Raw genomic sequence first — 139188 nt, forward strand, 5'->3', positions numbered from 1 at the left:
ATGTGCTTTGCACATAGTAAGCGCTTATAAATGCCATCATCATCATTATTATTATTATTAGAACAGTGCTTGGCACATAGTAAGCGCTTAACAAATACCAATATTATTATTCCAGGGCCTTGTAACCTCCCCAGCGATTGTTCTATGTGCTTTGCACATAGTAAGCGCTTAATAAATGTCATCATTATTATTATTATTATTATTAGAACAGTGCTTGGCACATAGTAAGCACTTAACAAATACCTAAATTATTATTCCAGGGCCTTGTAACCTCCCCAGCAACTGTTCTATGTGCTTTGCACATAGTAAGCGCTTAATAAATGCCATCATCATTATTATTATTATTAGAACAGTGCTTGGCACATAGTAAGCACTTAACAAATAAGATACCAAAATTATTATTCCAGGGCCTTGTAACTTCCCCAGCGCTTGTTCTATGTGCTTTGTACATAGTAAGCGCTTATAAATGCCATCATCATCATTATTATTATTATTAGAACAGTGCTTGGCACATAGTAAGCGCTTAACAAATACCAAAATTATTATTCCAGGGCCTTGTAACCTCCCCAGCGCTTGTTCTATGTGCTTTGCACATAGTAAGCGCTTAACAAATACCGAAATTATTATTCCAGGGCCCTGTAACCTCCCCAGCGCTTGTTCTATGTGCTTTGCACACAGTAAGCGCTTAATAAATCCTCAGTCTCTCTTGTTTCTCCACTTTCCTCCCTCAGTCTCTCCGTTTCTCTGTCTCTCCGTGACTCTTCCTCAACCCCTCCCTCCCTCTGTGTCTCTCTGTCTCTCCGTGTCTCTCCCTCAGTCTCTCCGTTTCTCTCTCCATGTCTCTTCCTCAAGCCCTCCCTCCCTCTGTGTCTCTCTGTCTCTCCCTCAATCCCCCTTCTGTCTCTCCGTGTCTCTCCCTCAGTCTGTCTCTCCGTGTCTCTCCCTCAGTCTCTGTTTCTCCCTCAATCCCCCCTTCTGACTGTCTCTGTCTCTCCCTCAGTCTCTCTTGTTTCTCCATTTGTCTTCCTCAGCCCCTCCCGCCCTCTGTGTCTCTCTGTCTCTCCACGTCTCTCCCTCAGACTCTCTCCGTGTCTCTCCCTCAGTCTCTCTCTGTCTCTCATCGTCATCATCATTATTAGGACAGTGCTCGGCACGTAGTAAGCGCTTCGCAAATACCAAAATCTTTCTTCTTCTTATTCCAGGGACCCCAACAAGCCGGTGCCCCAGGACACCAAATTCATCCACACGAAGGCCAACCGGTTCGAGGAGGTGGCCTGGGCCAAGTACAACCCCCGCGACCAGCTGTACCTCCACATCGGCCTCAAGCCGCGGGTCCGGGACCACTACCGGGCCACCAAGGTGGCCTTCTGGAAGCACCTGGTCCCCCACCTCTACAACCTCCACGACATGTTCCACTACACGTCCACCACCACCACCAAGGTGCCCGGCCCGGACGCCACCCGCCGCCCCGGCCCCGCGGCCCGGCCCACCCAGCGGCCGGCCGGCGGGGCCCCGGCCTACAGCCACGAGGGCGCCCGGGACGGGGGGCCCCGCCACGCGGCCGGCCCCCCGCCCGGGGGGGACCCCCGGGACTACTCCACCGAGCTGAGCGTCACCATCGCCGTGGGCGCCTCCCTGCTCTTCCTCAACGTGCTGGCCTTCGCCGCCCTCTACTACCGCAAGGACAAGCGGCGGCGGGACCCGCCCCGGCCCCCCAGCCCCCGGCGGGGGCCCGAGGAGGAGATGGCAGCCCTGAGGCTGGGCCCGGGGACCCCCGAGGGCGAGGCGGCCGGGGCCGACGCCGCCCCCCGCGACGCCCTGCGCCTGGCCGCGCTCCCCGACTACGCCCTGACGTTGTGCCGCTCGCCGGACGACCCCCCGCTGGTCACCCCCAACACCATCACCATGATCCCCAACTCCCTGGTGGGGCTGCAGACCCTTCACCCCTACACCTTCGCCGCGGGCTTCGCCGGGACGGGGCTCCCGCACTCACACTCCACCACCCGCGTATAACCGCCGGCCCGGGGGCCACCCCTCCTCCTGACTCGGTCTCCCCGGCGGCACCCGGCGGGGGCCGGTTGGAGCCGCCGGGGGGGCCCGCGGCCGGGCCGCCCGCCCCCCGCCCGAACTCGGGGCCTGGAAGCGGGGAGAGGCCGCCGAGGGACCGGACGGGGGATGGAGGGACGACGGATGGGGGGGACGGGGGCGCGGGGAGAGAAAGGGGGTTGTGGGCAGACCCACGTGGAAATGGAGGAGACGGGCCTGTACTAACTCCCGGGGGGCTCCGGGGACGGGGTGGGGGGTCACGCCCGGCCAGAAGCGGTGTCGGGCCTACAGGTCACCCGCCAGGCCCCGAGCCCTGGACCCCCGACGACCCCCCCCCTCCTCTTCCTTTCCACAGTGTCTTTTTGTGTCTGCCATTTCTCTTTCCAGAAGAACTTTTTTTTACAAAACCAAAAGAAAAAAAAACCACGCAAGCGCTCACACTCTCACACTCACACTCCCGCGCCCGCACACACGGAGAGGAGAGAGAAGGAATTTAGTTCACAGCCACTAACGGAAACCTGGCGTTCGTCCTTTGTAAACATTTGAAACCCAGGGTCTTGATAGAAAATAAAAATTCCGTCCCAGACACTGCCCAGCGAACCCTGCTCTGGGGGGAGGCCGGGATGGGGGGGGGGGGTCAGGGGTTAGGGGTCAGGGGTCGAGGTGGGGGTCCTACCTTTGGCTGCATTTCATTGGCTGGAACTCCATCTCTGGTTCTGTCGCTGTCTCTTTGTATCTCTGTCTCTCTGTGTCTCTGCCTCTCCTCTCTGTCTCTCACTCTTTCTTTCTGTCTCTCCCTCTCTGTTCTCTCTGCCCCACTCTCTCTTTCTGCTTCTGTCTCTATCTCTCTTGTCTCTGCCTGCCTTCATCTCTCCCTCTCCCCACCTTCTCTGTCTCTGTTTCTCCCTCTCTCCCCCAACTGTCTGTATTTCCCTCTCTGTCTCTCAAGATCTCTGGCTCTCCCCTCTGTCCCCCACTGTCTCTCTCTGTCTCTCATGTCTCTCCCTCAATCCCCCCTTCTGTCTCTCATGTCTCTCCCTCAATCCCCCCCTTCTGTCTCTCATGTCTCTCCCTCAATCCCCCTTCTGTTTCTCCGTGTCTCTCCCTCAATCCCCCTTCTCTCTGTCTCTCCCTTTTTCTCCCCAATACCTCTCTATCTCTCTGTCTCTGCTTGTTCCCTCTCAATCCCCCTTATCTTTCCGTGTCTCTCCCTCAGTCCCCCTTCTGTCTCTGTCTCGTGTCTCTCCCTCAATCCCCCTTCTGTCTCTCCGTGTCTCTCCCTCAATTCCCCTTCCATCTCTCTCTGTCTCTCCGTGTCTCGCCCTCAATCCCTCCCTCTCTGTCTCTCTATCTCCATGTCTCTCCCTCAATCCCCTTCTGTGCCTCGTGTCTCTCCCTCAAGTTCCCCTTCTGCCTCTTCCTCATGCCTTCCCTGTCTCTCTGTGTCTCTCTCAGTCTCTCCGTTTCTCTCTGTCTCTCCATGTCTCTCCCTCAGACTCTCTTGTCTTTCCCTCTGTCTGTCACTCCCTCAATCCCCCCTTGTCTGTCTCTGTCTCTCTGTGTCTTTCCCCCAGTCTCTCTCCCGTTTCTCCATTTCTCTCCCTCAGTCTCTGTTCCTGTCTCTCCATGTCTCTTCCTCAGCCCCTCCCTCTCTGTGTCTCCGTGTCTCTCCCTCAGACTCCCTCTGTGCCTCTCCCTCAGTCTCTGTCTCTCCTTCAATCCCCCCTTCTGACTGTCTCTGTCTCTCCGTATCTCTCCCTCAGTCTCTCTTGTTTCTCCATTTCTTTCCCTCAGTCTCTCCGTTTAGCTGTCTCTGTCTCTCCCTCAATTCCCCCTTCTGACTGTCTCTGTCTCTCCGTGTCTCTCCCTCAGTCTCTCTTGTTTCTCCATTTCTCTCCCTCAGTCTCTCTGTTTCTGTCTCTGTCTTTCCGTGTCTCTTCCTCAACGCCTCCCTCTCTCCCTCTGTGTCTCTGTCTCTCCATGTCTCTCCTTCAGTCTCTCTGTCTCCCTCAATCCCCCTTCTCTCTCTGTGTCTCTCCGTGTCTCTCCCTCAGTCTTTTGTTTCTCCATTTTCCTCCCTCAGTCTCTCCGTTTAGCTGTCTCTGTCTCTCCGTGTCTCTTCCTCAATTCCTCCCTCTCTCCCTGTGTGTCTTTCTGTCTCTCCATGTCTCTCCCTCAGGCTCTCTCATCTCTCCATGTCTCTCCCTCAGTTTCTCTTGTTTCTCCATTTCTGTCCCTGTGTCTCTCCGTGTCTCTTCCTCAACCCCTCCCTCTGTCTCTCCATTTCTCTCCCTCAGTCTCTGTTTCTCAGTATCTCCGTGTCTCTTCCTCAACCCCTCCCTCTCTCCCTCTGTGTCTCTGTCTCTCCATGTCTCTCCCTCAGTCTTTCTCTGTCTCTCCCTCATTCCGCCTTCTGTCTGTCTCTGTCTCTCCGTGTCTCTCCCTCAGTCTCTCTCTTGTTTCTCCATTTCTCTCCCTCAGTCTCCCTCTTTCTCCGTGTCTCTTCCTCAATCCCTCTCCATGTCTCTCCCTCAGACTCTCTCGTCTCTCCGTGTCTCTCCCTCAGTCTCTCTTGTTTCTCCATTTTCCTCCCTCAGTCTCTCCGTTGATCTGTCTCTGTCTCCGTGTCTCTTCCTCAACCCCTCCCTCCCTCCCTTTGAGTCTGTCTTTCCATGTCTCTCCCTCAGACTCTCTCTTGTCTCTCCATGTCTCTCCCTCAGTCTCTCTGTCTCTCCTTCAATCCCCCCTTCTGTCTCTCTCTGTCTCTCCGTGTCTCTCCCTCGGACTCTCTCCGTGTCTCTCCCTCAGTCTCTCGTTTCTCCATTTGCCTTCCTCAGCCCCTCCCTCTCTTCTTGTGTCTCTTTGTCTCTCTTGTCTCTCCCTCAGTCTCTCATCGCTCCCTCAATCCCCCCTTCTGTCTGTCGCTGTCTCTCCATGTCTCTCCCTCTGTCTCCCCTGTTTCTCCATTTCTCTCCCCCAGTCTCTCCGTTTATCTCTCTGTCTCTGTCTCTCCGTGTCTCTTCCTCAACCCCTCCCTCTCTCCCTCTGTGTCTCTCTGTCTCTCCATGTCTCTCCCTCAGACTCTCTCTTGTCTCTCCCTGTCTCTCCCTCAATCCCCCTTCTGACTGTCTCTGTCTCTCCCTCAGTCTCTCTCTGTCTCTCCCTCAATCCCCCCTTCTGACTGTCTCTGTCTCTCCCTCAGTCTCTCTTGATTCTCCATTTTTCTTCCTCAGACTCTGTTTCTCTGTCTCTCCGTGTCTCTCCCTCAACCCCTCCCTCTCTCCCTCTGTGTCTCTCCATGTCTTTCCCTCAGACTCTCTCTTGTCTCTCCGTGTCTCTCCCTCAGTCGCTCTTGTTTCTCCATTTCTCTCCCTCAGTCTCTGTTTCTCAGTATCTCCGTGTCTCTTCCTCAACCCCTCCCTCTCTCCCTCTGTGTCTCTGTCTCTCCATGTCTCTCCCTCAATCCCCCCTTCTGCCTCTGTCTCTCCGTGTCTCTCCCTCAGTCTCTCTTATTTCTCCATTTTCCTCCCTCAGTCTGTCCGTTTATCTGTCCCTGTCTCCGTGTCTCTTCCTCAACCCCTCCCTCCCTCGGAGTCTGTCTGTCTCTCCATGTCTCTCCCTCAGACTCTCTCTTGTCTCTCCGTGTCTCTCCCTCAGTCTCAGTCTCTTCCTCAATCCCCCCTTCTGACTGTCTCTGTCTCTCCCTCAGTCTCTCTGTCTCTCCTTCAACCCCCCCCCTTTTGTCTCTGTCTCTCCGTGTCTCTCCCTCGGACTGTCTTGTCTCTCCCTCAGTCTCTGTCTCTCCCTCAATCCCCCCTTCTGACTGTCTCTGTCTCTCCATGTCTCTCCCTCAGTCTCTCGTTTCTCCATTTGTCTTCCTCAGCCCCTCCCTCTCTCCTTGGGTCTCTTTGTCTCTCCATGTGTCTCCCTCAGACTCTCTCTTGTCTCTCCGTGTCTCTCCCTCAGTCTCTCTTGTCGCTCCTTCAATCCCCCCTTCTGTCTGTCGCTGTCTCTCCCTCTGTCTCTCCTGTTTCTCCATTTCTCTCCCTCAGACTCTCCGTTTATCTCTCTCTGCCTCCGTCTCTCCGTGTCTCTTCCTCAACCCCTCCCTCTCTCCCTCTGTGTCTCTGTCTTTCCATGTCTTTCCCTCAGACTCTTGTCTCTCCGTGTCTCTCCCTCAATCCCCCCTTCTGACTGTCTCTGTCTCTCCCTCAGTCTCTGTTTCTGTCTCTCCCTCAATCCCACCTTCTTCCTGTCTCTGTCTCTCCGTGTCTCTCCCTCAGTCTCTCTTGTTTCTCCATTTCTCTTCCTCAGTCTCTTTCTGTGTCTCTCCGTGTCTCTTCCTCAACCCCTCCCTCTCTGTCTCTCCATGTCTTTCCCTCAGACTCTGTCTTGTCTCTCCGTGTCTCTCCCTCAGTCTCTCTTGTTTCTCCATTTCTCTCCCTCAGTCTCTGTTTCTCTGTCTCTCCGTGTCTCTTCCTCAATCCCCCCTTCTGTCTGTCTCTGTCTCTCCGTGTCTCCCCCTCAGTCTCTCTTGTTTCTCCATTTTCCTCCCTCAGTCTCTCCGTTTCTCTGTCTCTGTCTCCGCGTGTCTCTTCCTCAATCCCTCCCTCTCTCCCTCTGTGTCTCTCTGTCTCTCCCTCAGACTCTCCCTCAGTTTCTCCGTGTCTCTTCCTCAAGCCCTCCCTCCCTCTGTGTCTCTCTGTCTCTCCATGTCTCTCCCTCAGTCTCTCTGTCTCTCCTTCAATCCCCCCTTCTGTCTCTCCGTGTCTCTCTCTCAGTGTCTCTCTGTTTCTCCCTCAATCCCCGCTTCTGACTGTCTCTGTCTCTCCGTGTCTCTCCCTCAGTCTCTCTTGTTTCTCCATTTGTCTTCCTCAGCCCCTCCCACCCTCTGTGTCTCTCTGTCTCTCCATGTCTCTCCCTCAGACTCTCTCGTGTCTCTCCCTCAGTCTCTCTTGTCGCTCCCTCAATTCCCCTTCTGTCTCTCTGTGTCTCTCCGTGTCTCTCCCTCTGTCTCTCCTGCTTCTCCATTTCTCTCCCTCAGTCTCTCTGTTTCTCTCTCTCCGTGTCTCTTCCTCAACCCCTCCCTCCCTCCCTCTGTGTCTCTCTGTGTCTCTCCCTCAGTCTCTCGTTTCTCCATTTCTCTCCCTCAGTCTCTCTTCTTTCTCCATTTTCCTCCCTCAGTCTCTCCGTTTATCTGTCTCTGTCTCTCCGTGTCTCTTCCTCAAACCCTCCCTCTCCCTGTGTCTCTCTATCTCTCCATGTCTCTCCCTCACACTCTCTCGTCGCTCCGTCCCTCTCCCTCAGTCTCTCTTCTTTCTCCATTTCTCTCCCTCAGACTCTCCGTTTACCTGTCTCTGTCTCTCTGTGTCTCTTCCTCAATCCCTCCCTGTCCCTGTGTCTCTCTATCTCTCCATGTCTCTCCCTCAGACTCTCTCGTCTCTCCGTGTCTCTCCCTCAGTCTCTCTTGTTTCTCCATATCTCTCCCTCAGTCTCTCTCCGTGTCTCTCCCTCAATCCCCCTTCTGTCTCTCCGTGTCTCTCCCTCAGTCTCTCTCTGTCTCCCTCTCAATCCCCCCTTCTGACTGTCTCTCTCTCCGTGTCTCTCTCTCAGTCTCTCTTGTTTCTCCATTTCTCTTCCTCAACCCCTCCCTCCCTCTGTGTCTCTCTGTCTCTCATGTCTCTCCCTCAGACTTTCTCTTGTCTCCGTGTCTCTCCCTCAAGCCCCCTTCTATCTCTCCGTGTCTCTCCCTCAGTCTGTCTCTGTCTCTCCATTTCTCTCCCTCAGTCTCTCCGTGTCTCTTCCTCAACCCCTCCCTCTCTCCTTCTGTGTCTCTCCGTGTCTCTCTCTCAGTCTCTCTTGTTTCTCCATTTCTCTTCCTCAGCCCCGCCCTCCCTCTGTGTCTCTCTGTCTCTCCATGTCTCTCCCTCAGACTTTCTCTTGTCTCTCCGTGTCTCTCCCTCAATCCCCCCTTCTGACTACCTCTCCGTGTCTCTCCCTCAGTCTCTCTTGTTTCTCCATTTCTCTCCCTCAGTCTCTCCGTTTATCTCTGTCTCTCCCTCAGACTTTCTCGTGTCTCTCCCTCAATCCCCCTTCTATCTCTCTGTGTCTCTCCCTCAATCTCTCTTGTTTCTCCATTTCTCTCCCTCAGTCTCTCCGTTTATCTGTCTCTGTCTCTCCATGTCTCCGTGTCTCTTCCTCAATCCCTCCCTCCCTCTGTGTCTCTCTGTCTCTCCATGTCTCCCCCTCAGACTTTCTCTTGTCTCTCTCTGTCTCTCCATGTCTCTCCCTCAGACTTTCTCTTGTCTCTCCGTGTCTCGCCCCCAATCCCCCCTTCTGACTGTCTCTGTCTCTCCGTGTCTCTCCCTCAGTCTCTCTTGTTTCTCCATTTTCTTCCCAGAATCTCTCCGTTTCTCTGTCTCTGTCTCTCCGTGTCTCTTCCCCAATCCCTCCCTCTCTGTCTCTCCATGTCTCTCCGTGTCTCTCCCTCAGTCTCTGTCTCTCCCTCAATCCCCCTTCTGTCTCTGTCTCTCCGTGTCTCTCCCTCAGACTCTCTCCATGTCTCTCCCTCAGTCTCTCTCTGTCTCTCCCTCAATCCCCCCTTCTGACTGTCTCTGTCTCTCCGTGTCTCTCCCTCAGTCTCTCTTGTTTCTCCATTTTCTTCCCAGAATCTCTCCGTTTCTCTGTCTCTGTCTCTCCGTGTCTCTTCCCCAATCCCTCCCTCTCTGTCTCTCCATGTCTCTCCGTGTCTCTCCCTCAGTCTCTGTCTCTCCCTCAATCCCCCTTCTGTCTCTGTCTCTGTCTCTCCGTGTCTCTCCCTCAGACTCTCTCTTGACTCTCCCTCAATCCCCCCTTCTGTCTGTCTCTGTCTCTCCGTTTCTCTCCCTCAGTCTCTCTTGTTTCTCCATTTTCCTCCCCGAGTCTCTCCGTTTCTCTGTCTGTGTCTCTTCCCCAATCCCTCCCTCTCTGTCTCTCCGTGTCTCTCCCTCTGTCTCTCCGTGTCGCTTCCTCAACCGCTCCCTCTGTGTTTCTCTGTTTCTCCATGTCTCTCCGTGTCTCTCCCTCAGTCTCTCTGTCTCCGTGTCTCTCTCTCAGTCTCTCTCTGTCTCTCCCTCAATCCCTTCTTCTGACTGTCTCTGTCTCTCCGTGTCTCTCCCTCAGTCTCTCTTGTTTCTCCACTTCTCTTCCTCAACCCCTCCCTCTCTCCCTCTGTGTCTCTCTGTCTCTCCATGTCTCTCCCTCAGACTCTCTCTTGTCTCTCTCAGTCTCTCTCTGTCTCTCCCTCAATCCCCCCTTCTGACTGTCTCTGTCTCTCCGTGTCTCTCCCTCAGTCTCTCTTGTTTCTCCATTTCTCTCCCTCAGTGTCTCCGTTTATCTCTCTCTCTATCTCCGTCTCTCCGTGTCTCTTCCTCAACCCCTCCCTCTCTCCCTCTGTGTCTCTCTGTGTCTCCATGTCTCTCCCTCTCTCTGTCTCTCCCTCAATCTTCCCTGCTGTCTCTGTCTCTTCGTGTCTCTCCGTTTCTCTCTCTCTCTCTGTGTCTCTCCCTCAGTCTCTCTTGTTTCTCCATTTCTCTCCCTCAGACTCTCTCTCTCTCTCCGTGTCTCTTCCTCAACTCCTCCCTCTGTGTCTCTCTGTCTCTCCATTTCTCTCCCTCAGTCTCTGTTTCTGTGTCTCCGTGTCTCTTCCTCAACCCCTCCCTCTCTCCCTCAGTCTCTCTTGTTTCTCCGTGTCTCTCCCTCTCTCTGTCTCTCCCTCAATCCTCTCTTCTGTCTCTGTCTCTCCATGTCTCTCCCTCAGTCTCTCTTGTTTCTCCATTTCTCTCTCTCAGTCTCTCTCTCTTTCTGTGTCTCTCTGTCTCTCCATGTCTCTCCGTGTCTCTTCCCCAATCCCTCCCTCTCTGTCTCTCCATGTCTCTCTGTGTCTCTCCCTCAGTCTCTCTTGTTTCTCTGTGTCTCTCCCTCAGTCTCTCTGTCTCTCCCTAAATCCCCCCTTCTGTCTCTGTCTCTCCGTGTCTCTCCCTCAGTCTCTCTTCTTTCGCCATTTGTCTTCCTCAGCCCCTCCCTCCCTCTGTGTCTCTCTGTCTCTCCATGTCTCTCCCTCAAACTCTCTCTTGTCTCTACGTGTCTCTCCCTCAGTCTCTCCGTTTACCCCTCAGTCTCTCTCTGTCTCCCCCTCAATCCCCCCTTCTGTCTGTCTCTGTCTCTCCGTGTCTCTCCCTCAGTCTCTCTTGTTTCTCCATTTCTCTCCCTCAGTCTCTCCGTTTATCTCTCTCTGTCTCTGTCTCTCCATGTCTCTTCCTCAATCCCTCCCGCTCTCCCTCTGTGTCTCTCTGTCTCTCCCTCAATCCCCCCTTCTCTCTCTCTGTCTCTCCGTGTCTCTCCCTCAGTCTCTCTTCTTTCGCCATTTCTCTCCCTCAGTCTCTCCGTTTATCTGTCTCTGTCTCTCCGTGTCTCTTCCTGAGTCCCTCCCTCTCTTCCTATGTCTCTCTCTGTCTCTCCCTCAATTCCCCCCTTCTGTCTCTCCGTGTCTCTCCCTCAGTCCCTCCCTACCTCTTTCTTTCTCTCTCTATCTCTCCAAGTCTCCTCCTCGATCCCCCTTCCGTCTGTCTCTCCCGTCCCGCCATCCCACCCTCTTTCTGTCTCCCTCGTCTCTCCATGTCTCTCCCTCAGTTCCCCCGTGCTGTCTCTCTTTGTCTCTCCATGTCTCCCCCGAATCCCCCCTTCTGTCTCTCCCTCAATCCCCCCTGCTGTATCTCTTTGTCTCTCCATGTCTCCCCAATCCCCCTTCTGTCTCTCCAAGTCTCTCCCTCAATCCCCCCTCTTTCTCTCCGTGTCTCCCCCTCAATCCCTCCCTCTCTCTTTTTCTGTCTCTCCATGTTTCTCCCTCAATCCCTCCCTTTCTATGTCTCTCCCTCAATCCCCCCTCTGTCTCTCTCTGTCTCCATGTCTCTTCCTCAATCCTCCCATCTGTCTCTGTCTCTCTGTTTCTCTCCCACCATCCCACCTCTCTCTCTCTCTCCATGTCTCTCCCTCAGTCTCTTCTTCTCCATGTCTCTCCCTCCATCCCTCTGTCTCTCCCTCAGTTCCCATCTCTGTCTTTCTGCCTCTGCATCTCTTAGGCCCTAATGAATGTGGGGGCACGTGCCCGGATCCAAGGGGCACGTGGCGGGCACTGCCAAGATGCCCTCAGCAGGTGGGCCATTGGCCGGAGTGGACAAGGCCCAGCGGTCAAGGTGGGCAGAGTGGCGAGCCGTAAAGCGGGGCGGGGGCTGCCCAAGGTGACCAGGCGTCCTGCTTCCTGGGGGGCTGAACCACACTTTGCCCTCGATGGCTTCTCTCCCCCTGGGTGGTCTCAACTGCGACCCTTTAAGGAGGAGCTGTGCAGCCTAATGGGTAGAGCCCGGGCCTGGGACTCAGAGGACCGCAGTTCTTCTCCTGGCACCTGTCCCCTGCGTGACCCTGGGCCGGTCACTTCCCTCCCCTGGGCCGCAGTGCCCTCATCCGGAAAATGGGGATGAAGCCTGGACGCCCCACGGGGGACGGAGATTGGGTCCAATAAATAGCCCGGGCCACCGAGGCCCAGAGAAGCGAAGTCGACCCTCCCGAGATCGCCCAGCAGGTAAGCGTCGGAGGCCGGGGATCGAAACGGGGAAGAAGGCCGGGGGACCTTCTGCTACCCATTCATTCATTCGTTCAATCGTATTTATTGAGCGCTTACTGTGTGCAGAGCACTGTACTAAACGCTTGGGAAGTACAAGTTGGCAACTCATAGAGACGGTCCCTACCCAACTCACAGTCTAGAACATAGTGAGCGCTTGACAAATACCGTCATCGTCATTATCTTGATGATTGTCGGCAGAACCCAGGTCCCCGGCCTCTTTCCGCCGACGGGGCACGAGTTAATCCTAGTTCTCTGACTCTGTTTACCTTCACGCTTGGCGCTCGGAGGCCGCGAGCGTGAGCTCCTTGGCTTTCCGGGGGTCGTAAGGCCCGGGCGGGGGGCACCCCCAAGGCCGCCGGACCCCGGAGAGGCTGACGAGGACGGCCTCCGGTGACCTCTGACCCCAGCGCCCGTTGGCCCTGTCCTCCCGGGAGGTTGTTTGCCGCCAGGGCAGGGTCCGGCCCTGGCCTGGATCAGCTGAGCTCCGGCACGTGGACGCCGCTGACCCTCGCGGGGGAGGACCGGGGGACTCCTGGGCCCAACCGGGGGCCGAGGCCACTTGACCATTGATTTTTTGGGGGGGGGGTCCAGGGGGCGGAGGCGGAAACTCGATGGGAGGGAGGAGCTGGACGGGCAAGGCCGCGTGTACAATCCCGATCCGCTCACCCTCCCTGCACGGGGCAGCGTCTCCGACGGGGCGGTGGTCTCGCTCGGCCCAGAGAGGGTACCCTCTCTCTGCGGGGGTCGGTGTCTCCGACGGGGCGGGCATCTCTCTCGGCCCGGGGGTGAGCGGCGCCGGTTCGGAAGCCAGCGTGGCAGAGGTGAGAGGCCGGGCCGGGCATCTGCCCTCTTCGCCGCCATTGGCACCCCAGATAGGTCGAGTGGCGGGGGCGAGGGCACCAGGACAGAACCAGCGCGGCCTAGAGTGGAAGCAGGGTGGCCTAGTGGATAGAGCTCGGGCCCGGACGTCAGGAAGACCTGGGTTCTAATCCCGGCCCCGCCGCTTGTCTGCCGGGCGAGTCGCCTCGCTTCTCTGGGCCTCAGTTCCCTCATCTGGAAAATGGGGATGAGGACCGTGAGCCCCGTGTGGGACAGGGACGGTGTCCAACCTGATTAGGTTGGTTCTCCCCCAGCACCTGGCATGTAGTAAGCGCGTCTCTTGGGGAAGCAGCGTGGCTTAGTGGAAAGAGCCCGGGCTTTGGAGTCAGAGGTCATGGGTTCAAATCCTGGCTCCGCTGCTTGTCAGCTGTGTGACTTTGGGCTAGTCACGTTACTTCTCTGGGCCTCAGTTCCCTGATCTGTAAAATGAGGATGAAGACTGTGAGCCCCACCTGGGACAAGCTGATCACCTTGTAACCTCCCCAGCGCTTAGAACAGTGCTTTGCACATAGTAAGCGCTTAATAAATGCCGTTATTATTATTATTATAACATGCAAAGGGAAATGGGAGCGGCAGGGCTTCTCTCCTCCCCTGGCTGTAATAATATTTGTCAAGTGTTTACTATGTGCCAGTCACTGTATTAAGCGCTGGACTAGATCCAAGTTAATCAGGTCGGACACAGTCCCTGCCCCCCAAGGGGGGACTCGCGGTCTCCATCCCCATTTTCCAGATGAGGTCACCGAGGCCCAGAGAAGTGAAATGAACTGCCCAAGATCACCCAGCAGACGAGTGGCGGAGCCGGAATTAGAACCCAGGACCTCCTGACTCCCAGGCGTGGCACAGAGGAAAGAGCCCGGGCTTTGGAGTCAGAGGTAATGGGTTCAAATCCCGGTTCTTCCACTTGTCAGCTGTGTGACTTTGGGCAAGTCACTTAACTTCTCTGGGCCTCGGTTCCCTCGTCTGGAAAATGGGGATGAAGACTGTGAGCCCCATGTGGGACAACCTGATCACCTTGTATCCCCCCCCCCCCCAGTGCTTAGAACAGTGCTTGGCACGTAGTAAGTGTTTAACAAATACCAAAATTATCATTATTATTACCCGCTAGGCCGCGAGGCTTCCCCATTTTACAGATGGGGAAACCGAGGCACGGGGCAGTGAAGTGACGCGTCCCAGGTGAACCAGCAGTCAAGCGGGTGAGAACCCAGGGCCTCTGGCTCCCGGGCCGAGGCGCTACCCATTACGCCGCGCTGCTTCTCCTTTAAGGGGTAAAGGTCAGCCCCTCTCTGCTGGCACAGGGTAAATGCTTAATAATAACGATGGCATTTGTTAAGCGCTTACTACGTGCCAAGCATAGAGAAGCAGCGTGGCCCAGTGGAAAGAGCCCGGGCTTTGGAGTCAGAGGTCATGGGTTCAAATCCCAGCTGTGTGACTTTGGGCGAGTCTGTTTACTTCTCTGGGCCTCTGTAAAATGGGGGTGAAGACTGTGAGCACCCTGGGCACAACCTGATCACCTTGTAACCTCCCCAGCGCTTAGAAAAGTGCTTGGCACATAATAAGCACTTAATAAATGCCATTATTATTATTATTAAGCACTGTTCTAAGCGCTGAGCGCTGTTCTGAGCGCTCCGCTATCCAGGGAGGGGGCAGAGATTGCCAGTCTCCCCCCGGGCATCAACCCCTCAGCCCTGGGCATTCAGCTCATGGGCACACGCCTATTTGTACTTGTATATGCAGTTGGGGACACACGCGTATTTGCATTTGTATATTCAGTTACTTGTTTGGGGAGTTTACCCGGAGGTATTTGAACCGACTTCCTCTTCTCTCCCTGGTCTTCCTCCCGTTTCCATTAAATGCACATTATTTCCATCTCATCCCCACCTCCCCCTCCCCCATTTATTAATAATAATAATAAAATAGTGGTAATTGTTAAGCGCTCACTATGTGCCGGGCACTGTAGTAACTTCCTGTTCTCTCCCTTTTTTTCCTCCTGTTCCCATTAAATGCCGGTCGCTTCTGTCTGTCTTGCCCCTGTCTCCCCTCCCAAGTTTATTATTATTATTATTATTAAGGGTAATAATAATAATAACTGTGGTAATTGCTAAGCGCTTAACTATGTGCCAGGCACTGTAGTAACTTCCTGTTCTCTCCCTGATTTTCCTCCTGTTCCCATTAAATGCCGATCATTGCTGTCTGTCTTGCCCCTGCCTCCCCCTCCCAAGTTTCTTTATTATTATTCTTAGTAGTAGTAGTAATAATCATTAGTAATAATGATGATTATTATTAATAATAACAATAACTGTGGTCATTGTTAAATGCTTCCTATGTGCCAGGCACTGTACTACCTTCCTGTCCTCTCCCTGATTTTCCTCCTGTTCTCATTAAATGCCTATCATTTCTGTCTGTCTTGCCCCTGCCTCCCCCTCCCAAGTTCCTTTATTATTATTAGTAGTAGTAATAATTATTAGTAAGAATGATTACTGTTATTATTAATAATAATAACTGTGGTCATTGTTAAATGCTTCCTATGTGCCAGGTACTGTACTAACTTCCTGTCCTCTCCCTGATTTTCCTCCTGTTCCCGTTAAATGCCAGTCGTTTCTGGCTGTCTTGCCCCGTCTCCCCTCCCAAGTTTATTATTATTGTTATTGGTAATAATAGTAACAACTGTGGTAATTGCTAAGCTCTTACTCTGTGCCAGGCACTGTACTAACTTTCTATTCTGTCCCTGATTTTCCTCCTTTTCCCATTAAATGCCAGTCATTTCTGTCTGCCTTGCCCGTCTCCCCTCCCAAGTTTATTATTATTATTATTACAGGTAATAATAATAATAATAATAATAATAATAATAATAACTGTGGTAATTGCTAAGCACTTCCTCTATGCCAGGCACTGTACTAACTTTCTGTTCTCTCCCTGATTTTCCTCCTGTTCCCATTAAGTGCCAGTCATTTCTGTCTGTCTCCACCCCGCCTCCCTCCCGCCTCCCCCCCCATATAATAGTAATAATAATAATTGTGGTACTTGTTAAGTGCTTACTCTGTGCCAGGCACTGTACTAACTTTCTATTCTCTCCCTGATTTTCCTCCTGTTCCCATTAAATGCCAGTCATTTCTGTCTGTCTCGCCCCCACTTCCCTCCCGCCTCCCCCAAACAATAATAATAATAATGATAATTGTAGTATTTGTTAAGTGCTTACTCTGTGCCAGGCACTGTACTAAGCACTGGGGTGGATCCAAGGAAGTCACAGTCCTTTTCCCGCGTGGGGCTCACTCTCTGAATCCCCATTTTCCAGATAAGGGAACTGAGGCCCAGAGAAGGGGCACAGACCGAGCAGAGACAGGAGCAGAGACAGAGCAGAGACAAGAGAAGTGAAATGACTTGTTCAAGGCCACACAGCAGCCGAGTGGCAGGGACAGGGGCAGAGACGGGGCAGAGACAGGGCAGAGATGGGGCAGAGGGGTTAGAGACAGGGCAGAGACTGGGGCAGAGACAGAGTAGAGATGGCACAGAGACATTACAGGGGCAGAGATGAGGCAGAGACAGGGCAGAGACGGGCACAGACAGGGCAGAGATGTGGCAGAGACAGGGCAGAGATAGGAGCAGAGACATGGGAGAGATGGAGCAGAGATGGGGCAGAGATGGGGCAGAGGTGGAACAGAGACAGAGCAGAGATGAGGCAGAGACAGAATAGAGATGGCACAGAGACAGAACAGGGGCAGAGATGAGGCAGAGAGGGTGCAGAGACAGGAGCAGAGATGGGGCAGAGACAGAGCAGAGATAGGGCAGAGACAAAGTAGAGATCGCAGAGACAGAACAGGGGCAGAGATGGGGCAGAGACAGGGGCAGAGACAGAGCAGAGATAGGGCAGAGACAAAGTAGAGATCACAGAGACAGAACAGGGTCAGAGATGAGGCAGAGACAGAGCAGAGACAGGGGCACAGACAGGAGCAGAGACAGGGTAGAGACAGAGCAGAGATGGGGAAGAGACAGATCAGAGACCAGGCAGAGATGGGGCAGAGACAGAGGAGAGATAGGGCAGAGACAAAGTAGAGATCGCAGAGACAGAACAGGGTCAGAGATGAGGCAGAGACAGGGCAGAGACAGGGGCACAGACAGGAGCAGAGACAGAGCAGAAATGGGGCAGAGACAGATCAGAGACCAGGCAGAGATGGGGCAGAGACAGAGCAGAGATAGGGCAGAGACAGAGTAGAGGTGGAGCAGAGACAGAACAGGGGCAGAGATGAGGCAGAGACAGGAGCAGAGACAGGGCAAAGATGGGACAGAGACAGGGGCACAGAGCAGAGACAGACCAGAGACAAGGGCAGAGACAGGGACAGAGATAGGGCAGAGACAGAGTAGAGATGGCAGAGATAGAACAGGGGCAGAGATGAGGCAGAGACAGGACAGAGACAGGGGCACAGACAGGAGCAGAGACAGGGCAGAGACAGGGGCACAGACAGCAGAGACAGGAGCAGAGACAGAGAGAGAGGCAGAGCAGAGATGGGCCCGGGCTCTACCCACTAGGCAACACTGCTAGTTTGTCTGTTCTGTTGTTCTGTGGGACTCTCCCCAGCGCTTAGTACATTGCTCTGCACACAGTAAGCGCTCAATAAATAGGATTGACTTGCTGGCCGACTGAGAGGGTGAGACGGGGGTGAGCATTGGCTATGAACTGGGAGGGGCTGTCACCTCTTTGTGTCTGCTAATTCTCGTCTCCAGAATATCCCTAGAGAATTCTCTCTTCAAGAGAAGCAGCGTGGCTCAGGGGAAAGAGCCCGGGCTTTGGAGTCACGGGTCATGGGTTCAAATCCCGACTCTGCCAGTTGTCAGCTGTGTGACTTTGGGCAAGTCACTTCACTTCTCCGGGCCTCAGTTGCCTCATCTGTAAAATGGGGATGAAGACTGTCAGCCCCACGTGGGACAACCTGGTCACCTTGTAACCGCCCCAGCGCTTAGAACAGTGCTTTGCACATAGTTAAGCGCATAATAAATGCCATCCTTATCGTTATTATTATTATCCCGGCTCCGCCACTTGTCGGCCGTGTGACTGTGGGAAAGTCACCTAACTTCTCTGGGCCTCAGTTCCCTCATCTGGAAAATGAGGATGAAGATTGTGAGCCCCCCCGTGGGACAGCCTGATCACCTTGTATCCCCCCCCCCAGCGCTTAGAACAGTGCTTGGCACATAGTAAGCGCTTAACAAATATCATTTTTAGTAGTATTATTATTATTAAGCGCTTACTATGTCTCCCCTCATCTAGACTGTGAGCCCGTTGTTGGATAGGGAATGTCTCTGTTGCTGAATTGTACTTCCCAGGCGCTTAGTCCAGTGCTCTGCACCCAGGAAGTGCTCAATAAATACGATTGAATGAATGAATATTATATGCCAAGCCCTGTTCTAAGCGCTGGGGTAGATACGTGGTGATCAGGATGTCCCCCCGTGGGGCTCACAGTCTTCATCCCCATTTTCCAGATGAGGGAACTGAGGCCCAGAGAAGTGAAGTGACTTGCCCAAGGTCACCCAGCAGACAAGCGGCGGAGGCGGGATTAGAACTCACGTCCTCGGACTCCCAAGCCCGGGCTCTACCCACTGAGCCACGCTGCTTTTCCTACCCAGTGCTCCGCACACAGTTAAGCGCTCAGTAAATACTACTGATCGATGAATTGATTGAGAAGCAGCGTGGCTTAGTGGGAAAGAGCGTCGACTTTGGGGTCAGAGGTCATGGGTTCAAATCCCAGCTCCTCCAATTGTCAGCTGTGTGACTTTGGGCCAGTCACTTAACTTCTAGGGGCCTCAGTTACCTCATCTGTGAAATGGGGATTAAGACTGTGAGCCCCCTGTGGGGACAACCTGATCACCTTGTAACCTCCCCAGGGCTTAGAACAGTGCTTTGCACATAGTAAGTGCTTAATAAATGCTATTATTATTATTATTATTATTATTCTCTGGGCCTCCGTGACCTCATCTGGAAAATGGGATGAAGACTGTGAGCCCCACGTGGGACAACCTGACCACCATGTAACCTCCCTAGCGCTTAGAACAGTGCTTTGCACATAGTAAGTGCTTGACAGACACCATTATTATTATTATGAATTGATTGATTAGAGTGGCTCAGTAGAAAGAGCCCGGGCTTTGGGGTCAGAGGTCATGGGTTCGAATCCCAGCCCCACCACGTGTCTGCTGTGTGACCTTGGACAAATCACTTCACTTCTCTGAGCCTCAGTCCCGTCATTTGGAAAATGGGGATGACGACTGTGAGCCCCCCGTGGGACAACCCGATCACCTTGTATCCCCCCCAGCGCTTAGGACAGTGCTTGGCACATAGTAAGCGCTTAACAAATGCCATCATTATTATTATTAGGGCTCGTCTGAGGACTGGGGGAGGATTGGGCTTAGTTTACCCCGAGGGGACGGGCAGCTGGGCGATTAGTAAATACCACTGATTGAGTGATTGATCGATTGATTGATTGGCAAAGGTCCCCGGGGTGCGGGAGAGGCTCGCCCCGTTTTGTTTGTCAAACAAAAACGGAGGCTCCACGTTATTTCTTCCGTGGAAACCGCCCCCTGCCCCTCCCCCGGCCCGCCCCCTCCCCCTCCCGGATGAGGGCAATCGCTGCCAGCTGCACCCAACCACAATGCCCGGCCTCCAACCACCCGGACTTCACCCTGGCACGGCCTCTGTAGTGAGTGACACCTTCCCAGGGCCCGGGGCAAGGGCAGGACTACCAGGGGAGCCTTCCGGCTCCTGCCTGGGGGTGGGGGGCTTCATGGGGAGACCCTTGGGGAGCCTGTGAGGGGCTTTTGAGGGACTGAGGGCATGAAGACAGGGGGAGGCTTGAGGGAGTCTGAGGGTGTGGAGGTCAGGGGGAGGCCTGTGAGGAGTCTGTGAGGGTCTGAGGGTGTGGAGGCTGGGGGAGGCCTTTGAGGGGCTGAGGGTGAGGGGCAGGGGGAGACTTGAGGGAGTCTGAGGGTGTGGAGGCCTGTGAGGGTATGGAGGCCTGTGAGGAGTCTGTGGGGGTCTGAGGGTGTGGAGGCCGGGGGAGGAGGCCTGTGAGGGGCTGAAGGTGCAGGGCAGGGGGAGACTTGAGGGAGTCTGAGGGTGTGGAGGCTGGGGGAGGCCTTTGAGGGACTGAGGGCATGAAGACAGGGGGAGACTTGAGGGAGTCTGAGGGTATGGAGGCCTGTGAGAGTTTGGAGGCCAGGGGGAGTCTGGGGGCGGTCTGAGAGTGTGGAGGCCAGTGGAGGAGGCCTGTGAGGGGCTGAAGGAGCAGGGCAGGGGGAGACTTGAGGTAGTCTGAGGGTGTGGAGGCCTGTGAGGGACTGAGGGCATGAAGACAGGGGGAGGCTTGAGGGAGTCTGAGGGTGTGGAGGCCGGGGGAGGCTTGTGAGTAGCCTGTGAGGGTGTGGAGGCCAGGGGGAGGCCTGTGAGGAGCCAGTGAGGGTGTGGAGGCCAGGGGGAGGCCTGTGAGGAGTCTGTGAGGGTCTGAGGGTGTGCAGGCTGGGGGAGGCCTGTGAGGGGTGAGGGTGAGGGGCAGGGGGAGACTTGAGGGAGTCTGAAGGTGTGGAGGCAGGGGGAGGCCTGTGAGGGGCTTTCGAGGGACTGAGGTCATGAAGACAGGGGGAGACTTGAGGGAGTCTGAGGGTGTGGAGGCCTGTAAGGGTATAGAGGCCAGGGGGAGGCCTGTGAGGAGTCTGTGAGGGTCTGAGGGTGTGGAGGCCGGGAGAGGAGGCCTGTGAGGGGCTTTCGAGGGACTGAGGGCATGAAGACAGGGGGAGGCCTCTGGGGGTCTGAGGGCGTGGAGGCTGGGGGAGGCCAGCGAGGAGCCTGTGAGGGTCTGTGGTTGTGGAGGCCGGGGAAGTCTGAGGGCGCGGAGGCCAGGGGAGGCCTGTGAGGGGCTGAGGGCATGAAGACGGGGGAGGCCCGAGGGAGTTGGAGGGTGTGGAGGCAGGGGGAGGCCTGTGAGGAGCTTTTGAGGTGTGAAGGCCAGGGGGAGGCCTGTGAGGAGTCTGTGAGGGTCTGAGGGTGTGGAGGCCGGGGGAGGAGGCCTGTGAGGGGCTGAGGGTGGAGGGCAGGGGGAGACTTGAGGGAGTCTGAGGGTGTGGAGGCAGGGGGAGGCCTGTGAGGTGCCTGTGAGGGTGTGGAGGCCAGAGGGAGGCCTGTGAGGAGCTTGTGAGGGTGTGGAGGCCAGGGGGAGGCCTGTGAGGAGTCTCTGAGGGTCTGAGGGTGTGGAGGCCAAGGGAGGAGGCCTGTGAGGGGCTGAGGGTGCGGAGGCCGGGGGGCGGCCTGTGGGGGGCTGAAGGTGCTGAGGCAGGGGGAGGCCTGAGGGCGCCGAGGCTGGGGGAGTTCTGTAAGGGGCTGAGGGTTGGAGGCTGAGGGCGTGGAGGCCGGGGGAGGCCCGCTGGGGTCTGAGGGTGCGGAGGCCGGGGGAGGCCTGTGAGGAGCCTGTGAAAGTCTGAGAGCACGGAGACGGGGGAGGCCTCTACAGCAGCAGTGTAATGATGTTATTATGTGACTGTGAGCCCGCTGTTGGGTAGGGACCGTCTCTATATGTTGCCAACTTGTACTTCTCAAGCGCTTAGTACAGTGCTCTGCACACAGTAAGCGCTCAATAAATACGACTGAATGAATGAATGGGGGTCTGAGAGTGCGGAGGCCGGGGAAGTACTTCTTCCCGGCTCCTCCTTAGCTGCCTCCACCTGGCCCCGGGAGCGAGAGAGACGCCCAGAGGCAGAGAGAGCTGAGGCCTCGAGTGAGAGCCACCTCTCTCGATGGTGCCAAGGCGCTTACTATGTGCCTGGCTCTGTACTGAGCGCTGGGGGAGGACCAGCTAATCAGGTTGGACCCGATCCCTGCCCGTCGTGGGGCTCGCGGTCTCCAGCCCCATCTGACAGAGGAGGGAACTGAGGCCCAGAGAGCTGGAGTGACCGGCCCCGGGTCACCCAGCGGACAGGGAGCGGAGTCAGGATTAGAACCCAGGTCCTCTGGCGCCTGGGCTGTACCCACTAGGCTTCCTGGGAGCAGAGCACTGTACTAAGGACTAGTGATCCTTCCTGTATCGGGAAGGGATCCAGCCCCCGGGGAGGGGTCTCGTTCAGCGTGGCTCAGTGGAAAGAGCCCGGGTTTTGGAGCCAGAGGTCATGGGTTCAAATCCCGGCTCCGCCAATCGTCAGCTGGGCGACTTGGGGCGAGTCGCTTCACTTCTCTGGGCCTCAGTGACCTCATCTGGAAAATGGGGATGAAGACTGGGAGTCCCCCACAGGGCAACCTGATCACCTTGTGACCTCCCCAGCGCTTCGAACGGTGTTTTGCACATAGTAAGCGCTTAATAAATGCCATCATTATTATCATTATTCTCACTCTCGCTGATAGAAATAATATTGATGGCATTTATTAAGCGCTTACGATGTGCAAAGAAAGCGCTTAGTACGGTGCTCTGCGCATAGTAGGTGCTCAATAAACCCCATTGATTGTTTGGAGTGGGGCACGGGTGACTGTCTCTATATGTTGCCCACTTGTACTTCCCAAGCGCTTAGTACAGTGCTCTGCACACAGTAAGCGCTCAATAAGTACGATTGATTGATTGATTGATTGACTGAGGGGAAGCCCGGGATAAAGAGGCAGCACGGCCTCCTGGCTAGAGCCCGGGCCCGAGGACCTGGGTTCTAATCCCGGCTCCGCCGCCTGTCTGCTGTGTGATCTTGGGTGAGTCATTTCCCTTCCTCTCTGCCTCGGTTCCTTCCTCTGCAAAATGGAGAGTCAATCCCGGTTCTCCCTCCTACTGTGAGCCCACTGTTGGGTAGGGACCGTCTCTATATGTTGCCAATTTGTACTTCCCAAGCGCTTAGTACAGTGCTCTGCACATAGTAAGCGCTCAATAAATATGATTGATGATGATGATGATGTCTGCTGTCTATCCAGAAGCAGCGTGGCTCAGTGGAAAGAGCCCGGGCTTTGGAGTCAGAGGTCGTGGGTTCGAATCCCGGCTCTGCCACTTGTCAGCTGGGTGACCGAATCCCTGCTCTGCCACTTGGCTGTGTGACTTCAGGCAAGTCACTTAACTTCTCTGGGCCTCAGTTACCTCATCTGGAAAATGGGGATGAAGACTGTAAGCCCCATGTGGGACAGCCTGATCACCTTGTAACCTCCCCGGCGCTTAGAACAGTGCTTTGCACATAGTAAGCGCTTAATAAACGCCATCATTATTATTATTATTATCCCAATGGCTAAGATGGTGTTTGGCACATAGGAAGCCATTAACTAATACCAAGATTATTGCTCTTTAAATGGTATTTAAAGGGAAGCAGCACGGCTCAGCGGAAAGAGCCCGGGCTTTGGAGTCAGAGGTCAGGGGTTCGAATCCCAGCTCCACCACAAGTCTGCTGTGTGACCTTGGGCAAGTCACTTAACTTCTCTGAGCCTCAGTTACCTCATCTGTAAAAATGGGGATTAAGACTGTGAGCCCCAAGTGGGACAACTTGATCACATTGTATCCCCCCCAGCGCTTAGAACAGTGCTTGGCACATAGTAAGCGCTTAACAAATGCCATCATTATTATTATTATTATTTGTTAAGGGCATCCTGTGTGCCAGGCACTGTACTGAGCGCTGGGGTGATAACCAGGTAATCAGGTTGGACACAGTCCCCGTCCCCCGTGGGGCTCACGGTCTTCATCCCCATCTCACAGATGAGGGAACTGAGGCCCGGAGAAGTGAGAGGGATTAGAGGAAGCGGCGTGGCTCAATGGGTAGAGCCCAGACTTGGGAGTCAGAGGTCATGGGTTCTAATCGCGCCTCCGCCGCTTGTCAGCTGGGTGACCTCGGGCAGGCCGCTTCCCTTCTCTGGGCCTCAGTGACCTCATCCGGAAAATGGGGATGAGATCGTGAGCCCCACGGGGGACAACCTGATCGCCGTGTATCCCCCGCAGCGCTTAGAACAGTGCTTGCACATAGTAAGTGCTTAACAAACACCATCATCATTTATTTATTATTATTATTAGTGTTCATTATCATCATTGTTACTCATTGATGGTCCCACCTGGGCTGGGCAGTCAGAGGTCGTGGGTTCTAATCCCGGCTCTGCCACTCGTCTGCTGTGTGACCTCGGGCCGGTCGCTCCACTTCTCTGGGCCTCAGTTTACTTGTCTTTAAAATGGGGGTGAGGCCCGGTAGCCCCACGTGCGACGGGGACCGGGTCCAACCCGATGGGCTTGGCTGTCCCCAGAGTTCAGCACAGTTTCAGTCCCCTTAAGAATAATAGTAATAATAATAATTGTGATGTAGTATATATTATTACTATTATAACAACAATTGTGGTATTTGTTAAGCGCTTCTGATGTGCCAAGCCCTGTACTAAGCGCTGCTGGGAAGATTGAACGGATCCCGTGTCCTCACTGTCGTTTCAGCCCCCTTAAGAATAATAGTAATAATAATAATTGTGATGTAGTATATATTATTACCATTATAAGTCGTGCTATTCGTTAAGCGCTTCTGATGCGCCCAGTCCTGTACTAAGCGCTGCTGGGAAGATTGGACGGATCCAGTGTCCTCTCTGTCGTTTCAGCGCCCTTAAGAATAATAGTAATCATAGTAATTGTGATGTAGTATATATTATTACTATTATAATCACAATTGTGGTATTTGTTAAGCGCTTCTGATGCGCCAAGCCCTGTACTAAGCGCTGCTGGGAACATTGGACGGAACCAGTGTCCTCTCTGTCGTTTCAGCCCCCTTAAGAATAATAGTAATCATAATAATTGTGATGTAGTATATATTATTACTATTATAACTACAATCGTGGTATTCGTTAAGCGCTTCCGATGTGCCAAGCCCTGTACTAAGCGCTGCTGGGAACATTGGACGGATCCACTGTCCTCTCCGTCGTTTCAGCCCCCTTAAGAATAATAGTAATCATAATAATTGTGATGTAGTATATATTATTACTATTATAACTACAATCGTGGTATTCGTTAAGCGCTTCCGATGTGCCAAGCCCTGTACTAAGCGCTGCTGGGAACATTGGACGAAACCAGTGTCCTCTCTGTCGTTTCAGCCCCCTAAAGAATAATAGTAATAATAATAATTGTGATGTAGTATATATTATTACTATTATAACTTCAATCGTGGTATTCGTTAAGCGCTTCTGATGTGCCAAGCCCTGAACTAAGCGCTGCTGGGAAGATGGGGCTCGGATCCAGTGTCCTCCCTGTCGTTTCAGCCCCCTTAAGAATAATAGTCATAATAATAATAATTGTGATGTAGTATACATTATTACTATTATAACAGTCGTGGTATTCGTTAAGCGCTTCTGATGTGCCAAGCCCTGTACTAAGCGCTGCTGGGAACATTGGACGGAACCAGTGTCCTCTCTGTCGTTTCAGCCCCCTAAAGAATAATAGTAATAATAATAATTGTGATGTAGTATATATTATTACTATTATAACTTCAATCGTGGTATTCGTTAAGCGCTTCTGATGTGCCAAGCCCTGAACTAAGCGCTGCTGGGAAGATGGGGCTCGGATCCAGTGTCCTCCCTGTCGTTTCAGCCCCCTTAAGAATAATAGTCATAATAATAATAATTGTGATGTAGTATATATTATTACTATTATAACAGTCGTGGTATTCGTTAAGCGCTTCTGATGTGCCAAGCCCTGTACTAAGCGCTGCTGGGAACATTGGACGGAACCAGTGTCCTCTCTGTCGTTTCAGCCCCCTAAAGAATAATAGTAATAATAATAATTGTGATGTAGTATATATTATTAGTATTATAACTTCAATCGTGGTATTCGTTAAGCGCTTCTGATGTGCCAAGCCCTGTACTAAGCGCTGCTGGGAACATTGGATGGAACCAGTGTCCTCTCTGTCGTTTCAGCCCCCTAGAGAATAATAGTAATAATAATAATTGTGATGTAGTATATATTATTACTATTATAACTTCAATCGTGGTATTCGTTAAGCGCTTCTGATGTGCCAAGCCCTGAACTAAGCGCTGCTGGGAAGATGGGGCTCGGATCCAGTGTCCTCCCTGTCGTTTCAGCCCCCTTAAGAATAATAGTCATAATAATAATAATTGTGATGTAGTATATATTATTACTATTATAACAGTCGTGGTATTCGTTAAGCGCTTCTGATGTGCCAAGCCCTATTTTAAGCGCTGCCGGGAAGATGGGCCGGATCCAGTGTCCTCTCTGTCGTTTTAGTCCCCTTAAGAATAATAGTAATAATAATAATTGTGATGTAGTATATATTATTACTATTGTAACAGTCATGCTTTTTGTTGAACGCTTCTGATGTGCCAAGCCCTATACTAAGCGCTGCTGGGAAGATTGGACGGATCCACTGTCCTCTCTGTCGTTTCAGCCCCCTTAAGAATAATAGTAATCATAATAATTGTGATGTAGTATATATTATTACCATTATAAGTCGTGCTATTTGTTAAGCGCTTCTGATGCGCCAAGCCCTGTACTAAGCGCTGCTGGGAAGATTGGACGGATCCACTGTCCTCTCTGTCGTTTCAGCGCCCTTAAGAATAATAGTAATCATAATAATTGTGATGTAGTATATATTATTACTGTTATAACTACAATCGTGGTATTCGTTAAGCGCTTCTGATGTGCCAAGCCCTGTACTAAGCGCCGCTGGGAAGATGGGACGGATCCAGTGTCCTCTCTGTCGTTTCAGCCCCCTAAAGAATAATAGTAATCATAATAATTGTGATGTAGTATGTATTATTACTGTTATAACAACCGTGGTATTTGTTAAGCGCTTCCGATGCGCCAAGCCCTGTACTAAGCGCTTCCGGGAAGCCAAGGGCCGGATCTGGCGTCGTCTCCGTCGTTTCAACCCCCCACTGGAAGCCCAAATGTCCAGCGCCTCCCCCCATCTAATTTTATTTCTAATCTCTAATTTCTCTAGTACTAATATTATTACTATTATTAGAAGCAGCGTGGCTCAGTGGAAAGAGCCCGGGCTCTGGAGTCAGAGATCATGGGTTCAAATCCCGGCTCCGCCACTTGTCAGCTGTGTGACTTTGGGCTAGTCACTTCACTTCTCTGGGCCTCAGTGACCTCATCTGTAAAATGGGGATTAAGATTGTAAGCCCCACATGGGACAACCTGATCACCTTGTAACCTCCCCAGTGCTTAGAACAGTGCATTGCACATAGTAAGCGCTTAATAAGTGCCATCATTACTTCTTTATTATTATTATTAGTAATATTATTAGCACTTTGACTGTGAGGCCCACGTAGGTCAGGGACTGCGTCCAACCTGATTTGCTCAGATCCACCCCAGCGCTTAGTACGGTGCCCGGCACCTAGTGAGCGCTTAACAACTACCATCATCATTATTAGTAGTAGTAGTAGAGAAGCAGCGTGGTTCAGTGGAAAGAGCCCGGGCTCTGGAGTCAGAGGTCATGGGTTCAAATCCCGGCTCTGCCAATTGCCAGCTGTGTGACTTTGGGCAAGTCACACCACTTCTCTGGGCCTCAGTGACCTCATCTGGAAAATGGGGATTAAAAATAATAATAATCATCATCAATCGTATTTATTGAGCGCTTACTATGTGCATTTATTAAGCGCTTACTATGTGCAAAGCACCGTTCTAAGCGCTGGGGAGGTTACGGGGGATCGGGTTGTCCCCCGGGGGCTCACAGTCTTCATCCCCATTTGACAGATGAGGGACCTGAGGCCCGGAGAAGTGAAGTGACTCGCCCAAAGTCACCCAGCTGACTGTTGGCCGGGCGGGGATTCGAACCCATGACCTCTGGCTCCATAGCCCGGGCTCTTTCCGCTGAGCCACGCCAGCGTGGCTGAGATTAGGATTGTGAGCCCCACACGGGACAACCTTGTAACCTCCCCGGCGCTCAGAACAGTGCTTTGCACGTAGTAAGCGCTCAAGCAGCGCCGTCGTCATTATTATTAGCGGTAGTAGCGGGATCGTCACCGGGCCGCCCTCCGGCCCCGGATCCCGAGGAGTCGGTGGGGGGCCCGGCGACGGTCCGGGGCGGCACCGGCCCCCGGGCGCCCCGTGGGCGGAAGTCCCGGCGTTGGACGGGAACTGTGGAGGCCCTTGTTCTGGGCCCGACAAAGGCCCCGTTGTGCCACCCCGGGTGGCATATGACTCGGCGGGGCCCCGGGTCGGGGGTGCGAGCGCGTGCGCGCCCGGGGCCCGGGCCTCCCGCCCACCCCGGCTGGGCGGCCTGAGGGACCGGTTAACGGGGCCCGAGCCCCCCCGCTCGCGGTGTCTTGCAGGTGACCGCGGCGGGATGAACTGGACGGGCCTGTACACCCTCCTGAGCGGCGTCAACCGGCACTCCACGGCCATCGGGCGCGTGTGGCTGTCGGTCATCTTCATCTTCCGCATCATGGTCCTGGTGGTGGCCGCCGAGAGCGTGTGGGGGGACGAGAAGTCGGCCTTCACCTGCAACACGCAGCAGCCCGGCTGCAACAGCGTCTGCTACGACCACTTCTTCCCCGTGTCCCACGTGCGGCTGTGGTCCCTGCAGCTGATCCTGGTGTCCACGCCGGCCCTGCTGGTGGCCATGCACGTGGCCCACCAGCAGCACGCCGAGAAGAAGCTCCTGCGCCTGGAGGGCCGCGGGGACCCCCTGCTCCTGGAGGAGGTCAAGCGGCACAAGGTGCGCATCTCCGGCACGCTGTGGTGGACCTACGTGGTCAGCGTGGCCTTCCGGCTGCTCTTCGAGGCCGTCTTCATGTACGTCTTCTACCTGCTCTACCCCGGCTACGCCATGGTCCGGCTGGTCAAGTGCGAGGCCTTCCCCTGCCCCAACACGGTGGACTGTTTCGTCTCCCGCCCCACGGAGAAGACCGTCTTCACCGTCTTCATGCTGGCCGCCTCGGGCCTGTGCGTCGCCCTCAACGTGGCCGAGCTGGTCTACCTGGTGGTCCGGGCCTGCGCCCGCCGGGCCCGCCGCCGCCGCGGCCACCGGGCCCGCGGGGGCTCGGGGGGCTTCGGCCACCGCCTCTCGCCCGAGTCCAAGCAGAATGAGATCAACAAGCTCCTGGGGGAGCAGGACGGCTCTCTCAAGGACCTCCTACGCCGCGGGCCGGGCTCGGCCCAGGCCGAGAAGGGCGACCGCTGTTCCGCCTGCTGAGGGGTCCGGACGGGGTGGGCCGGCCGTGGCGGGCGACCCCCATTAAAAGAGGATTTTACAGAAAGCGGCGGGCAGGGGCCCACGGCCCCCCCGTCTCCTCTGTCCCCTCGGGGGAGGCAGGGGTTTCCGGCCGGGTCTGGGGGGGCGCCGCCCGCCCCCAGGGAGATTTGGGGGTCCGTCGTGACCGCAGCGTCCGGTGAGCGCGCTTAGTCCGGGCATGTGGTGTGCAGAGGACAGGTGTGGCGGGTGGCGGGTTCGGATTCCTGCCTCTTCCAGGTGACCCCGGCCCCCCCCCCATCCCGGCGTTTCTCCGGGCCTCAGTCCCCTCGTCTGGAAAACGGGGGTGGGGATCGTGTCTGTTTGCTCGGATCCGGTCCGGCCCCTGGGACCGCGACTACCGGGGGGACGTCCCCCTCGAATGCCCCCGGAAAGGGAAGCCCCCCTCGGTTTCTCAGTGCGGTGCTCCCCCGCCCCCCAGCGCGGGCGGGCCTAGCGAACGCATACGTGACCGTGTGTGACGCCCCGGATCGGTGCATGTGCGTGACGTGTTTTGGTTGCCCCGTCCCCCCCCCCGGCCGCAGGAAGAGCGCCAGCCTGGGTCTCGCTTCTCCGCCCCCCGCTTCGCCCCCGGCCGGGGCCGGTTGGGGGGTCTTTATTGGAATCGGGGGGCGCGCGTGGGGTGGAGGGATGGGGGGGGGGAGAGGGCGCGTTGTGGGGACGGGGGAGGACGAGGGGAGGGGTCTTGGTGACGAGGGCGTCTCTCACTACCACGCGGGCCGGGCCCCCTGAACGATATATACAGTTTCGACAGCCGCTAGACCGAGGACGGTTATAAAAACACAAGACGGTGGGGGCCAAGCTGGGAGGTGGGGGGCTCGGGGGGGGCAGGGTGGGGGGCTCGGGGGTGGGGTCCGTGTGTGTTTGGTGTCGTGGGTGCGGGGGGCCCGGGCGGCGGCAACGGGGCGAGGCCTCCCCGCCCGCTCCTCCGCCCCCCGCCCGGCGATTCCGTCGCCCCCCGGGGTGGGCTTCCCGCCCCCCGAGGGGGTCCGGGGGGGGGGGGGTGCCCGCCGCCGGGCGCCTCAGTCCAGCTGGTCCTCGCCGGGGCGGGGCGGGTCGTCGTAGATGTCCCGCACGGCCAGGATGCGGTTGAGCATGCTCTCCAGCATGCCGCGGTCCATGGGGATGACGGAGTACCACAGCGGCGACTCGGCCAGGCAGGACCGCTCGGGCTGGAGGTAGAAGACGTCGCTCCGCCCGCGCAGGGTCTCGGGGCTGCGGGCGGCGGCGGGGGGGGGTCACGGGCGCCCCCCGGGCCCCCCGTCCCCCCCTCCCGCCGGCCGCGCGGCGCTCACCATTTGGACAGATAGAACTCGTAGAACTTGACGGGGCAGCGCAGGGGGTTGAGGCGGTTCTCGCGCTGCTCCAGGACGGGCAGCTGCTCCTCCTCCCGCTTCCGTTTGCCCGCGCCCCCATCTGCGGGACACGCGGTGGCGGGGGCTGAGGGCACGGCTACCCCGGGGTCAACCCACCCCCTCGGACCCGCACGGGTGCCGCCCCTCTCGGCCACAGCGGACCGGGCGAGGGCGGGGTCCGGCGGGCACCAGATGCCAGCCGGGGCCTGCGACGGTGGGAAAGCACAGGCGGGGCGCGCAGAGATGCCCGGAAAACCCAAACCACACACCCAGAGACACTCAGAGAGTGGTCCCAGAGGTGCCCGGATGCCCACGGAGACCCCCCAGCCAAAGGGAGACGCGCGTAAACGCAGAGATCCCGCCCAGGGGGGCGGATGGTCGCCCTACCTCGCCCCTTCCTCTGGCGGACCGGGGGTGCGTAGTAGCGGATGCTGGCCCCTTTGGGGGCCCCCCCGCCCCGGGCGCCGCCGCCCTTGCGGGCCTGGCGCACCACGTTGGCGAAGGAGAGCTGCATGTGCTCCTCGGCCGTCTGCAGCCCGAAGAACTTGGTGTTGAAGAACATGAGGGTGTTGAGGAGGACGAAGGGTGAGTAGACGCCCAGCTGCTTGCACTCCCAGAGGTGCTCCTCCTCCACGCGTGAGAACACCGTGTCTGCGGCGGGCACCGGGCGGGCGGTCGGGCCGGTGGCCGCCCGTGCCCCCCTATCCCCGGCCCCTCCGCTCGGGTTTGTGGATACGGTCATCCCCCCCCAGCCGGGGTGCCCGGCCTGGTGGGGGGGGTGGGGGGGTCGGCGCCCGGCCCGGCGGGGGCGGTGCCCGCGGTGCCCGCTTACTGTTGTGCAGGAGGGAGGGCTGCCAGCTGCTCAGGGACTTATTGAGCTCCTGGATGAAGGTCAGGTAATACAGGTCTGTGAAGATGTTCACCATGCGCCCGTTCTCCAACAGATACTGCGGGCGAGCGGGGTGGGCACGGATGGACAGACGCGGGCGGTTGGAGCCCGTCTTCCGCGCCCGCTCCCCCCCCCGCCACCCCCTTTTCGTTCCCTGCCGCCTGTTAGGCGTCTTAATAATAATAACGACGGCGTTTGTGAAGCGCTTACTACGTGCCGAGCACCGTTCTCAGCGCCGGGGAGGTTACGAGGCGATCACAGCCCTCACCCCCATTTTACAGATGAGGCAACTGGCACACCAAGTCGCCCAGCCGACGGGATTTGAACCCCTGACCTCTGACTCCCAAGCCGGGGCTCCTTCCACCGAGCCACGCTGCTTCAAGCGCCTTCCTAGGCGCCAGGCGCTGTACTAAGCGCCGGGGTCCCAGCTAATCGGGTTGGACGCCGTCCCTGTCCCGCGTGGGGCTCACGGTCCCAATCCCCCTTTTGCAGATGAGGAAACTGAGGCCCGGAGAAGTGAAACGACTTGCCCGGGGGTCGGCCGGCAGACGAGGGGGGCGAGAACCCGGGAGCCTCCGATTCCCAGGCCCGGGCTCTACCCACTAGGCGCCCCGTTTCTCTCCACTAACCCTGCCGGTCGGTAAAAACTTAGTTATTAGTTATCCTCCTAATAATAATTAAGAATATTAGTTACCCTAATTATGATAGGAACAATAATAGTAGTAATAATAATAGTGTTGGCATTTATTAAGCACTTACTCTGTGCAAAGCACTGTTCTAAGCGCTGGGAAGGATACAAGGTGATCAGGTTGTCCCTCTTAGTTATTAGTTATCCTCCTAATTATAACTAAGAATATTAGTTACCCTACTTATGATAGGAATAATAATAGTAGTAGTAGTAATAATAATAATAATAGCGATGGCATTTATTAAGCACTTGCTATGTGCAAAGCACTGTTCTAAGCGCTGGGAAGGATACAAGGTGATCAGGTTGTCCCTCTTGGTTATTAGTTATCCTCCTAATAATAACTAAGAATATTAGTTACCCTACTTATGATAGGAATAATAGTAGTAGTAGTAGTAGTAGTAGTAGTAATAATAATAATAGCGATGGCATTTACTAAGCACTTGCTGTGTGCAAAGCACTGTTCTAAGCACTGGGAAGGATACAAGGTGATCAGGTTGTCCCTCTTAGTTATTAGTTATCCTCCTAATAATAACTAAGAATATTAGTTACCCTAATTATGATAGGAATAATAGTAGTAGTAGTAATAATAATAATAATAGCGATGGCATTTATTAAGCACTTACTATGTGCAAAGCACTGTTCTAAGCACTGGGAAGGATACAAGGTGATCAGGTTGTCCCTCTTAGTTATCAGTTATCCTTCTAATAATAACTAAGAATATTAGTTACCCTAATTATGATAGGAATAATAATAGCAGTAGTAGTAATAATAATAATAATAGTGATGGCATTTATTAAGCACTTGCTATGTGCAAAGCACTGTTCTAAGCGCTGGGAAGGATACAAGGTGATCAGGTTGTCCCTCTTAGTTATTAGTTATCCTCCTAATAATAACTAAGAATATTAGTTACCCTACTTATGATAGGAATAATAATAGTAGTAGTAGTAATAATAATAATAGTGATGGCATTTATTAAGCACTTACTATGTGCAAAGCACTGTTCTAAGCGCTGGGAAGGATAAAAGGTGATCAGGTTGTCCCTCTTAGTTATTAGTTATCCTCCTAATAATAACTAAGAATATTAGTTACCCTAATTATGATAGGAATAATAGTAGTAGTAGTAATAATAATAATAGCGATGGCATTTATTAAGCACTTGCTATGTGCAAAGCACTGTTCTAAGCGCTGGGAAGGATACAAGGTGATCAGGTTGTCCCTCTTGGGGCTCACAGTCTTAATCCCCATTTGACAGATGAGGTCACTGAGGCCCAGAGAAGTGAAGCGACTTGCCCCAAGTCACCCAGCTGACAAGTGGCAGAGCCGGGATTCAAACCCGTGACCTCTGACTCCAAAGCCCGGGCTCTTTCCTACTGAGCCACGCTGCAGCAATGGCATTTGTTAAGGCCTTACTCTGTGCCGGGCTCTGTACTAAGCGCCGGGGTAGATACAATACAGACTCATCAGGTCGATGTGAGCTTGTGGAGGGAAGGGAAGGTGTCTGTTTATTATTCTGTTGTCGTCTCCCAAGCGCTCTGCGCAGTGCTGTGCACTCGGGAAGCGCTCAATAAATACGACGGAACGAGTGAATGAATGACACAGGCCCGGATCCCCATTTTACAGGGTGAGTTAACCGAGGCTCCCAGAGAGGTGACTTTCCCCAGGACAGACAAGCGGCAGAGACGGAATTAGAACCCAGGACCTCCGACTCCTGGCCCGTTCCCCTCTTCTAATAATAATAATAATGGCATTTGTTAAGCACTTACTATGTGCCAAGCACTGTTCTGAGCGCTGGGGTAGATACGTAGTAATCAGGTTGTCCCACGTGGGGCTCCCAGTCTTCATCCCCACTTGACAGATGCGGGAACTGAGGCACAGAAGTGAAGTGACTTGCCCAAAGTCACACAGCCGACAAGTGGCGGGGCCGGGATTAGAACCCAGGACCCCTGGCTCCCAAGCCCGGGCTCTTTCCGCTGAGCCGCGCCGTGAGCTCGGATTGTCTCTATCTGTTGCCAAATTGTACTTTCCAAGCGCTCAGTACAGCGCTCTGCACCCAGTAAGCGCTCAGTAAATACGACTGAATGGATGAATAGGACATCCGCTAGTCTCCCCAACCCCGCAGCACTTTGCTACATATCTTTTAATTTATTTATTATCAATAATTTGTTCATATTAATGTCCTTTTCCCCCCTCAATTCTCATCAGGGGCAGGGAACGTGTCTGCTGATTCTCGTGTATCGTCCTCTCCCAAGCACTTAGAACGGCGCTCTGCACATAGTAGGTGCCCAATAATTAATAATTACGGTATTTATTAAGCGCTTACTGTGTGCCGGGCACTGTACTGAGCGCCGGGCGAGCGAATCGGGTCGGACACGGTCCCTGTCCCGCGTGGGGCTCACGGTCTTCACCCCCCTTTGACAGATGAGGGAACTGAGGCCCGGAGAAGTGACGCGATTTGCCCAAGGCCACAGGCAGACAAGCGGCAGAGCCAGGATTAGAACCCAGGACCTTCTGACTCCCGGGCCTGGGCTCTACCCACTAGGCCAGGCTGCGAACTGTCCGTCGACAGACCCCGCTGCTTCTCCCACGCCCAAGGTCAGTAATAATAATAATAATAATAATAATAATAATGGTATTTATTAAGCGCTTACTATGTTACATGGTGATCAGGTTGTCCCACGGAGGGGCTCACAGTCTTAATCAATCAATCAATCAATCGTATTTATTGAGCGCTTACTATGTGCAGAGCACTGTACTAAGCGCTTGGAAAGTACAAATTGGCATCACATAGAGACAGTCCCTACCCAACAGTGGGCTCACAGTCTTAATCTCCATTTTCCAGCTGAGGGAACTGAGGCCCAGAGAAGTGACCTGCCCAAAGTCCCACGGCTGATAATTGGTGGAGCCAGGATTTGAACCCGTGACCTCTGACTCCAAAGCCCGGGCTCTTTAACACTGAGCCACGCTGCTTCCAGTAGGCGTCTAGCACAGAGCCAGGATGAACGGTTCCCCTTCTAGTCCCGGCTCTGCCACTTGTCTGCTGTGTGACCTGGGGCAGGTCACTTCCCTGGGCCTCAGTTTCCCCCTCTGAAAAGGGGGATGAAGACCGTGAGCCCCCCGTGGGACAACCCGATGACCTTGTATCTACCCCAGCGCTTAGAACAGTGCCTGGCGCATAGCAAGCGCTTAATAAGTACCACCCTTATTATTATTATTATTAATAATAAGAACCCAGGCTCCAGTGCCGACTCCTCCACTGGTCCGCTGTGTGACCGTGGGCCAAATGCTTCCCTTCTGTGCCTCAGTTCCCTCATCTGTAAAATGGGGATGACCGTGATCCCCACGTGGGATGGGCTGTGTCCACCCGATTACTTTGTAGCTACCTCAGTGCTTAGAGCAGTGCCGGACATATAGTAAGCACCTAATACCACCAAAAAACGGGGAGAGCCTGGTGGTTGGGGAAGGCATGCCAACTGTAGCCCCTCTTCTAGACCACGAGAACAGTACGGCTCAGTGGAAAGAGCCCGGGCTTTGGAGTTGGAGGTCATGGGTTCCAATCCCGGCACCGCCACTTGCCAGCTGGGTGACTTTGGGCAAGTCGTTTCACTTCTCTGGGCCTCGGTGACCTCATCTGGAAAATGGGGATGAAGACCGTGAGCCCCCCGTGGGGCAACCTGATCACCTTGTAACCCCCCCCCCAGCGCTTACAGCAGTGCTTCGCACATAGTAAGCGCTTAACAAATGCCATCATCATTCTTCTTCTCTGGGCCTCAGTTCCCTCATCTGTAAAATGGGGATGACGACTGTGAGCCCCCCGCCGTGGGACAACCTGATCGCCTTGTAACCTCCCCAGCACTTAGAACAGTGCCTGGCACATAGTAAGCGCTTAACAAATGCATTTATTATTATTATTATTATTATTATTAGACCGTAAATTCGTGGAGAGCAGGGAATGTGCCTGTTGATTGTTTTTTGTCCTCTCCCTAGCGCTCAGTACAGCGTCCCGCACACGGGAAGCGCTCGATAGAAAGGACTGAAAGAAGGACGACGCGTGGTTAGGGGGAGGAGCGGCTCGGCGGAAAGAGCCCGGGGCTTGGGAGTCCGAGGGCGCGGGTTCTAATCCCAGCTCGGCCACCCGTCCGCCGGGTGACCTCGGGCGAGCCGCTTCCCGTCTCTGGGCCTCAGTGCCCTCATCTGGAAAACGGGGATCATCATCATCATCAATCGTATTTATTGAGCGCTTACTATGTGCAGAGCACCGTACGAAGCGCTTGGGAAGTACAAATTGGCAAAATACGAAGTCGGTGAGCCCCACCCCAAGACCCTGCCTCTCCTAGGCACCCGGTGAGCGCTTAACAGATGCCGCCGTTATCACTGCTCACTGCCCGGTCCCCTCCCGAGGGCTCAGCGGAGCGTCCAGCGCGCAGTGGGCGCCGGAGGCGGGCGGGGGGGTTACCTGCTGGATGCCGAGGCAGAGATAGTAGATGCTGTCGGGCTCGTAGCGCTCGCCGTTGGGCCGGGTGATCTCCCGCACGAACTGGGCCAGGCCGTAGTTGAGCTCGGCCGCGGTGCAGGCCAGGATGTCCTCCTTGATCCGCATGGGCTTCGCTGCCCGGGGAGGGGGGCGGTCAGAGCCCCGCGCGCCCGCCCCCGCCGCGCCCCCCGGGCCCCCCGGCGCCCCGACTCACGGCCGAAGCGGAGCTCCTCGGCCTTGCCGCCGGCCTCGCCGCCGCCGCCGCCGCCGCCGCCGCCGGCGTACTTGCCCTGGACCCAGGCCTTCCAAGCGTTGACCCCGTAGGAGTAGTTGAGGCCCGGGGTGCAGCTGGGCTGGCTACTCAGGGAGTCCCGGGAGCAGCTCTCGGACAGCACCAGTCGCTTCTGGCCCTGGGCGGGGTTGGGGTGGGGGTCGGACGGTGGGCCGGGGCCGCCCCCCCGCCCCGGGCCGCCCACCCGCCGGCCCTCACCTTCCGGATGGCCCGGGGCAGGTCCTGCTCGGCCGCGGACACCTCGTCGGGCCCCACCAGGCCGCAGTCGAACAGGAAGTCCACGCTGGGGTTGATGTCCAGGGGGTCTGGCGGGGGGGGGGGGGCGGCCGTCAGCCCCGGCCCCCGGCCCCCGGCCCGTCCCGCCCCGCCGGCCGGCCCGCTCACTCTTGGGGAAGTCCGCCTCCAGGTCCTGGCCGGGCCCGTCCAGGACGTTGGCCATCTTGACCGCCATGGCCAGGACGTCGTCCCGGGCGGGGCCGAAGAGGTCGCAGTCCTCCAGGAGGCCTTCCGTGCTCTGGTTGCTCACCAGGTCTGAGGGGGAGAGGGGGGCCCGGTCAGGGCCGGTCCCGCCCGGGGCGGGGGGGGGGGGGGGGGGCCCGCCGCGCCCCCGCCGTACCGCAGAGGTCGGACGAGGCCTTGTCCAGCTCCTCGGCCTCGGCGATCATCTCCGCCATGGCCAGGATGTCCGCCTCCAGGGGGTTGGACGGGATTTTCACTTTGAGCTCCTCGATGGTCTCCACGATTTTGTCCGTGTTCTCCAGCGTGGTGGGCAGGAACAGGGGGACGGGGACCTGGGGGGAGAGGCGAGGAGGGCAACGGCCGCCACCCCGGCGGCGGTGACGCCCGTCAGGCGTCGGACCGTCCTCGCCCCGCGCGCCGTAAGCGCCCGGTGAGCGCGACCGGATACGTGCCGCCCCGCTCCGCCGGACGCTCGCCGGCGCCCGGTGGCCACTCACCGGCACGGGCATGGAGAAAGGCACGGGCACCTTCTGGCAGTACAGATGCATAGGCACCGGGACGAAGACGGGCACGGGGATGGGCAGCACGATCACCTGGGGCGGCTTCTGCTCCTCCTCTGCGGGAGCCGGGCCGTCCTCAGTCCCCGGCCGCCGGCCGGGGCCCCGCCGCCCCCCCGGGAACCGGCGCCGGCCTTACCCGTCTGGCAGCCCTTGGAGGACGTCTCCACGTGGCAGGTCACCCCGCGGTTCTGCATCAGCGGCTTGCACATGGCGGCCTTGTTCTTCCGGGGCGTGGACGGCGGCGGCGGCGGGGGCGGCGGGGGCGGCTGCGTGGCCGAGCGGGTCCTGCCGGAGAGCTGTGCCCGGCCGGGGGAGTCGCAGGTTGGCGGCCGCCCCCGGCCGGGGTGGGGGACCCCGTCCCCCCCGCTCCCGCCTCTCACCGGGGGGCCGTGATCCGCTCCGGCCTGGGCGGGCGCGGCGGGCGTGGAGGGTCTGGGCTCCGGCGGAGACTGATCTGCGCGTCGGAGACAGGCGAGCCTGAGCCCCGGCGGGCGGGGAGGGAGGCCGGTGCCCGCGGCGGCCCCTCCCCGCGCCCGCCCCGCGGACGCACGGTTGAGGAGGCTCTCGGGGCCGCTCTGCGTGTCCAGGTTGGGTTGGTTCTGGTGGCTGTAGAAGCGGAGCAGGCACTGCTCGTTGCACAGGTGTCGGACCTGCCCGCGCCAGTGGATGGTCTCCAGCAGCTTGCCCTGGCGTTTGCAGGCGTGGCAGCGGGCGGCCTGGGCGGGGCACGGGGGTGAGGGGGGGGGGGCGCGGCCCCGCCGGGGGCCCCTTTGCCCCCCCCCAGCCCGGGCCCCGGCTGACCTTGCAGTACCAGAGCAGGTATTTGTCCTTGCAGGCCTCGCTGCAGAAGTCCCAGGTGCTGCCGTCCAGCTGCTCGCTCACCCCGCGCTGGCATGTCTGGGAGCAGTAGGTGCATGTCACGCAGCACAGGCCCAGCTTCTTCGTGAAGTCCTGCTTGTAGAGGAGCACGCAGCCTGCGCCCGGGGGGCGGGGGGCGGTCACCGGACGGGTGGACCCCGCCACCCCGGCCCGGCGAGGGCCGCGATCCCCTCCGCCGCCCGCCTCCCGGGGCTGCAAGAACAGGACAAGGGGGAGAGGGAGACGGAGGAGACATACGTGCCCGTTGGGCGGCCGCCCCGGGGGGCAGGTGGCAGAGAGAGAGAGAGGGAGGGGAGCCGAAGAGAGGAAAGAGAGAGGGAAAAGAGAAAGAGGGGCAAAGGACAGAGAGAGAGAGAGAGAAAGGTAAAAGACAGAAATGCAGGTGACAGTGAGACAGGCAAAAAAGAGACAGAGAGGGAGAGAGAGAAAGGTAAAAGACAGAAATGCAGGTGACAGTGAGACAGGCAAAAAAGAGACAGAGAGGGAGGGAGAGAGAGGCGAAAGAGACAAAGACAGAAGAAAGAGAGAGAGGGGACAAAATGATAGCATTTATTAAGCGTTTACTATGTGCAAAGCACCGTTCTAAGCGCTGGGGAGGTTACAGGGCGACCAGGTTGTCCCCCGTGGGGCTCACAGGCTTCCTCCCCATTTTACAGCCGAGGGAACTGAGGCGCGGAGAAGTGACTTGCCCAAAGTCACCCAGCTGACAAGTGGCGGGGCCGGCATTTGAACCCACGACCTCTGACTCCAGAGCCCGGGCTCTTTCCGCTGAGCCACGCTGGTAAAGACAGGGAGAGGGAGAGATGGGACAAAACACAGAGACAGAGGAGGGAGAGAGGAAGAGAGGCAAACGAAAGAGACGGGCAAGAGACAGGGAGGGAGGCAAAGACAGGAAAGAGAAAGAGATGGGACAAAACTCAGAGAGAGAGGCTAAAGACAGAAAGAGGGGCGAGAGAGAGGGAGGCAAAGACAGGAAAGAGAAAGAGGGAGAGAGATGGGACAAAACAGAGAGGTGAAAGACAGACGAGAGAGACAGAAATAGAGGCAAACAAAAGAGACGGGCAAGAGAGAGAGGGAGGGAGGCAAAGACAGAGGAAAGAGAGGGAGAGATGGGACAAGACAGAGAGAGGTGAAAGACAGAAAGAGGCAAACAGGAGATGGGCGAGAGAGAGAGGGAGGCAAAGACAGAGGAAAGAGAAAGGGGAGAAAAGACAGGGAGAGATGGGACAAAACACAGAGAGAGGCGAAAGACAGACGAGAGAGACAGAAAGAGAGGCAAACGAGAGAGATGGGCAAGAGAGAGAAAGGGAGGCAAAGACAGAGGAAAGAGAGAGAGAGATGGGACAAAACAGAGAGAGAGGTGAAAGACAGATGAGAGACAGAAAGAGAGGCAAACAAGAGAGATGGGCAAGAGAGAGAAAGGGAGGCAAAGACAGAGGAAAGAGAGAGAGAGATGGGACAAAACAGAGAGAGAGGCGAAAGACAGATGAGAGAGACAGAAAGAGAGGCAAACGAGAGATGGGCAAGAGAGAGAAAGGGAGGCAAAGACAGAGGAAACAGAAAGAGAGAGAGATGGGACAAAACAGAGAGGTGAAAGACAGAGAGAGACAGAGGCAAAGAAAAGAGACGGGCAAGAGGGAGAGGGAGGCAAAGACAGAGGAAAGAGAAAGAGAGGGAGAGATGGGACAAAACATAGTGAGAAGCGAAAGACAGACGAGACAGAAAGAGAGCCAAACAAAAGAGATGGGCAAGAGAGAGAGAGGGAGGCAGAGACAGAGGAAAGAGAAACAGAGGGAGAGATGGGACAAAACCCAGAGAGAGGTGAAAGACAGACGAGAGAGACGGAAAGAGAGGCAAACAAAAGAGATGGGCAAGAGCGAGAGAGGAGGCAAAGACAGAGGAAACAGAAAGAGAGGGAGAGATGGGACAAAACACAGAGAGAAGCGAAAGACGAGAGAGACAGAAAGAGAGGCAAACAAAAGAGATGGGCAAGAGCGAGAGAGAGGCAAAGAGAGGAAAGAGAGGGGACAAAAGACAGAGAGGGAGAGATGGGACAGAACAGAGAGGCGCGAAAGACAGACGAGAGAGACAGAAAGAGAGGGACAGAGGCAAAGAGAGGGAAAGAGAGACAGAGAGGTGGGGGGTCGGGGGTCGGGGCCCCCTCACCCTGGCTGCAGAAGCTCTTCTCGACGCCGCTGAAGCGCAGCTTGTCGTGGAGCAGTTTCTCCTGGCGGCAGTGGGAACACTGGGACACCACGCCGCGCAGGCGCTTGAAGTCCTCGCAGCAGTCCCGGCAGCAGAACTGGAAGGCCTGGTCCTGGCGGGGGGCGGCGCGGGGGTCAGGCCGAGGGAACCGGGCGGGGGGGGGGGGGGGGTCCCCCCCGCCGCCCCCCGGGGCGGAGGGCCCCGGCCCACTCACCTGCCACTCCAGGACTTCGGGCTTGGTGCTGAAGAGGCTGTGGCAGTAGTGACAGGTGAGGTGCGGGCCGCCTTCGGGGCTCGACCGCTGGGGGACGGCGGGGGCGGGCGGAAAGAGACAGCGGGCGGGGGGGACGGTGGGCGCCGGGGCGGCCGGGCGGCCCCCCCCCGGTCCCTCCCGGAGGCCCCTCCCCTCCGCCCCGGATACCTGGAACTTGGACCAGCAGCTGGGGCTGCAGAACTGATAGACGGTGCGGTCGGCCTTGTTATAGTAGCAGGGATCCGGGAGACTGCGGCGGCAGAAGCTGCAGGGCCGCGGGGGGCCTGCGGGAAGCGGGCGGGGAGGGCGGGGGGCTCAGACGGCGCGGCCCCCCGGGGCCGGGGGGCGGGGGGCGGGCGGGGGGGTCGCCTTCTTACCCACGAGGCCGGCCTGCTTCACTTTATGGGAGGTTGTGCAGCACAGGGAACAGAACAGGCCCGTCTTGCCGTTCCTGTCGACGTGGGGGAGCATCTCGAAGTTCTTGCTGAGGGTCTTACACCAGACGCACGGGTACACACGCGTGTTCTTCTGCAAGGCGGGACCGGGGCACGGTGAGGGCCGCCCCGCCGCCCCCCTCCACGGTCCGCCCCGCTCTTCGGACCGGCGGCGGGTCCGTCCCGGCTAGTGGCGTCGGACGCCGTCCTGCGCGTCTCCCCGGCCCGTTCCACGGACGACAGAACCGAGGCCCCGGAGAGGTGGACTCGCCCCGAGGCGCCCGCCGGACCCCCGCCCGCCCGCCCGCCGCCCCGGCCGCCCCGGCCCAGCCCCCCGCCTCTCTCCGCTGGGCCGCGCCGCTCGGTATGTTAGACGCTTTACTCCGTGCCGATCAATCAATGGTATTTATTGAGCGCTTGCTACGTGCGGAGCACTGGGCCGAGCACTTGGGGGTGGGGGGGAAGAGGAAGAGGAGGAGGAGGGGGGGGGGGTACAATACAACAGAATCAGCAGACGGCGGTCCCTGCCCAGGGGCGAGCTTACAGTCTAGAGCGCTGGGAGGGGCGGGAAGGGGCGATCCAAGCTCAAATCGGCCCCGCCCCCGGCTTTATCCCCGTTTTCCGGAGGGGGGCACCGAGGCCCGGTGGCGGGGCGGGGGGCGGGGGGGGGGGGGGGTGACGGGCCTCGCCCGGGCTCGCTCGCGCGCCCTCTCTCTCTCTCTCTCTCTCTCTGTCTCTCTCTCTCTCTCTCTCTCCGCTAGGCCAGGCCGCTCCGGTTCTCGCAGCCCACCTTCTTGTAGCCGCCGAGGCAGGCCGCGCTGCAGAACCGCTTCTGCTGCCCCTCGTGGAACAGCTGCTGGGCGGGCGGCCCCCCGCCCTTGCCGTAGATGTAGGCCCCGCACTGGTCGCAGCAGTTGGTCTTCAGCCCCTTGGTGGCCCGGAACTTGCTGAAGCAGGAGTCGCTGCACAGCTGGTGGACCACGCTGCCGTTGCTCACCTCGTGCAGGACCTGCGGGCGGGCACGCGTCTTGTCGTTGCCGTCGCCGTCGCCCGGCCGCGGCCCTCCGCCCGCCCGCCGCCGCCGCGGCCGCCGCTCACCTCCCCGGCCCTGTGGCAGACGCTGCAGCGGGCCGTGGTCTCGGCGGGGGCCTCGCCCGGCTGGGGGTCGGGCCGCTGCTGCTGGGCCTCGTACAGCGACAGGCACACGGACGTGCAGAACTCGTGGAAGGAGCTGCCCGTGCCCGTCTGGGCCATGATGGAGTCCTTGGCGTTCCAGATCTCCCTGCGGGGCGCACGGGGCGGGTGGGGCGGGGGCGGTTCCTCGCCCCGGGCCCGCCCCGCCGGCCCTCCCGCCCGGCCCCGCCACCCACTTCTTGCAGAAGGTGCAGGCCTTCCGGCCGGCGGGCTTCTTGGAGAAGGAGGTGAGGCAGGAGGCGGAGCAGAAGAGCTGCGGCAGGCCCTTGCGCTGGTAGGCCGTCTGCCCCTTCTGCAGGGGCGTGCGGCAGTGGGCGCAGGTCATCTTGGCGCCCGCCGAGCGGGCGGCGGCGGCGGCGGCGGCCCGGGAGGCCGCGTGGGCCCGCAGGGACACGCGGGGGGAGCGGCGCGGCCGGAAGGGCACGAAGTCCTCGTCGTTGGGGTCGTCCACCATGGCGTCCGAGTCCTCGTCCGACACCGGGACTGGGCGGGCGGGCGGGCGTCAGGGCCCGCCCCCGGGGGAGCATGGGCACCCCCACCCCCGGTCCCCCCTCCATCCCCACCCCCCCCCCCGACCGCCGGACCCGCCCCCCGTCTCACTGCTCTCCGCCGAGTCCACGGTCTCGGCCTTGGTGGCCTCCGACCTCCGCGCCCGCTCGCTCCTCTTGTGCCCCTGGGAGACGGGGGGGGGGAACGGGAGGTTGACGCCAGGGCGGGCCGGGGCGAGGGGGGGTCCGCTCCCTCCCGGCCCGGCCCTCACCTTCTCCAGCGGCGGCTCGCTCCCCCTCTCGGGCTGGACGGCCCCTGCGGGTAAGACATCGCCGTCTTCAGCGGTGGCTTACTGAGCGCCGCCCGGGTAGACGCGGGACCCGGCCCCCCGGGAACTGAGCGGAGGGGAGGGAGGCGACCCCCGGCTCGCCGCCACGCACCTGCCAAGCCGGAAGGGGCCGGAGAGCCGGGGCCTCCGGGGTCCGTCTGGGAGCCGCCGCCTCCGCCCTCCCGGGGGTCTCCCGCCGGGGGGCTGGGGGGTTCCGGGGGCTCCCGCTCGGGGGAGCCCCCGGCCATAGCGGGGGCGGCGACGGCGGCCTCCTCCTCTTCCTCTTCCTCCGCCACCACCTCCTCTTCCTCCTCCTCCACCACCTCCTCCTCCTCCTCCTCCTCCAGGTGGTGCGACGGGGGCAGGATGAGGGCCTCCGGGCTCCCCCTGGGCAGGGGCAGCGGCGAGGCCTTTCCGGCCCGGTCCCCCACCTCCCAGCCCAGGGCCTCCCCGGACCCCCGCTCCCCGGCCGGGGGCGAGGGCTCCTTGTAGAGCAGAGCCCCCAGCTCCAGCAGCTCCGTGGCCCCGTCCAGGAGGCTGGGGCCCTTGTCCAGGCCCCCCCGGGGCGGGGCGTCCAGCAGGCCCAGGCCCCCCACCCCGGGGGCCACGGGGGCCATCCAGCCCCCCGGCGGGGCCGTCTGCGAGCCCAGCAGGTCTTCGCCGAACTCCATGTCCTCGGGCAGGTCGCCGGCCAGGGGCTTCTCCGGCAGGGTCAGGGGGTCAAACGGGTCCGGGAAGTCGCCGGGGTCCATGAGGGCGGGTGGGCGACGGCTGGCCGGGTGGAAAAAGCCGTCTGAGCCTTGACTACCCTCATTCGATCGTATTTATTGAGCGCTTATTCTACTTATAATAATAATAATGATGGTATTTGTTAAGCACTACGTGCAAAGCACCGTTCTAAGCTCTGGGGGGATACAAGGTGATCAGGTTGTCCCACGTGGGGCTCACAGTGGTAATCCGCATTTTACAGATGAGGAAACTGAGGCACAAGAGAAGTGACTTGCCCAGCGTCACACAGCTGACAGTTGGCGGAGTCGGGATTTGAACCCACGGCCTCTGACTCCAAAGCCCGGGCTCTTTCCACTGAGCCACGCTGATTTGTATGTTTCGTTTTGCCGTCTGCCTCCCCCTTCTAGACTGTGAGCCCGCCGTTGCGTAGGGACCGGCCATGCTGCCGTCTTGGACTTCCCAAGCGCTTAGTACAGTACTCTGCACACGGTAGGCGCTCAATAATGAACGAAGGACTGACGTTGAATTTTGTTAATATGTTTTGTTGTCTGTCTCGCCCTTCTACCGTGAGCCCGCCGTTGGGTAGGGACCGTCTCTAGATGTTGCCGACTTGGACTTCCCAAGCGCTTAGTCCAATGCTCTGCACACGGTAAGCGCTCAATAATGAATGAATGACATTATATTTTATTTTATTTTGTTAATATGTTTTGTTTTGTCGTCTGTCTCCCCCTTCTAGACTGTGAGCCCGCTGTTGCGCAGGGATTGTCTCTGTTGCCGACTTGGACTTCCCAAGCGCTTAGTCCAGTGCTCTGCACACAGTAAGCACTCAATAATGAATGAAGGAATGACACTGAATTTTATTTTATTTTATTAATATGTTTTGTCGTCTGTCTCCCCCTTCTAGACTGTAAGCCCGCTGTAGGGTAGGGACCGTCTCTAGATGTTGCCGACTTGGACTTCCCAAGCACTTAGTCCAGTGCTCTGCACACCTTAAGCACTCAAATATGACTGAATGAAGGAATGACATTGAATTTTATTTTGTTAATATGTTTTGTTTTGTTGTCTGTCTCCCCTTTCTAGAATGTGAGCCCGCTGTTGGGTCAGGACCGTCTCTCTACGTTGCCGACTTGGACTTCCCAAGCGCTTAGTACAGCGCTCTGCACACGGTAAGCGCTCAATAGATACGATTGAATGAATGAATGAATGGTGTGCAGAGCACTGTACTAAGCTCTTGGGAAGTCCAAGTTGGCAACATATAGATGGGCACCCTTTCCCGCCGACCGGAAACCCAACTCACGCCAACGGGGCGGCCGCGGCCCTCCCGGGTCCTTAGTCCTGTGCTCTGCACGCCGTAAGCGCTCAATAAATACGACTGAATGGATGAATGAATAAAGTGTGCAGAGCACTGGACTAAGCGCTTGGGAAGTCCAAGTTGGCAACGTCTAGATGGGCACCCTTCCCCGCCGACCGGAAACCCAACTCACGCCAACGGGGCGGCCGCGGCCCTCCGGGGTCCTTAGTCCAGTGCTCTGCACGCCGTAAGCGCTCAATAAATACGATTGAATGAATGAATACGATTGAATGAATGAATGAAGTGGGCAGAGCACTGGACTAAGCGCTTGGGAAGTCCAAGTTGTCAACGTCTAGATGGGCACCCTTCCCCCCCCGACCGGAAACCCAACTCACGCCAACGGGGCGGCCGCGGCCCTCCGGGCTCCTTAGTCCAGTGCTCTGCACAGAGTAAGCGCTCAATAAATACGACTGAATGAATGAATTCTGGGGTCTTCGGGGGGTCCCCCACCCCACATTTCCCTCCTCCATCCCGCAGGAGCCCACCGGCTCGGGGGTCCGGCCTATCCCACCGCCGTCGACTCCTTCCCGCCAAAATGGGGTCCTGCCCCCCACCTGTCCCCTTCCCCCGACCTTGGGGACCCCCGGGGACCCCCACCCCACCCCCTCCCCCACGACGTCCCGTCGACCCCCGCGCCCCACCGAGCCACTGTTGCTCTCTCCCAGAATCCTCCGCGGCGCCGGCCCCGCCCCCCCACGCGACGGGCCGCCGCGGCCCCGCCCTCCGCCCAGCGCGCACGCGCGGCGCGGGCCCCGCCCCCCTCAAGGCGCGCGGGTGGCCCCGGCGCGCGTGCGCGCAACTGCCCCACGACGAGGCCCCGCCCCCAGCGCGCGCGCGCACAACTGCCCCACCGCGAGGCCCCGCCCCCCTCAAGGCGCGCGATTGGCCCCGGCGCGCGTGCGCACTGCCGCCCCGCGAGGAGTCCCCCGCCCCCCCAGGGCAAGCAACTGCCCCCGCCCCCCAACGCGCGTGCGCGCAACTGCCCCCCCTCCGGGCGCGAAACTGCCCCGCGTCTGAGGCCCCGCCCCCGTCGCGCGTGCGCACAACCGCCCCGCGACGAGGCCCCGCCCCCCCAGGGCACAGCAATTGCCCCCTCCTCCAACGCGCGTGCGCGCCACTGCCCCCCGGGGCGCGAAATCACCCCCGCCGCGCGTGCGCGCGACTGCCCCACGGCGAGGCCCCGCCCCCTCGCAATTGCCCCGGCCTGAGGCCCCGCCCCCCGTTGCGCGTGCGCGCAATTGCCCCTGCCCGAGGCCCCGCCCCCCCCGCGTGCGCAATTGCCCCCCCAGGCCCCGCCCCCCGCGCGCATTTGCCCCCCCCAGCGCGCCTGCGCGCGCAACTGCCCCGCAGAATTGCCCCCCCACCCCTCTCCCGCCCGCCCTAATTGCCCCCTCCTCCCCCCCGCCCAGGAAGACATTTTGGAAACGCGCTCCCTCCCTCCCTCCTTCCTTCCCTCCCGTCCATTCCCGTCCCGGGCCGAGGCCGGGCTCCGGCGGGGCCGGGGCCGGGGCCCTACCTGCGGCCGGGGCCGGGCTGCAGGCTGGCGTGGGCGGCGGCGGCGGCGTCGCTCCCGCTCCCCAGCGGGCGGGACGGGGGGTCGCGGCCCCTTTAAATGGCAGCGCCGCTCGCAGCGCCCTGCGCTCTGCACCAGGCGCTGGGGGGGGGGGGAGGGGGCGGGGCCGCCGGGCCACCCCATTGGCTGGCGCCGGGCGGGGGCTCGCGAGACACCGCCGGCCCCCCCCTCCCCCTCCGGCTTCCCCCTCCCCCCCCGGCCCCCGGCGCGAGACTCCCGCCCGGCTCCCCGCAAAACCCGGAGCCCGGAATCCAGGCGGAGCCGGAGCCCCAAGGAACCCGGAGCGCGGAATCCGGAGCCGGGGCGCCACGCCCCCTGCGGGCCACGCCCACTCCCTGCCCCTCCCACAATCCCCTGCTCCCCTCGCGCACCCCCCCCCCCCCCCCACGCCCTGTCTTCCGTCTCCTCAGGCCCCTTGCCCCTTCTGCCCCTCCCACAATCAATCAATCAATCAATCGTATTTATTGAGCGCTTACTGGGCAGAACACTGTACTAAGCTCTTGGGAAGTACAAGTTGGCAACATCTATCCCTTGCTCCCCCTTGACACCCCTCTCCCTACCCCCATGTCCCCCCTTGGCCACCCCCTGCCCCTCCCACAATCCCTTGCTCCCCCTTGACGCCCCCTCTTCCTTCCCCCCCTTGGCCCCCCTTGCCCCCCCAATCCCTTGCTCCCCCTTGACGCCCCCTTTTTCTTCCCCCCATTCCTTGCCTCCCCCCGCCCCGACACCCCTTCTTCCTTCCCCTCAGCCCCTTTGCCCCCTCTGTCCCTCCCAGAATCCCTTGCTCCCCCTTGACACCCCTCTCCCTTCCCCCCCACCCCCCCCCACTTGGTCACCCCCTGCTCCTCCCACAATCCCTTGCTCCCCCTTGACGTCCCCCTTTTCCTTCCCCTCAGGCCCTTTGCCCCCCGCCCCTCCCACAATCCCTTGCTCCCCCTTGACACCCCTCTCCCTTCCCCCCCTTGGGACCCCCTTGCCCCCCCTTGCCGCCCCCTCTTCCTTCCCCTCAGGCCCTCGGCCACCCCTTGCCCTTTCCACAATCCCTTGCTGCTCCTTGACGCCCCCCTTTCCTTCCCCTCACCCCTAGGTCCCCCCCGACGCCCCCTCTTCCTTCCCCCCCCCATTGCCCCGCCTTGGCAACCCCCAGCTCCTCCCACAATCCCTTGCTGCCCCCGGCCCCCCCCCACGCCCCCTCTTCTTTCTCCTCAGGCCCTTTGCCCTCCTGCCCCTTCCACAATCCTTGCCCCCCTGCGCCCCCCGTCGCCCCCTCTTCCTTCCCACCCACTCCTTGTTCCCCCCCGACGCCCCCTCTTCATTCATTCATTCATTCAATCATATTTATTTTCCCCCCCCCTGCCCCCTCTTGGCCTCCCCCTGCCCCTCCCACAATCCCTTGCTCCCCCTTGACGCCCCCTCTTCCTTCCCCCCCGTTCCTTGGTCTCCCCTGCCCCCCCCCCGACGCCCCCCGATTTTTCTCCTCAGGCCCTTTACCCTCCTGCCCCTCCCGCAATCCCTTGCTCCCCCCCGTCCCCCACCCCCCGACGCCCCCTCTTCCTTCTCCTCAGCCCCTTCCCCCCCACCCCCCTCGGCCTCCCCCTCCCACAATCCCTTGCTCCCCCTTGACACCCCTCTTCCTTCGCCCCTTGGCCACCCCCTGTCCCTCCCACAATCCCTTAGCCCCCCCGACGCCCCCTCTTCCTTCCCCTCAGCCCCTTTGCCCCCCCTCTTGACGCCCCCTCTTCCTTCCCCCGATTCCTTGCTCCCCCCTGTCGCCCCCCGACGCCCCCTCTTCCTTCCCCTCTGCCCCTCCCACAATCCCTTGCTCCCCCCGGACGCCCCCTCTTCCTTCCCCCCCATGGCAACCCCCTGCCTCTCCCACAACCCCTTAGCCCCCCCGACGCCCCCTCTTCCTTCCCCTCAGCCCCTTTGCCCCCCCTCAGCCGCCCCCTTTCCCTCCCACAATCCCTTGCTCCCCCTGTCTTCCCCCCGATGCCCCCCTTCCTTCCCCCATGCCCTTTGCCCCCCAACAGTCCCTTGCTCCCCCATCCCCCCTGTCACCCCTCTCCTTCCCCCCAACCCCCTGTCACCCCCGACACCCCCTCTTCTTTCCCAGCCTCACCCTCCCACAACAATAATAATAATAATGATGGCATTTATTAAGCGCTTACTATATGCAAAGCACTGTTCTAGGCGCTGGGGAGGTTGCAAGGTGATCAGGTTGCCCCATTTTACAGACGAGGTAACTGAGGCACGGAGAAGTTAAGTGACTTGCCCAAAGTCACAATCCCTTGCTCCCCCTGACGCCCCCTTCCTTTCCCCCAGTCTTTGCTCCTCCACCACCCCCGACACCCCCTCTTCCTTCCCCCCAGCCCTCTCATTCATTCATTCAATCGCATTTATTGAGCGCTTACTGTGTGCAGAGCACTGTACTAAGCGCTTGGAAAGTACAATTCAGCAACAGATAGACACCCCCTCTTCCCTCTCCCCATTCCTTGCTCCACCTGGCCACCCCCTGCCCCTCCCACAATCCCTTGCTCCCCCTTATAATAATAACGATGGCATTTATTAAGCGCTTACTCTGTGCAAAGCACTGTTCTAAGCGCTGGAGAGGCTACAGAGTGACCAGGTTGTCCCTCGGAGGGCTCACAGTCTTAATCCCCATTTTCCAGATGAGGTAACTGAGGCCCAGAGAAGACTGTGAGCCCACTGTTGGGTAGGCACCGTCTCTATATGTTGCCAGCTTGTACTTCCCAAGCGCTTAGTCCAGTGCTCTGCACACAGTAAGCGCTCAATAAATACGATTGAATGAATGAATGAAGTGACTGGCCCAAAGTCACCCAGCTGACAAGTGGCGGAGCCGGGATTTGAACCCATGACCACTGACTCCAAAGCCCCGGCTCTTTCCACTGAGCCACGCTCCTTCTCTATTGACACCCCCTCTTCCTCCCCTCCCAAATCCTTCCTCCCCATCCCCCCTACACCCCACAACCCCTTGCTCACCCCCTCTTCCTTCCCCTTCTTGCCCCCCGGCTCCCGGCCTCATTCATTCATTCATTCAATCGTATTTATTGAGTGCTTATTGTGTGTAGAGCACTGTGCTAAACGCTTGGGAAGTACAAGTTGGCAACATAGAGACAGGCCTCCCCCTGCCCTCCCACAGTCCCTTGGTCCCCCTTGGCATCCCCTCTTCCTCCCCCCTAATTCTCGCTCCCCCCATGCCCCCCAACTCCCCCTCCTCCATCCCCCCAACTCCTCGCTCCCCCATCCCCCCCTTGGCACCCACTCTTCCTTCCCCACAACCCCTTGACCCCCCTCGGATGCCCCTGCCCTGATTCAATCAATCATCATCATCAATCGTATTTATTGAGCGCTTACTGTGTGCAGAGCACTGTACTAAGCGCTTAATCAATCAATCAATCAATCAATGGTAGTGATCGAGCGCTGACTGCGTGCTGAGCACTTGGGAGAGGACCAGAAGCCGCCGACTGCAGTGACCACTGCAAGCAATTAGTGGTAATAAGAATAATAAAGATGCTATTTGTCAAGCGCTTACTTTCGTGCCAGGCACCATACTAAGCGCTTGGGTGGGTACAGACTAATGGGATTGGACACCCCCTTCTAATAATAATAATGATGGCATTTATTAAGCGCTTACTCTCTGCCAAGCACTGTTCTAAGCACCAGGGTATATGTGTGTGTATAACGGCATTTATTAAGCGCTTACTATGTGCGGAGCATTCATTCATTCAATCGTATTTATTGAGCGCTTACTGTGTGCAGAGCATTGTACTAAGCGCTTGGGAAGTGAGTCGGCAACGCAGAGAGATGGTCCCTACCCAACAGCGGGCTCACAGTCTAGAAGGGGGAGACAGAGAAGACAGAACGTATGAACAAAATAAAATAAATAGAATAAAAGTGTATAAATAAAATAAATAGAATGATAAATACATACAAACATATATACATATATACAGGCGCTGTAGGGAGGGAAAGGAGGTAAGGCGGGAGGATGGGGAGGGGAGGAGGGGGAGAGGAAGGAGGGGAATTCATTCAATCGTATTTCATTCATTCATTCATTCAATCGTATTTATTGAGCACTTCCTATGTGCAGAGCACTGTACTAAGCGCTTGGGAAGTAAGGGGAGGTTACAAGGCAATCCGGTTGTCCCACATGGGGCTCACAGTCTTAATCCCCATTTGACAGATGAGGTAACTGAGGCACAGAGAAGTGAAGTGACTTGCCCAAAGTCACACAGCTGACAATTGGCAGAGCCGGGATTCGAACCCATGACCTCTGACTCCAAAGCCCGGGCTCTTTCCACTGAGCCACACTGCTTCTCTATCTCTATCTCTATCTTTCCCCCTTTTAGACTCCCCCCCCCCCCTTTTAGACTCCCCCCTTTTAGACTGTGAGCCCACTGTTGGGTAGGGACTGTCTCTATATGTTGCCAACTTGGACTTCCCAAGCGCTTAGTACAGTGCTCTGCACACAGTAAGCGCTCAATAAATACGATTGATTGATTGGGTAGATAGAAGGAAATCAGGTTGTCCCCCCGGGGGGCTCCCAGTCTTCATCCCCATTTTCCAGATGAGGGAACTGAGGCCCAGAGAAGTTAAGTGACTTGCCCAAAGTCACACAGCTGACAATAGGAACCTCCTCTATATGCTGCCGACTTGTACTTCCCAAGCGCTTAGTACAGTGCTTTGCATTCAGTAAGCGCTCAATAGAGAGAGAGAAGCAGTGTGGCTTAGTGGTAAGAGCCCGGGCTTGGGAGTCCGAGGTCATGGGTTCTAATCCCGGCTCCCTCACCTGTCAGCTGTGTGACTTTGGGCAAGTCACTTCACCTCTCTGGGCCTCAGTTCCTTCATCTGTAAAATGGCTGTCCACTCTATCCCCCTTCCCATCCCCCCCACCTTACCTCCTTCCCCTCCGCACAGCACCTGTATATATGTATAAACGTTTGTACAGATTTATTACTCTATTTATGTATTTATTTTACTTGTACAAATTTATTCTACTTATTTTATGTGGTTTATATGTTTTGCTGTCTGTCTCCCCCTTCTAGACTGTGAGTCCACTGTTGGGTAGGGACCGTCTCTATATGTTGCAAACTTGTACTTCCCAAGCGCTTAGTACAGTGCTCTGCGCACAGTAAGCGCTCAATAAATGCGATTGAATGAATAAAATGAGGATTAAGACTATGAGCCCCACGTGGGACAACCTGATTACCTTGTATTTACCCTAGCGATTAGAACAGTGCTTGGCACATAGTAAGCGCTTAACAAATACCAACATTTCCAGGGCTTAGCACATAGTAAGTGCTTAATAAATGCTATCATTATTCTTATTATATATGATTGAATGTATAATACACAGTCCCTGTCCCGCATGGGGCTCACCGTCTTCATCCCCGTTTTCCAGATGAGGGAACTGAGGCCCGGAGGAGTGAAGTGACTTGCCCAAGGACACATAGCAGGCAGGTGACCTCACTCTAATAATAATAATAATGGCATTTATTAAGTACTTATTATGTGCAAAGCACCGTTCTAAGCGCTGGGGAGGTTACAAGGTGATCAGGCTGTCCCACGGGGGGCTCACAGTCTTCATCCCCATTTTCCAGATGAGGGAACTGAGGCTCAGAGAAGTGAAGTGACTCGCCCAAAGTCACACAGCTGACAAGTGGCGGAGCCGGGATTTGAACCCGTGACCTCTGACTCCAGAGCCCGGGCTCTTTCCACTGAGCCACGCCGCTTCTCTATGCTGCGTGACCTTGGGCGAGTCCCGTCACTTCTCTGGGCCTCGGTTCCCTCCTCGGTAAATTTCATTCAGTCGTATTTATTGAGCGCTTACTGCGTGCAGAGCACTGTACTGAGCGCCTGGGAAGTCCAAGTTGGCGACATAGAGAGACGGTCCCTACCTGACAGTGGGCTCACGGTCTAGAAATGGGGATGGAGACCGCGTCCGTCCCGATTTGCTGGGATCCACCCCAGCGCCCAGTACAGCTTGGGAGAGGTTCTCAGTCAGTCAGTGGTATTTATTGAGCGCTTACTGTGTGCAGAGCACTGTACTAAGCGCTTGGGAGAGATAGTCAGTCAATGGCATTTGAGCGCTTAATGTGCGCAGAGCACCGTACTAAGCACTTGGGAGAGGTTCTCAGTCAGTCAATGGTATTTATTGAGCGCCTGGCACATAGTAGGCGCCTCACCAATGCCTCAAGTAATTATCATTCATGAGGCTGTGAAGGTGGAGTGGATAGGGCCAGATCTTGGACTTCCCAAGCGCTTAGTACAGTGCTCTGCACACAGTAAGCGCTCAGTAAATACGATTGAATTCATTCAATCTTTTAGACTGTGAGCCCACTGTTGGGTAAGGACTGTCTCTATATGTTGCCAATTTGTACTTCCCAAGCGCTTAGTACAGTGCTCTGCACATAGTAAGCGCTCAATAAATACGATTGATTGATTGATTGATCTTGGGGTGAGGCTGAAGACCGTGAGGCCGTCGGTTTGGGGGAAAACGGGGATTTGGGGGGGGGTCCTGGTGGGCTACGGTGCTTGGATGGATTCCCCCCCCCCCGTAACCATGGAGATGGTATCAGTTGGGCCGCTCGGTAACCACGGCAACAGCGGTGCTGGTTGGGTCCCCGTGAAACCATGGAAACCCCGGCGTTGCCTGTTCGGTGATGGTCCGGTTGGCAGCGGCTGTGAAGCCCGGTGGGCAACGCCGCCTCGGGGCTCGGGGCCTGGCATTCCCGCGGGAACCCTGGAAAACTGGGAAAACTTCAGGAGCTGAGGGACCGTAAGCCCCCTGTGGGCCCGGAACGTGCCTACCATCTCCCCCTCTGAAGTGTAATTATAATGATGATGGTATTTGTTAAGCGCTTACTATGTGCCAGGCACTGTACTAAGCGCTGGGGTGGACACATGGAAATCAGGTTGGACACAGCCCCCGTCCCACGTGGGGCTCACTGTCTCCATCCCCATTTGACCCCTAGAGTGTGAGCTCTCTGTGGGCAGGGAACCATGTCTGTTCCTCTCCCAAGCGCTTAGTACAGTGCTTTGCACGCAGCTAAACAACAACTGAAGGAATAATAACAACAATAATAATATTAATGGCATTTATTAAACGCTTTCTATGTGCAAAGCACCGTTCCAAGCGCTGGGGAGGTTGCAAGGCCATCAGGTTGTCCCACGGGGGGCTCACAGTCTTCATCCCCATTTTCCAGATGAGGTCGCTGAGGCCCAGAGAAGTGAAGCGACTTGCCCAAAGTCACACAGCTGACAGTTGGCGGAGCCGGAATTTGAACCCATGACCTCTGGCTCTTTCCACTGAGCCACGCTGCTTCTCTAAGCGTGCATGAATTTGACAGATGAGGGAACTGAGGCCCAGAGGAGTGAAGTGGCTCACCCAAGGTCACCCAGCAGGCACGTGGAGGAGTCGGGATTAGAACCCAGGACCTTCTGGCTCCCGGGCCCAGGCTCTACCCACTGTGCCACACCGCGTGGAGGTTAGGGACTGTGTCTACCGTCTCCTCCTCTGGAGTGTAAGCGTGTTGTGGGCAGAGCCTGGAGCCTTGGAGTCAGAAGGTCCTGGGTTCTAATCCCGGCTCTGCCGCTTGTCTGCTGTGTGACCTTGGGCCAGTCACTTCACTTCTCTGGGCCTCAGTTCCCTCATCTGTAAAATGGGGATGGAGACTGTGAGCCCCACGGGGGACAGCCTGATGACCTTGTATCTACCCCAACGCTTAGAACAGCGCTTCACAGGTACTGTAATAATAATAATATTAACAAATGCCACGATTATTATCATTATTATCTCCCCCTCTAGAGTGGAAATTCGTTGTGGGCAGGGAACATGCCTGCTAAATCTGTTGTATTGTCCCCTCCCAAGTGCTCAGTACAGTGCTCTTCACATAGTAGGTACATACTCAATAAGTATGATGGATTGATTAGCTCTGTTATAGTCTCCTCTCCCAAGCGCTTAGTCCAGTGCTCTGCACACAGTAAGCGCTCAATAAATACGATTGATGATGATGATGATGAGTAAGCTCTTCACATAGTAAGTACATACTCAATAAGTATGATGGATTGATTAGCTCTGTTATAGTCTCCTCTCCCAAGCGCTTAGTCCAGTGCTCTGCACACAGTAAGCGCTCAATAAATACGATTGATGATGATGATGATGATGATGAGAAGCGCTAAATAAGCGCTCCCCCTCTAAACTGTCATCTCCTTATGGCGGGGAATGGGTCTGTTATTATTTTGTAGTCTCCCAAGTGCTTAGTACAGTGCTCTGCGCACAGTATGTACTCAATAAGTACAATGGATATATGTTTGTACATATTTATTACTCTATTTTACTTGTACATATCTATTCTATTTATTTTATTTTGTTAGTATGTTTGGTTTTGTTCTCTGTCTCCCCCTTTTAGACTGTGAGCCCACTGTCGGGTAGGGACTGTCTCTAGATGTTGCCAACTTGGACTTCCCAAGCGCTTAGTACAGTGCTCTGCACACAGTAAGCGCTCAATAAATATGATTGATTGATTAACTCTGTTAAATTCTCCTCTTCCAAGCGCTTAGTACAATACTTTGCACACAGTAAGTACTTAATAAGTATGATGCATTGATTAACTCTGTTAAATTCTCCTCTACCAAGCGCTTAGTACAATACTCTGCACATAGTAAGTATGTACTCAATAAATATGATAGATTGACTGACCCTGTTAAATTCTCCTCTCCCAAGCGCTTAGTCCAGTGCTCTGCACACCGTAAGCGCTAAATAAGCGCTCCCCCTCTAAACTGTCATCTCCTTATGGCGGGGAATGGGTCTGTTATTATTTTGTAGTCTCCCAAGTGCTTAGTACAGTGCTCTGCACACGGTAAGTACGTACTCAACAAGTATGATGGATTGATTAACTGTTAAATTCTCCTCTCCCAAGCGCTTAGTACAGTACTCTGCACACAGTAAGTACTTAATAAGTATGATGGATTGATTAACTCTGTTAAATTCTCCTCTCCCGAGCACTTAGTACAGTGCTCTGCACACAGTAAGTACTTAATAAGTATGATGGATTGATTAACTCTGTTAAATTCTCCTCTCCCAAGCGCTTAGTCCAGTGCTCTGCACACAGTAAGCGCTAAATAAGCGCTCCCCCTCTAAACTGTCAGCTCATTATGGGCGGGGAATGGGTCTGTTATTATTTTGCGCTCTTCCAAGTGCTTAGTACAGTGCTCTGCACACAGTAAGTACGTACTGAATAAGTACGATGGATTGATTAACCCTGTTAAATTCTCCTCTCCCAAGCGCTTAGTACAGTGCTCTGCACACAGTAAGTACTTAATAAGTATGATGCATTGATTAACTCTGTTAAATTCTCCTCTCCCAAGCGCTTAGTACAGTACTCTGCACATAGTAAGCACGTACTCAATAAATACGATAGATTGATTAACCCTGTTAAATTCTCCTCTCCCAAGCGCTTAGTCCAGTGCTCTGCACACAGTAAGCGCTAAATAAGCGCTCCCCCTCTAAACTGTCAGCTCATTATGGGCGGGGAATGGGTCTGTTATTATTTTGTAGTCTCCCAAGTGCTTAGTACAGTGCTCTGCGCACAGGAAGTACGTACTCAATATGATGGATTGATTAACTCTGTTAAATTCTCCTCTTCCAAGCGCTTAGTACAGTACTTTGCACACAGTAAGTACTTAATAAGTATGATGCATTGATTAACTCTGTTAAATTCTCCTCTCCCAAGCGCTTCGTACAGTACTCTGCACATAGTAAGTATGCACTCAATAAATATGATAGATTGATTAACCCTGTTAAATTCTCCTCTCCCAAGCGCTTAGTCCAGTGCTCTGCACACAGTAAGCGCTAAATAAGCGCTCCCCCGCTAAACTGTCAGCTCATTATGGGCGGGGAATGGGTCTGTTATTATTTTGCGCTCTTCCAAGTGCTTAGCACAGTGCTCTGCACACAGTAAGTACGTACTCAATAAGTATGATGGATTGATTAACTCTGTTAAATTCTCCTCTCCCAAGCGCTTAGTACAGTGCTCTGCACACAGTAAGTACTTAATAAGTATGATGCATTGATTAACTCTGTTAAATTCACCTCTCCCAAGCGCTTAGTCCAGTGTTCTGCACACAGTAAGCGCTAAATAAGCGCTCCCCTCAAAGCTGTCAGCTCATTATGGGCGGGGAATGGGTCTGTTGTTATTTTGTACTCTCCCAAGCGCTTAGTACAGTGCTCTGCACACAGTAAGTACTTAATAAATATGATGCATTGATTAACTCTGTTAAATTCTCCTCTCACAAGCGCTTAGTACAGTACTCTGCACACAGTAAGTACTTAATAAATATGATGCATTGATTAACTCTGTTAAATTCTCCTCTCCCAAGCGCTTAGTACAGTATTCTGCACATAGTAAGTATGTACTCAATAAATATGATAGATTGATTGACCCTGTTAAATTCTCCTCTCCCAAGCGCTTAGTCCAGTGCTCTGCACACAGTAAGCGCTAAATAAGCACTCCCCCTCTAAACTGTCAGCTCATTATGGGCGGGGAATGGGTCTGTTATTATTTTGCGCTCTTCCAAGTGCTTAGTACAGTGCTCTGCACACAGTAAGTACGTACTGAATAAGTACGATGGATTGATTAACCCTGTTAAATTCTCCTCTCCCAAGCGCTTAGTACAGTGCTCTGCACACAGTAAGTACTTAATAAGTATGATGCATTGATTAACTCTGTTAAATTCTCCTCTTCCAAGTGCTTAGTACAGTACTCTGCACATAGTATGTACTCAATAAATATGGTAGATTGATTAACCCTGTTAAATTCTCCTCTCCCAAGCGCTTAGTCCAGTGCTCTGCACACAGTAAGCGCTAAATAAGCGCTCCCCCTCTAAACTGTCAGCTCATTATGGGCGGGGAATGGGTCTGTTATTATTTTGCGCTCTTCCAAGTGCTTAGTACAGTGCTCTGCACGCAGTATGTACTCAATAAGTATGATGGATTGATTAACCCTGTTAAATTCTCCTCTCCCAAGCGTTTAGTCCAGTGTTCTGCACACAGTAAGCGCTAAATAAGTGCTCCCCCTCAAAACTATCAGCTGAAAACTATCAGGGAATGTGTCTGTTGTTATTTTGTCCTTAACAAATACCACAGTCGTCATTATGATTATTATTTTTTCCGCCATGTGCCCTCTGTGTGACCTTGGGCGAGATACAATGTCTCTGTGCCTCAGTTCCCTCATCTTTTGATTGATTGATGATTGATTGATCTTTAAAATGGGGATGAGAAGCAGCGTGGCTCAGTGGAAAGTGCTTAGTACAGTTCTCTGCACACAGTAAGCTTTCAATAAATACTATTGAATGAATGAATGAATGAATGGTCATGGGTTCGAATCCCAGGGCTGTCAATTGTCAGCTGTATGACCTTGGGCAAGTCACTTCACTTCTCTGGGCCTCAGTGACCTCATCTGGAAAATGGGGATGAAGACTGTCAGCCCCACATGGGACAACCTGATCACCTTGTAACCTCCCCAGCGCTTAGAACAGTGCTTTGCACATAGTAAGCGCTTAATAAATGCCATTATTATTATTATTATTATTATTAAATGCCTTTATTAATGAATTAATTTATTTACCATTAATCAATTAAGAGAAGCAGCATGGCTCAGTGGAAGGAGCCCGGGCTTTGGAGTCAGAGGTCATGGGTTCGAATTCCCGCACTGTCAATAGTTAGCTGTGTGACTTTGGGCAAGTCACTTCACTTCTCTGGGCCTCAGTGACCTCATCTGTAAAATGGGGATTAAGACTGTGAGCCTCCTATGGGACAACCTGATCACCTTGTCACCTCCCCAGCGCTTAGAAAAGTGTTTGGCACATAGTAGGTGCTTAATAAATGCCACTATTATTATTATTATTATTATTATTATTCTGTGGGCCTCAGTGACCTCATCTGGAAAATGGGGATGAAGACTGTGAGCCCCACATGGGACAACCTGATCACCTTGTCACCTCCTCCTCCTCCTCCTCCTCATCAATCGTATTTATTGAGAACAGTGCTTGGCACATAGTAAGCGCTTAATAAATGCCACTATTATTATTATTATTATTATCCTCTGGGCCTCAGTGACCTCATCTGTCAAATGGGGATGAAGACTGTGAGCCCCACATGGGACAACCTGATCACCTTGTCACCTCCCCAGCGCTTAGAACAGTGCTTTGCGCATAGTAAGCTTTCAATAAATGCTATCATTATTATTATTAGTATTCTCTGGGCCTCAGTGACCTCTTCTGGAAAATGGGGATGAAGACTGAGCCCCCTACATGGGACAACCTGATCACCTCCCCAGCGCTTAGAACAGTGTTTGGCACATAGTAAGCCCTTTATAAATGCCAGTATTATCATTATTATTATTATTAAATGCCTTTATGAATAAATTAATTTAATTACCAAGGCCGGAAAGGGAGCGGGGCGGGGGGGGGGGCTGCGTTCTGCGCAGGCGCGCGACCTCGATGGCGGGCCTCCGCGCCACCCGGCCCGCGCAGGCGCGGTGCCGCCCCCTCCACCTCCGCGCAGGCGCAGTGGCTCCGCCCCCCAGCCCCGCGCAGGCGCGCCGCCGCCGCCCGCCCCCTCTTTGTCCCCCTCCGCGCCTCACCCTACCCTGCTGCTCGGCGGGCGGCGGGGCGGGGCCCGCGGCGGGCGCCGGCCAATAGGAGGCGGCGGCGGGAAGACGGGCGGCGGCGGCGGCCAATGGGGCGCGGGGGAGGCGGGGGTAGGTTGCGCACTTCCGGCGGCCGCGCGCTCTTTTCTCGGGTCGGGCGAGGCCGCGCGGCGCGGCTGCTCGGGCGACGGCGGTGCGTGAGGGGGTCGGCGCGGCCTCCTGCTCCTCCTCCTCCACGCCGCCTCCGGGCTTGCCCCGCACCCCCCCCAGCCTCAGTTTCCCCCTGAGAAGAACTGCAGTCTTCGTTCGATAACCGTGGCTAAAGCCCTACTTACTGAGCGCTTACGGGGGTGCCGAGCACTGTACTAAGCGCCCCCCCACTTCCGGCTACGTGAGACGGGCTCCTGGCGGTACCGTGTGGTTGGCGTGGGAGGTGGGGGTGGGGTTTTTTTTTTTTCCTTTTTTAAAGGTGGGGGTGCTCAGTACAGTCACTCCGTCGTACGTGTTGAGCGCCTACTGGGCTAAGCGCTGGGGGAACCGGGGTGGGGCTCACGGCCTTTAATAATGACCATAATGGGGTAATAATGTTAATAATTGGTATGTGGGAGGCGCTTAGTACGTGTAATAATATTAATGATATGTGTGGGAGGTGCTTATTACGTGGCAGGCCCTGTGCTAGGCGCTGGGGGATTCGGGGTGGGCAGAGGTTACGTCCCACATGGGGCCTAGTGTCTTTAAAAGTAATAATAATCGTGCAGTAATACTAATGATATGTGTGGGATAAAACTAATAATAACCGTGTAATAATATTAATGATATTTGTGGGAGGCGCTTAGTACGTGGCAGGCCCTGTGCTAGGCGCTGGGGGATTCGGGGTGGACAGAGGTTACGTCCCACATGGGGCCTAGTGTCTTTACAACTAATAATAATCGTGTAATAATATTAATGATATGTGGGGGAGGCGCTTAGTACGCGGCAGGCCCTGTGCTAGGCGCTGGGGGATTCGGGGTGGACAGAGGTTACGTCCCACATGGGGCCTAGTGTCTTTACAACTAATAATAATCGTGTAATAATATTAATGATACGTGTGGGAGGCGCTTATTACGTGGCAGGCCCTGTGCTAGGCGCTGGGGGATTCGGGATGGGCAGAGTTTACGTCCCACATGGGGCCTAGTGTCTTTACAACTAATAATAATCGTGTAATAATATTAATGATACGTGTGGGAGGCGCTTATTACATGGCAGGCCCTGTGCTAGGCGCTGGGGGATTCGGGGTGGACAGAGGTTACGTCCCACATGGGGCTTAGTGTCTTTAAAACTACTAATAATCGTGTAATATTAATGATATGTGGGGGAGGCGCTTATTACGTGGCAGGCACTGTGCTAAGCGCTGGGGGATGCCGGATGGACATAGTTTACGTCCAACATGGGGTTCAGTGTCTTTAAAACTAATAATAATGTAGTAATGTTAATAATATGTGTGGGAGGTGCTTATTAGATGGCGGGCCCTGTGCTAGGCACTGGGAGATTCGGGGTGGACAGAGTTCACGTCCAACATGGGGTTCAGTGTTTTTAAAACTAATAATAATTGTGTAATACTAATAATATGGGAGGCACTTATTACGTGGTAGGTACTGTGCTAGGCTCTGGGGGATTCGGGGTGGGCAGAGTTTACGTCCCACATGGGGCTTAGTGTCTTTACAACTAATAATAATCGTGCAATAATATTAATGATATTTGTGGGAGGCGCTTAGTACGTGGCAGGCCCTGTGCTAGGCGCTGGGGGATTCGGGGTGGGCAGAGTTTACGTCCCACATGGGGCTTAGTGTCTTTACAACTAATAATAACTGTGTAATAGTATTAATAATGTGAACGGGAGGCGCTTATTAGGTGGCAGGCGCTGTGCTAGGCCCTGGCGGAATCGGGGTGGGCACAGTTCACGTCCTACATGGGGCTTAGTGTCTTTAAAACTAATAATAATTATGTAATATTAATAATACAAATGGGAGGCATTTATTAGGTGGCAGGCACTGTGCTAGGCCCTGGCGGAATCGGGGTGGGCACAGTTCACGTCCTACATGGGGCTTAGTGTCTTTAAAACTGATAATAATTATGTAATAATATTAATAATACGAACGGGAGGCGTTTATTAGGTGGCAGGCACTGTGCTAGGCCCTGGCGGAATCGGGGTGGGCACAGTTCACGTCCTACATGGGGCTTAGTGTCTTTAAAACTGATAATAATTATGTAATAATATTAATAATACGAATGGGAGGTGTTTATTAGGTGGCAGGCACTGTGCTAGGCCCTGGCGGAATCGGGGTGGGCACAGTTCACGTCCTACATGGGGCTTAGTGTTTTTAAAACTAATAATAATTATGTGATAATATTATTAATACGAATGGGAGGCGTTTATTAGGTGGCAGGCACTGTGCTAGGCCCTGGAGGAATCGGGGTGGGCACAGTTCACGTCGCACCTGAGGCTTAGTGTCTTTAAAGCTAATAATAATTGTGTAATAGTGTTAATAATGTGAATGGGAGGCGCTTATTAGGTGGCAGGCACTGATTGGCGCTGGGGGATTCCGGATGGACATAATTTACTTCCAATATGGGTTTCAGTGACTTTAAAACTAATAATAATTGTGTAATAATACTAATAATGTGTGGGAGGAGCTTATTAGGTGGCAGGCACTGTGCTAGGCGCTGGGGGATTCGGGGTGGACATAGTTTACGTCCCACATGGGGTTCAGTGTCTTTAAAACTAATAATAATTGTGTAATAATATTAATGTGAATGGGAGGCGCTTATTAGGTGGCAGGCACTGTGTTAAGTGCTGGGGGATTCGGGGTGGACATAGTTTACGTCCCACATGGGGTTCAGTGTCTTTAAAACTAATAATAATTGTGTAATAATATTAATAATGTGAATGGGAGGCGCTTATTAGGTGGCAGGCACTGTGCTAGGCGCTGGGGGATTCGGGGTGGACACAGTTTACGTCCCACATGGGGTTCGTTGTCTTTAAAACTAATAATAATTGTGTAATATTATTAACGTGAGTGGGAGGCGCTTATTACGTGGCAGGCACTGTGCTAAGCGCTGGGGGATTCCGGATGGACATAGTTTACGTCCAACATGGGGTTCAGTGTCTTTAAAACTAATAATAATGTAGTAATATTAATAATATGTGGGGGAGGCGATTATTAGATGGCGGGCCCTGTGCTAGGCACTGGGAGACTCGGGGTGGACAGAGTTCACGTCCCACATGGGGCTCACGGTCTTTAAAACGAATAATAATTGTATAATAATATTAATAATGTGAATGGGAGGCGTTTATTAGGTGGCAGGCACTATGCTAGGCGCTGGGGGAATCGGGGTGGACAGAGTTCACGTCCACCATGGAGCTTAGTGTCTTTAAAACTAATAATAATAGTGTAATAATACTAATAATATGTGTGGGAGGTGCTTATTAGGAGGCAGGCACTGTGCTAAGCGGTGGGGGAATTGGGGTGGACACGGCCCACGTGGGGCTTAGTGTCTTTAAAACTAATAATAATAACGGGTATTTCGGAGGCGCTTATTAGGTGGCAGGCACTGTACTAGGCGCTGGGGGAATCGGGGTGGGCACAGTTTACATCCCGCATGGGACTTACGGTCTTTAAAACTAATAATAATTGTGTAATGATAATATGTATGGGAGGCGCTTATTAGGTGGCATGGCACTGTGCTAAGCAGTGGGGGAATTGGGATGGACATTGTTCACGTCTCATATGGGGCTCAGTGTCTTTAAAATTAATAATAATTGTGTAATAATAATAATTGGTATTTGGGAGGCACTTATTAGGTGGCAGGCACTGTACTAAGCGCTGGGGGAATCCGGATGGACAGAGTTCACGTCCAACATGGGGCTTAGTGTCTTTAAAACTAGTAATAATTGTGTAATAATATTAGCAATGTGTATGGGAGGCGCTTATTAGGTGGCAGGCACTGTGCTAGGCACTGGGGGAATCGGAATGGACAGAGTTCACGTCCAACATGTGGCTTAGTGTCTTTAAAACTAATAATAATTGAGTAATAATATTAATAATATGTGTGGGAGGTGCTTATTAGGTGGCAGGCACTGTGCTAAGCGGTGGGGGAATCGGGGTGGGCAGAGTTCACGTCCCACATGGGGCTCACGGTCTTTAAGACTAATAATAATTGTGTAATTATATTAATAATGTACATGGGAGGTGCTTATTAGGTGGCAGGCACTGTGGTAAGTGGTGGGGGAATCGGGGTGGGCACAGTTCACGGCCCACATGGGGCTTAGTGTCTTTAAAGCTAATAATAATTGTGTAATAATATTAATAATGTGAATGGGAGGCGCTTATTATGTGGCAGGCACTGTGCTAAGCGGTGGGGGAATTGGGGTGGACAGAGTTCATGTATCACATGGGGCTCACAGTCTTTAAAACTCATAATAATTGTGTAATAATATTAATATGTATGGGAGGCGCTTATTAGGTGGCAGGCACTGTGCTAGGCTCCGGGGGAATTGGGCTGGACGTAGTTTACGTCCAACATGGGGCTTAGTGTCTTTAAAACTAATAATAATTGTGTGATAATAGTGGTAATGTGTGTGGGAGGCACTTATTAGGTTGCAGGCACTGTGCTAGGCGCTGGGGGATTCGGGATGGACAGAGATTGCATCCAACATGGGGCTTAGTGTCTTTAAAACTAATAATAATTGTGTAATAATATTAGTAATATGTATGGGAGGCGCTTATTAGGTGGTAGGCACTGTGCTAAGTGGTGGGGGAATCGGGGTGGACACGTCCCACATGGGGCTTGTGGTCTTTAATCGCAATAATAATTATGTAGTAATAATAATAATGTGTATTAGAGGCGCTTATTATGTGGCAGGTACTATGCTGAGCGGGGGGGTGGCCAGAGTTTACGCCCAACTTGGGGTTCAGTGTCTTTAAAACTAATAATAATTGTGTAATAATATTGATAATGTATGGGAGGCGCTTATTAGGTGGCAGGCACTGTGCTAGGCGCTGGGGGAATCGGGGTGGACACAGTCCATGTCCCACATGGGGCTTACAGTCTTTAATGGTAATAATAGATGTGTTATGTTAATGTGGCATTTTGGAGGCGCTTATTATGTGCCCAGCACTGTGCTAGATGCTGGGGAAATCGGGGTGGACGCGGCCCACGTCCCACATGGGGCTCACGGTCTTCAGTGGTGATAATAATTGTGTTACGATGATAATGTGGTGTTTGGGAGGCGATTACTATGTGCCAGGCACTGTACTAAGCGCTGGGGAGGGCCGGGGGAACAGAGGAATAAAGCCCACATGGGACTCACAGTCTTTAATAATTATAACAGTTGTCGTATTTGTTAAACGCTTACTAGGTGCCAGGCACTGTACTAAGCGCTGGGGGTGAAACAAGATAATCAAGTCGGATCCAGTCCCATCCCACGTGGCGTTCACGGCCCTTAATAATAATAATAAATAATAATAATAATCACGGTATTTGTTAAGCGCTTATTAAGTGCCGGGCACTGTACTAAGCGCTGCGGGAGATACAAGGTTGGACCCGGCCCCTGTCCCCCGTGGGGCTCAGGGTCTTTCATCTCCATTTTCCAGCCGAGGTGACCCAAAGAAGTGACTAATGCTGGTATTTGTTAAGCGCTTACTATGTGCCAAGCACTGTTCTAAGCGCTGGGGGGGGGCTACAAGGTGATCAGGCCGTCCTCCTTGGGGCTCCCAGTCTTCATCCCCATTTTGCAGATGAGGGAACTGAGGCCCAGAGGAAGCGACTGGCCCAAGGCCACACAGCTGAGACGTGGCGGAGCTGGGATTCGAACCCACGACCTCTGACTCCCGAGCCCGGGATCTTTCTGATCTCCCCCCAGCGCTTAGCACATAGTAGGCGCCTAGCAGATAGGACTGTCGTTATTCCTGGTGATTGCTCTCGGCCCGGGGAGAAAATCCCCCTTGACCCCTTTCTTCTTCCAGCCTGGAAGCTCCTCTACCAGCTTGGCCTCAATCCGTGCTATTTACTGAGCGCTTTCTGCACCCAGGGCACTGTACTAAGCGCTTGGGAGAGGGCGGCGCGACAGTTGGCGGAAACGTTCCCCGCCTGCAACGTTACTTCTGTTGCTGTCCGTCTCGACCGTCCGCTCACTGCGGGCAGGGAATGTGTCCGTTTATTGTTCGATCGTCCTCTCCCCAGCGCTTAGCCATTCATTCAGTCGTATTTACTGAGCGCCTACTGTGTGCAGAGCACTGTACTAAGCGATCGGGAAGTCCAAGTTGGCAACGTAGAGAGACGGTCCCTACCCGACAACGGGCTCACAGTCTTAGCCCGGTGCTCTGCGCATGGTAAGCGCTCAGTACGATCGACAGACTCTCGCAGGTGCTTGGTACAGTGCTCTTCTCCCTGGTGCGTAATAAATATAATTGACCAACGGGCTTAGTACAGTGCTCTGCACACAGTAGGTACTCAGTAAGTACAACGAACTGACTGACAGGCTCTCCCAAGTGCTTAGTACAGTGCTCTGCACACAGTAGGTACTCAGTAAGTACAACGAACTGACTGACAGGCTCTCCCAAGTGCTTAGTACAGTGCTCTGCACACAGTAAGTGCTCAGTAAATACCACTGACTGACTGAGAACCTCTCCCAAGCGCTTAGTACAGTGCTCTGCACACAGTAAGTGCTCAGTAAATACCACTGACTGACTGAGAACCTCTCCCAAGCGCTTAGTACAGTGCTCTGCACACAGTAAGCGCTCAATAAATGCCATTGACTGACAAGCTCTCCCAAGCACTTAGTACAGTGCTCTGCACACAGTTAGTGCTCAATAAATGCCATTGGCTGACTGACAAGCTCTCCAAAGCTCTTAGTACAGTGCTCTGCAAGCAATCGTATTTATTGAGCGCTTACTGTGTGCAGAGCACTGTACTAAGCGCTTGGGAAGTCCAAGTCGGCAACATAGAGAGACGGTCCCTACCCAACAGTGGGCTCACAGTCTAGAAGGGGGAGACAGAGAACAAAACCAAACATATTAACAAAATAAAATAAATAGAATAGATATGGACAAGTAAAATAAGGAGGTAGAGGCAGGGGAAGATGGTCAGGGCCAGGGTAAGCGCTCAATAAATACCACTGACTGACTGAGAACCTCTCCCAAGCGCTTAGTACAGTGCTCTGCACACGGTTAGCACTCAATAAATGCCATTGACTGACTGACAACCTCTCCCCAGCGCTTAGTACGGTGCTGTGCACACTAAGTGCTCAATAAATGCCATTGACTGACTGACAACCTCTCCCAAGCGCTTAGTACAGTGCTCTGCACACAGTAAGCGCTCAATAAATACCATTGACTGACTGAAAACTCTCTCCCGAGTGCTTAGAACAGTGCTCTGCACACATTAAGCGCTCAGATGCCATCGACTGACTATCTCTCCCAAGCGCTTAGTACAGTGCTCTGCACACAGTAAGCGCTCAATAAATACCATTGACTGACTGAGAACCTCTCCCAAGCGCTTAGTACAGTGCTCTGCACACAGTAAGCGCTCAATAAATGCCATTGACTGACTGACAACCTCTCCCAAGCGCTTAGTACGGTGCTGTGCACACAGTAAGCGCTCAGTAAATGCCATTGACTGACTGACAACCTCTCCCAAGCGCTTAGTAGGGTGCTGTGCACACAGTAAGCGCTCAATAAATACCATTGACTGACTGAGAACCTCTCCCAAGCGCTTAGTACAGTGCTCTGCCCACATTAAGCTCTCAAATGCCATCGGCTGACTATCTCTCCCAAGCGCTTAGTACAGTGCTCTGCACACAGCGCTCAATAAATACCATTGACTGACTGAGATCCTCTCCCAAGCGCTTAGTACAGTGCTCTGCACACGGTTAGCACTCAATAAATGCCATTGACTGACTGACAAGCTCTCCCAAGCGCTTAGTACAGTGCTCTGCACACAGTAAGCACTCAATAAATGCCATTGACTGACTGACAAGCTCTCCCAAGCGCTTAGTACGGTGCTGTGCACACAATAAGCGCTCAATAAATACCATTGACTGACTGAAAACCCTCTCCCGAGTGCTTAGTACAGTGCTCTGCACACATTAAGTGCTCAAATGCCATCGACTATCTCTCCCAAGCTCTTAGTACAGTGCTCTGCACACAGTAAGCGCTCAATACCATCGACCGACTGAGAACCTCTCCCAAGCGCTTAGTACAGTTCTCTGCACACATTAAGCGCTCAATAAATGCCATTGAGTGACTGACAATCTCTCCCAAGCGCTTAGTACAGTGCTCTGCGCACAGTAAGCACTCAATAAATACCATCGACGGACTGAAAACCCTCTCCCGAGTGCTTAGTACAGTGCTCTGCACCCGGTAAGCGCTCAAAAAAATACGATTGACTGACGACTCTGCCGAGTGCATGGTCCAGGACTGTGCAGCGGGAAGCGCTCAGTACATAGAATCGTTTCTCCCCAGGCTGGGGGCGTCTCCCCTCTACCCCTGGACGGGCCGGGGTCCCGAGGAACGAGGCCGGACGTTTGGACGGAGCCGAGTTTTCACCCGGCCAAACCTCTGCCTGCCCGGAAGTCAGCAGGTCCTGGGTTCTAATCCCGCCTCTGCCCCCTGTCTGCTGGGTGACCTTGGGCGAGTCACGTCACTTCTCCGGGCCTCGGTTCCCGCATCAGGAAAATGGGGGGAAGCGGTGGCGGAGTCGCCACTGGTCGAGGCTGAGCCTCACGTGGGACAGGGGCTGCGGCCAACCCGATTCGCTTAGATCCACCCCGGCGCTTAGTACAGTGCCTGGCATTCATTCATTCGTATTTATTGAGCGCTCACGGTGTGCGGAGCGCTGTGCTAAGCGCTTGGGAAGTGCAAGTTGCCGACATATAGAGACGGTCCCTACCCAACAGCGGGCTTATAGTCTAGAAGGCACAGAGCGCTTAGCAAATGCCATAATTAGGGTCGTGACTATTATTTGTCTTTATTTGCATTTTCTCGGTTCTTGACCGCCAGCTCGGGTGGGTGGGGGACGGCAGTGGTTATCGTTGTATCGTCGTCTCCCCAAAGCGCTCAGTCCAGTGCTGTGCACACCTTAAGCGCTCAATAAATACGACTGAGTGACTACCGAGCTTGTCATTCATTCATCCATTCAGTCGTATTGAGCGCTTTCAGTGTGCAGAGCACTGTACTGAGCGCTTTCAGTGGGCAGAGCACTGGACTGAGCGCTTTCAGTGGGCAGAGCACTGGACTGAGCGCTTTCAGTGGGCAGAGCACTGTACTGAGCGCTTTCAGTGGGCAGAGCACTGTACTGAGCGCTTGGGAAGTCCAAGTTGGGAACATAGAGAGACGGTCCCTACCCAACAGCCGGGCTCACAGTCTAGAGGGGGAGACAGACAACAAAACAAAACAGAGTAATAAAATAAAATAAAATTCAGTGTCAGTCCTTCATTCAATCGTATTTATTGAGCACTTACCGTGTGCAGAGCACTGTACTAAGCGCTTGGGAAGTACAAGTTGGCAACATAGAGAGACGGTCCCTACCCAACAGGCGGGCTCACAGTCTAGATGGGGGGGGACAGACAACAAAACAAGACATATTAACAAAATAAAATAAAATTCAATGTCAGTCCTTCATTCAATTGTATTTATTGAGCTCTTACCATGTGCAGAGCACTGTACTAAGCGCTTGGGAAGTACAAGTTGGCAACATAGACGGTCCCTATACCCAGGAGCAGGCTCACAGTCTAGGAGGGGGAGACAGACAACAAAACATATTAACACAATAAAATTAAATTAAATTAAATGTCATTCCTTCATTCAGTCGTATTTATTGAGCGCTTACCGTGTGCAGAGCACTGTACTAAGCGCTTGGGAAGTCCAAGTTGGCAACATAGAGAGACGGTCCCTACCCAACAGCGGGCTCACAGTCTCCACAGCACCTGTATATATGTATATATGTTTGTACGTACTTATTACTCTATTTTATTTGTACATATTCTATTTATTTTATTTTGTTAATATGTTTTATTTTGTTGTCTGTCTCCCCCCTTCTAGACGGGGAGCCCACTGTTGGGTAGGGACCGTCTCTATATGTTGCCAGCTTGGACTTCCCAAGCGCTTAGTACAGTGCTCTGAACACAGTAAGCGCTCAATAAATACGATTGAATGAATGAATAGAAGGGGGAGACAGAAAACAAAATAAAACATATTAATAAAATAAAACTCAATGTCATTCCTTCATTCAGTCGTATTTATTGAGCGCTTACCGTGTGCGGAGCACTGTACTAAGCGCTTGGGAAGTCCAAGTCGGCAACATCTAGAGACAGTCCCTACCCAACAGCGGGCTCACGGTCTTGAAGGGGGAGACAGACAACAAAACATATTAACAAAATAAAATAAAATTCAATGTCATTCCTTCCTTCAGTCGTATTTATTGAGCGCTTACCGTGTGCAGAGCACTGTACTAAGCGCTTGGGAAGTCCAAGTTGGCAACATAGAGAGACGGTCCCTACCCAACAGCGGGCTCACAGTCTAGAAGGGGGAGACAGACAACAAAACAAAACATATTAACAAAATAAAATAGAATCCAATGTCATTCCTTCATTCAATTGTATTTATTGAGTGCTTACTGTGTGCAGAGCACTGTACTAAGCGCTTGGGCAGCCCAAGTCGGCAACATAGAGAGACGGTCCCTACCCAGCAGCGTGCTCACAGTTGACAAGGGGGAGACAGACAATAAAATAAAATTCAATGTCATTCCTTCATTCAGTCATATTTATTGAGCGCTTACTGTGTGCATAGTAAAATAAATAGAATAAATATGAACAAGTTAGAGTAATAAATATGTACATATACATGTACAAGGTAATTCAGTTCATTCATTCAATAGTATTGAGCGCTTACTCTGCAGAGGACTGTACTAAGCGCTTGGGAAGTACATGTACAAGTTAAATTCATTCATTCAGTCGTACTGAGCGCTTACTGTGTGCAGAGCACTGTACTAAGCGCTTGGGAAGGACACGTTGGCAACATATAGAGGCGGTCCCTACCCGACAGTGGGCTCACAGTCTAAATAAATAGAGTAATAAATGTGTACATACACACAGGTCGTGGGCAGAGAAGGTGTCGGCCAATTCTGTTGCGCCGTCTTTTCCCACGCGTTCAATCATCATCATCAATCGTATTTATTGAGCGCTTACTGTGTGCAGAGCACCGTACTAAGCGCTTGGGAAGTACACGTTGGCAACGTATAGAGACGGTCCCTACCCGACAGTGGGCTCACAGTCCAAATAAATAGAGTAATAAATGTGTACTTACACATAGGTCGTGGGCAGAGAAGGTGTCGGCCAATTCCGTTGCGCCGTCTTTTCTCAAGCGTTCAGTCATCATCATCATCATCATCAATCGTATTTATTGAGCGCTTACTGTGTGCAGAGCACTGTACTAAGCGCTTGGGAAGGACACGTTGGCAACATATAGAGGCGGTCCCTACCCGACAGTGGGCTCACAGTCCAAATAAATAGAGTAATAAATGTGTACTTACACATAGGTCGTGGGCAGAGAAGGTGTCGGCCAATTCCGTTGCGCCGTCTTTTCCCAAGCGTTCAGTCATCATCATCATCATCATCATCATCAATCGTATTTATTGAGCGCTTACTGTGTGCAGAGCACCGTACTAAGCGCTTGGGAAGGACACGTTGGCAACATATAGAGGCGGTCCCTACCCGACAGTGGGCTCACAGTCCAAATAAATAGAGTAATAAATGTGTGCTTACACACAGGTCGTGGGCAGAGAAGGTGTCGGCCAATTCCGTTGCGCCGTCTTTTTTCCCAAGCGTCCAGTACGGCGCTCCGCACGTAGTGAACGCTCAGGATGGATGGATTTGTCTCCGCAGGGTGCCAAGATGCAGGGCGGTAAAGGGTTTAACCCGGAGAAGCAGAACCATGCCCCCCGCAAGTTGCACCACCAGCCGCCCATGCCCGCCAACGGGCAGCAGGCCAACAGCCAGAGTGAGTGGGGCGGGCACCGGGGCCGGGGGGCGGGCACCGGGGCCGGGGGGCGGGCACCGGGCCGCTTCTCGCCCCATTCGGGGGGCCGCCGGCCAGGGTGGAGCCGGGTGCGAGGGCGCGCTGGGGAGTCCCGCTTGGGTTGGGGGGCGGCACGGGCCGCGTTTCGGCAGGGGGCTCGTCCAGTCCTTCCAGCGGTCCGGGAGCCCGCTGTCGGGTAGGGACCGTCTCTATATCAATCGATCGTATCTATTGAGCGCTTACCGTGTGCAGAGCACTGCACTAAGCGCTTGGGAAGTACAAGTTGGCAACATAGACTAAGCGCTTAATAAATGCCATTATTATGGAGCGCTTACTGGGTGCACAGCACGGTACTAAGCGCTTGGGAAGTACAAGGTGGCAACATAGACTGTGAGCCCACTGTTGGGTAGGGACTGTCCCTATATGTTGCCAGTTTGTACTTCCCAAGCGCTTAGTACAGTGCTCTGCACATAGTAAGCGCTCAATAAATACGATTGATGATATAGAGACAGTCCCTACCCAACAGTGGGCTCACAGTCTATGTTGCCACCTTGTACTTCCCAAGCGCTTAGTACAGTGCTCTGCACCCAGTAAGCTCTCCATAATAGTGGCATTTATAAAGCGCTTACTATGTGCAAAGCACCGTTCTAAGCGCTGGGAAGGATACAAGGTGATCAGGTTGTCCCTCGGGGGGCTCCCAGTCCTCATCCCCATTTTCCAGATGAGGGAACTGAGGCCCAGAGAAGTGAAGTGACTTGCCCAAAGTCCCACGGCTGAGAATTGGCGGAGCTGGGATTTGAACCCATGACCTCTGACTCCAAAGCCCGGGCTCTTTCCTACTGAGCCACTCTGCTTCTCTAAAGAATCCATATCGTATCCATAAATACGACTGAATGAATCCGTGGTATTTATTCATTCATTCATTCGTATTTAGTGAGCGCTTACTGGGTGTAGAGCACTGGACTAAGCGCATTCATTCATTCAGTCGTATTTATTGAGCGCTTACTGTGTGCAGAGCACTGGACTAAGCGCTTGGGAAGTACAAGTTGGCAACATATAGAGACGGTCCCTACCCAACAGTGGGCTCACAGTCTAAAAGGGGGAGACAAAACCAAACATACTAACAAAATAAAATAAATAGAATAAATATGTACAAATAAAATAGAGTAATAAATACATACAAACATATATACAGCTCACTATGTACAGGGCACCTCCGAGGGCGAGGCCATCGGTGGTATTGAGTGCGGAGCACTGTAGCGAGCACTCGGGCGAGTTGGCAGGCCTGCCCACAAGGAGCTGACAGTCTAGAGGGGGAGACGGATGTTAGTATGTCGTACGTCCGTAGTATCGTTAGGTTGCCGACTTCCCAAGCGCTTAGTCCAGCGCTCTGCGCACAGTAAGCGCTCAATAAATACGAATGAATGAATGCTCTGCGCACAGTAAGCGCTCAATAAATACAATTGAGTGAATGACTGTGAGCCCAATGTTGGGACTGTCTCTATATGTTGCCAATTTGTACTTCCCAAGCGCTTAGTACAGTGCTGTGCACATAGTAAGCGCTCAATAAATATGATTGATTGATAGCAGAAATAGGGAAATGACAGATCCGGGCATTAAGCGCCGAGTCCGGGGCCTGGGAATCAGAGGTCGTGGGTTCTAATCCCGGCTCCACCACGCATCTGCCGGTTGGTATAGTAATGATGGTATTTGTTAAGCGCTTCCTCTGTGTCAAGCACCGTCCTGAGGCCTGGGGGAGAGACAAGGTGATCAGGTTGTCCCCGGTGGGGCTCATAGCCTTCACCCCCATTTTCCAGATGAGGGAACCGAGGCCCAGAGAAGTGACAGGCGGCGGAGCCGGCATTAGAACCCACGACCTCCGACTCCCAAGCCCCGGCTGTCATTCTTTCATGTTGCCAACTTGGACTTCCCAAGCGCTCAGTACAGTGCTCTGCACACAGTAAGCGCTCAATAAATACGATGGAATGAAATTCATTCATTCATTCCATCGTATTCATTGAACGCTTACTGTGTGCAGAGCACTGTACTGAGCGCTTGGGAAGTCCAAGTTGGCAACAGATAGAGACGGTCCCTACCCAACGACGGGCTCACAGTCTAGAAGGGGGAGACGGACAACAAAACAAAACATGTGGACGGGTGTCGAGTCGTCAGAATAAATAGACGTAAAGCTAGATGTGCATCATTAACTGTGATCTAGACTGTGAGCCTGCTGTTGGGTCCATGTTGCCAACTTGGACTTCCCAAGCGCTTAGTACAGTGCTCTGCACACAGTAAGCGCTCAATAAATATGATTGGATGAATGAATGAGCTTGTACTTCCCAAGCGCTTAATCCAGTGCTCTGCACACAGTAAGCGCTCAATAAATACGATTGGATGAATGAATGAGCTTGTACTTCCCAAGCGCTTAATCCAGTGCTCTGCACACAGTAAGCGCTCAATAGATACGATTGATTGAATGAATGAATGAACTTGTACTTCCCAAGCGCTTAATCCAGTGCTCTGCACACAGTAAGCGCTCAATAAATACGATTGAATGTATAAATGAACTTGTACTTCCCAAGCGCTTAATCCAGTGCTCTGCACACAGTAAGCGCTCAATAGATACGATTGATTGATTGATGAATGAATGAACTTGTACTTCCCAAGCGCTTAATCCAGTGCTCTGCACACAGTAAGCCCTCAGTAAATACGATTGAATGAATGAGCTTGTACTTCCCAAGCGCTTAATCCAGTGCTCTGCACACAGTAAGCCCTCAGTAAATACGATTGAATGAATGAGCTTGTACTTCCCAAGCGCTTAATCCAGTGCTCTGCACACAGCAAGCGCTCAATAGATATGATTAATTGAATGAATGAATGAACTTGTATTTCCCAAGGACTTAATCCAGTGCTCTGCACACAGTAAGCCCTCAGTAGATACGATTGAATGAATGAGCTTGTACTTCCCAAGCGCTTAATCCAGTGCTCTGCACACAGTAAGCGCTCAATAGATACGATTGATTGAATGAATGAATGAACTTGTCCTTCCCAAGCGCTTAATCCAGTGCTCTGCACACAGTAAGCGCTCAATAGATACGATTGAATGAATGAATGAGCTTGTCCTTCCCAAGCGCTTAATCCAGTGCTCTGCACACAGTAAGCGCTCAATAGATATGATTGATTGAATGAATGAATGAGCTTGTACTTCCCAAGCGCTTAATCCAGTGCTCTGCACACAGTAAGCGCTCAATACATATGACTGAATGAATGAATGAGCTTGTCCTTCCCAAGCGCTTAATCCAGTGCTCTGCGCACAGTAAGCGCTCAATAGATACGATTGAATGAATGAATGAGCTTGTCCTTCCCAAGCGCTTAATCCAGTGCTCTACACACAGTAAGCGCTCAATAGATACGATTGATTGAATGAATGAACTTGTATTTCCCAAGCGCTTAATCCAGTGCTCTGCACACAGTAAGCGCTCAATAAATACGATTGAATGAATGAACTTGTACTTTCCAAGCACTTAATCCAGTGCTCTGCACACAGTAAGCGCTCAATAGATACGATTGATTGAATGAATGAATGAACTTGTATTTCCCAAGCGCTTAATCCAGTGCTCTGCACACAGTAAGCGCTCAATAAATACGATTGAATGAATGAGCTTGTACTTCCCAAGCGCTTAATCCAGTGCTCTGCACACAGTAAGTGCTCAATGGATACGATTGAATAAATGAATGAACTTGTACTTTCCAAGCACTTAATCCAGTGCTCTGCACACAGTAAGCGCTCAATAGATACGATTGATTGAATGAATGAATGAACTTGTATTTCCCAAGCGCTTAATCCAGTGCTCTGCACACAGTAAGCGCTCAATAAATACGATTGAATGAATGAGCTTGTACTTCCCAAGCGCTTAATCCAGTGCTCTGCACACAGTAAGTGCTCAATGGATACGATTGAATAAATGAATGAACTTGTACTTCCCAAGCGTTTAATCCAATGCTCTGCACACAGTAAGCGCTCAATAGATACGATTGATTGAATGAATGAATGAACTTGGATTTCCCAAGCGCTTAATCCTGTGCTCTGCACACAGTAAGCGCTCAATAAATACGATTGAATGAATGAATGAACTTGTACTTCCCAAGCGCTTAATCCAGCGCTCTGCACACAGTAAGCACTCAATAAATATGATTGAATGAATGAATGAACTTGTCCTTCCCAAGCACTTAATCCAGTGCTCTGCACACAGTAAGTGCTCAATGGATACGATTGAATGAATGAATGAACTTGTACTTCCCAAGCGCTTAATCCAGTGCTGTGCACACAGTAAGCGCTCAATAGATACGATTGATCGAATGAATGAATGAACTTGTATTTCCCAAGCGCTTAATCCAGTGCTCTGCACACAGTGAGCGCTCAATAAATACGATTGAATGAATGAATGAATTAACAAAATAAATAGAATAGCCAGTATGGACAAGTAAAATTAATAGAGTAATAAATCTGTCCAAACATATATACAGGTGCTGTGGGGAGGGGGAGGAGAGGGAAAAGGGGGCTCAGTCTGGGAAGGCCTCCCGGAGGAGGTGAGCTCTCAGTAAGGCCCTCGGTCGGGGGGTGGTTTGTATTTATTGAGCGCTTACTGTGTGCAAAGCACTGTACTAAATGCTTGGAAGAGTACAACACAACAACAAACACAGTCTCTGCCCATAACGAGCTCACAATCTAGAAGAGGAGACAGACATTAATATACATGCATACATACATGCATACATAAATAAATAATAGATATATACATATGTGCTGGTAAGTGTATACCACCTGTATAGCACCTGTATATATGTATATATGTTTGTATATATTCATTACTCTATTTATTTTACTTGTACATATCTATTCTATTTATTTTATTTTGTTAGTATATTTGGTTTTGTTCTCTGTCTCCCCCTTTTAGACTGTGAGCCCACTGTTGGGTAGGGACTGTCTCTAGACGTTGCCAATTTGTACTTCCCAAGCGCTTAGTACAGTGCTCTGCACATAGTAAGCGCTCAATAAATACGATTGGTGGTGGTGGTGGTGGAGTGAGCGCCCGAACCCGGGGCCGCTGCAACGGGCCGGCCCCGGTTCTCATTCATTCATATTTATTGAGCACTTACCGCGTGCAGAGCACTGTACTAAGCGCTTGGGAAGTCCAAGTTGGCAACATCTCGAGCCGGTCCCTACCCAGCAGCGGGCTCACGGTCTAGAAGGGGGAGACGGACAACAGAACCGAACGCGTTAACCAGATGAAGCGTGCGTTTGTCGTTTTCCCCCCGCGGGCAGAGCGGCTGTGTACCCTGTTCCCGTCGGACGAGGGGCTGACCGTGGACCTGAAGAACTTCCGCAAGCCGGGCGAGAAGACGTTCACCCAGCGCAGCCGCCTCTTCGTGGGCAACCTGCCGCCGGACATCACGGAGGAGGAGATGCGCAAGCTGTTCGAGAAGTACGGCAAGGCCGGCGAGGTCTTCATCCACAAGGACAAGGGCTTCGGCTTCATCCGCCTGGTGAGCCCCGCCCGCGGCTAATAATAATCATCATAATCATAATAATAATGATGGTGGCATTTATTAAGCGTTTACTTGGTGGAGAAAGTGCTGGTCAGGGGGGCTCGCGGTCAATCCCCATTTTCCCGACGAGGTCTCCGAGGCCCAGAGAAGTTGAGTGACTCGCCCAGAGTCGCCCAGCTGACTGGTGGGATTGGAACCCGTGACCTCTGACCCCAAAGCCGGGGCTCCTTCCGCCGAGCCACGCTGCTTCACGATCCGTCCGGGGTATTTACTGAGCGCTTCCCGGGGCGGGCGGGGCGCCGGGCGAGGACAGCCCGGCCGAGCCGTCGTCACTGGTGTGATGGTACTCGGGTTCGTTCAGTCCAGTGCTCTGCACGCGGCGTGCGCTCAGTAAATACGGTTGAATGAATGAATGGATTTATCGGGGCTGGGCTAAGCGCTCCGGAAATAATAATAATAACGGCATTTATTAAGCGCTTACTATGTGCCAAGCACTGTTCTAAGCGCTGGGGAGGTTACAAGGTGATCAGGTTGTCCCACGGGGGGCTCACGGTCTCAATCCCCATTTTACAGATGAGGTTACTGAGGCCCAGAGAAGTGAAGTGACTTGCCCAAAGTCACACAGCTGACAGTTGGCGGAGCCGAGGTTTGAACCCATGACCTCTGACTCCAGAGCCCGGGCTCTTCTCCACTGAGGCACGCTGCTTCTCTAAGCAGAGTACGATGCGGTCATAACGTGGGACAACCTGATGACCTTGGCTCTCCCCCAGCGCTTAGAACAGTGCTTGGCGCGTAGTAAGTGCTTAACAAATGCCACCATTATTCATTCATTCATTCATTCAATCGTATTTATTGAGCGTTTACTGTGTGTAGAGCACTGTACTAAGTGCCTGGGAAGTACAAGTCAATGATGATGATTATTATTCATCCATTCATTCAGTCGTATTTATCGAGCGCTTACTGTGTGTAGAGCACTGTACTAAGTGCTTGGGAAGTCCAAGTCAATGATTATTATTATTCACCCATTCATTCAATTGTATTTATCGAGCACTTACTGTGTGTAGAGCACTGCACTAAGCGCCTGGGAAGTCCAAGTCAGTAATTATTATTACTCATCCATTCATTCAATCATATTGAGCGCTTATTGTGTGCAGAGCACTGTACTAAGCGCTTGGGAAGTCCAAGTCAATGATTATTATTATTCATCCATTCAATTGTGTTTATTGAGCGCTTACTGTGTGCAGAGCACCGTACTAAGCGCTTGGGAAGTCCAAGTCAGTGATTATTATTATTCATCCATTCATTCAATTGTGTTTATTGAGCGCTTACTGTGTGCAGAGCACTGTACTAAGCGCTTGGGAAGTACAAGTCAGTGGTTATTATTATTATTAATAATAAAGAGAGCCAGACCCTGCCCGCAGGGAGCTCACAGTCTGGGGCTGGGGGAAGAGTTGTTAAGTGCCCATTAAGGAGAGCACTGGTTAAGTGCTTACTATGTGCCAAGCCCTGTTGTAAGCGCTGGGGTAGATAGGGGTTAATCAGGTTAGACCCAGTCCCTGTCCCACGTTTGGCTCAATCCCCATTTTCCAAATGAGGGAACTGAGGCACAGAGAAGTGAGGAGACTCTCCCAAGGTCACACAGCAGCCATGTGGTGGAGCCAGGATTAGAACCCAGGACCTCCTGACTGCCAGTCCCGGGCTCTGCTCACTCTAGCCACACAGCTTCTCCAAGGCACATTACCTGCCCACAATCACTCCATCAGTGGTATTTATTGAGCGCCGACTGTGTGCAGAGCACTGGACTAAGCGCTTGGGAGAGGATAATCCAACGATGAAACAAGACACATTTGCTGCCCGCCACGGGTCGACAGTCCGGGGCCGGGGAGGGGATTGGCCTTAACAGAAATAGACAATGGTACTTATTGAGCGCTTACTATGTGCAGAGCGCTGTACTAAGCGCTCGGGAGAGGACGATACAACAGTAGACAGACCCATTCCCTGCCCGCAAGGAGCTGAGAGTCTCGAGGGGGAGAAGGGCAGGAAGAGACGTAAAGAAACGAGGGAGGGGGACGTAAGGGCGGGATGGAGAGAGGGAGCCAAAGTCGGGGCGACGCGGAAGAGGAAAAGTGGGGGGCTCAGTCAGGGAAGGCCTCCCGGAGGAGACGGGCGTTAGACGTGGACGTGTGTTGTCGGCCGTGTGACCTTGGGCAAGCCCCGTCTGTGTGCCTCAGTTTCCTCACCTGTAAAATGGGGATGAAGACCGTGAGCCCCGCGGGGGAGTGAATGACAACCGGACGACCCCGTCCTTTCCCCGGCGCTTAGAACGGGGCCTGGCACCTAGTCGGTGCTTACCAAAGGCCGCCATCGTCGTTCCGGGAGGAGAAGGGGGGCCGAGTCAGGGAAGGCCCCCGGGCGGCGGCGTGCGTGGGCTGACCCCCCTCCGTGTGTCCGCCCCCCCCCCCCCCCTTCGCCCCCGCCCCGCAGGAGACGCGGACGCTGGCGGAGATCGCCAAGGTGGAGCTGGACAACATGCCGCTGCGCGGGAAGCAGCTGCGGGTGCGCTTCGCCTGCCACAGCGCCTCCCTCACCGTCCGCAACCTGCCGCAGTTCGTGTCCAACGAGCTGCTGGAGGAGGCCTTCTCCGTCTTCGGCCAGGTGGAGCGCGCCGTGGTCATCGTCGACGACCGCGGCCGGCCCTCGGGCAAGGGCATCGTCGAGTTCTCGGGCAAGCCCGCCGCCCGCAAGGCCCTCGACCGCTGCAGCGAGGGCTCCTTCCTGCTCACCTCGTGAGTGGACGCCCGCCCGCCCTCGCTCTGGCTCTGGGTGCCTCCGTGTCTCTGTCTCTCTGCCTCTTCATCTCTGTTGCTTTCTCCCTCTCCCCGTCTCTCTCTGCCTCCCTCCCTCCCTCTCTCTTCCTCTTCATCTCTCTTCCTTTCTCCCTCTCCCCATCTCTCTGTTTCTGTCTCTCTGTCTCTTTCTGCCTCTTCATCTCTCTTGCTTTCCCCCCTCTCTCCCTTTCCCCATCTCTGTATCTGTGCCTCTCTGTGTCTCTGTCTCTCTTCCTCTTCATCTCTCTTCCTCTCTCCCTATCTCTCCCTTTCCCCATCTCTCTCTGTTCCTGTCTCTTAGTGTCTCTGTCTCTTTCTGCCTCTTCATCTCTCTGGCTTTCCCCCCTCTCTCCCTTCCTGTTTCTCTCTGCCTCTCTCCTTCCTCTCTTCCTCTTCATCTCTCTTCCTTTCTCCCTCTCTCTCCCTGTCCCCCATCTCTGTCTCTGTGTCTCTGTCTCTCTCTTCCTCTTCATCTCTCTTCCTTTCTCCCTCTCCCTCTCCCCCATCTCTGTGTCTTTATCTGCCTCTCTCTCTTCCTCTTTCTTCCTCCTCTCCCTTTCTCCGGCTCCCTTTCCCCATCTCTGTGTCTCTGTCTGTCTTTTCATCCTTCTTCCTTTCTCCCTCTCTCTCCCTTTCTGCCTCTCTCTCCCTCCCTCTCTCTTCCTCTTCATCGCTCTTCCTTTATCCCTCTCTCTGTTCCTGTCTCTCTCTTCCTCGTCATATCTCTGCCTTTCTCTCTGTGCCTCTGTCTCCGTTCATTCATTGTCATATTTATTGAGTGCTTACAGTGTGCAGAACACTGCACTAAGCACTTGGGAGAGGACACTAGAACAACAGGCACATTCCCTGCCCACAACAAGCTCATGGTCTAGAATCTGCCTCCTTCCCTCTCTCTTTTTCTTCCTCTCTCCCCCCTCGTGTGTCTCTGTCTCTCTCTCCCTCTCCCATCTTCTCCCCCTTTCTCCCTTCCTCTCTTTCCCTCCTCCTCCCTTTATCTCCCTCTCCCTTCGTCTTTTTCTTCCTCTCCCCCCTTTCTCTCTCCCCCTCCCCCTCCTTCCCTCCCTTTCCCCCCTTTTCTTCCCTCCTCCTTTCTCTTTCTCTTCCACTCGCTCCCTCCCTCCTCTCTCTTTCCCTCTCTCTTCTTCTCTCTTCCCCGTCTCTCTCCCTCCTTCCCTTCTTTTCTCCCTTTTTCTTCCCCTTCCTCCCTCTTTCTCCCCGTCTTCCCCCCCCTTCCCCTTCCTCTCTTTCTCTTCCCCCTCCCTCCCTCCCTCCCCCTCCCTGTCTTCCTCTCCCTCCTTCCATCCCCCTCTCTCTTTGTCTCTCTGCCCTTTCCCCCTTCCCCATCCCTCCTTCCCTTTCCTCCTTTTTCTCCCTTCCCTCTTTCCCTCTCCCTCCTTCCCTCCTCTCTCTCCCCGCTCTTCCTGTCACCTGCCTTCCCCCTTCCTCTCTCTTCCCCCGTCTCTCTCTTTATCTCTCTCCCTCTCTCCCTTCCTCCTTCTCTCTCTTCCTCTCTCCCCTCTCCCTCCCTATCTTTCTCTTTCTCTCCCTCCCTCCCTCTCTTCCTCTCTCCCCTTCCCTCCCTTTCTCTTCCTCCTCCCCCCTTTCTCTCTTTCTCTCTCCTCCCTTTCCCCCTCTCTCCCCACCTTCTTCTGCCTCTCTCTCCTCTTTCCGTGTGTGGAGGTGTTGGTGGGGTCCCCAAGAGCCAGAGGTCAGTGTCCCCCAGGGCACTGTGGGGAGTTTGTGCCCCGAGGCGAAGGAAACGGGCCTCCAATGGATTTTAGATGAACGAGCGAGCGGCGGAGGGGCTGGGCAGGGGTCCCGGGCGCCGGCCGAGACGGTGGCTTTCCATCCGGTCGGTGAGTCCATGGTATTGAGCGCTTACTGGACGCGGAGCACTGGACAGAGCGCTCGGGGGCGTCCGGCCCATCAGGGTCGGCAGACACATCCCATACTTGCACTCAGCCAATCCGGAGTATTTAAAGGGTGCTTAATGGGTGCAGAGCACTGCATTAAGCACCTGGGAGAGTCCAGTACAGCAGAGCTAGCGGGCACATTGTGTGCCAACAACGGGCTTCTGCTTTTACTAGGGGGTGGCCTCCCCCCGCCGCCTGACTTCTATCCCCCCTCCTCACCTGGCCCAGCCCCGAGCTCTCAGCAGCCATCGGGAAGCGATGCGGCCCTGGGTGTTAGGGGACCTGGGTTCTCCTCCCGGCCCCGCCGCTCATCCGCCGGGTGCCCCGGCCCCCGATTCCCTTCGCCTCGCCGGGCCTCGGTTCTGTCATCTGTAAAATGGGGATTAAATCGGCGAGCCCCGTGTAGGACGGGGACTGGTCTGGCCCGAGTAGCCGGCGTCCTGCTTGTAGAAAGCTCTCAATGGGTATCCTAGAAAACGGCGGAGGGCACGTGGCTGGTGGGAGACTTGGTAAGCTGGCTGTGGGCAGGGAATGCGTCTGTTGATTGTTGTATCGTCTTCTCCCAAGCGCTCAGCAGAGTGCTTGGCACACAGTAAGCCCTGGAATGACTGAGCGGGGATGGTCGGGGGCGTCCGTCTCACTTGAAGACGGCGGGGTCCAGGAGGGCCCAGGGTTCCCTCCGTGTCACCTGGCGGCGCCGTCGGCGGGATTTAGTCGAGGCCCACTAGGTGCCGGGCACTGGGGTAGACGCCGAGAGACGGGGAGGGACTCGCCGGGACTGGCCGGGGATCCGTCCCCACCTGCCGGGGTCCTCCCCCTCCCAGGTTCCCCCGGCCCGTGACGGTGGAGCCGATGGACCAGTTGGATGACGAGGAGGGGCTGCCCGAGAAGCTCGTCATAAAGAACCAGCAGTTTCACAAGTAGGTGCCGGCGGGGGACGCGGGGGGCACCGGGGAAGGGGAGCCCTGCCTTGGGGTGACCCCGACTGACCCCCAAGGGTCTCGGAGGGTCACGGGGACTTGATGGCTGTGCCTTCTCCCATTTTCCTCTCCCCTTCCCTCTTTACCCACCTTTTCCGTCCTTTCTCCAGCCTCTTTCTTTGCCTTTCTCCCCCTTCTTTCCTTCCCTTTCTCCCCCCTCCTTCCTCCCTCCTCCTCCCCCTTCCTGCTCTCTTCCTTTTCTCTCCCTTTCTCCCTCCTTCCTTCCCTTTCTTTCCTCCCTTTTTCTTCCTCCTTCCTTCTCTTCTCCCCCTTTCCTTCTTTCCCTCCCCTTTCCTCTTTCCTTCCTTTTCCTCCCCTTTTTTCCTTCCTTCCCTTCTCTCCTCTTTTCTCCTTCCTTCCCTTTTTCCCCCCTCGTTCCTTCCCTTTCCTCCCCCTTCTCCCCTCCTTCCTTCCTTCCTTCCTTCCCTTTCCCCCGCTTCTTCCCTCCACATTCTCCCTCCATCCTTCCTTCCCTTTCCTCCCCCTTCTTCCTTTCTCTCTCCTTCCTTCCCTTATCTCCCCCATTTCCCCCTTCCTTCCTCCTTTCTTCGTTTTCTCTCCCTTCTTCCATCCCTTTCTCCCGCCTTCCTTCCCTTCTCCCCCTTTCCTTCTTTCCCTCCTCTCCCCTTTTCTCTTTGCTTCCCTTCCCCCCCCTTTTTCCCTCCCTCCTTCCTTCCCGTCCTTCTCGCCCTTCCTCCCTCCTTCATCCCCTCTCTCTCCCTTTCTCCCGCACCTCAGCGGGGGTTCTCCCAGATAGCCGCGCCCTCCCCGAGGGGTGGGGGCAAGCCACTTCCAGGCCTCAACCCATTAGCGGTATGCACAGCGCTGCACTAAACGGTTGGGGGGCATCCCCCCCAGCCCAACCGAAGGCCCCTCGTCGCCGTGGGGCGCCTCGGTGGGCACTGAATATCCCCCGCGTCGGCCGGCGGGACTCGCGCCCTCCTCGGCCGCCCATCTTGGGCCCTGCCCGGTGCCCGGAGCCTCTGGGGGCGATGCCCGCGGGCCCGCCCTGAGCCAAGCGGGCCTTCCGCGCACACCGCGCCCCCCTTGCAGGGAGCGAGAGCAGCCGCCCCGCTTCGCCCAGCCCGGCTCGTTCGAGTACGAGTACGCCATGCGCTGGAAGGCGCTCATCGAGATGGAGAAGCAGCAGCAGGACCAGGTGGACCGCAACATCAAGGAGGCCCGCGAGAAGCTGGAGATGGAGATGGAGACGGCCCGCCACGAGCACCAGGTCATGCTCATGCGGCAGGGTGAGTCGCCGGCCGGCCGGCCGGCCGGCCCCCTCCCGCCTCCCCGGAGGCGTCAGCTAAATAGTCCGGGGCATCCGCTGAGCGCCCGGACCCGGCGGGTGGGGCCCGCCGTCCTCGTCCCCGTTGGACAGACGAGGTCACTGAGGCCCGGAGGAGTCTAGACTGTGAACCCGTTGTCGAGTAGGGACCATCTCGGTGTGTTGCCGACTTGGAATTCCTGGGGGCAGGGCTCTGTACACATTCATTCATTCTAGACTGTGAGCCCGCTGTCGGGTAGGGACCGTCTCTCTATGTTGCCAACTTGGACTTCCCAAGCGCTTAGTACAGTGCTCTGCACACAGTAAGCGCTCAGTAAATACGATTGAATTCATTCATTCATTCGATTGAATTCATTCAGTCTTTTAGACTGTGAGCCCACTGTTGGGTAGGGACTATCTCTATATGTTGCCAGTTTGTACTTCCCAAGAGCTTAGTACAGTGCTCTGCACATAGTAAGCGCTCAATAAATGCGATTGATTGATTGATTGAACTTCAAAGCCCTACTGAGAGCTCACCTCCTCCAGGAGGCCTTCCCAAACTGAGCCCCCTCCTTCCTCTCCCCCTTCCCACCCCCGCACCCAACCTCCTTCCCCTCCCCACAGCACCTGTATACATGTTGATACAGATTTATTACTCTATTTTACTTGGACATATATTCTATTTATTTTATTCTGTTAATATGTTTTGTTGTCTGCCTGCCCCTTCTAGACTGTGAGCCCGCTGTCGGGTAGATGTTGCCGACTTGTCCTTCCCAAGCGCTTAGCACAGTGCTCTGCGCGCAGTAAGCGCTCAAGAAATATGACTGACTGAATGAATACGATTGAATGAATGAATGAATGGACTAAGCACTTGGGAAGGACAAGTTGGCAACGTGTAGAGACGGTCCCCACCCGACAACGGGCACACTGTAAGCGCTCAATAAATACGATTGTGTGTAGGTATGTAAGTGGCTTGCCCGCGGTCCCGCGGCCCGGCCGGGATTAGAACCCGTGACCCCTCTGCCTCCCGAGCCCGGGCTCTCTCCGCCGAGCCACGCACGGGACTCTGTGCTGAGCACCGGGTTAGCAGTGATAATAATAACGACCGTGGTATCCGGTAAGCGCCTGCCAGGCGCCGGGCATTCATCCGTTCATTCAGTCGTATTTATTGAGCGCTTACTGTGAGTGGGCACTGTACTAAGCGCTGGGGTGGGGCCAGACAAGTCGGGTTGGACGCGGTCCCCATCCCCGTTTTACAGGTGAGGGGGCTGAGGGGCAGAGACGGGATTAGAACCCACGACCTTCCGACTGCCAAGCCCGGGCTCTTTCCGATGAGCCACGCTGCTTCTCCCAGGAGCTTAGTTCAGTGCTTGGCATAGAGTGAGCACTCAATCATCATCATCATCATCATCAATCGTATTTATTGAGCGCTTACTATGTGCAGAGCACTGTACTAAGCGCTTGGGAAGTACAAATTGGCAACATCTAGAGACAGTCCCTACCCAACAGTGGGCTCACAGTCTAAAAGGGGGAGACGGAAAACAAAACCAAACATACTTACAAAATAAAATAAATAGAATAGATAGGTACAAATAAATAAATAGAGTAAAAAAAATATGTACAAACATATATACATATATACAGGTGCTGTGGGGAAGGGAAGGAGGTAAGATGGGGGGATGGAGAGGGGGGCGAGGGGGAGAGGAAGGAAGGGGCTCAGTCTGGGAAGGCCTCCTGGAGGAGGTGAGCTCTCAGCAGGGCCTCAATAAATTCCGTCGAGTGATCGAGGGCAAGGAACCAGTCTACCGGTTCCGTTACGTTGTAGTAATAAAAGTAATAACAATAATAATAATGGCATTTATTAAGCGCTTACCATGTGCAAAGCACTGTTCTAAGCGCCGGGGAGGTTACCAGGTGATCAGGTTGTCTCACGGGGGGCTCACGGTCTTAGCGCTTAGTCCAGTGCTCTGCACACAGTCAGCGCTCAGTAAATACGACGGAATGAATGAATGAACCCCCATTTTCCAGATGAGGTCACGGAGGCCCAGAGAAGTGAAGTGACTTGCCCAGGGTCACACAGCTGACAATCTGAACCCGTGACCTCTGACTCCAAAGCCCGGGCTCTTTCCACTGAGCCACACTGCTTCTCTAAACACAAAAAGTGCGGGTATTGCCCCAAGCGCTCAGTACAGTCTTTCTGCACTCAGCAGGCGCTCGATAAATACGGCCGATGGATTGTAGGAAGGGAACGGGTCTATCCACTCTGTTATTCCGGACTCTTCCGAGCGCTTAGTCCAGTGCCCTGCACCCCCTCACCGATCAATAAGTAGCACCGATTATCGGGAGGGAACGTGCCTACCGGCTCGGCTACGCCGTGATATAATCCCTGCCCCGCCGCTTGTCTGCCGTGTGACCTTGGCCGAGTCATTTCTCTGGGCCTCAGTCCCCTCACCTGGAAAATGGAGATTAAGACTGCGAGCCCCGGGGTGGGGGGGGACGGGGACCGCGTCCAGCCCGATCTGCTTGTGTCCACCCCGGCGCTTAGCGCAGTGCCCGGCACGTAGTAAGCGCCTAGCAGATATTACGGCTATCAGATTGTTTATTGATTCGCGTTGATGTCTGTCTTCCCCCCAACTCCAGACCGTCAGCTCGCGGTGGGCTCGGAATGTCATTCATTCAGTGGTATTTATTGAGCGCTCACTACGTGCGGAGCACTGGACTGATGTGTCTTTCTATGGCCGTGTCGTCATTCATTCGGTCGTACTTGCCGCCGCGTGCCTCGGTGGCTTGGGAGCCGGGGGCTGTGGGTTCTAATCCCGCCTCCGCCGCGTGACCTTGGGCCGGTCACTTCCCTGCCCTGGGCCTCAGTGACCCCCCCGGCGAGGACGGCGCTTGGCACGTAGTAGGCGCCCAACAAGTCCCATCGCCGCCACCGCCGAGCACGTTCAGCCAGTCGAGTGGCCCGATCCCGAGGTGGTCGCCCCCGGGGGAAGGGGGGCGGGCGGGGGTCCCCCAAAGAGCCCCCCGCCAGCCCCCCGCGTGCCCGCCCGTTGGCAGACCTGATGCGGCGCCAGGAGGAGCTGAGACGGATGGAGGAGCTGCACAACCAGGAGGTGCAGAAGCGCAAGCAGCTGGAGCTCAGGTGACCCGGCCGTCCCCCGCGTCCGGCCCGCGGCCGCCCGCCGCCGTGACACCTTGCTGAGCGCCTCCCCCGTCCCCCGTCCCCATCTCCCGCAGGCAGGAGGAAGAGCGTCGGCGGAGGGACGAGGACATCCGGCGCCAGCAGGAAGAGCTGATGAGGAGGCAGCAGGAGGGCTACAAAGGAAACTTCCCCGATGTGGTAAGTGGGGACGGGGGGGGCGGGGGGCGCGGGGCGCTGCTGGACGTCTCCGGGCCCCCCGGTGCCCGAGGCGCGGGCGGACCCCCCCCCCCGGCGCTCAGAAGGGGGCCCCGCCAACGGTGGGCGCTTAACGGATAACGGTAAAGTGATCAGGTTGTCCCCCCGGGGTGGGGGGTCCCGGCCTTCATCCCCATTTTCCGGAGGAGGGAGCCGAGGCCCGGAGAAGTGAAGTGACCCGCCCCGAGTCACACAGCCGGCAGTCGGTGGAGCCGGGATCTGCCCCAGCGCTTAGTAGAGTGCTTATTCCCTTTGCGGCCTTCATCCCCATTTTCCGGAGGAGGGAACCGAGGCCCGGAGAAGTGAAGTGACCAGCCCCGAGTCACACAGCTGACTATTGGTGGAGCTGGGATCTGCCCCAGCGCTCAGTAGAGTGCTTAGCACGTAGTGAGCACTTAAACACCACCTTGAATCTGCCTCGAGTTACCTTTGAGGTCTTCATCCCCATTTTCCGGAGGAGGGAACCGAGGCCCAGAGAAGTGAAGTGACCGGCCCCGAGTCACACAGCTGACAAGTGGTGGAGCCGGGATCTGCCCCGGCGCTTAGTAGAGTGCTTAGCACGTAGTAAGCACTTAAACACCACCTCGAATCTGCCTCGCGGTCTTCATCCCCATTTTCCGGAGGAGGGAGCCGAGGCCCAGAGAAGTGAAGTGACTTGTTCCAAGTCACACAGCTGACAAGTGGTGGAGCCGGGATCTGCCCCAGCGCTTAGTAGAGTGCTTAGCACGTAGTATGCACTTAAGCACCACCTCGAATCTGCCTCGAATTACCTTTGCGGTCTTCATCCCCATTTTCCGGAGGAGGGAACCGAGGCCCAGAGAAGTGAAGTGACCGTCCCCGAGTCACGCAGCTGACAAGTGGTGGAGCCGGGATCTGCCCCAGCGCTTAGTAGAGTGCTTAGCACGTAGTAAGCACTTAAACACCACCTCGAATCTGCCTCGCGGTCTTCATCCCCATTTTCCGGAGGAGGGAGCCGAGGCCCAGAGAAGTGAAGTGACTTGTTCCAAGTCACACAGCTGACAAGTGGTGGAGCCGGGATCTGCCCCAGCGCTTAGTAGAGTGCTTAGCACGTAGTAAGCACTTAAGCGCCACCTCGAATCTGCCTCAAATTACCTTTGAGGTCTTCATCCCCATTTTCCGGAGGAGGGAGCCGAGGCCCAGAGAAGTGAAGTGACTTGTTCCAAGTCACACAGCTGACTATTGGTGGAGCCGGGATCTGCCCCAGCGCTTAGTAGAGTGCTTAGCATGTAGTGAGCACTTAAACGCCACCTTGAATCTGCCTCGAATTACCTTTGCGGTCTTCATCCCCATTTTCCGGAGGAGGGAACCGAGGCCCAGAGAAGTGAAGGGACCGGCCCCGAGTCACACAGCTGACTATTGGTGGAGCCGGGATCTGCCCCAGCGCTTAGTAGAGTGCTTAGCACGTAGTAAGCACTTAAACGCCACCTTGAATCTGCCTCGAGTTACCTTTGAGGTCTTCATCCCCATTTTCCGGAGGAGGGAGCCGAGGCCCAGAGAAGTGAAGTGACTTGTTCCAAGTCACACAGCTGACAGTTGGTGGAGCCGGGATCTGCCCCAGCACTTAATTAGAGAGCTTAGCACATAGTAAGCACTTAAACACCACCTTGAATCTGCCTCGATTTACCTTTGAATCTGCCCCAGCGCTTAATAGAGTGCTTAGCACATAGTAAGCACTTAAACACCACCTTGAATCTGCCTCGAATTACGTTTGAATCGGCCTAGCGCTTAGTGCAGTGCTTGGCACATAACGAATACCACAGTTATTATGGCAGGCTTCTAGACTGTGAGCCCGCTGTCGGGTAGGGACCGTATATGTTACCAACTTGTACTTCCCAAGCGCTTAGTACAGTGCCCTGCACACAGTAAGCGCTCAGTAAATACGATTCAATGAATGAAATGAATAATAATGTTGGAATTAAGCGCCTTCTACGTAGGGACCGTCTCTCTATGTTGCCAACTTGTACTTCCCAAGCGCTTAGTACAGTGCCCTGCACACAGTAAGCGCTCAGTAAATACGATTCAATGAATGAAATGAATAATAATGTTGGAATTAAGCGCCTTCTACATAGGGACCGTCTCTCTATGTTGCCAACTTGTCCTTCCCAAGCGCTTAGTCCAGTGCTCTGCACACAGTAAGCGCTCAATAAATACGATTGAATGAACGAATGAATAATAATGTTGGAATTAAGCGCCTTCTACATAGGGACCGTCTCTCTATGTTGCCAACTTGTCCTTCCCAAGCGCTTAGTCCAGTGCTCTGCACACAGTAAGCGCTCAATAAATACGATTGAATGAACGAATGAATAATAATGTTGGAATTAAGCGCCTTCTACATAGGGACCGTCTCTCTATGTTGCCAACTTGTCCTTCCCAAGCGCTTAGTCCAGTGCTCTGCACACAGTAAGCGCTCAATAAATATGATCGAATGAATGAATGAATTAAGCACTTACTATGTGCCAAGCACTGTTTTAAGCACTTGGGGAGGTTACAAGGTGATCAGGTTGTCCCACGGCGGGCTCCCGGTCCTCATCCCCATTTGACAGATGAGGGAACTGAGGCCCAGAGATGGGAAGTGCCTTGCCCAAAGTCACACAGCTGACAGGTGAGCCCGCTGTTGGGTAGGGACCATCTCTCTATGTTGCCAACTTGTACTTCCCAAGCGCTTAGTACAGTGCTCTGCACACAGTAAGCGCTCAATAAATACGATTGAATGAATGAATGAAAGGTGGCGGAGCCGGGATTGGAACCCGTGACCTCTGACTCCAGAGCCCAGGCTCTTTCCACTGAGCCACGCTGCTTCTCTTATTCCCTGGAGTGAACGCTTCCTGTGTGCAGAGGGCACTGTGCTAAGCGCTTAGGAGAGGACAATAGGATGCTCAACAGACCCGTTCCCTGTATTGAGCGCTTCCTGTGTTTCAGAGCACTGTACTAAGCGCTGGAGAGAGGACAGTAGACTGTGAGCCCACTATTGGGTAGGGACCGTCTCTCTATGTGGCCAACTTGTACTTCCCAAGCGCTTAGTACAGTGCTCTGCACACAGTAAGCGCTCAGTAAATTCGATTGATGATGATGATGAACTGACCCATTCCTGTTATTGAGCACTTCCTGTGTGCTGAGTGCCGGCCTTAAACACTTAGGAGTGGGCTGTAGAACGATCGCCAGACCCGTCCCCTGTATTGAGCGCTTCCTGTGTGCAGAGTGCTGTGCTAAGCGCTCGGGAGAGGACGGTAGAACGATCGCTAGACCCATTCCCCGTATTGACTGCTACCTGTGGGCAGAGCGCCGTACTAAGCGCTCGGGAGAGGTACGGTAGAACAATGGCTAGACCCATTCCCTGTATTGACTGCTGCCTGTGTGCAGAGTGCTGTGCTAAGCGCTCGGGAGAGGACGGTAGAACGATCGCTAGACCCATTCCCCGTATTGACTGCTACCTGTGGGCAGAGCGCTGTACTAAGCGCTCGGGAGAGGACGGTAGAACGATGGCTCGACCCATTCCCCGTAGTGAGTGCTTCCCGTGTGCAGAGCGCTGTACTGAGCGCTCGGGAGAGGACGGTAGAACGATGACCAGACCCGTAGTGAGCGCTTCCTGCGGGCAGAGCGCTGTACTAAGTGCTTGGGAGAGGACGGTCAATAAACCCATTCCCTGTATTGAGCGCTTCCTGTGGGCAGAGCGCTGTACTAAGCACTTGGGAGAGGACGGTAGAACGATCGCTAGACCCATTCCCCATGGTGAGCGCTTTGTGTGGGCACAGCGCTGTACTAAGCGCTCGGGAGAGGATGGTAGAACGATCGCTAGACCCATTGCCCTTAGTACAGCACTTTTCCCACACGAAGTGCTCACTAAGTGCTCGGGAGAGGACGGTAGAATGATCGATAAACCCATTCCCGATTGATTAAACCCATTCCCCGTATTGAGTGCTTCCTGTGTGCAGAGCGCTGTACTGAGCGCTCGGGAGAGGGACGGTAGAACGATCGCTAGACCCATTCCCCGTATTGACTGTTACCTGTGTGCAGAGCGCTGTACTAAGCGCTCGGGAGAGGACGGTAGAACGATGGCTAGACCCATTCCCCGTAGTGAGTGCTTCCTGTGTGCAGAGCGCTGTGCTAAGCGCTCGGGAGAGGATGGTAGAATGATCACTATACCCATTCCCTGTATTGACTGCTACCTGTGGGCAGAGCGCTGTACTAAGAGCTCGGGAGAGGACGGTAGAAAGATCGCTAGACCCATTCCCCGTAGTGAGCGCTTTGTGTGGGCACAGTGCTGTACTAAGCGCTCGGGAGAGGACGGTAGAACGATCGATAAACCCATTCCCGATTGATTAAACCCATTCCCCGTATTGAGTGCTTCCTGTGTGCAGAGCGCTGTACTGAGCGCTCGGGAGAGGGACGGTAGAACGATCGCTAGACCCATTCCCCGTATTGACTGTTACCTGTGTGCAGAGCGCTGTACTAAGCGCTCGGGAGAGGATGGTAGAATGATCACTATACCCATTCCCTGTATTGACTGTTACCTGTGGGCAGAGCGCTGTACTAAGCGCTCGGGAGAGGACGGTAGAACGATGGCTAGACCCATTCCCCGTAGTGAGTGCTTCCTGTGTGCAGAGTGCTGTGCTAAGCGCTCGGGAGAGGGACGGTAGAACGATGGCCAGACCCATTCCCCATGGTGAGTGCTTTGTGTGGGCACAGCACTGTACTAAGCTCTTGGGAGAGGACGGTAGAACGATCGCTAGACCCATTCCCCGTATTGACTGCTACCTGTGGGCAGAGCGCTGTACTAAGCGCTCGGGAGAGGACGGTAGAAAGATCGCTAGACCCATTCCCTGTAGTGAGCACTTCTTGTGTGCAGAGCGCTGTACTAAGTGCTTGGGAAAGGACAGTAGAACGATCAATAAACCCATTCCCTGTATTGAGTGCTTCCTGTGGGCAGAGTGCTGTACTGAGTGCTTGGGAGAGGACGGTAGAACGATCGCTAGACCCATTCCCCGTAGTGAGCGCTTTGTGTGGGCAGAGCGCTGTACTAAGCGCTCGGGAGAGGACGGTAGAACAATTGCTAGACCCATTCCCCGTAGTGAGCACTTCGTGTGGGCAAAGTGCTGTACTAAGTGCTTGGGAGAGGATGGTAGAACGATCTCTAGGCCCGTTCCCCGTATTGAGTGCTTCTTGTGTGCAGAGCGCTGTGCTAAGCGCTCAGGAGAGGACGGTAGAATGATGGCTAGACCCATTCCCCGTAGTGAGCGCTTCCTGTGTGCAGAGCGCTGTACTAAGCGCTCGGGAGAGGACGGGATCTCTAGGCCCATTCCCCGTATTGATTGCTACATGTGTGCAAAGCGCTGTACTAAGAGCTCGGGAGAGGACGGTAGAACGATGGCTAGAGCCATTCCCCGTCGTGAGCGCTTCCTGTGTGCAGAGCGCTGTGCTAAGCGCTCGGGAGAGGGACGGTAGAACGATGGCTAGACCCATTCCCCGTAGTGAGCGCTTCCCGCGGGTACCTCCCGAGCGTCCGGCCGCGGGCGCAGCAGCGGGGAGGCGCCCGGCCGCGGCCCCGGGGGGGGCGGGGGGGGGGGGGGGGGGGGCGGGCGGGTGGGTCCCCGGTCCGGGCGGCCCCCGACCCGCGCGCCCCTCGCCCTGTCGTGTTGCAGAGAGAGCAGGAGATGCGGATGAGCCAGCTGGGCATGGGAGGTAAGGACCCCGTCCCCCCGCCCCCGGGGGCCTCCTCCTCCTCCTCCTCCTGGACCGCGGCGGGCTCGCACCTGCACAGGCCCGCGCCGCCGCCGCCGCCGCCGCCGCCGCTGCCCTCCTCTCTGCCCCATCCCGCCTGGAGAGGAGCCCTGGAGCCGCATGCGGGGGACCTGGGCCGAGGTGGGGCTCCTGGGGGGGCGCCCCCGGGACCGTCCCCCCCCCCTCCCCGTGCCCCCCGCGCCGACCCCCCCCCCCCCCCCGGCCACGCCCCCCCCCGTCCCCGCCGGCCCGCGCGCCCCCCGGGACCGACGGACCCGCTCTGCCCTTGCAGGCGCCATGGGCATGAACAGCCGAGGAGCCGTGGGCGGCGCCAACGTGGCCGCCGGGGCCCCCAACGCCCCCGGCCCCATGATGCCCGACGGAGCCATGGGGCTGGTAAGGAGGCGGCGGGAGGGCGCGGGGCGGGCGCCGGGCGCGGGCGCGGGGCCGCGACCTGACGGGCCGCCCTCCGTGTCCCCCCCCCCCCCCCCCTTTCCCGCAGACCCCGCCGCCCAACGAGCGCTTCGGCCAGGGCGGTGCCATGGAAGGAATCGGGGCCATGGGCGCCGGCACCCCGGGCTTCGGCCGCGGAGCGCCCGCCAGGGACTTTGACCCCAACAAGCGCCGCCGATACTAGCCGGGGACGGAGCCCGACCCCCCGGCGCGGGGAGGGGGGCGGGGAGGGGGGCCCCGACGACGCCGGAGCCACGTTCCCATGCCCGTCCGCCGCCCCCCTTTCCCCCCCCAAAAGACCCCCGCACCGCCTCCGTGCGCCCCGCCAGCCCCCCGGGCCGAAGCCCACCCCCCTACCCGCTCTAGCCCCCAACAGCAATGTCCCTCACCCCCCGCGGATAGGATCGGGGTGAGGATGGGGTCTGTAGAGGCCCTCTCCGGTTTTGATTTCTTTTTGTCCCGTTCCGTTCTCCTCCCCCCGACCCCCCCCCCCCCAAATTAATCGTAGTTTGTGTGTTGAGACGACCCCCCCCCCCAACCCCCACCGACCCCCCCCCACCCCCATCCCGATGAGCTGAGTGGCCCCGGAAGCCCCTTCCCCACCCCCGGCCCCGCAGAGGAGGAGGGAAACGGGGGCGGCGGGGGCGGGAGCGGTTTCAATAAAGCGAATTTTAAGCCTTTTTCACCTCACGTGCAGGGGGTTGATTCAGTCGCAGCGGTGATGATAATGAAGGCGTTCGCTGAGCGCTCAGTATGTGCGAAGAAGCACTGTTCTAAGCACTGGGGGTGGGGGGGGAGATACAAGGCGATCAGGTTGCCCCACGGGGGGCTCGCAGTTTTCATCCTCATTTTCCAGATGAGGTCACTGAGGTTCAGAAAATAATAATAAGTGGCATTTATTAAGCGCTTACTATGGGCAAAGCACTGTTCTAAGCGCTGGGGAGGTTACAAGGTGATCAGGTTGTCCCATGGGGGGCTCACAGTTTTCATCCCCATAATAATAATAATGGCATTTGTTAAGCGCTTACTATGTGCAAAGCACTGTTCTAAGCGCTGGGGAGGTTGCAAGGTGATCAGGTTGTCCCACGGGGGGCTCGCAGTTTTCATCCCCATTTTCCAGATGAGGTCACTGAGGTTCAGAAAATAATAATAAATGGCATTTATTAAGCGCTTACTATGTGCAAAGCACTGTTCTACGCGCTGGGGAGGTTACAAGGTGATCAGGTCGTCCCACGGGGGGCTCACAGTTTTCATCCCCATTTTCCAGATGAGGTCACTGAAGCTGAGAAAATAATAATAATGGCGTTTATTAAGCGCTTACTATGTGTAAAGCACTGTTCTAAGCACTGGGGAGGTTACAAGGTGATCAGGTTGTCCCACGGCGGCGGGGGGGGGGGGGGGGGTGTGTGTGTGTCATGGTCTTAATCCCCATTTTCCAGATGAGGTCACTGAGGCTCAGAAAATAATAATGGCATTTATTAAGCGCTTACTATGTGCAAAGCACTGTTCTAAGCGCTGGGGAGGTTACAAGGTGATCGGGGGACTCACGGTCTTAATCCCCATTTTACAGATGAGGAATTGAAGAATGGGCGGGGGAGGTTTTTAGGGAGGTGACGCCTGAGAGTTTCGATTCTCTCAGTAAAATCGGCGGCCAGGTCACGAGGGGATGGAAGAGGAGGAGGGGTGGGGGTTTTTCATTCATTCAATTCATTCAATCGTATTTATCGAGCGCTTACTTTGTGCAGAGCACTGGACTAAGCACTTGGGAAGTACAAGTTGGCAAGGAAGGAGTTTAAGGCGTCTGGAGAGGGCGATGGGCTTGGGGGTTTAATAAGGTTGGAGAAATAATTTCACAGGGCAGAGGTAAAGCAGGCAAGGATGAAGTGGGTAGGGACCGTCTCTAGATGTGGCCAACTTGTACTTCCCAAGCGCTTAGTACAGTGCTCTGCACACAGTAAGCGCTCAGTAAATACGACTGAACGAATGAATGAAAGTGGAGGTGGGCCCGATACCTAGATTTCTGCCGGAGCAGGAGAGCGGAGGTGGCGGGCTGGGGGTTAGCGATACGACGTCGGCCGAGGGGAGCGATTGATTTGGGTTCAATAGAGGGGGTGGTGTTGAGGGCGTCTATTTGGTCACCGAGGGAAGGAAGCTTGGGTCCCGAGACTGGATGGAGCACGACGCCTCGACAGAAGCCAGTGGGGTCAAAAGAGCGGAGATTTCTGTGGAGGTGAGGAGGTTGTGCTCTGAGGCCCAGAGAAGAAGAAGAAGAATGATGTCATTTAAGTGCTCACTATGTGCAAAGCACTGTTCTAAGCGCCGGGAGGGGGATACAAGGTGATCAGGTTGTCCCACGTGGGGCTCACAGTCTTAATCCCCATTTTACAGATGAGGGAAGTGAGGCTCAGTGAAGTGACTCGCCCACAGTCACACAGCTGAAATGTGGCGGAGCTGGGATTAGAACCCCTGACCTCTGACCCCCAAGCCCGGGCTCTTTCCACTGAGCCACGCTGCTTCTCAAGTGAAGGGAAGTGACTCGCCCGCAGTCTCAAAACAGACAAGTGGCAGAGTAGGATTAGAACCCAGGTCTTTTGGCTCCAAGAGCGTGCTGCTTCCCCAGATCTTGCCACTAAGGGGCGCTGTTCCGCTGCTTGAAGCCCCTTTCTCCTTTTGCAGCTTCCTGGATGGCAACAATAATAATGATAATAGCTCTTTACTATCATCATCATAATTATTATTAATTATTATGTGTATGGCAGTTGTTAAGCGGTTAGTATTTGGGGGTGTAGCGGGGGGATCAGCTTCTTGGATCCCAGAAGAGGCAGAGCTGCACCCGCATCCCCATTTTCCAGATGAGGGAACTGAGGCCCAGAGAAGGGAAGTGACTTAACCTTCTCCTCAGAGAGAGACCCCCCCCCCCCGGGGTGGGGACACGGAGATCTCTCCTCACGGAGACGAGACCTCTCCTCAGAGACCTCCGGGGTAGGTGACACAGAGATGTCTCCACAGAGACCCCCGGCGGGGGGGACACAGAGACCTCCCCTCAGAGACCCCCGAGGTGGGGACATGGAGAGACCTCTCCTCAGAGACCCCCGGGGTGGGGGGGCACAGAGATCTCTCCTCAGAGAACAGAGACCCCTCCTCAGAGACACCAGATACCTCTCCTCAGAGACCCCCGGGGTGAGGACACAGAGACTTCTCTTCAGAGAACCCCGGGGTGGGGGACACAGAGACCTCTCAGAGACCCCCAGGGATGGGGACATGGAGAGACCTCAGAGACCCCCAGGGTGGGGGGGACACAGAGACCTCTCCTCAGAGACCCCAGAGACCTCTCCTCAGAGACCCCTGGAGTGGGGACATGGAGAGACCTCTCCTCAGAGACCCCCGGGGGTGGGGCAGAGACCTCTTCTCAGAGACCCCCCGGGGTAGGAGAGACAGAGACTTCTCAGAGACCTGTCCTCGGAGAGACAAGAGACCTCTCCTCACAGACCTGGGTGGGGGACACAGAGACCTCTCCTCAGACCCCCCAGCGGTGGGGATACAGAGACCTCTCCAGAGAGACCAGAGACCTCTCCTCAGAGACCCCCGGGGTGGGGGGGGGGTACAGAGACCTCTCCTCAGAGACCCTCGAAGTGGGGACACAGAGACCTCTCCTCAGAGACCCCCGGGCTGGGGACGTGGAGATACCTCTCTTCGGAGACCCCCAGGGGTGGAGACATGGAGACCTCTCCTCAGAGACCCCCGGGGTGGGGGGGGGGACACAGAAACCTCTCCTCAGAGAGGCCAGAGACCTCTCCTCAGAAACCCCCAGGGTGGGGACATGGAGAGACCCCCTCCTCAGAGATCTCAGGGGTGGAGACAGGGAGGCCTCTCAGAGACCCCCGGGGTGGGGGGGACACAGAGACCTCTCCTCAGAGACCCTCAGGAGTGGGGACGTGGAGAGACCCCTCCTCAGAGATCTCAGGGGTTGAGACAGGGAGGCCTTTTAGAGACCCCCGGGGCGGGGGGGGGGACACACGGACCTCTCCTGAGAGAGACCAGAGACCTCTCCTCGGAGATGGCCAGGGATGGAGAGATGTAGACCTCTCTTTAGAGACCCCCGGGGTGGGGGGGATACAGAGACCTCTCCTCAGAGACCCTAGGAGTGGGGACACGGAGACCTCTCCTCAGAGACCCCCAGTGGTGGGGACAGAGATCTCTCCTCAGAGAGACCAGAGACCTCTCCTCAGAGAGAGACCCCCGGGGTGGGGACATAGAGACCTCTCCTCAGAGACCCCCAGCGGTGGGGACACAGAGACCTCCTCAGAGACGCCCGGGGTTGGGGGACACAGAGACCTCTCCTCAGAGACCCCCAGGGGTGGGGACATGGAGAGACCTCTCCTCAGAGACCCCCCCCCGGGGTGGGGACATAGAGACCTCTCTTCAGAGAGACGAGACCTCTTCTCAGAGACCCCCAGGGGTGGGCACAGAGACCTCTCCTCAGAGACCCCTCCTCAGAGATCTCAGGGGTGGAGACATGGAGACCTCTCCTCAAAGACCGCCCCCCCCCGGAGTGGGGACATAGAGACCTCTCCTCAGAGACCCCGGGGTGAGGACATGGAGAGCCCTCTCCTCAGAGACCACCCCCTCACCCCGAGATAGGGACCCAGAGACCCCCAGCAGACAAATGGTGGAGCCACTGCAGCCTGTCAGCTCCCTGTGGGCAAGAAATGCATCTGTTTATTGTTGAATTGTCCTCTCCCAAACGCTTAGCACACAGGAAGTGCTCAGTAAATAGCACTGAGCGATTGAAGCAGCAAGGCCTAGCGGAGAGTTCCCCGGGGTTGGAAGTCGGAAGGTCATGCGTTCTCCACCTGGCTCTGTCCCTCGTCTGCTGTGTGGCCTTGGGCAAGTCACCTCACTTCTCTGTGCCTCAGTCACCTCACCTGTCAAATGGGGATGAAGACTGTGAGCCCCCCAGTGGGACAACCTGATCACCTGGCATTCCCCCCCCAGCACTTAAAACGGTGCCTGGCACGTAGTAAGTGCTTAACAAATACCATTATTAATAATCTCTTATTATTACATTATTCATGATGATTAATAATGTATCATTAACACATTATTATTAATAATAAATTATCAAGTGCCATCGAGTCCTTTCCGGTTCATAGCGACTCTGTGGGTGTAGTTTTTCCAGAACGTCCTGTCTTCTGCTATAACACGTAACCTTGCTAATGCTGTGGAGGAACCGTTGTAAGAAATACCATAATTATGAATGAGTGGATGGATGGATGAATGATGATGGAGTCGGGGTGAGAACCCAGGTCCTCCCGTCCCCCAGGCCCGGGCTCTAACCCTTAGGCTTCCCTCACTGGGAGACGGCGGGTGTTGTCGGAAGTCGCGTTATAGCGAGGGCGGGCTTCGCGATCACGTGACGACACCAACGGCCGCGGCACCGGCGGGAAAGGACGGGCGTGTGCGCATGCGCGGCCCCACCTCCTCCCCCCCACGTGATACCTTCCCTCTGATTTTCCCCCCCGTTATTTCTTCCCTTCATTCATTCATTCATTCATCTATCCATCCATCCATTCATTCAATCGTCTTTATTGAGCGCTTCCTGTGCGCAGAGCACTGTACTAAGCGCTTGGGAAGTACAAGTTGGCAACATCATCATCAGTCGTATTTATTGAGCGCTTACTATGTGCAGAGCACTGTACTAAGCGCTTGGAGTTCATAAAGAGACGGGCCCTACCCGACAGCGGGCTCACGGTCTAGAAGGGGGAGACAAAACAAAACATATAAGGGGGAGAAAGACGACAAAACAAAACATATAAACCAAATAAAATAAATAGAATAAATATGTAAAGGTAAAATAAATAAATAAGTAGAGTAGTAAATATGTACAAACATATATACAGGCACATATATTCCCTCTGATTCAGACGACAAAACATAAACCAAATAAAATAAATAGAATAAATATGGACAAGTAAAATAAATAAATAGAGTAATAAATATGTACAGACATATATACATATATACAGGTACATATATTCCCTCTGATTCAGACGACAAAACATAAACCAAGTAAAATAAATAGAACAAATATGGACAAGTAAAATAAATAGAGTAATAAATATGTACAAACATATATACAGGTACATATATTCCCTCTGATTCAGACGACAAACAAAACATAAACCAAGTAAAATAAATAGAACAAATTTGGACAAGTAAAATAAATAGAGCAATAAATATGTACAAACATATATACATATATACAGGTACATATATTCCCTCTGATTCAGACGACAAACAAAACATAAACCAAATAAAATAAGTAGAATAAATATGGACAAGTAAAATAAATAGAGTAATAAATATGTACAAACATATATACATATATACAGGTACATATATTCCCTCTGATTCCCCCCCCCCCCCGTGATTTCTTCCCCTTTGATTCTCCGTCTATGAATTTCTCCCGTGATTCCTTCCCTCTGAGTACCCCCCCCCGCCACCCTCGGGAACTACCTTTCCCAGAGGGCGACGCGCGGGAAAGGAGGGCCGGCGTGTGCGCGTGCGCGGCCTCGCCCTCCCGCTCCCCGGAACTATCTTTCCCAGAGGGCGAGGCGCGGGAAAGGAGGGCGAGCGTGTGCGCGTGCGCGGCCTCTCCCTCCCGGGAACTACATTTCCCAGGGGGTGCCGGGGCGTCGCCCGGGAAAGGAGGGAGCGCGTATGCGCGTGCGCGGCCTCTCCTGCTCCCACCTCCCCGGGAACTACATTTCCCAGCGGGCCGCGGGGGCGGTTTTGCGGCGCCTGCGCGGGGGGCGGGCCCCCGGATGTAAGTCGGGACCGGCGGCCCCGAGAAAGAGAGAAGAGGAGGCGGCGGCGGCGGCGGCGGCGGCACTTTTGCCCACGGGTCCCCGGAGGCTGACGGTGAGGGCTGGGGGCGGGATGACCTTTCACCCCGATCACCCCGCGTGACCCCCCCGCCCCCTTTCCCGTGATCCTCCCACGGGGGTCCCGTCCCCCCTGCCCATCCCCCCCCCCCCCATGGGATTTCCGTCCGTGGGACGGTCCCCTTCCCTGGAATTCCCTTCCCTTCCCCCCCCGGGATTCCCTCCCTGGGATTCCCCCCCCCCCCCGTGATTCCTTCTCTCTGATTCCCCCCCGCCCCGGTGATTTCTCTCCCTATGATTCCTTCCCTGTTATCCCCCCTGATTCCTTCCCTTTGATTCTCCCCCTGGGATTCCTTCCCTCTGATTCCCCCCCTCTGTGGTTTCTTCCCTGTTATTACCCCCCCCTCCCCCGATTCCTTCCCTTTCATTCCCCACCTGGGATTCTTTCCCTCTGACCCCCCCTTCCCTGTGACTCCCCCCCCCCGTGATTTTTTCCCTCTTGATTTCTCCCCTCCTTGTTTCCTTCCCTTTGATTCTCCTTCTGTGATCCCCCCCATGATTCCCTCCCTCTAATTCTCCTCCTGTGATTCCCCCCGTCCCCGTGATTTCTTCCCTCTGATTTCTCCCCCCACCCATTGATTCCTTCTCCTTTGATTCTCCACCTGGGATTCCCCTTCCCGGGATTCCTTCCCTCTGATTTCCCCCACTCTGTGGTTCCCCTCTCTCCGCCGTGATTTCTTCCCCGTTATCCTCCCCCCCCCCCCCCCCGCCCCTTGATTCCTTCCCTTTCATTCCCCACCTGGGATTCCCTCCCTGGGATTCTTTCCCTCTGATTTCCACCCCCACCCCTTGTGATTTCTCCCCCGACCCGTGATTTCTTTCCTCTGATCCCCGCCCCCCCCCCATCGGTGATTTCTCTCCCTGTGATTCCCTCCAGTGATTTTTTTCCCTCTGATTTCTCCCCCCCCTTGGTTCCTTCCCTTTGATTCTCCATCTGTGATCCCTCCCTCTGATTCCCTTCCCATGACTTTCTTCCCTCTGATTTCTCTCCCCCCCCCCCCCCCGATTCCATCCCCTTTGATTCTCCACCTGGGATTCCCCCTCCTGGGATTCCTTCCCTCTGATTCCCCCACTCTGTGGTTCCCCCCCCTCGCCGTGATTTCTTCCCTGTTCGCCCCCCTTTCATTCATTCATTCAATCGTACTTATTGAGCGCTTACTTGTGTGCAGAGCACAGTACGAAGCGCTTGGGAAGTACAAGTTGGCAACATGTAGAGACGGTCCCTACCCAACGGTGGGCTTTCATTCCCCACCTGGGATTCCCTCGCTGGGATTCTTTCCCTCTGATTTCCACCCCCTGCCTTGTGATTTCCCCTCCACCCGTGATTTCTTCCCTCTGATCCCCCCCCCGTGATTTCTCTCCCTGTGATCCCCCCCCCGTGATTTTTTTCCCTCTGATTTCTCCCCTCCTTGAGTCCTTCCCTTTGATTCTCCATATGTGATTCCCTCCCTCTGATTCCCCTCCTATGATTTCCCCCGTGACTACTTCTCTGTAATTCCCCCCCGTGATACCTTCCCTCTGATTTCCCCCCCGTGATTTCTTCCCTCTGATTTCTCCCCCCCGATTCCTTCCCCTTTGATTCTCCATCTGTGAATTCCCCCCTTTATTCCTTCCCTCTGATTTCCCCATAATTCCCCCCCCGTGATTCCTTCCCTGATTTCCCCGTGTTTTCTCCCCCCACCCGTGACTTCTTGCCCTGTGATTGCCCCTCCCGTGATTTTTTCCCTGATTTCTCCCTTCTTTATTCCTTCCCCTTTGATTCTCCATCTGCGACTCCTCCCCATGATTCCTTCCCTGATTCCCTCCCTCTGATTCCCCTCCTATGATTTCCCCCGTGACTTCTTCTCTGTAATTCCCCCCCGTGATACCTTCCCTGATTTCCCCCCCGTGATTTCTTCCCTCTGATTTCTCCCCCCCGATTCCTTCCCCTTTGATTCTCCATCTGTGAATTCCCCCCTTTATTCCTTCCCTCTGATTTCCCCGTAATTCCCCCCCCATGATTCCTTCCCTGATTTCCCCGTGTTTTCTCCCCCCACCCGTGACTTCTTGCCCTGTGATTGCCCCTCCCGTGATTTTTTCCCTGATTTCTCCCTTCTTTATTCCTTCCCCTTTGATTCTCCATCTGCGACTCCTCCCCATGATTCCTTCCCTGATTCCCTCCCTCCGATTCCCCTTCTATGATTCCTTCTCTCTGATTCCCCCCCCCCCCGTGATCTTTCTCCCTGTGATTCCCCCTCCTGTGATTCCTTCCCTCTGATTCCCCTCCATGTGATTTCCCCCCTGCGATTTCTTCCCTGTGGTTCTTTTCCTCTGTTCCCCCCCGCCGCCCCGTGATTCCCCCTTGAGATTCCCTCCCCTTCCCATGCTCCCCCCACCATGATCCCCCTGGGCTCTGAGCTCCCCCTGGGCAGCAAATGTGTCTGTTAATCGTTCTGTCATCCTCTCCCAAGCGCTTAGCACAGTGCCCCGCACGCTGGAAGCGCCCAGTTAATGGAATGAATCCCCCCCTCCATGGTTTCCCCACTGTGATCCTCCCCCGTAGCCCCCCTGGACTCTGACCCCCTCTCGGGCAACAAACGCATCCGTTTATGGTTTTGTCTTCCTCTCCGAGGTGCTTAGCACAGTGCCCCGCACACCGGAAGCTCCCAATAAGTACGATGGAATGAATTTCCCCCTCCATGATTTCCCCACTGTGATTTCTCCCCCACTCCCCTCCGTTACTTCCCTTCCCCACCCCCTAAGGTGGAAAGTTGGGGGGCAAGAGGGGCGGCCCGGGGCGAGAACCAGGGCCGGGTGGGAAGGGGCTTCCTAATGATAATAATAATAATAATAATAATAATAATAATAATAATAATAATAATGGTATTTGTTAAGCGCTTACTATGTACCAAGCACTGTTCTAAGCACCAGGGTGGATACAAGCAGATCAGGTTGTCCCACAGGGGGCTCATAGTCTTAATTCTCATTTGACAGATGAGGGAACTGGGGCCCAGAGAAGTGAAGTGACTTGCCCAGAGTCACACAGCTGACAATTGGTGGAGCCGGGATTAGAACCCACGACCTCTGACTCCCAAGCCCGGGCTCTTTCCACTGAGCCACGCTGCTTCTCTATATCCTTATAAAATGGGCGGCGAGGGGCTTGTGGCCCTCACGGTGAGGATAGGAGGGCCCGATTTCTCATCCCGGCTCTGCCGCTTGTCTGCCGGGTGACCTTGGGCGAGTCACTTCACTTCTCCGGGCCTCAGTTCCCTCGTCTTGAAAATGGGGATGGAGACCGGTCCAGAGCGCTGATTCTCGCCCGGGATGTGAGAGGTAGGTTCCGGGTTCAAATCCCCGATGAGTCCAGACTGTCAGCTCGTCGTGGCCGGGGAACGTTTCTGTTTATTGTTGTACGGTCCTCTCCAAAGCGCTCAGCGCAGTGCTCTGCACACAGAAAGCGCTCAATAAACACGACTGAATGAACAAAGACTGCGCTGGGACAGGGACTGTGTCCAGCCTGCTTAGCTTGGATCCACCCCAGCGCTCAGTACAGTGCCCTGCACATACTAAGCGCTTCGCAATACTACACGCCAAGCGCGGGTAGACCTGAGCCCCTGCCCTTGAGAGGCTGGTGGCCTGTCGTGTGCAGAGCACTGTACTGAGCGCTTGGGAGAGGATAGTAGAGTGGGTAGGCAAGATCCGCCACTCATCATCAATCAGTCGTATTTACTGAGCGCTTACTATGTGCAGAGCACTGTACTAAGCGCTTGAGAAGCAGCGTGGCTCAGTGGAAAGAGCCCGGGCTTTGGACTCAGAGGTCATGGGTTCAAATCCCGACTCCGCCAACTGCCAGCTGTGTGATTTGGGGCAAGTCACTTCATTTCTCTGGGCCTCAGTTCCCTCATCTGGAAAATGGGGGTTAAAAGTGTGAGCCCCACGTGGGACAACCTGATTATCTTCTGTCCACCCCGGTGCTTAGAACAGTGCTTGGCACAAGTGCTTAACAAATACCAACATTATTATTATCATCTCCCACAGCGCTTAGAACAGTGCTTGGCAGATAGTGGGCGCTTAACAAATACCATCATCATTATTATTATTATTATCATCTACCCCAAGGCTTAGAACAGTGCTTGGCACATAGTCGGCGCTTAACAAATACCATTGTTATTATTATTAGCATCTACCTCAGCGCTTACAATAGTGCTTGGCACATAGTTCGGCGCTTAACAAATAATACCATCATTATTATTATTATTGTTATCCTCTCCACCGGTGCTTAGAACAGTGCTTGGCACATAGTCGGTGCTTAAGAAATACCATTATTATTATTATTATCATTTACCCCAGCGCTTAGAACAGTGCTTGGCACATAGTAAGCGCTTAATAAATGCCATTATTATTATTATTATTATCATAGTTGGTGTTTAGCAAATAAAACCATCATTATTATTATCATCATCTCCCCCAGCGCTTAGAACAGTGCTTGGCACATACTCGGCGCTTAACAAATAATACCATCATTATAATTATCATCATCTCCCCCAGCACTTAGAACAGTGCTTGGCACATAGTCGGCGCTTAACAAATAATACCATCATTATTATTATCATCCTCTCCCCCAGCGCTTAGAACAGTGCTTGGCACATAGTCGGCGCTTAACAAATAATACCATCATTATAATTATCATCATCCCCCCCAGCGCTTAGAACAGTGCTGGGCACATAGTCGGCGCTTAACAAATAATACCATCATTATTATTATCATCATCTCCCCCAGCGCTTAGAACAGTGCTTGGCACATAGTCGGCGCTTAACAAATAATACCAGCATTATTATTATCATCATCCACCCCAGCGCTTAGAACAGTGCTTGGCACATAGTCGGCGCTTAACAAATAATACCATCATTATTATTATCATCATCTCCCCCAGTGCTTAGAACAGTGCTTGGCACATAGTCGGCGCTTAACAAATAATACCGTCATTATAATTATCATCCTCTCCCGCAGCGCTTAGAACAGTGCTTGGTACACATAGTCGGCCCTTAATAAATAATACCATCATTATTATTATCATCCTTTCCCCCAGTGCTTAGAACAGTGCTTGGCACATAGTCGGCGCTTAGCAAATAATACCATCCTTATTATTATTATCATCATCCACCCCAGCGCTTAGAACAGTGCTTGGCACACATAGTCGGCGCTTAACAAATAATACCATCATTATTATTATCATCATCTCCCCCAGCACTTAAAACAGTGCTTGGCACATAGTCGGCGCTTAACAAATAATACCATCATTATTATTATTCTTATCCTCTCCTCCAGCGCTTAGAACAGTGCTTGGCTTGGCACATAGTCGGCGCTTAACAAATAATACTGTCATTATAATTATCATCATCTCCCCCAGCGCTTAAAACAGTGCTTGGCACATAGTCGGCGCTTAACAAATAATACCATCATTATAATTATCATCATCTCCCGCAGCACTTAGAATAGTGCTTGGCACATAGTCGGCGCTTAACAAATAATACCACCATTATTATTATTATCCTCTCCCCCAGCGCTTAGAACAGTGCTTGGCACATAGTCAGCGTTTAACAAATAATACCATCATTATTATTATTATCCTCTCCTCCAGCGCTTAGAACAGTGCTGGGCACATAGTCAGTGCTTAACAAATAATACCATCATTATTATTATTATCATCCACCCCAGCGCTTAGAACAGTGCTGGGCACATAGTCAGCGCTTAACAAATAATACCATCATTATTATTATTATCCTCTCCTCCAGCGCTTAGAACAGTGCTTGGCACATAGTCGGCGCTTAGCAAATAATACCATCCTTATTATTATTATCATCATCCACCCTAGTGCTTAGAACAGTGCTTGGCACATAGTCGGCGCTTAACAAATAATACCATCATTATTATTATCATCCTTTCCCCCAGCGCTTAGAACAGTGCTTGGCACATAGTCGGCGCTTAACAAATAATACCATCATTATAATTATTATCATCCACCCCAGCGCTTAGAACGGTGCTTGGCACATAGTCGGCGCTTAGCAAATACCATCATCATCATTATCATTATGATCTCCTCCAGCGCTTAGAACAGCGTCATTATTATTATTTAGAAGCAGACGCCTCCCCTGCCCGCGACCAAGCGGAGCCCCGGCGAGCGCCGAGCCGTCCGGCGCGTCCGTCCTCGCGGCCCGCGCCTCCGCCCGGGGCGGGGAGGGCGCCCGTCCAGGATGCAGACGATCAAGTGCGTGGTGGTGGGCGACGGGGCGGTGGGCAAGACGTGCCTGCTGATCAGCTACACGACCAACGCGTTCCCCGAGGAGTACATCCCCACGGTGTTCGACAACTACAGCGCGCAGCTGTCGGTGGACGGGCGGCCGGTCAGCCTCAACCTGTGGGACACGGCCGGCCAGGAGGAGTACGACCGCCTGCGCACCCTGTCTTACCCGCAGACCAACGTCTTCGTCATCTGCTTCTCCGTGGGCAGCCCCTCCTCCTACGCCAACGTGCGGCACAAGTGGCACCCGGAGGTGGCCCACCACTGCCCGGACGTGCCCGTCCTGCTGGTGGGCACCAAGAGCGACCTGCGCCGGGACTCGGAGACGGTCAGGCGGCTCAAGGAGCAGAGCCTGGCGCCCACCACGCCCCAGCAAGGGGCCGCCCTGGCCAAGCAGGTGGGCGCCGTCCGCTACCTGGAGTGCTCCGCCCTGACCCAGGACGGCGTCAGGGAGGTGTTCGCCGCCGCCGTCCGGGCCGTGCTCGACCCGCCGGCCAAGAGGAGCGCCAAGAAGTGCGTCCTCTTGTAGCCGCCGAAGCCTCCGCGGGGCGGCCCTGGCGCTCGGCGGCCACGGCCGGACCCGACCACCCTCCCCCCCGGCGCCCGTGGGGGTTCGATGTGCCTTGCCCGGGGAAGCGGCGCCCGCGGGCGGGGCGTCTACACTGGAACCGCCTCGGCGTCCGCCCGGGATCGGCCCCCCCGCCTCCGCCGGGCACCGGGGTCTCGCTCGGGCGAGGGGTCCCGCGGGCAGGGCCGTGACGGACAAGGCCTCGACGACGGCGGGGGGTCCCCCCCCCTCCCGCCCCCCGGAGACGGAGCCGCCCCGGCGGCGGATTTTAGCCTGGTACAGAATATACACTGGCACCTCCACCTTCTTCCGAAAAGGGATCCGTAAGGGAGACGACTGACGTTTTTAAATTAGGCGCCTCCAAACGGTAATAAAGCTTCCTTCCCGACGCGGCCGGGGCCGTTCCTTCATTCAGAGAAGCAGCGTGGCTCAGTGGAAAGAGCTTTGGGGTCAGAGGTCAGGGGTTCCAGTCTTCCAGACCGTCGGGTAGGGACCGTCTCTCTATGTTGCCAACTTGGGCTTCCCAAGCGCTTAGTACAGCGCCCTGCACACGGTAAGCGCTCAGTAAATACGATCGAATGGATGAGCGAATCCCGCCAGTTGTCAGCTGGGTGACTTTGCCGCTTCACTTCCCCGGGCCTCGGTTCCCTCGTCCGTCAAGTGGGGATGAAGACTGTGTGCCCCACGTGGGACAACGTGATAATAATAATGATAACGATGGTATTTGTTAAGCGCTTATTATGTGCGAAGCACTGTTCTAAGCGCTGGGGGGATACAAGGTGATCGGGTTGTCCCACGGGGGGTTCACAGTCCCAATCCCCATTCTGTGGATGAGGGAACTGAGGACCAGAGAATAATAATAATGGTGGTATTTGTTAAGCGCTTACTATGCGCAAAGCACCGTTGTAAGCGCGGGGGGGATACAAGGTGATCAGGTTGTCCCACGTGGGGCTCACGGCCTTGATCCCCATTTTACAGATGAGGGAACTGAGGCCCAGAGAAGAAGAAGAATAATGATGGCATTAATTAAGCGCTTACTATGCGCAAGGCACTGTTCTAAGCGCTGGGGGGATACAAGGTGATCAGGTTGTTCCACGTGGGGCTCACAGTCCCAATCCCCATTTTACAGATGAGGGAACTGAGGCCCAGAGAAGAATAATAATAATGATGGTATTTATTAAGCGCTTACTATGTGCAAAGCACTGTTCTAAGCGCTGGGGGATACAAGGTGATCAGGTTGTCCCATGTGGGGCTCACAGTCCCAATCCCCATTTTACAGATGAGGGAACTGAGGCCCAGAGACTTGCCCAAAGTCACACAGCTGACAAGCGGTGGGTCACCTTATATCCCCCCAGCGCTTAGTGCTTTGCACATAGTAAGCGCTTAACAAATACCATCTTTATCATTATTCAGCCGTAGGCAGCGGGCGCTTACCGGGTGCGGAGCACTGTGATGAGCGCTGGGGAGAGGGCGATAGACTAATAAACGGACCCGTTCCCTGCCCACAGGGAGCTGACGGTTCAGAGGGGGAGACGGGCAGGAAGAGAAAGAAAGAAATGAGGGAGGGGGACGGAGGGGCTGGGACGGGGGGATGAAGGAAGGGAGCCAAAGTCGGGGCGACGCGGAAGAGGAAAAGTGGGGGGCTCAGTCAGGGAAGGCCTCCCGGAGGAGACGGGCCTTCGGTAAGGCTTTGAAGCGCTTAAATATCCATTCATCCAGTCAGTCGTGTTTACCGAGCGCTTATTCGGAGACCAAAGGACGTCACGACTAACCTCCATATCCCTTTCCTCGCCTCTCCGGCCCTCAGGATCGGCACGTGGTATCTAGAAGAGCGGCGTGGCTCAGCGGAAAGACAGGTCGTGGGTTCTAATCCCGGCTCCGCCGCCGCTCGTCAGCTGGGCGAGTCACTTCACTTCTCTGGGCCTCAGTTTCCTCCTCTGGAAAACGGGGATGAAGACTGTGAGCCCCACGGGGGACAACCTGGTCACCTTGTATCTCCCCCAGCGTTTAGAACAGTGCTTGGCACATAGTAAGCGCTTAACTAATACCAAAATTATTATTATTATTAAGCACACACTCTGGGCTAAGCGCTGGGTAGAGCCAAGATCATCAGGTCAGTCCCCGCCCCGCGTGAGGTTCCCGATTTGAGGGGGAAGGATTATTTTTGGATTTTCCCCCCCGACTCATCCCATCCTCAGCCCCGCGGCGCTTCCTGCCGTATCTGGGCGACCTTGGGAAAGTCACTTCTCTCTGCCTCAGTTATCTCATCTGTAAAATGGGGATGAGGACGGGTTACCCCAGCTGGGGCTGGTTCTGTGTCTGAACTGATTGGCTTCTCCTATCTAGAATACTGCTTTAGAGAAGCAGCGTGGCTCAGGGGAAAGAGCCCGGACTTGGGAGTCAGAGGTCATGAGTTCTAATCCTGGCTTCGCCACTTGTCAGCTGTGTGACTTTGGGTAAGTCACTTCACTTCTCTGGGCCTCAGTTCCCTCATCTGTCAAATGGGGATGAAGACTGTGAGCCCCACGTGGGACAACCTGATGACCTTGTATCCACCCCAGCGCCTAGAACAGGGCTTTGCACATAGTAAGCGCTTAACAAATGCCATTATTATTATTATTATTATTATTATTACTATTATTATTATTATAGTAAGCGCTCAACTGATTCTAATATCTATAATGTATTCACTTAACTTCTCTGGGCCTCAGTTACCTCATCTGGAAAATGGGGATTAAGACTGTGAGCCCCCCATGGGACAACCTGAACAGTGCTTTGCATATAGTAAGCGCTTAATAAATGCCATTATTATTATTATTATTATTATTATATCGCTGTCCATCTCCCCCTCCAGACCGTAAGCTCGTTGTGGGCGGGGAACGTCTCTCCCAACTGCTTCGTACGGGGCTTTGCGCACGGTAAGCGCTCCATAAATACCTTTGATTGATGGGGAAACGGAGGCCCAGGAAAGTCAAGTGACTTGTCCAAGGTCTCACAGCAGGCAACGGGTTGGGGCTGGGATTAGAACCCAGGTTTCCTGACTCCCAATCCCATGCTCTTTCGTTCAGCCTTTTTATTTTTATTTTCTTTTAAGGGTATTTATGAAGCATTTACCCTGTGTCAAGTACTGTGTCGGGCGCTGGGGTAGAGCCAGGTTTATCAGGTTGGACAATGTCCCTGTCCCACATGGGGCTCACATAATAATAATAGTAATTGTGGTATTTGTTAATCAATCGTATTTATTGAGCGCTTACTGTACTAAGCGCTTGGGAAGTACAAGTTGGCAACATATAGAGACAGTCCCTAGTGCTTACTATGTGCCAGGCACTGTACTAAGCGCTGGGGTGGGGCAGCGAAGCAGCGTGGCTCAGTGGAAAGAGCCCGGGCTTTGGAGTCAGAGGCCATGGGTTCAAGTCCAGGCTCCGCCAACTGTCAGCTGTGTGACTTCGGGTGAGTCACTTCACTTCTCTGGGCCTCAGTGACCTCATCTGTAAAACGGGGATGAAGACTGTGAGCCCCACGGGGGACAACCTGATCACCCTGTAACCTCCCCAGCGCTTAGAACAGTGCTTTGCACATGTGGTATTCATTATGCTCTTGAGGTCCAGAGAATAATAATAATAATAATAATGATGGCATTTATTAAACGCTTACTATGTGCAAAGCACCGTTCTAAGCGCTGAAGTGACTTGCCCTTTGCAGTGGTCCGTAAGCCTCATAGTAATAATAATGAAAATAATAATGAGTGGTATTTATTAAGCACTTGAGGCCCAGAGAAGTGACTTGCCCATTACAGTATTCCAAAAGTCCAATAGTAATAATAATAATGAAAATAATATTTGGGCAAGTCACTTCACCCCTCAGTTACCTCATCTGTAAAATGGGATGAAGACTGAGCCCCATGTGGGACAAACTGATTACCTTGTATCTATCCCAGTGCTTAGAACAGTGCTTGGCACGTAGTAAGCGCTTAACAAATGCTATTGTTATTGGTATTATTGTTCTCTGGGCCTCAGTTACCTTATCTGTAAAATGGGGATGAAGACTGTGAGCCCCATGTGGGACAACCTGATTACCTTGCATTTATCCCAGAGCTTAGAACGGTGCTTGACACATAGTAAGCGCTTAACAAATGCTATTATTATTCTTTGGGCCTCAGTTACCTCATCTGTAAAATGGGGATGAAGCCTGTGAGCCCCACATGGGACCACCTAATGATCTTGTACCTACCCCAGCGCTTAGAACAGTGCTTGGCACATAGTAAGCGCTTAACAAATACCATCATTATTATTAAGCGCTTGAGTCCCAGAGAAGTGAAGCGACTTACCCATAGCAGTGTTCCCAAAAGACGAATAGTAATAATAATAATGAAAATAATAATAAGTGGTATTTATTAAGCACTTGAGGCCCAGAGAAGTGAAGCGACTTTCCATAGCAGTGTTCCCGAAAGACTCATAGTAATAATAATAATGAAAATAATAATAAGTGGTATATATTAAGCATTTGAGGCCCAGAAAAGTGAAGTGTCTTCCCACAGTAGTGTTCTGAAAGCCTAATAGTAATAATAATAATGAAAATAATATTAAGTGGTATTTATTAAGCACTTGAGGCCCAGAGAAATGGTGACTTCCCATAGCAGTGTTCTGAAAGCCTAATAGTAATAATAATAATGATGATAATAATAATGGAGAAGCAGCGTGGCTCAGTGGAAAGAGCCTGGGCTTGGGAGTCAGAGGTCATGGGTTCGAATCCCGGCTCTGCCACATGTCTGCTGTGTGACCCTGGGCAAGTCACTTCACTTCTCTGAGCCTCAGTTACCTCATCTGTAAATGGGGATGAAGACTGTGAGCCTCTCGTGGGACAACCTGATCACCTTGTATCCCCCTCGACATTTAGAACAGTGCCTTGCGTGTAGTAAGCGCTTAACAAATGCCATCATTATTATTATCATTATTAATGAAAATAATATTAAGTATTGTTTACTAAGCACTTAAGGCCCAGAGATGTGACTTCCCACAGCAGTGTTCCCCAAAGCCTAATTGCAATAATAGTCATGAAAATAGTAATGAGTGGTATTTATTAAGCTCTCGAGGCCCAGAGAAGTGAAGTGACTTTCCACAGCAATGTTCCGAAAGCCTAATTCATTCATTCAGTCGTATTTATTGAGCGCTTACTGTGTGCAGAGCACTGTACTAAGCGCTGGGGAAGTACAAATAGTATTAATAATAATGAAAATAATGAGTGGTGTTTATTAAGCGCTTACGAGGGACTCGATACTGATCGGTCTGGGCAGAGTTAGCACCCAGCGTGGCGCTTAGCACAGAGCGGGTCCCCAGCGTGGCGCTCAGCACAGAGCGGGTGCTCAGTCTGATGTTCAGCACACAGTGGTTGCTCAGCAGCGCGTTCAGCACACAGTGAGTGCTCAGCAGCTCGCTCCTCACAGGCTGGGGATAGATTTTGCACAGAGCGATTCTCATTCATTCATTCATTCATTCAATCGTATTTATTGAGCGCCAACTGCGTGCAGAGCACTGTACTAAGCGCTTGGGAAGTACAGGTTTCTCGACAGCCATCCTGCAGACCCGACCCCGGCGAAGGAGGTGAGACCGCAGAGACGCGTTTTTCTTTCCTTTCGCTTTCGTCCGTGGCGGGCGGTAGGAAATAAAAGTCATGAGGCGCTAAAACTATCGAGCCCGAAGAGATAAATCAGGCCTGCATCGACATCCCTTTCCTCTTACGCTCCGCAAACCATTGCGCCACCAGTTTCCCGCTTAATCGTTGCTATTTACTGAGCGTTGGCTAAGAGGATTAATAATTGCGGCAGTTTCTGAGCGCTTACTATGTGTCGGGCGGCGTACTGGGGAGGCTGGGGTGGATCAGTGGAAGCGTGGCTCAGTGGAAAGAGCATTATTATTATTATTATAATGATGGCATTTATTAAGCGCTTACTATGTGCAAAGCACTGTTCTAAGGGTTGGGGAGGTTACAAGGTGGTCAGGTTGTGCCAAAGGGGGCTCACAGTCTTCATCCCCATTTTACAGATGGAGGTAACTGAGGCACAGACTGTGAGCCCGCTGTTGGGTAGGGACTGTCTCTATGTGTTGCCGAGTTGTACTTCCCAAGCGCTTAGTACAGTATTACAATAATAATTAAGCGCTTACTATGTGCAAAGCACTGTTCCAAGGGTTGGGGAGGTTACAAGGTGGTCAGGTTGTCCCAAAGGGGGCTCACAGTCTTCATTCCCATTTTACAGATGAGGTAACTGAGGCACAGAGAAGTGAAGTGACTGGCCCAAAGTCACACAGCCTACATTTGGCAGAGCCGGGATTTGAACCCATGACCTCTGACTCCAAAGTCCAGGCTCTTTCCACTGAGCCATGCTGTCATGGTTTCTAATCCCTGCTCTGCCACTTATCAATCAATCAATCAATCAGTTGTATTTATTGAGCACTTACTATGTGCAGAGCACTGTACTAAGCGCTTGGGAAGTACAGATTGGCAACACATAGAGACAGTCCCTACCCAACAGTGGGCTCACAGTCTAAAAGGGGGAGACAGAGAACAGAACCAAACATACCAACAAAATAAAATAAATAGGATAGAACTGTACAAGTAAAATAAATAAATAAATAAATAAATAAATAGAGTAATAAATATGTTATCAGCTGTGGGACTTTGGGCAGGTCACTTAATAATAATAATAATAATAATGGCATTTATTAAGCACTTACTACGCGCAAAGCACTGTTCTCAGCACTGGGGAGGTTACAGGGTGACCAGGTTGTCCCACGTGGGGCTCACAGTCTCAATCCCCATTTTCCAGATGAGGTAACTGAGGCCCAGAGAAGTGAAGTGACTTGCCCAGAGTCACACAGCTGACAATTGGCGGAACGGGGGGTTCGAACCCACGACCTCTGACCCCAAAGCCCGGGCTCTTCTCCACTGAGCCACGCTGCTTCTCTGGGCCTCAGTTCCCTCATCTGGAAAAGGGGGGTGAAGACTGTGTGCCCCATGTGGGACAACCTGATGAACTTGTATCCCCCCCCAGCGCTTAGAACAGTGCTCGGCACATAGTAAGCGCTTAACAAATGCCATCATTAAAGAGAGAGGGTCCCTGCCTACACAGGGTTTATTTATCTGCACTCCTCTCCCACTACACCCCAACTCACACCCTCTGTTCCTCTGAAACCAACCCACTCACCTGCTTCATCCTCCTCCCTCTTACCTCCCATCTGCTGCCACTTGTCTGCTGTGTGACCTTGGGCATGTCACTCTGCTTCATTTCTCTGGGCCTCAGTTCTCATCTGGAAAATGGGGATGAAGACCGTGAGCCCCACGTGGGACAACCTGATGACCTGGTATCCCCCCAATGCTTAGAACAGTGCTTGGCACATAGTAAGCACTTAAATACCGTGATTGTTATTATTACCTCACACTCACGCCCTCCTTCAATAATTCGTAGAGAAGCGGCGTGGCTTGTGAGCCCGTCGTTGGGTAGGGACCGTCTCTAGATGTTGCCAACTTGTACTTCCCAAGCGCTTAGTACAGTGCTCTGCACGCAGTAAGCGCTCACTAAATACGAGTGAATGAAAGAGCCCGGGCTTTGGAGTTAGAGATAATGGGTTTAAATTCTGGATCAGCTGTGTGACTTCGGGCAAGTCACTTCACTTCTCTGGGCCTCAGTTACCTCATCTGTAAAATGGGGATTAATACTGTGAGCCCCCTGTGGGACCACCTGATCACCTTGTAACCTCCCCAGTGCTTAGAACAGTGCTTGGCACACAGTAAGCACTTAATAATAATGATGGTATTTGTTAAGCGCTTACTATGTTCTATACACTGGGGGGATACAAGGTGATCCGGTTGTCCCACGTGGGGCTCACAGTCTTAATCCCCATTTTACAGATGAGGGAACTGAGGCCCAGAGAAGTGAAGTGACTTGCCGAAAGTCACACAGCTGGCAAGTGGCGGAGCGGAATTTGAACCCATGACCTCTGACTCCAAAGCCCAGGCTCTTTCCAATAAGCCATGCTGCTTCTCTAATAAATGATAAATCCCATCATTACTATCATTATTGAGCGCTTACTGGGCGCACAGCACTGTACTAAGCGCTTGGGAGAGGACAACACAACAGAACTAGGAGACACGTTTCCTGCCCTCTGCCATCACATCTCTCCTTAACCCTCAGGGCCTTTCCCTTGGTGAGCTGACATCGCGTCTACCGACTGTTGTACTGGACTCTCCCAAGCGCTTAGTACAGTGCTTTGTACACACTTAGACCGTGAGCCCATGAGGGACAGGGACCTTTTCCGACCTAATTAACTTGTACCCATCTGGGCGCTTAGAACAGTGTTTAACGCATAATAAACGCTCAATAAATACCAATGATTGATTGAGGCCTTTCCCTTATATTTTCCACTACTCCCATTTCAGAACCAACCTTCCACTTTGTAAATGCTAATTAATGGCATTTATTGAATAATAGCGACTAAGTGCTTACTGTGTGCCAGGCACTGTGCTAAGCGCTGGATCCAAGCAAATCAGGTTGGACTCAGTCCCTGTCCCCTGTGGGGCTCACACTCCCCAACCCCATTTTACAGATGAGGGAAGTGAGGCCCAGAGAAGTAAAGTGACTTGCCCAAGGTCACACAGCAGACAAGTGGCGGAGCCGGAATTAGAACCCAGGACCTCCCGACACCCAGGCCCGGGCCACGCCACTTCCCAAGTGCTTAATAAATACCATAATTATTATTACAATAGGACAAAATTGGTAGGCTTGTGCTTCCCAAGCGCTTAGTACAGTGCTCTGCACACAGTAAGTGCTCAATAAATACGATTGAATGAATGAATAGGCACCTTCCCTGCCCACAACGATGATACTGTTTGTTGTTGTATTGCCCTCTCCCAAAAGTTTAGTCCAGCGCCCTGCCCATAGTAAGCGCTCAGTAAATCCGATTGAATGAATAAGTGTGGTTTAGTGGAAAGAGCCCAGGCTTGGGAGTCAGAGGTTGTGGGTTCTAATTCTGACCTCATCACTCGACAGCTGTGTGACTTTGGGCAAGTCACTTCACTTCTCTGGGCCTCAGTGACCTCATCTGGAAAATGGGGATGAGGCCATGTGGGACAACCTGATCACCTTGTAACCTCCCCACCACTTAGAACAGTGCTTTGCACATAGTAAGCGCTTAATAAATGCCATTATTATTATTATTGTATCTATCCCAGCGCTTAGAACAGGGCTTGGCAACAGTGCTTGGCACTTAACAAGTAATAATAATCATTATTATTACAAAAAGTAATAATAATCATTATTATTATTACCCCAGGGCTTAGAATAGTGCTTCGTCCACAGTAAGGGCTTAAGAACCCCCACAATTATTTGTTAATATTATTTTTTATCCTTCTCCTGCTGCTGTTAACGTTAGCAGGCCCCTCTGACAGCTGGACCGGAAATGTTCCCCCCACTCAACGGCCCAGTCAGGAAAGTCACATTCATTAATTAATGATGGCATTTGTTAAGCGCTCACTATGTGCCAAGCACTGTTCTAAGCGCTGGGGGGGGGATACAAGGTGTTCAGGTTGTCCCACATGGGGCTCACGGGCTTCATCCCCATTTTCCAGATGAGGTCACTGAGGCCCAGAGAAGTGAAGTGACTGGCCCAAAGTCACCCAGCTGACAAGCGGCGGTGTCAGGATTAGAACCCAGGACCTTTGACTCCCGAGCCGGGGCTCCGTCCGCCGAGCCGCACGTGACACAACCGGGAGGCTACTGGCTCGACGCCACCGCCTCCTCTCTCGGCGCGCGCAATCGTGAGGGAATACGCATGCGCGGGGGGACGGCACCCCTCCATTTCTGGGCGCGCGCCAACGTGAGGGAAAACGCATGCGCGGGGGGACGGCGCCCCCTCCCTTTCAGGGCGCGCGCCATCGTGAGGGAATACGCATGCGCGGGGGGACGGCAACACCCCCGCCCCCCGCTTTCTGGGCGAGCGCCAACGTGAGGGAAAACGCATGCGCGGGGGGACGGTTTCCCCCCCCCATTTTGTGGGCGCGAGCCGTCGTGAGGAAAAACGCATGCGCGGGGGGACGGCGCCCCCTCCCCTTTTCTGGGCACGCGCCATCGTGAGGAAAGACGCATGCGCGGGGAGACGGCCCCCCCCCCCCCTTTTCAGGGCGCGCGCCATCGTGAGGGAAAACGCATGCGCGGGGGGACGGCACCCCTCCATTTCTGGGCGCGCGCCAACGTGAGGGAAAACGCATGCGCGGGGGGACGGCGCCCCCTCCCTTTCAGGGCGCGCGCCATCGTGAGGGAATACGCATGCGCGGGGGGACGGCAACACCCCCCCCCCCCCGCTTTCTGGGCGCGCGCCAACGTGAGGGAAAACGCATGCGCGGGGGGACGGTTCCCCCCCCCATTTTGTGGGCGCGCGCCGTCGTGAGGAAAAACGCATGCGCGGGGGGACGGCGCCCCCTCCCCTTTTCTGGGCACGCGCCATCGTGAGGAAAGACGCATGCGCGGGGAGACGGGCCCCCCCCCCCCCTTTCAGGGCGCGCGCCATCGTGAGGGAAAACGCATGCGCGGGGGGACGACCCCCCCCCTCCCTTTTCTGGGCGCGCGCCATCGTGAGGAAAGACGCATGCGCGGGGAGACGGCGCCCCCTCCCCTTTCCTGGGCGCGCGCCATCGTGAGGGAAAACGCATGCGCGGGGGGACGACCCCCCCCCTTCTGTGCGCGCGCCATCGTGAGGGAAAACGCATGCGCGGGGGACAGCGCCCCCCCCTCCCTTTCAGGGCGCGCGCCACCGTGAGGGAAACCTCATGTTGCAAACTTGTACTTCCCAAGCGCTTAGTACAGTGCTCTGCACACAGTAATCGCTCAATAAATACGATTGAATGAATGAATGCGTGGGGGGACGGCCCCCCCTTTCTGGGCGCGCGCCATCGTGAGGGAATACGCATGCGCGGGGGGACGGCGCCCTCCCCCCCTTTTGGGCGCGCGCCATCATGAGGGAAAACGCATGCGCGGAGGGACGGCGCCACCGCCCTTTCTGGGCGCGCGCTATCATGAGGGAAAACGCATGCGCTGAGGGACGGCACCACCCCCCTTCTGGGCGCGCGCCATCGTGAGGGAAAACGCATGCGCGGGGGGACGTCGCGCGCCCCCCTCCCTTTCTGGGCTCGCGCCATCCTGAGGGAAGACGCATGCGCGGGGGGGGGGATGGCGCCCCCCCGTTTCTGGGCTCGCGCCATCGTGAGGGAAAACGCATGCGCGGGCGGATGGCGCCCCTCCCCTTCTTGGTGCGTGCCATTGTGAGGGAAAACGCATGCGCGGGGACACGACCCCCCCCCCCGGGCGCGCGCCGTCGTGAGGGAAAACGCATGCGCGGGGGGGCGGCGGCCCCCTCCCCTTTCTGGGCTCGCGCCATCCTGAGGGAACACGCATGTGCAGAGTTGGGGGGTGGGGCGGCAGCTTCTGTCCCCGCCCTGCTGCGCCTGCGTAGTCCCGCCCCCCGGCGGCGCAGCCAATCACCGCCCTCCGTCCTTCAATTCTGTCCAATCAGGCCGCCGCCCCCGTCAGCCCGGGGACCCGGGCCCGGCGGGGCCGGCGGAGGAAGGTTCGGTCCGTCGTCGTCCTCCTCGTCGTCGGCGGCGTCATGTCGGACTCGGACAGCGACGAGGACTCGGGCGGCGGGGGCGGCCCCTTCTCCCTGGCCGGCTTCCTCTTCGGGAACATCAACGAGTCGGGCCAGTTGGAGGGGGAGAGCGTGCTGGACAAGGTGAGGGGCCGCCGCGGAGGCTTCTGGGAGGGACAGAGTTTGGTCAAGGGCTGAGGAGAGGGCAGGGATGCCGGGAGGCGGCCAGCACTATCGCTCTTCCATTGATCTTATTTTCCTAATATGCTTTGTTTTGGTCGTCTCCCCTTTCTAATAATAATAATAGTAATGGTGGCATTAATTAAGCGCTTACTACGTGCAAAGCACTGAGCTCACCTCCTCCAGGAGGCCTTCCCAAGCGCTTAGTACAGTGCCAAGCGCTAAGTACAGTCCTCAAGCGCTTAGTGCAGTGTACATATTTATTACTCTATTTTACTTGTACATATCTGTTTTATTTTGTTAGTGTGTTTGGTTTTGTCCTCTGCCTCCCCCTTTTAGACTGTGAGCCCACTGTTGGGTAGGGACCGTCTCTAAATGTTGCCAACTTGGACTTCCTAAGCGCTTAGTACAGTGCTCTGCACACAGGAAGCGCTCAATAAATACGATTGATTGATTGCTCTGCACACAGTAAGCGCTCAATAAATACGATTGATTGATTGATTCCCAGACTGAGCCCCCTCCTTCCTCTCCCCCTCAATCAATCAATCGTACTTATTGAGCGCTTACTGTGTGCAGAGCACTGTACTAAGCGCTTGGGAAGTCCAAGTCGGCAACATAGAGAGACGGTCCCTACCCAGCAGTGGGCTAACAGTCTAAAAAGGGGGAGACAGAGAACAAAACCAAACATACTAACAAAATAAATAGAATAGATATGTACAAGTAAGATAAATAAATAATTAGTGTAATAAATATGTACAAACATTTATACATATATACAGGTGTTGTGGGGAAGGGAAGGAGGTAAGATGAGGGGGATGGAGAGTGCCAAGTACAGTAGTACAGTACAGTGCCAAGCGCTTAGTACAGTGCTCTGCACACAGTAAGCGCTCAATAAATGCGATTGATTGATTCCCAGACTGAGTCCTCCTCCTTCCTCTCCCCCTCGTCCCCCTCTCCATCCCCCCGGTTTACCTCCTTCCCTTCCCCACAGCACCTGTATATATGTTAGTACATATTTATTACTCTATTTATTTTACTTGTACATATCTATTCTATTTTATTTTGTTAATATGTTGGGTTTTGTTCTCTGTCTCCCCCTTTTAGACTGTGAGCCCACTGTTGGGTAGGGATCGTCTCTCTTTGTTGCCCACTTGTCCTTCCCAAGCGCTTAGTACAGTGCTCTGCACACAGTAAGCGCTCAATAAATACAATTGATTGATACAAGGCGACCAGGTTGTCCCACATGGGGCCCCCAATCTTCATCCCCATTTTGCAGCTGAGGTAACTGAGGCGCAGAGAAGTTAAATGAGAAGCAGCGTGGCTCAGTGGAAAAGAGCCCGGGCTTTGGAGTCAGAGGTCATGGGTTCAAATCCCGGCTCCGCCACCTGTCAGCTGGATGACATCGGACAAGTCACTTCACTTCTCTGGGCCTCAGTTCCCTCATCTGGATAATGGGGATGAAGACTGTGAGCCCCCTTTGGGGCAACCTGATCACCTTGTAACCTCCCCAGCGCTTAGAACGGTGCTTTGCACATAGTAAACGCTTAATAAATGCCATTATTATTATTATTATTAAATGACTCACCCAAAGTCACCCAGCCAACAAGTGCGGGTGCTGGGATTCGAACCCATGACCTCTGACTCTTTCATTCATTCATTCAATCGTATTTATTGAGCGCTTACCGTGTGCAGAGCACTGTACTAAGCGCTGGGGAAGTCCAAGTTGGCAACATCTAGAGACGGTCCCTACCCAACAGCGGGCTCACAGTCTAGAAGGGGGATACAGGCGACAAAACAAAACAGATTAACAAAATAAAATAGAATAAATATGTACAACTCTTTCCACTGAGCCACGCTGCTTCTAGACTCTGAGCCCGCTGTTGGGTAGGGACTGGCTCTATAGGTTGCCGACTTGGACTTCCCAAGCGCTTAGTACAGTGCTCTGCACACAGTAAGCGCTCAGTAAATGCGATTGAATGAATGAATGAATGAGAGGACACCGGGGTTCGCATCCCAGCCCACATAGCCCTTAACTACTACTCCTACTAATAATGTTGGTATTTGTTAAGCGCTTACTACGTGCCAAGCACTGTGCTAAACGCCGGGGGGGATACAATAATAATAATGGTGGTATTTGTTAAGCGCTTACTGGGTGCAAAGCACTGTTCTAAGCGCTGGGGGGATACGATAGTAATAACGGTGGTATTTTTTAAGCGCTTATGGTGCGCAAAGCACTGTTCTAAGCGCTGGGGGGATACAATAATAATAATGGTGGTATTTTTTAAGCGCTTACTGTGTGCAAAGCCCTGTTCTAAGCACTGGGGGGGTTACAGTAATAATAATGGTGGTATTTGTTAAGCACTTACTGTGTGCTAAGAACTGTGCTAAGCGCCAGGGGGATAGAATAATAATAATGGTGGTATTTGTTAAGCGCTTACTGTGTGCAAAGCACTGTTCTAAGTGCCAGGGGGATACGATAATAATAATGGTGGTATTTGTTAAGCGCTTACTGTGTGCAAATCACTGTTCTAAGCGCCGGGAGGATACGATAATAATAATGGTGGTATTTTTTAGGTGCTTATTGTGCACAAAGCACTGTTCTAAGTGCTGGGGGGATACAATAATAATAATGGTGGTATTTGTTAAGCGCTTACTATGTGCAAAGCACTGTTCTAAGCGCTGGGGGAATACAATAATAATAATGGTGGTATTTTTTAAGCACTTACTGTGTGCAAAGCACTGTTCTAGGCACTGGGGGGGATACAATAATAATAGTGGTGGTATTTGTTAAGCACTCACTGTGTGCTAAGCACTGTGCTAAGCGCTGGGGGATACAATAATAATAATGGTGGTATTTGTTAAGCGCTTATTGTGCGCAAAGCACTGTTCTAAGCACTGGGGGGATATAATAATAATGGTGGTATTTGTGAAGCGCTTACTGTGTGCAAAGCACTGTTCTAAGCGCTGGGAGGGTACGATAATAATAACGGTGGTATTTTTTAAGCGCTTATTGTGCGCAAAGCACTGTTCTAAGCGCTGGGGGGATGCAATAATAATAACGGTGATATTTGTTAAGCGCTTCCTGTGTGGCCGGGCAACCGCCGGAGCGTCTCGAGGAGACACGGACTGAATGTTTTTGTGGAAAATGATCCAAGCAACAGAGCAAAGTCCGGGCTGTACGGACGACGGAGTCCCAAATCCTCCCTCTCCGTCCAAACTGCCGCCACGTTAATGCGATCACTCAACCGATCCCGCCTTGATCATCTCCCAGCCTCCCGGCTCTCCCCGCTCCAGACTTCTCTCTGCCGCCCGCGTCATTTTTCTACAGAAACGTTCAGGACTTGTCTCCTTCGTCCTCTCAAAACTCCCGTGGTTGCCCGTCCAATCAATCAATCAATCAATTGTATTTATTGAGCGCTTACTATGTGCAGAGCACTGTACTAAGCGCTTGGGAAGTACAAATTGGCAATACATAGAGACAGTCCCTACCCAACAGTGGGCTCACAGTCTAAAAGGGGGAGACAGAGAACAAAACCAAACATACCAACAAAATAAAATAAATAGGATAGAAATGTACAAGCAAAATAAATAAATAAATAAAGAGTAATAAATATGTACAACCATATATACATATATACAGGTGCTGTGGGGAAGGGAAGGAGGTAAGATGGGGGGGATGGAGAGGGGGACGAGGAGGAGAGGAAGGAAGGGGCTCAGTCTGGGAAGGCCCCCTGGAGGAGGTGAGCTCTCAGCAGGGCCTTGAAGGGAGGAAGAGAGCTAGCTTGGCGGAGGGGCAGAGGGAGGGCATTCCGGGCCCGGGGGATGATGTGGGCCGGGGGTCAATGGCGGGACAGGCGAGAACAAGGTACAGTGAGGAGATTAGCGGCAGAGGAGCGGAGGGTGCGGGCTGGGCTGGAGAAGGAGAGAAGGGAGGTGAGGTAGGAGGGGGCGAGGGGATGGACAGCCTTGAAGCCCAGGGTGAGGAGTTTCTGCCTGATGCGCAGATTGATCGGTAGCCATTGGAGGTTTTTGAGGAGGGGAGTGATATGCCCAGAGCGTTTCTGGACAAAGACAATCCGGGCAGCAGCATGAAGTATGGATTGAAGTGGAGAGAGACACGAGGATGGGAGATCAGAGAGACCACCTCCGCATCGGACAAAAACTCGTCACCCTGGCCCCATCCTACCTCACTTCGCCACTTTCGTACTCCAGCCCACCCGCTCTGCTCCTCTCATAATAACCTTCTCGCCGACCCTCCGTCTCGTCTGTCTCACCGCCGACCCCTCACCCCCATCCTGCACGCTCTCCCCCTTCAAATCCCACAGACAGTGACTCTCCCCCTCTTCCAAGCCTTGCTGAATCAATCAGTCGTCTTTATTGAGCGCTCACTGTGTGCGGAGCACTGGACTGAGCGCTTGGGAAGTCCAAGTTGGCAACACACAGAGACAGTCCCTACCCAACAGTGGGCTCACAGTCTAGAAGGCCCATCTCCTCCAGGAGGCCTTCCCTGACGAAGCCTCCCTTTCAGCGTGGCTCCTTGGAAAGAGCCCGGGCTTTGGAGTCGGAGGTCATGGGTTCAAATCCCGGCTCCGCCAATTGTCAGCTGTGGGACTGTGGGCAAGTCACTTCACTTCTCTGGGCCTCGGTTACCTCATCTGTAAAATGGGGATGAAGACTGTGAGCCCCAAGCAGGACAACCTTATTCGTTCATTCATTCATTCAGTCGTATTTATTGAGCGCTTACTGTGTGCAGACCACTGTACTAAGCGCTTGGGAAGTACAAGTTGGCACCATATAGAGACAGTCCCTACCCAACAGTGGGCTCACAGTCTAGAAGGGGGAGACAGAGAACAAAACAAAACATATTAACAAAATAAAATAAATAGAATAAATATGTACAAATAAAATAGAGTGATAAATACATACAAACACATATACATATATACTGGTGCTGTGGGGAGGGGACGGAGGTAAGGCGGGGGGGTCGGGAGGGAGTGGAGGGGGAGAGGAAGGAGGGGGCTCAGTCTGGGAAGGCCTCCTGGAGGAGGTGAGCTCTCAGTAGGGCCTTGAAGGGAGGAAGAGAGCGAGCTTGGCAGATGTGGGGAGGGAGGGCATTCCAGGCCAGGGGATGACGTGGGCTGGGGATCACCGTGTATCCTCCCCAGCGCTTAGAACAGTGCTTTGCACATAGTAAGCGCTTAACAAATGCCATTATTATTATTATTATTATTATTGTTATCTCCCCCTCCCTTCCACGTCGCCCCGACTCGCTCCCCTTCTTCATCCCCCTTCCCAGCCCCGCACCCCCTACGTCCCCCGCCCTCGTTTCTTTCTTTCTCTTCCTGCCCGTCTCCCCCCCCCAGACGATCAGCTCCCCGTGGGCAGGGAATGTGCCCGTTTGTTGTTGTACCGCCCCCTCCCAAGCGCTTAGTCCGGCGCTCTGCCCGCGGGAAGCGTTCAGTACGTACGACTGAACGAATTAAATGAACGCCGTCCGGTTTCAGGAATGCAAGAAGCACCTGGCGGGCCTCGGGGCTCTGGGCCTGGGCAGCCTCATCACCGAACTCACCGCCAGCCAGGACGACCAGGACCAGGATGACCAGGACGCTCCCGACAGGACCCCCGTGGACGAGGAGGGTGAGGGGCCGCCCATCCCTTCCCGTCCCCCTCACTTTCTTTCATCCATTCAGTCGTATTTATCGAGCGCTTACTGGGGGCAGAGCACCGTACTGAGCGCCTGGGAGAGGACAGTACAATAAACAAGTCACACTCCCTGCTCCCTCCCCATCCCCCTCATTCAGTCATATTTATTGAGCGCTTCCTGGGCGCAGAGCACTGTCCTAAGCGCTTGGGGGAGGATGATAGAACAATAACCAGATCCCTTCTCCCAACCCCCCACTTCCATTCATTTAATATTGAATATTTAATTCATTTCAATTGCCTCAGTTCCCTCATCTGTGGAATGGGGATTAAGACCGTGAGCCCCACGTGGGTCAGCCTGATTACGTGGCATCCCCCCAGCGCTTAGAACAGTGCTTTGCACATAGTAAGCGCTTAAATGCCATTATTATTATTAGTAGTAGTATTTATTGAGTGCTTCCTGGGTACAAAGCACTGTCCTAAGCGCTTGGGGGAGGATGCTAGAACAATAACCAGACCCCTTCTCCCAACCCTCCACTTCCATTCATTTAATATTGAATATTTAATTCATTTCAATTGCCTCAGTTCCCTCATCTGTAGAATGGGGATTAAGACCGTGAGCCCCACGTGGGACAGCCTGATTACCTGGCATCCCCCCAGCGCTTAGAACAGTGCTTTGCACGTAGTAAGCGCTTAACAAATGCCATTATTATTATTAGTAGTAGTATTTATTGAGTGCTTCCTGGGTACGAAACACTGTCCTAAGCGCTTGGGGGAGGATGATAGAACAATAACCAGATCCCTTCTCCCAACCCCCCACTTCCATTCATTTAATATTGAATATTTAATTCATTTCAATTGCCTCAGTTCCCTCATCTGTGGAATGGGGATTAAGACCGTGAGCCCCACGTGGGACAGCCTGATTACCTGGCATCGCCCCAGCGCTTAGAACAGTGCTTTGCACATAGTAAGCGCTTAAATGCCATTATTATTATTAGTAGTAGTATTTATTGAGTGCTTCCTGGGTACGAAGCACTGTCCTAAGCGCTTGGGGGAGGATGATAGAACAATAACCAGACCCCTTCTCCCAACCCCCCACTTCCATTCATTTAATATTGAATATTTAATTCATTTCAATTGCCTCAGTTCCCTCATCTGTGGAATGGGGATTAAGACCGTGAGCCCCGCGTGGGACAGCCTGATTACCTGGCATCCCCCCAGCACTTAGAACAGTGCTTTGCACATAGTAAACGCTTAACAAATGCCATCATTATTATTAGTAGTAGTAGTATTTATTGAGTGCTTCCTGGGTGCAAAGCACTGTCCTAAGCGCTTGGGAGAGGATGCTAGAACAATAACCAGACCCCTTCTCCCAACCCCCCACTTCCATTCATTTAATATTGAATATTTAATTCATTTCAATTGCCTCAGTTCCCTCATCTGTAAAGTGGGGATTAAGACCGTGAGACCCACGTGGGTCAGCCTGATTACCTGGCATCCCCCCAGTGCTTAGAACAGTGCTTTGCACATAGTAAGCGCTTAACAAATGCCATCATTATTATTAGTAGTAGTAGTATTTATTGAGTGCTTCCTGAGTGCAAAGCACTGTCCTAAGCGCTTGGGGGAGGATGTTAGAACAATAAACAGACCCCTTCTCCCAACCCTCCACTTCCATTCATTTAATATTGAATATTTAATTCATTTCAATTGCCTCAGTTCCCTCATCTGTAGAATGGGGATTAAGACCGTGAGCCCCACGTGGGACAGCCTGATTACCTGGCATCCCCCCAGCGCTTAGAACAGTGCTTTGCACATAGTAAGCGCTTAGCAAATGCCATTATTATCATTATATTATATATTATTATTAGTAGTAGTATTTATTGAGTGCTTCCTGGGTGCAAAGCACTGTCCTAAGCGCTTGGGCGAGGACCGTAGAGCAATAAACAGACACATTCCCCTTCTCCCTCGCGGCCCCCTCCCACCCGTCCCCCCAGGATGGGTGAAGAGTACCGAAGAGGCCGTGGACTACTCGGACATCAGCGAGATGGCGGAGGACGAGAGCCGCAGATACCGGCAGGTCATGGGCAACCTGCAGCTGCCGGGACGCTCAGGTGACCCGCGGGCACCCGGGGGGCACCACCCCACTGACCCCTCTCCCCTCCCGCCCCCCCGGGGGTCCCGGAGGACCCCCCACCACCACCGGAGCCGGGATTCCCGCCCCTTCTCTTCCTCCTTGGCCGCTTCTCCCGCTCCCGGACTCGAACGAGTCCGGCCGTCGAAGTTAGCGAGCGCTGACCGTGTGCCAAGCGCTGGGGAGAGGACAAGGTGACAGGGTAGGCGGGCACGTTCCCTGCCCACAATCAGTGGTAGTCGCCGCCAGGCTCCTGCGTGCAGAGCGTTGTGCTGAGCGCTGGGGAGAAGACAAGATGGGAATAGACCGGACACATTCCCAGCTCGCGACGAGGGTGGGCCCTCCGGGGAGGCAGCGGAGCCCAACGCCGGCCCCCAGATGCTGCAGAAATGGGGCGGTGGTGGGGGGGGTCCGGGCTAATGAACGAGCGCTCACCGTGTGCAGAGCGTTGGGCCGAGCGCGTGGGAGAGGAGAGCTTAATAGAGTCGGTGGAGTCTGGGCCTCAGTTCCCTCATCTGTCAAATGGGGATGAAGACGGTGAGCCCCACGTGGGACAACCTGATTACCTTCTATCTCCCCCAGCGCTTAGGACGGTGCTTGGCACATAATAAGCGCTTAAGAAATGCTATCATCAGCAACATTTGTACTACGTGCCAGGCATCAAACTAAGCTAATCAGGTTGGATACAACCCTTCTAGACTCCCTCCGGGAGCTTAGTCTACTGAGAAGCAGCATGGCTCAGTGGAAAGAGCCCGGGCTTGGGAGTCAGAAGTCATGGGTTCAAATCCCACCTCCGCCAGTTGTCAGCTGTGTGACTTTGGGCAAGTCACTTGACTTCTCTGTGCCTCAGTTACCCCATCTGTAAAATAGGGATTAAGACCGTGAGCCCCACGTGGTACAACTGATCATCTTGTATCCTCCCCAGATCTTAGAACAGTGTTCTGCACATAGTAAGCGCTTAACGAATGCCATCATTATTGTTATTATTACTGTGTGCAGAGCGCTGGAGGACGGTAGAGTTCGACTTGATCCCTGTCCTCCAGGAGCTGAGCGTCGACGTTGTGAAGAGCACTGTACTGAGCGCTTGGGAGGGGCCCGTGCAGTAGAACGGGTAGACACACTCCCTGCCCTCTGGGAGCTGACAGCCCAATGGAGGAGCTTACGTTTTGGCATGAGCTCCTCGTGGGCAGGGATTTCTGCCCCTTGTCTGTTTTCCTCACCTCTTTAGCGCCCAGTAGGGCGCTCAGTAAGTAGCCGGACGACGACGTTATCACCGGCATAGAAATAGCCTGGGGCACCGGGCTGGCAGCCGGCGGGGAGGACGACCCGGCCTCCTGCCGGGTGATAGTGTCGTTGTCTGGCTACTTTTTGAGCACCCACTTGGCGGGACTCTGGGTGACCCCGGGAAGGCTGCCGGAACCGACCCATCCTGCGGCCGCGCGGGTGGAGCTGAGGGTCGTTGGCGGGCCGGGGGGCTCTCACCCGGGCTCCGGCCGGACTCAGTCCTCCCCCGGGTGGGGATCGGGCCTTTGGGGGGTCCGGGTGGGTGACGTGGCTGAAGGTCTCCCCCGTCCGCCAGATGACGAGGACGATTACGACGCCGACGGCGACGACATCGACGCCAAGCTGATGCCGCCTCCGCCCGCGCCGCCCAGCCCGGCCAAGAAGGACCAGGAGAAGGACCACGGCCACTCCGGTGCGTCCACGCGGGCCCCCGAACGGACGGATCGACCTCATCTGTAAAACAGGGATGGAGAATGTGAGGCCTATGTGGCACAAGGGCTGTATCCAATCAGTCAGTCAATACATCAATCGTATTTATTGAGCGCTTACTGTGTGCGGAGCACTGTACTAAGCGCTTGGGAAGTACAAGTCGGCAACATATAGAGACAGTCCCTACCCAACAGTGGGCTCACAGTCTAGAAGGGGGAGTAGAAGGGGAGTAGAAGTAGTAGAAGGGGGAGTCTAGAAGGGTTGTATCCAACCTGATTAGCTTAGTTTGATGCCTGGCACATAGTACAAATGTTGCTGATGATAGCATTTCTTAAGCGCTTATTACGTAGGGACTGTCTGTACATGTTGCCAATTTGTACTTCCCAAGCGCTTAGTACAGTGCTCTGCACATAGTAAGCGCTCAATAAATACGATTGATGATGATGATGATGTGCCAAGCACTGTCCTAAGCACTGGGGGAGATAGAAGGTAATCAGGTTGTCCCACGTGGGGCTCACCGTCTTCATCCCCATTTGACAGATGAGGGAACTGAGGCCCAGAGAAGTGACGTGACCGGCCCAAAGTCACACAGCTGACAAGTGGCGGAGCCGGGATTAGAACCCACTACCTCTGACTCCCAAGCCCGGGCTCCTTCCACTGAGCCAATGCCACAATTATTATGGTTATTATTAGTTTGGACACAGTCCCTGTCGCACGTGGGGACTCCCAAACCAAGTAGGAGGGAGTAGGGTTGAATCCCATTTTATAGATGAGGGACTGAGGTCCAGAGAAGTGAGGTGTCTCGCCCAAGGTCACCCAGTCGAAAAGTGGCTGATCCAGGATTCGAACCCGGGTCCACCCAGGCCTGGGTTCTAGCCACTTGACCGTGCTGTTTCTCTGAGAATAATAATAATAATGATGGCATTTATTAAGCGCTTACTATGTGCAAAGCACTGTTGTAAGCGCCGGGGAGGTTACAAGGTGATCAGGTTGTCCCATGGGGGGAGGCTCACAGTCTTCATCCCCATTTTGCAGATGAGGTCACTGAGGCCCAGAGGGTAATAATAATAATGATGTCATTTACTAAGTGCTTACTATGTGCAAAACACCGTTCTAAGCACTGGGGAGGTTACAAGGTGATCAGATTGTCCCATGGGGGCTCCCAGTCTTCATCCCCATTTTCCAGATGAGGTAACCGAGGCCCAGAGAAGTGAAATGACTTGCCCCAAGTCACACAGCTGACAATTGGCGGACCCGAGATTTGAACCCATGACCTCTAACTCCAAATCCCGGGCTCTTTCCACTGAGCCACGCTACTGACTTGCCCAAGGTCACCCAGCAGACAAGTGGCGGAGCCGGGATGGGAACCGAAGGTCCTCGGAGTCCCCGGACCAGCCTCTAGCCACTCAATCAATCAATCAATCAATCGTATCTATTGAGCTCTTACTGTGTGCAGAGCACTGTACTAAGCGCTTGGGAAGTACAAGTTGGCAACACATAGAGACGGTCCCTACCCAACAGCGGGCTCACAGTCAGAGAAGCAGCGTGGCTCAGCTCGGGCTTGGGAGTCCGAGGACGTGGGTTCTAATCCCCTTGTCTGCTGGGTGACCTTGGGCGAGTCACTTCACTTCCCTGGGCCTCAGTTCCCTCATCTGGAAAATGGGGATTAAAAGCTTGAGCCCCACGGGGGACAGCGTGATTACCCTGTGTCTACCCCAGTGCTTGGCACAGAGTAAGCGCTTAATAAATGCTATCATTATTATTATTATCAAGAGAGGATCACAAGCAACGTGGTGCTTAGCAAGTATCTTAATAATAATAATTGGCCCTGCTGCTTCTGTAAGAGAAGTGACTGGCCCAAGGTCACCCAGCAGGCAGGTGGCAGAGCCCCGGTGCTCGGACTTCCGAGCCCGGGCTCTTTCCACGCGGCGTCTCCGTCCCCGTGGTCTCTCCGGGATGGGGCCCGAGAGGTCCGTTGGGACTTGGTGAGACCCGGGGCCGCCACGGGGGTCGTCCGGCGATCCGGCCAGCCTCGATCGGCGATTCTCTGGCCGCAGAGGCCGGGGACGGGATCATCCTGCCGTCCATCATCGCCCCGTCGTCAGCGGCGGCGGCGGCGGGGGCGGAGAAGGCGGAGAGCAGCAGCAGCTCGTCGGACTCGGAGTCGGAGGCGGGGCCGCGGGCCGCCCGGCTGGCCGAGCCCAAGGAGGGCCAGCTGACCCTGCCCCTGGCCGGCATCATGCAGCACGACGTCTCCAAGCCCCTGCCCTGCGTCACCCACCTCTTCCCGGAGTTCCGGCCCGGAAAGGTAATGACGATCCCCGGCGCTTAGAACGGTGCTTTGCACCTGCTGATCAATCAGTCGTATTTATTGAGCACTTACTGTGTGCAGAGCACTGGACTAAGCGCTTGGGAAGTACAAGTCGGCAACACATAGAGACAGTCCCTACCCAACAGCGGGCTCACAGTCTAGAAGGGGGAGACAGAGAACAAAACCAAAGATACTGACAAAATAAATAGAATAGATATGTACAAGTGGTGATCAATCAATCAATCGTATTGAGCGCTTACTGTGTGCAGAGCACTGGACTAAGCGCTTGGGAAGTACAAGTCGGCAACACATAGAGACAGTCCCTACCCAACAGCGGGCTCACAGTCTAGAAGGGGGAGACAGAGAACAAAACCAAAGATACTGACAAAATAACTAGAATAGATATGTACAAGTGGTGATCAATCAATCAATCGTATTGAGCGCTTACTGTGTGCAGAGCACTGGACTAAGCGCTTGGGAAGTACGCCGGCAACACATAGAGACAGTCCCTACCCAACAGCGGGCTCACGGTCTAGAAGGGGGAGACAGAGAACAAAACCAAAGATACTGACAAAATAAATTGAATAGATATGTACAAGTGGTGATCAATCAATCAATCATATTGAGCGCTTACTGTGTGCAGAGCACTGTACTAAGCGCTTGGGAAGTACAAGTCGGCAACACATAGAGACAGTCCCTACCCAACAGCGGGCTCACAGTCTAGAAGGGGGAGACAGAGAACAAAACCAAAGATACTGACAAAATAAATAGAATAGATTTGTACAGGTGGTGATCAATCAATCAATCAAACGTATTGAGCGCTTACTGTGTGCAGAGCACTGTACTAAGCGCTTGGGAAGTGCAAGTCGGCAACACATAGACTTGTCGGCACACCTTCCCTTCCCCACATCACCTGTATATATGTATATATGTTTGTGCATATTTATTACTCTATTAATTTTACTTGTACATGTCTATTCTATTTATTTTATTTTGTTAGTATGTTTGGTTTTGTTCTCTTTCTCCCCCTTTTAGACTGTGAGCCCACTGTTGGGTAGGGACTGTCTGTATATGTTGCCAATTTGTAGTTCCCAAGCGCTTAGTACAGTGCTCTGCACATAGTAAGCGCTCAATAAATACGATTGATGATGATGATGATAGAGACAGTTCCTACCCAACAGCGGGCTCACAGTCTAGAAGGGGGAGACAGAGAACAAAACCAAAGATACTGACAAAATAAATAGAATAGATACGTACAAGTAAGATAAATAAATAGAGTAATAAATATGTACGTATATATACGTATATGTATACAAGCATAAGCGTTTAATAAATAGAGAAGCAGCGTGGCTCAGTGGAAAGAGGCTGGGCTTTGGAGTCAGAGGTCGTGGGTTCCAATCCCGGCTCCGCCACTTGTCAGCTGTGGGACTTGGGGCGAGTCAGCTCACTTCTCTGGGCCTCAGTGACCTCATCTGGAAAATGGGGGTGAAGACCGCGAGCCCCCCGTGGGACAACCTGATCACCTTGTAACCTCCCCAGCGCTTAGAACAGTGCTTTGCACATAGTAAGCGCTTAGTAAATGACATCATTATTTTTATTACTCTCTGGGCCTAAAGTGCCAAGCACTGTTCTAAGCACTGGGGGGGGGCGGTCACTGTTGGGTAGGGACTGTCTCTATATGTTGCCAACTTGTACTTCCCAAGCGCTTAGTACAGTGCTCTGCACACAGTACGTGCTCAATAAATACGATTGATTGATTGATTGATTCATCCCCATTTGACAGATGAGGGAACAGAGGCCCAGAGAATTCATTCATTCATTCAGTCGTGTTTATTGAGCGCTTACTGTGTGCAGAGCACTGGACTAAGCGCTTGGGAAGGACAAGTTGGCAACATATAGAGATGGTCCCTACCCAACAGTGGGCTCACAGTCTCGAAGAATGAATGAGTGAATGTGTTCCCTGCCCACAATCAATCAATCAATCAATCGTGTTTATCAAGCGCTTACTGTGTGCAGAGCACTGGACTAAGCGCTTGGGAAGTACAAGTTGGCAACATAGAGAGACAGTCCCTACCCAACAGCGGGCTCACAGTCTAGAAGAATGAATGAGGGAATGTGTTCCCTGCCCACAGTCAATCAATCAATCGTATTTATTGAGCGCTTACTGTGTGCAGAGCACTGGACTAAGCTCTTGGGAAGGACAAGTTGGCAACATAGAGAGACAGTCCCTACCCAACAGCGGGCTCACAGTCTCGAAGAATGAATGAGTGAATGTGTTCCCTGCCCACAATCAATCAATCAATCGTATTTATTGAGCGCTTACTGTGTGCAGAGCACTGCACTAAGCTCTTGGGAAGTACAAGTTGGCAACATAGAGAGACAGTCCCTACCCAACAGCGGGCTCACAGTCTAGAAGAATGAATGAGTGAGTGTGTTCCCTGCCCACAATCAGTCAATCAATCGTATTTATTGAGCGCTTACTGTGTGCAGAGCACTGTACTAAGCTCTTGGGAAGTACAAGTTGGCATCATATAGAGACAGTCCCTACCCAACAGTGGGCTCACAGTCTAGAAGAATGAATGAGTGAATGTGTTCCCTGCCCTCAATCAATCAATCAATCGTATTTATTGAGCGCTTACTGTGTGCAGAGCACTGGACTAAGGTCTTGGGAAGTACAAGTTGGCAACATAGAGAGACAGTCCCTACGCAACAGTGGGCTCACAGTCTAAAAGGAGCTGACTTCAGAGAAGTGAAATGATTTGCCCCAAGTTACCCAGCTGACAGGCGGCGGAGCCGGGATTAGAACCCAGGCCCTCCGAATCCCGAGCCCGGGCTCTACCCACTGACCGACGCTGCTGTAAGCGCTTATCGGGCCCGGTGAGGCCGTGACCCCGGTCCCGTCCCGCCCGCAGGTGCTGCGCTTCCTGCGGTTGTTCGGGCCGGGCAAGAACGTGCCCTCGGTGTGGCGGAGCGCCCGCCGGAAGCGGAAGAAGAAGCCCCCGCCACGCGAGGCCCCCCCCGGAGGCCCGCCGCCCGACGGGGAGGCCGGCCCCGGCCCCCAGCCCGCCCCGTCCTCCCCGTGGGTGTCGGAGCCGGCGCCCCCGCCGCCCCCCGAGCAGTGCCTCTCCGACGACGAGGTGGGCACCGGGCCGCGGGCGGGCGGGCGGGCGGCCGGAGGCGGCGGCGGCGGGCCCGGGCTGAGCGCTCCCGCCCGCAGATCACCATGATGGCGCCGGTGGAGTCCAAGCTGAGCCAGGCGGCGGGGGCGGCCGCCAAGGTGGCCGAGTCCCAGCCGCAGGTGGCCGAGTGGCGATTCGGGCCGGCCCGCCTCTGGTACGACATGCTGGGCGTCCCCGAGGACGGCCGCGGCTTCGACTACGGCTTCAGGCTCAAGGAGCCCGACGACGACCAGCCCGGCGGACGCTCCCCGGCCCCGGAGGTGAGCCGGCGGGCAACGGTCCGGGCGGGGCGGACGGGCAGCTTGTTCGCTCGTACGATCGTATTTATTAAGCACTTACCTGGTGGGGTAGATTGGGTGACTCGTTCGATCGTATTTATCGAGCCCTTACTGTGTGCGGAGCGCTGGACTCATAGTAATAACGGTATTTGGATTGGGTGACTCGTTCGGTCGTTCGATCGTATTTATCGAGCCCTTACTGTGTGCGGAGCGCTGGACTCATAGTAATAACGGTATTTGGATTGGGTGACTCGCTCGGTCGTTCGATCGTATTTATCGAGCCCTTACTGTGTGCGGAGCGCTGGACTCATAATAATAACGGTATTTGGATTGGGTGACTCGCTCGGTCGTTCGATCGTATTTATCGAGCCCTTACTGTGTGCAGAGCGCTGGACTAATAATAATAATAACGGTGTTTGTTAAGCGCACCGGACCGGGTGGGAGGGACGGGCGAGCAGCGTGGCTCGGCGGAATGAGCCCGGGCTTTGGAGTCAGAGGTCATGGGTTCAAGTTCCGGCTCCCCTACTTGTCAGCCGTGTGACTTTGGGCAGGTCGCTTCACTTCTCTGGGCCTCAGTGACCTCATCTGGAAAATGGGGAGGAAGACTGTGAGCCCCCCAGGGGACAACCTGATCACCTTGTAACCTCCCCGGCGCTTAGAACAGTGCTTTGCACATAGTAAGCGCTTAATAAATGCCATCATTATTATTATTATGATCCGGCGTGGGATCCGCTTGTATCCTCCCCAGCGCTTAACACAGTGCTCGGCACATAATAAGTGCTGAATAAATGCCATCATTATTCTGGGCCTTAATTCCCTCATCTGGAGTAAGCGCTTAACAAATACCAAAATTATTATTATTATTATCTGGAAAATGGGGATGAAGACTGTGAGCCCCCCAGGGGACAACCTGATCACCTTGTAACCTCCCCAGCTCTTAGAACAGTGCTTTGCACATAGTAAGCGCTGAATAAATGCCATTATTATTATTATTCATTCATTCGATCATATTTATTGAGCGCGTACTGTGTGCAGAGCACTGGACTAATCATCAATCGTATTTATTGAGCACTTACTGTGTGCAGAGCGCTGTACTAAGCGCTTGGGAAGTACAAGTTGGCAACATATAGAGACAGTCCCTACCCAGCAGTGGGCTCACAGTCTAAAAGGGGGAGACAAAACCAAACATACTAACAAAATAAAATAAATAGAATAGATATGTACAAGTAAAATAAATAGAGTAATAAATATGTAAGAACATATATACATATTTACAGGTGCTGTGGGGAAGGGAAGGAGGTAAGATGGGGGGGATGGAGAGAGGGACGAGGTGGAGAGGAAGGAAGGGGCTCAGTCTGGGAAGGCCTCCTGGAGGAGGTGAGCTCTCAGTAGGGCCTTGAAGCTCTCAGTAGGGCCTTGAGATAATAATGATGGTATTTATTAAGCGCTTTCTGCGTGCAAAGCACTGTTCTGAGCACTGGGGAGGTTACCAGGTGATGGGGTGGTCCCACGGGGGGGCTCACAGTCTTCATCCCCATTTTCCAGATGAGGGAACTGAGGCCCAGAGAAGTGAAGGGACTTGCCCGAAGTCACACAGCTGACAAGTGGCGGAGCTGGGACTTGAACCCACGACCTCTGAGTCCAAAGCCCGGGCTCTTTCCACTGAGCCACGCTGCTTCTCCCTAGTTAAGCGATAACTACGTTCTAAGCACCCGGGACAGATCCAAGGGGAGCAGGTTGTCCCTCCTTGGGATTCGCGGTCCTCATCCCCGTTTTCCAGAGGAGGCGCGTCTGTCTGTCCGGCAGGAAGGCGGGGCGGCCGAGGAAACGGACCTGCTGGCCAACGAGAACTTCCTGATGGTCACCCAGCTGCACTGGGAGGACGACATCGTATGGGACGGCGAAGACGTCAAGCACAAGGGGACGAAGCCACAGCGGGCCAGCTTGGCCGGCTGGCTGCCCTCCAGCATGACGCGCAACGCCACGGCGTACAACGCCCAGCAAGGTGCCCGCCTCCCGGGAATTCCCGCGCCATCCGTTCCTTCATTCCGTCTTATTTCCTCATTCGATTGTATTCATTCCTTCATTCATTCAATGGCATTCATTGAGCGCCGACTCTGCAGAGCACTGTACCAAGCGCTTGGGAAGTTCAAATCGGCAAATTTGGGGAGCGCTTACCGTGCGCAGAGCGCCGGGCTGAGCGCTTGGATTCATTCCCGGAGCCTGTTGTCGGGTAGGGACCGGCTCTGTTGCCGATTTGTCATCATTATCAATCGTATTTATTGAGCGCTGACTGTGTGCAGAGCACCGTACTAAGCGCTTGGGAAGTACAAGTTGTCAACATATTGAGACGGTCCCTACCCAACAGTGGGCTCACAGTCTAAAAGGGGGATTTGCAAGCGCTTAGTACAGTGCTCTGCACAGAGTCAGCGCTCAAAAAATACGATTGAGTGAATGCACTCATTAAGTCGTATTTCTTGAGCGCTGACTGTGTGCAGAGCGCTGGACTGAGCGCTTGGATTCACTGGCTCCTTCTGTCGTATTTCTTGAGCGCTGACTGTGTGCACAGCGCTTGGATTCTTTCACTCATTCAGTTTTATTTCTTGAGCGCTGACTCTGTGCAGAGCGCTTGGATTCTTTCACGCATTCAGTTCTTTCCCGCGTTTACAAGGTGATCGGGTTGTCCCATGGGGGCTCACGGTCTTCCTCCCCATTTTCCAGATGAGGTGACCGAGGCCCAGAGAAGTGAAGTGACTTGCCCGAAGTCACACAGCTGACAGTTGGCGGAGCCGAAATTTGAACCCATGATCTCTGACTCCAAAGCCCGGGCTCTTTCCACTGAGCCACGCTGCTTCTCCGCAGCGTAGTAAATCAATGCTATTTACTGAGCGCTTACTGAATGCAGAGCACTGGACGGCACAGCAGAAATAGTAGACGTTCTCTGGCTGCCATCAGTGGTACTTTGAGCCCTTTCTATGGGCACAACAATCACTAGAGAAGTAGCGTGGCTCCGTGGAAAGAGCACGGGCTTTGGAGTCAGAGATCATGGGTTCAAATCCCGCCCCCGCCGACTGTCAGCTGTGTGACTTTGGGCGAGTCACTTCACTTCTCTGGGCCTCGGTGACCTCATCTGGAAAACGGGGATGAAGACCGTGAGCCCCCCGTGGGACAACCCGATCACCTCGTGACCTCCCCAGCGCTTAGAACAGTGCTTTGCACATAGTAAGCGCTTACTAAATGCCATCATTATTATTATTATTATTATTGATTGCGGGCAGGGAGCGCGTCTACCCGCCCTGTTTCATCATCCTCTCCCCCGAGCGCTTACACATAGTCAGCGCTCCCAAAGCACCATCGACGGCAGGAAAAGCGTCCACCGACTCGGTCTGATCGTCCTCCCCTGCCGAGCGCTCAGCCCAGCGCCCTGCCCGCGGTCAAGTCTCGATCCCACCCTTCCGACCAGGTGTGGCGGCCATCCTGGACGAGGACAAGCCCTGGTATTCCATCTTCCCGATCGACAACGAGGAGTTGGTGTACGGCCGCTGGGAGGACGGGATCATCTGGGACGCCCAGGCCATGGTCCGGCTGCTGGAGCCCCCCGTGCTGACCCTCGACCCCAACGACGAGAACCTCATCCTGGGTAGGGTCTCCCCCGCCGGAGCGGACGCTCCTGCGGCCCGTCGCGGTCGTCGACCTGGGGCCCCGGGGGCCCGCAGCCTTCGTTCCCATTTTGCAGAGAAGGGAACTGAGGCCCAGAGAAGCGAAGTAAGTGAATGATAATGTTATCGGCTGAGCATTTAGTACATGTCAAGCATTCATTCATTCGACGTCGTATTTATTGAACGCTTACTGTGTGCAGGGCACTGGACTAAGCACTTGGAAAGTACAATTTGGCAACTGCTTGAGACAGTCCCTACCCAATAACGGGCTCGCAGCCTCGAAGGGGGTGACGGACGACAAAACAAAACAAGTAGACGGGTGTCACGTGGGGCTCACTGTCACGGAGAGGCGAAGCAAGTGAAGTGACTCGCCCAAGGTCACACAGCCGACGGGTGGCAGAGCCGGGATTAGAGTCTCTGCGGGGTGACTTTGGGCGAGTCGCTTCACTTCTCCGGGCCTCAGTCCCCTCCTCTGTGAAAGGGGGACGAAGGCTGTGTAGAACCGGGACGGTTTCATTCATTCAATCGTATTTATTCATTCATTCAGTGGTATTTATTGAGCGCTTACTGTGTGCAGAGCACTGGACTGAGCGCTTGGGAAGTACATGTTGGCAACATATAGAGACGGTCCCTACCCATCAGTGGGCTCACAGCCTAAAAGGGGGAGACACACAACAAAACAAAACATAGTAACAAAATAAAATAAATAGAATAAATATGTACACATAAAATAGAGTAATTAAATACGTACAAACATATATACAAATATACAGGTACTGTGGAGAGGGGAAGGAGGTAAGGCAGCGGGGATGGGGAGGGGGAAGAGGGGCAGAGGAAGGAGTGAGCGCTTACTGTGTGCAGAGCACTGTACTAAGCGCTTGGGAAGTACAAGGTGGCAACATAGAGAGACGGTCCTTAC

The 139188-nt window shown here is 54.2% G+C and overlaps 7 protein-coding genes across 17 annotated transcripts in view; 5 read left to right on the top strand and 2 right to left on the bottom strand.

Moving 5' to 3' along the window:
* Positions 1-2130, top strand: part of NLGN3 (neuroligin 3) — a 41318-nt gene extending 39188 nt beyond the window's left edge. For all 3 annotated transcript variants that reach the window (XM_038748326.1, XM_038748327.1, XM_038748328.1), the window contains one exon: positions 1203-2130. In XM_038748326.1, the coding sequence (XP_038604254.1) occupies positions 1203-2013 (811 nt within the window). In that variant the 3' untranslated portion in view covers positions 2014-2130. The remainder of the gene's footprint in view (positions 1-1202) is intronic.
* A 10240-nt stretch (positions 2131-12370) lies between these two features.
* On the top strand, positions 12371-28760 carry GJB1 (gap junction protein beta 1). The gene is made up of 2 exons (XM_038748091.1): positions 12371-12528; positions 27834-28760. Exon 2 carries the CDS (start codon positions 27848-27850, stop codon positions 28694-28696), a length of 849 nt encoding a protein of 282 aa, XP_038604019.1. The 5' UTR covers positions 12371-12528; positions 27834-27847; the 3' UTR covers positions 28697-28760.
* Positions 28761-29606: 846 nt separating this feature from the next.
* Positions 29607-43498, bottom strand: ZMYM3 (zinc finger MYM-type containing 3). 2 transcript variants are annotated; one of them, XM_038747618.1, is made up of 24 exons: positions 43362-43498; positions 43193-43236; positions 43033-43105; positions 42609-42915; positions 42337-42520; positions 42029-42247; positions 41182-41332; positions 40973-41088; positions 40766-40852; positions 40513-40663; positions 38269-38441; positions 38018-38183; positions 37848-37921; positions 37604-37763; positions 37405-37523; positions 37065-37239; positions 36833-36979; positions 36647-36753; positions 36371-36566; positions 36139-36290; positions 30941-31055; positions 30496-30759; positions 30049-30169; positions 29607-29968 (listed from the first exon to the last, which is right to left on the bottom strand). In XM_038747618.1, exons 1-24 carry the CDS (start codon positions 43495-43497, stop codon positions 29776-29778), a joined length of 3630 nt encoding a protein of 1209 aa, XP_038603546.1. In that variant the 5' UTR covers position 43498; the 3' UTR covers positions 29607-29775. The 2 variants fall into 2 exon arrangements, with proteins under 2 accessions (XP_038603546.1, XP_038603545.1); XM_038747617.1 differs by having other exon boundaries at positions 37604-37921.
* Positions 43499-43512: 14 nt separating this feature from the next.
* LOC119930006 (zinc finger MYM-type protein 3-like) lies at positions 43513-46935 on the bottom strand (the record flags this gene model as incomplete). The annotated part of the gene is made up of 3 exons (XM_038748412.1): positions 46846-46935; positions 43562-44020; positions 43513-43519 (listed from the first exon to the last, which is right to left on the bottom strand). Coding segments are annotated over exons 2-3 (447 nt in total), but the record flags the coding sequence as incomplete, so codon positions are not given.
* A 6603-nt stretch (positions 46936-53538) lies between these two features.
* Positions 53539-94278, top strand: NONO (non-POU domain containing octamer binding). 6 transcript variants are annotated; one of them, XM_038747621.1, is made up of 11 exons: positions 53539-53616; positions 71494-71608; positions 76953-77173; positions 79661-79962; positions 82742-82837; positions 83951-84147; positions 87222-87306; positions 87402-87504; positions 93222-93441; positions 93593-93696; positions 93803-94278. In XM_038747621.1, the coding sequence occupies exons 2-11, from the start codon at positions 71503-71505 to the stop codon at positions 93935-93937; spliced, it is 1569 nt and encodes a 522-aa protein (XP_038603549.1). In that variant the 5' UTR covers positions 53539-53616; positions 71494-71502; the 3' UTR covers positions 93938-94278. The 6 variants fall into 6 exon arrangements, with proteins under 6 accessions (XP_038603549.1, XP_038603550.1, XP_038603551.1 ...); XM_038747622.1 differs by lacking the exon at positions 53539-53616 and adding an exon at positions 59729-59766; XM_038747623.1 differs by lacking the exon at positions 53539-53616 and adding an exon at positions 59775-60012.
* A 6378-nt stretch (positions 94279-100656) lies between these two features.
* On the top strand, positions 100657-107594 carry LOC119929864 (rho-related GTP-binding protein RhoG-like). Its single transcript, XM_038748202.1, has 2 exons — positions 100657-100674; positions 106814-107594. The coding sequence occupies exon 2, from the start codon at positions 106931-106933 to the stop codon at positions 107504-107506; it is 576 nt and encodes a 191-aa protein (XP_038604130.1). The 5' UTR covers positions 100657-100674; positions 106814-106930; the 3' UTR covers positions 107507-107594.
* Positions 107595-119166: 11572 nt separating this feature from the next.
* TAF1 (TATA-box binding protein associated factor 1) overlaps positions 119167-139188 on the top strand; it is a 70984-nt gene continuing 50962 nt past the window's right edge. For all 3 annotated transcript variants that reach the window (XM_038747864.1, XM_038747862.1, XM_038747863.1), the window contains exons 1-9: positions 119167-119322; positions 124863-124995; positions 126993-127109; positions 128709-128825; positions 130900-131150; positions 134066-134290; positions 134371-134592; positions 136417-136615; positions 138074-138250. In XM_038747864.1, the coding sequence (XP_038603792.1) occupies positions 119200-119322; positions 124863-124995; positions 126993-127109; positions 128709-128825; positions 130900-131150; positions 134066-134290; positions 134371-134592; positions 136417-136615; positions 138074-138250 (1564 nt within the window). In that variant the 5' untranslated portion in view covers positions 119167-119199. The remainder of the gene's footprint in view (positions 119323-124862; positions 124996-126992; positions 127110-128708; positions 128826-130899; positions 131151-134065; positions 134291-134370; positions 134593-136416; positions 136616-138073; positions 138251-139188) is intronic.

The sequence above is a fragment of the Tachyglossus aculeatus genome, chromosome 6 (genome assembly GCF_015852505.1).
Source record: "Tachyglossus aculeatus isolate mTacAcu1 chromosome 6, mTacAcu1.pri, whole genome shotgun sequence".
Classification (NCBI taxonomy): domain Eukaryota; kingdom Metazoa; phylum Chordata; class Mammalia; order Monotremata; family Tachyglossidae; genus Tachyglossus; species Tachyglossus aculeatus.

What these genes read in the sequence shown, in the direction of transcription:
- NONO (XM_038747621.1), top strand. Translation starts at nt 71,503, where the DNA reads ATGCAGGGCGGTAAAGGGTTTAACCCGGAGAAGCAGAACCATGCCCCC. An exon ending in AAGAACCAGCAGTTTCACAA is followed by an intron (nt 82,838 to 83,950) that starts GTAGGTGCCGGC and finishes CCCCCCTTGCAG; the next exon opens with GGAGCGAGAGCAGCCGCCCC. An exon ending in CGCAAGCAGCTGGAGCTCAG is followed by an intron (nt 87,307 to 87,401) that starts GTGACCCGGCCG and finishes CATCTCCCGCAG; the next exon opens with GCAGGAGGAAGAGCGTCGGC.
- LOC119929864 (XM_038748202.1), top strand. Translation starts at nt 106,931, where the DNA reads ATGCAGACGATCAAGTGCGTGGTGGTGGGCGACGGGGCGGTGGGCAAG.
- ZMYM3 (XM_038747617.1), bottom strand. Translation starts at nt 43,497, where the DNA reads ATGGCCGGGGGCTCCCCCGAGCGGGAGCCCCCGGAACCCCCCAGCCCC. An exon ending in GGCCCCTTCCGGCTTGGCAG is followed by an intron (nt 43,237 to 43,361) that starts GTGCGTGGCGGC and finishes TCTTACCCGCAG; the next exon opens with GGGCCGTCCAGCCCGAGAGG. An exon ending in GAAGCAGGCCGGCCTCGTGG is followed by an intron (nt 41,089 to 41,181) that starts GTAAGAAGGCGA and finishes CGCTTCCCGCAG; the next exon opens with GCCCCCCGCGGCCCTGCAGC.
- GJB1 (XM_038748091.1), top strand. Translation starts at nt 27,848, where the DNA reads ATGAACTGGACGGGCCTGTACACCCTCCTGAGCGGCGTCAACCGGCAC.